Here is a 144,179-nt window from a genome sequence, read left to right on the forward strand (position 1 = left end):
CCTTAGAGACTTCAATTCATTTGTTCCTAACCATACTAGATTTAATTAAAAACCTTGGTTCTTTGACTAAAATATTATGGATGAAGTAGAGTTTCTTTTCAACACCTCTATATTTATGGGCTAGATAAATCCGTACAAACCCCGACCTTTATGTGCAAAAAGGTATTAAGACTTGCGGCTTTGCAAAGACTTAAGTCCCCTGAGTTCTCTCTGACCCTAGCAACAGAAAAAGAAATCTTTGATACGGTAGCAATCTATTCTCTATCTTATGAGATTACTCTCCCTACCAAACTTACTTTCCCCTATCTTATGGGGACTCACCTTCCTTTCTTTGTAAAAAAATATGGATACCTTGCAATTTGGTCCACACAGGGATAGGAGAAATCACACTACATGGCATGAAATGCATTCTTTAGACATACACAACATTTTAGAGGAAAACAGAAAGCCAATAGTTTAAAAGAAGTGTTCTAGTGGTTCTATCAAGGAATATTACAAAAATAAAATATATACGTTTTGACATTTAAAAAAAAACTTCACTAACTTGAAAAATAATATAAAAGCTACTTTAAACTCTTATTTTCTTTTTGTTTTTGATGATTTCTAAAAATAAAATTTAAACGTTTTTATATTTAATTCAAAACTTCACTAATTTAAAAAATAACATAAAAACTACTTTAATCTCTTTTTTTTAATAGATGATTTTAAAAAATAAAATATATACGTTTTAAAATTTAAATAGAAACTTCACTAACTTAAATAATATAAAAGCTACTTCAAACTCTTATATTATTTTTTTTTTTAAGATGATTTTTAAAAATAAAATTTAAGCGTTTTTTTATTTAAATAAAAAAATCACTAATTTGAAAAATAATATAAAAACTACTTTAATCTCTTTTTTTTTAATAGATGATTTTAAAAAACAAAATATATATGTTTTCACATTTTAAATAAAAACTTACGTAATTAAAAAAATAATTTAAAAAAACTTAAAAATGCATTTTAAATTTTGAAATATTTTATAATTAAATTAGATATTCATAAAAAGGATTTTAGATGGCTAACCAATGCCCATAATTGCATGTTCTCCAATGTTGCTAACCTTATCATTAAGCTACTAGCACTTGATTGTATTCGAGAGTATTCGGAAAGACTTCACAAAGACTTTTAGGTTTTTATGTGAATGTGTACTAATGCCTATTGGGTTATTCAAAATCAGTATGACTTGCTGATTGATTTACCTAAACATATCTTCTCTATTTTTACCTTTGACATCAAGTCCTGTTACAAAGCAATTCCACACCAAGGAGATAAGAGCCTTATTGAGTCACTCCAAAATTTTATCAAACTCTTACAAACCTCTGATTATCTTGGTTTTAAAAAATCTAGAAAAGGTTTTGTGCTTACTAAGAAAATTAAAGAATGTACTATTAATTTTAAAGATTTTATTAATCTTAACATCTTTATTTTAGAAAATTATTCTACAAAACTTGGGAAAACTATCTTTCCATAGAACAAAACTTGGGAAAACTATCTTTCCACAAACTAAAGGCATCCCCATGGATTACTCTTGCTCACCTCTATGGTGCAATTTATACCTAGCATGGTTTGAGTTGCAATTTATCATTAAATTATCCAAACTTAGAGAAGTAAAAATGCTTAAAGCATTTTATTTATCTACTCAGTACATGGATGATCTAATTTTTATTAATAATGACTTTGTGGTAAAATGTCTATCCCATAACAGATCCATTGACTCGGCTGACCCATTGACTATTTACCCTTTAGAGATCATCAATATTAAACCCACTTATGACACTTATCATACCACTTTTCTCAACACTTCTATTACACTTTTGAGGCCTTTTATTAGTGATTATGATACACACACTTTTTGGAAAAAAGATAAATTACCTTGTCCTAATGTCTCTTTCATCCATGCTGCAGGTAATCACCTAGAAGTTGTGCTTATAAAGTGTGTGTTTCGCAAGTTCTTCTAGTTATTTACAATGCTTTACAATGTTCTTGGGCTTATATAGATTTAGTTAGACTAATTGGCTTATTTGTTAAAAATGCATTTGATCCTAAAATTATTAAAAAAAATATCCTTAACTTCTTGAAAAAGGACAAGATTCATGTATTGTGCTTTGGCATCGCTACACTTATAATGCTCTTCGGTGAGGGGTAAGTTCTACATGGTGGGCTTACCCCTCACCATGTGGTTTTACCCTCTGGGTTGGGGATTTGCCACACACACACACACATTTACTCACAAGATCATGGAATCTCTCATAAATATACTTTCACACACACTAGTATTTGTGGCACACACATTTTGCTTACAAATTCCTTCAACAAAATTTTCAACTTGTTATGGTTATTTATGTGCCTTTGTCAATCCATTTTACGGGTGACCCCACTACCCACTTGGGAGCCATATTTAGGTCTATCCATAATGCAAAGGACTTATCCAAGCTACACCCCAACCCGAAATACTCACAAAAGTCCCTTAAGATATCAAACAACTTTGCCACCTTCTCTTAAATTTCCTTAGAAATTACCCTAGTATTATTTGCAAAATAACTTCTCAACACACTTGTTCCTCCAAGGGAAGACACAACCCCTTTATAGCACCTTCTGCCATTCCCTTTTTAATTAAACCTACTAGTGGTAATGTGCATAACGCAAATAGTACAGGGGCAACAAAAATCCTTGGCATGCAGAGTGACATAAATCAAATCTTACTACCACCCCTCCATGAGGCACAAAATTGCACAAGCATTTTATATAAACATAGTTTTCACTATACTTATAAACAAACCCCCAAAAACCCGATGATCGAGAACACCACGTATGAAATCCCATTTAATTCGATCATATGTCATATCAAAATCACATCCAAAGAGAACACACTTCTACCCAACAAAACATGCATAATCCAAGGATGACAATACATTCAATATATTTTCAATAAAATATCCCTCCCCATAATGAAACCAGTTTGATTCTGATCTACTACAAATCTACAAACTTCATGAATTATCACTGCCATTGCCTATGCTAGAATGTTATAGGACATATTCAACATGGTAATGGGCCTCTGATCACCTACTCTGATCCTATTCTGCCTCTTGGGAAAAAGCTTCATTAGCCCCACATTTAGATCCCGGATGCGAATCGAAGAAGATTTAATGGGGGATAATAGGTTGACTACAAAGGTGTGTTTTAACTCAAGTGCGGAGGAAAGAGTTTTGATAAGGGAGGATTCTTGGTGGTGGTTGTGGTTGGGAAACACTAGATCATGTGGTGGATTGGTTATGTAAACTAATGTGAGGGGTTCAGACAAAGAGGTGGACGTCCTTTGTAATTGCTTGACATCCTAGTTGGACAAATTAGAGAGAAAAACTTTACAGCACATGGCAAATACTTGGGCGACTCTATGAGGTCAAACACCAGCATGTCTGTTAGCCTTTTGAATGCGGGAAAAAACCTGTGAAACTCTGCCAATGCTTTCGATGAATCACATTTCTTGATCAAAGATATGTCGAGGATATGCCACATAACTGGGCCACTGAGTTGTGTGAACAGCACAAGCGGAGCCATCTTTCCCGTTAGGTGTGATGTGACCCAGCCTTAGGTGAGGACCGCCAAGGCCCCATCTGCCCAAGCCTCACTAGGGCTTGTGTTGGGCTAAGGCGCATACACACCGCCATGGTCTAGAAGTGACACAGTCGACTACATGGCGAGCGGTCCTGCATTTGCACCCCACTAGCATTATGTGCATTTAATTTTCATAAAAAAGAAATCCCCCGCCCAAGTGCTTGGGTAGGGGCTCTCGCTTGTCCCTGGAATTGAAAAGTGCAAACAGCGTCCCCGTACGAGGTGAGCGATCCATGGGGACCGAACGCAGGACCGAGTGGCACACGTTTTAGCCGCGTGAGGAGTGGCACACGGGTTTGAGGCTTTGGAAAGTTGTTCACACACACTAAAGTAAGGATTAAATTTTATGGATTCTTAAACTCTAGATTTACTTACTAAGTTACTACTTGTCCTTCTAACGGTTCTTGCCGTGTACTGATCCGTACACCGGGTCTTGCAAGCCAATCATGTGCTCTCAAGATTGCGTCACGCCCGCCTCTTTTTGCACTCAAGCTGATGCCCTCTTGCGTAAAAACCTCCTCTTCCAGGTTGTATTCACACTTATCTTATCATCTTCCAGCATCACCGACCTTACCTTCAAGATATTTGTTCGTTGAATTCTGCAGATAATCACATCATCCCTTTAATTTCTCTTGAACACCCAGTATTACATTTTGCCAATCATTATTTTCTCTCCCTTTGTTTGAAGCGCACACCTTAAAATTTCAGAAATGAAATTATTGGTAGGTGATAATAGAGTCAAAGAGTCTCTAAGAAAAGATAATGTAAGATTCGCTCTAGCCCATCATGCTAGGTAGAAGTTTCTGGGATTATTGAACATCAAGAAAAGAAAGCTGAAAAATATATAAATTAGATTAAATATTGTTGGAGGACCCATGAAAGAATAGATGTAGGATCCTCAAATCTATTTGCTTTGATACGACTGGATATCTGTTTTTTGTAAATGTTTAAAGAAGAGGTAACTAAGTCTACTTCCTTTCATACAACTGGATTTGTGTTCTATAAGACCAAAAAATAGCTAATCTATGTAATAAACCTTTTTTTTCAAAATAATTTTCTTTATACACTAGCATTCCAGAAGTGCAATCAAGGAAGGGACTCACTGATGACTATTTTGGTTCTTCTTTTGCTATAGAAACGAAAGATAAGGACAAATTTATGCCTTATTTTCTTCCCGATTTTTGTTTGTATACTACTCGTGCTATTTCAAATCGTCATCAACAAAATTTTGAGTGGTCCCAACCATGGATGTGGGTGTCTATGTGTACCTGCAAATAATACAAGTGGCTGCAAGACAAAATGTGGCATACAGTATTCAAGTCCAACACAAGCAGCCTTCTGTGCCATTTCAAAACCCACACACTGGCCAGCAGTCATGCAAGTTCCAGCCCCTCAAAACAGAGCAATTGATGAAAATGATAACAGGTTTCCGGGCTTGCCAGATATTGCTTGCCGAAATTTTGGCTCTTGCCCTGCTAGCTTTCTTTATACTGGTCAAAATCTTTCTACAGCTAACGGTATGGCATTTTAACTCTGTGTTAAACTCTCAAAGCAATAAAAGTAGTTCACATGAATAATCACATTGCTTTTATGTAGGCTTGAGAGTATGACGGCTAGGTGTTCATGTTTGGGTTAGCAAACGTCTCAAAAGCAAAAACGCAAAGGAATAATATATCTAACTTTTCCCCTTTGCTCATAGCAATGATGGCAGGCTTTTTTTCCAGTTCCATCCCTGGAAATACTTCAGATTTATTGAACTCATTATCACAGCTTGTTCTTGTAATTTCCTGGCCTTTTCTTTTCAAATTATTATCCTCGGGAAAACTTTTGCTTCTGCAAACTCACATTGGCACCTGTAATTTTCAATTGTAATATGTGACCTTCGTAATGCATAATATTGATAGGGGACAGAGTTCGGGATATCTTCTACTAATTATCTTGAGCCTGCCTTCTTGCCCGGTCGCCTTATACATATACTTCAAGCAAACTGTTCACAGCTCCTGTTTGATTGTAAGAACTGTTCCGATTTTTGTTAAGGTGTTAAATTTCCGGGGTGATTGTTAAGTAAATTCAAAGCTAATTTTAAATATTTCAATCTCATTCCTTTTAAAGACAACTCTCTTTATAAAAAACAATTCACATACGTCACATGAATATCCCAATCGCTTACATTATTGTCACAGCTGCAAGAGACTTCCCTTGTTTGGAGACTTTGTTGTTGTGGCGTGGCAACTATGCTTCTATAAATCAGGAGCTGTATCTTGGATATCGAAAAGGAAACCACAATGGTGTGATCAATGAGATATCTGCTGGTAAGTTGAGCATCATCTTCATTAACAGTTTTAGGATACTTAGACCTATATCTTCCTGATAAGATCTTATGAACTTTACAGCATTTGACTTTGGCAACACTGCCCCGGTAAAGCTTAATACCACTATCTGGTATAATGATACTCTTAGGATTCCTTCTGGAAATAAACCACCTGGGCTTGTTCGGATACCTCGATCTATGAATCTGGTAGGCTCTTTGGCATCATAATCACAGTATGTTTTGTTCATAAATATTCATCTATGATTTGTATTAAGGATGTTTTCTCGGGTCTCTGAATGATCATTCACTTTCATTTTACTTTGTTAATTAGGTCACTTAAACCTTCCTAGTACGTGGCTCTTAAAGAATTTAAATCAAAACAAGAAGAATGTTTCCACCTTTTGGGATACTTAGGACATGTATTCTTCTATTTATTGTTGCAATATCATGGTGAAGTAAAATATGCTCTGGGCTGAATTTTCCTCATTCCCTATCAGTATTGTCTTAAATTATCATGAGGCAACTCAAAGAATCAACTTATCTCCTATAGCTTCACATGTAGAGGACCTGGCTAGCATCCTGAGCTTTTGGTAAAACTCAGCTTCTATAGAGATCATTGCCTGCAGATCTCAGAGGACAGTTTTATTGATCCCTCAAGCTATACCTGGATCCATCTCCCACATGCCTTGAGGATCTCGATTGGGTAGTTCTGAGTGTCATCTCACTGACTACGTATTGAGATGAGATGAGCAGAGGGCATCCCACATGAGGGACAGATCTGCAGCCTATGCGACATGCAGGATATTGATTTAGATGAGCACTTAGCATTCAAATGCCCCTTGTACTATGAGATTGGAGGACACCACCATTGTCTATTCAAGAGCGGGTTTGCACCACTCTCAATTTCCTTCATCCATTCCAATTAGCGATGCGTGGTGACCCACTCGAGGCCTAGCGACCTAGAGATCGATTCAAGAGCGGGTTTGCACCACTCTCAATTTCCTTCATCCATTCCAATTAGCGATGCGTGGTGACCGACTCGAGGCCTAGCCCTCTACACTCTCTAGGCCTAGCGACCTAGAGAGTGTAGAGGGCAGAGTAGGAGGGCCATTTAAGCCCTGTCAGAGGATGATCATAGATTTCATCCACTCAGGAGACCCTGACAATAGGCCGCAAGGGGGACGACACAATTGGGATTCAAAGAGCCCAACATGAGAGTATCATTGTCATGTTGACCTAGGCATGAGTACCACAGACGTCTCCTCCTTACTCTCTAACTTGAACGACGAGGGGACTGACGATGTCGCTTGCAAGATGGTGAGCTACCATTAAGAGACCACAGATGAGGGGAGAGGGACCCAAGCAAGCTGTCCAAATTGAGCATCAGTAGCAACCCGTTACTGACATCCTTTCTTAACTATGCCAAAGTTCACCAAAGCCACTGTCAGCAGTGGGGTCCATCTCTTCTATCCTGAGCTGGCAGATGGAGTCAGTCCCCTAGGCTGCATACAAAGGTTTCACTAATTTCCCTGCAAGGATGCCCTGGTCCATGGCTCTCATGTGGACAGTTATCCTAGCCTACATGTGTCCTCCTGCAAAGACATTGTGGTGTACTTCACTTATACTTTGTTTCTTCTTGTCTCATGACATCAGCCTTGGAGTGGATGCCCATGCCCGGTTTAGTGGTTCCATCCTTTAGTTTTAATTATATTTGGTTTTCTTCAGTCTCATAGACTTCTGGAAAAATAGCTTATTCTATTTAATGGATTGCAGCTATTGAGAAAGGCTTGGTAAAGACTATGTTTGGTATTGGAAATATATTCAAAACATATATGTCTCCCTGTTTGAGGCACGGAAGGTCAACATTTAACATTGCTGATTTATTGGTTAGGGATGAGGTTGAGGCTGATTTATTAGTTAGGGATGAGATGAAGGTTATTATGTGTCTAGGATATGAGTGAAAGAAAGAAATAAGTTTATTAAAATCTTTGAAGGATCATGAGGGTAGATCTGTCCATCGTTCTGAGCTTCATAAGTGGTCAAGTGTCTTCGCCTTTCCCACTCTCCAGGCTGTCTCACAGATGAGATTGACCCCCATCTTGTCGAACAAGACTTTGGCATCTGCCATTGGAGTGTCTCCCACTGCGAGGCCTCTAACCATCGGAGTGTCTCCCATTGTGGGGGGAGGGAGGGAGGGAGTGAGGGAGGGGAGAGAGAGAGAGAGAGAGAGAAATAAAGAAAGAAAGTTTATTAAAGTCTTCGGAAGACCGATGGGTCTATGAGACTGTGAAAAACCTGGTACAAACGAGCTGTGGTGGTGGAGCTACTAAACGAGCATCCACACCAATGCAAAATGCAAAAAATTCAGAATGGTAGTACTAAGTCCTAAGTACAACATAGTCATGGTGGTGGTTGACTATATATCAATCTCATCATCAGGACATTAGGGTGGATGAGGCAATGGGGGCATGAAATCGGTGATAGAGTGTTGTCGGCCACTCATGGGTGCAGCCGTGGCATGTCTCCTGATCATAGCTCTGCATCTAACTAGGGCTACTGTGACCCATCGGTCGGGCTCCGGCTCTAAACAGGGAGGGGATGTCCCCAAGTGTGATATGTGTGTCAACCCTCTGTCTGAGTTGTCGGGTCATTGGCTTCAGGTCCCGGTCATGTCAAGGCCTCATCTCGTGGGGGTCCATGTGATCTGGCTGAAAAAACTCCGTGATAGAGCTCTGAGAGGGATCAGCTAAGGAAAAAGTCTGCTCCTGTCTCCGTGCTTGAAGTATCCTCTCGCGGTGTCTGAGTACCTCATGAATGAAACCTGCCAAACATCGCCAGTGTGGGTAGGAGAGGAATCCGGCCAAAATCCCATAGCTATCTCTGAAGAGGCAGTAGAAATGCCCTCGGATCTCATAGTCAACAGGACATCTGAAGATGAATTGCTCCTCTGTCTCAACCTCCTGCATGTCACATAATGTGCATAGGCGCCTGTCCCTGGGTAGTCACTCTGCTCTGCCGCTCTCGATATGAAGTCTATGTGAAGAGACCTGTAACTGCCCAATAGAGACCTCAATGAGTGGGGTAAGTAGATCTACGTGTATCCTAGGGGATCAATGAAACCCTCAGCTGTGATATGTAAGAAGTAATCTCTATAGAAGCTAAGCTTCACTGGGAGTTCACTTGGTCCCAACCAGGTCTGAAATGTGTGCAGCTGTAAGAGATCCTCACGGATAACCTGGTTGACCTCGTGTGATAGGAGGAGAGAAAACGGAGCATCCATGCTGTATTGGAAGGGAGGTAGTCTATCCATGTGGAGCCCCAGTCGCTTAAACCATCTCTCTGTGCGTGCATACCATCATCTCTGGTCCTCTCCTGCTGCAAGTGCCATAGAAGAGGACAGTGCTAGCCATGGTAGCCTGCTACGCCCAGAGGTATAATCCCCATACTCCCTGACTCGGTATAGATACATGATGACCTGAAATGCAGCATCTAGCTGTAGTGAGGGTAACCAAAACTCAGCGTGAATGATTTGGTGAGGAACGGATGACTTACCACGAATCATCCATGATAACATGAGAACTTGTAGTTGCTCCACACAGGCCCACTCTGTATCTAACAAATCTGGCCCCCAACAAAGGCTGTCGTACATTCCTGCTAGACGGACGAAGGAGTCAAAAAGCAACCTCTTGGTCCGTGGATCCTGAAAGTGCGAGCGGAAGCACTGCCTCTCTAGTCTGGCCAATGAAGCATATCCTCTGCTCAAGCGTGCTTGCATCGCGGGTCTCATAGTGAAGACGGGGCCGAAAAAGACAACCCCAAGATAAGTGTATGATGAAACTGTCTCAACAGGTGACCCATCAAATGTGAACTTCTCCTAGCGCATGATGGCTCGAGATGTATTAAAGATCATAACCTTGGTTTTACTCAAGTTGACCTTCAAATTATGAGACTTACTAAAGGACTGTAGTGCATCAAGGTATCTCTGGAGCCCCTCTGCTGAGGAAGACAAGAGAGCCATGTCATCTGCGTAAAGCGATATCCAGATCAGCGTGCCCGCAAGAGAGTAGCCTACCCCGCTGTGTTTGCATCACTGTCTCAAGCTCGTCAATGTAGAGACCAAACAAGGTAGGTGATAATGGACACCCTTGTTTGACCCCAATAGTTCTCATGATCTCGTCTGTCCACCCAGATCCTGTCCGGACTCTGCTGGAAAAGTGCCACGACAACCCAAATGATCTCTTGGTCATAATTCAAACCCTGTAGGTGCCGTATGAGGCGGGCTCTATGAACCGTGTCAAATGCCTTGCAGAAATTCACAAAGCAACAATAAATCCTCTGCTTCTGTGCCCTTGCCTCCTCGATGACACATCTGAGCATGAGAATGTGGTCCATGGTTCCATGATCACACCGAAATTTGGCTTGTCCTGCTGTCCTCGACACTCCACAAATCAGCTGATCTCAGAATCAAGTATTGATGCATAAATCTTGGACATGACATGTCCAATCATAATCGTCCTCTAGTTCTCCGGCCTCATGGGATCCCCTGCCTTGTGGATGGGTGAGATAGTGTCAATAGTCCAGGTGCATGGAAACCCTAAACAAACAGCTTCATTAAAGAGCTTTGCTAAGATCGGGGCTAGGAGGTTAATCCCATATGCAATGAACTCAGTGCATAGTCCTCATGATCCTTCGCTCGGCCATTATGAGGTTTCATTCTTTACCCCCCCGAGTGAAGAGGGTGCAAGATGTGGGGCGTGGCATATGTGAGAGGTTAGCGATTGGTTGATTTGGGATGTCATAAAGTGTGCGTGCATAATCATACCGTTCCTCTAGAAATCTCTGCCAATAGTCCTTGGAGTTGTTACTAAATAAAATGTTCAGTAGCTCCTTATTCCAACGAACGACCTTTCTGCATACCAATTGACGATACTTGTGTAGCGTCTTTGGTTCACTCGGAAGACTGTTTTTGGTTTCGAATCTGAGCAGATGGTGTAAAGCCTTACACTCTCCCAAGGGGTGGTGGGCGGGTAGAGCGGGTGGTGTGAGGAAAAGCGTGGAGGGTAGCCTCATGTAGTGAGCAGGTGAAGGGGGAGGAGTGGAGAGAGAGAGGCATGATGATAGAGAGAGGTGATGGGGTGGGGAAGGAGAGAGGTGATGGGGTGGAGAAAGTACTTGGAAGAGAGAGGTGATTGTAAGAGGGAGTCAAAGGAACCGCTTCTCACCACCGAAGCTAGAGGACACAACTTGACCTCTTGCATCCACCACCAAGCCTAGAGTACACCGAACCTCCTTGTCCATCTTCACCGAAGCTAGAGGACACTGAGCACAAAAGGTTGTGCACCGGAGAGAGAAGGTGGTTGTGCCCCAGGAGAGAGAAGGTGGTTGTGCTCCAGGAGAGACAAGGTGGTTATGCACAGGAGAAAGAAGGTGGTTGTGCACTAGGAGAGAGAAGGTGGTTATGCACTAAGAGAGAGGTGGTTGTGCACAAGAGAGAGGTGGTTGTGCACCAGGAGAGAGAAGGTGGTTGTGCACCAGGAGAGAGAAAGTTCCTATGCAATAGGAGAGAGAAGGCGGTTGTACACAAGAGAGAGAAGGTGGTTGTGCACCAGGAGAGAGAAGGTGGTTGTGCACCAAGAGAGAACGTTCTTATGCAACAGAAGAGAGAAGGTGGTTGTGCACATGAGAGAAAAGGTGGTTGTGCACCAAGAGAGTGAAGGTGGTTGTGCACCAGGAGAGAGAAAGGGGTTGTGCACAGAAGAGAGAAGGTGGTTGTGCACCAGGAGAGAGAAGGTGGTTGTTTACAGGAGAGAGAAGGTGGTTGTGTACCAGGAGAGAGGTGGTTGTGCACCAAGAGAGTGAAGGTGGTTGTGCACCAGGAGAGAGAAGATGGTTGTGCACCAGGAGAGAGAAAGTTCCTTTGCAGCAGGAGAGAGAAGGGGGTTGTGCACAGGAGAGAAAGAAAGAAAGAAAGAAATTTTATTAGACTCTTTGGAAGACGGATGGGTCTATGAGACTGAAAGAAAACCTGATACAAATCACAGTAAGGGTGGAGCTACTGAAACAAGCATCATCACCCGTGCTGAATCCTAAGTTTGATCATACATAATCAAATACATTTGGATGTAACAATGGAAAGAAAAGGATTGGAGCGGAGCGGAATCCTCCGTATGTCATGTCCCCTTGGCTGGTGCATAGCCGATGATGGGACATTGGTGCCCGTCAAGAGGTGTCGTGCGTCTCGATCTTCTGGACGAGGCTCGACGCAAGACCAGAGCCATCGTGACTCTCGTGGGACGTATCTCGGCTCTAAACAATGACGGGAGGTCCCCTAGAGTGATCTGTGTGTTCCCTCGATGTCTCGTGTGTCGTGCTGCGATCGTCGGGTCGGGGTCTCTGTCACGTCGGCGACTAGAGATTGGACGATCAATGTCACTCGACGGGAAGAACTCTGTGATCCTGCTCTGAGAGGTATCTAATGATGTGGCCAAGCCGCGTTGCCTTAGTAAGTACTCTCTATGTCGGATTTCCTCGTGAATGAAGGCCGCGGGGCATCTCTGATTTGGGTAGGCGAGGAATCTGGAAAGGAAGCCCGGAGCCGTCTCTGAAGAGGCAGTGGTAGCGACCTCGGATCTCGTAGTACATTGGGCACTTGAAAATAAAATGCTCCTTCAACTCAAGCTCCTGACAGTCGCACAATATGCATAAGCGATGCTCCCTAGGAATCCCTCTGCTCTGCCGCTCTCTATGCGGAGGTGGTGTGATGATACCCGAAACTGTCAGATGGAGATCCGTAGTGAGTGAGGCATATGAAGCTCAGTGTACCCCGGTGGTGTGATGAATCCCTCCTTCGAAATGCGAAGACAGTAATCTCTGTAGAAACTCAGCTTCACTGGAAGCTCCCTCGGCTCCAACCAGGTCCTAAAGGTGTGTAGCTGCAGGAGATCCTCTCGAATGACGTGGTTGGTATGTGGCCCAATCGGGATGGTGGGTGGGAGTACCGGAGGGGCATCTAAACTGTACTGAAAAGGAGGTATCCTATCGATGTGGAACCCTAGTCTCACAAACCATCTGTGAGTCCGTGCATACCAGCATCGCTCGTCTCCCTCTGTTGCCAACCTCATGGAGGAATCAAGAGCCAACCACGGCAACCTCTGTCTCCCTGATGTGCAATCCCCATATGATCTAACCCGGTGTAGATATGTGATGGTCTGAAAGGCTGCATCTAGCTGGAGTGGATAGGCACCAAACTCGGCCTGAATGATGTGATGTGGTACAGATGGTTTCCTTCGATCATCTGTGAGAGCATGAGGATCTGCAAGTGCTCCACCCGTGTCCACTCTATCTCTGACATGTCAGGTCCTGAACAAGGGCTGCCATACATACCGGCTGGTTGGACTAAGGAGTCCAAGAGAAGAGCCTTGGTCCGAGGGTCCTGGAAGTGGGAGTGAAAGCATTGTCTCTCTAACCGAGCCAGTGAGGCGTATCCCTTGCTCAGTCTGGCCTGCATCGTTGGTCTCATCGTGAAGATCGGGCGGGAGAAGATGACTCCCAAGTAAGTATATGAGGATACGATCTCAAGTGGTGACCCACCCAAAGTAAAAGTAAACTGTTTCCGTTGCATGTTTGCTCGAGAGGTGTTAAAGATCATGACCTTGGTCTTGCCAAGGTTGACCTCCAAATCATGGGATAAAGAAAAAGCCTGCAGTGCATCCAGGTGTCGCTGGAGCCCCTCGGGTGTGGACGACAAGAGTGCCACGTCATTTGCATAAAGAAGAATCCTGATGATGATCCCGGCAAGTGAGCAAGTGGTCCCTCCGAACGTCCCCATGAAAGTCTCAAGCTCATCGATGTAGAGGCCAAACAGGGTCGGTGATAAGGAACAACCCTGTTTGACCCCTATGGTACTCAGGATCTCATCTGTCCAACCTGCGCCTGTACGAACTCGGCCTGAGACACTCATACAGTGCCATGACTGCCCAGATGATCTCCTGATCAAATCCCAGTGTCTATAGGCGTGTGATAAGACGAGCTCGAGGTACTGTGTCAAAGGCTTTGTGGAAATCCACAAAGCAACAATATACCCTCTCCTTCCGTGATTTGGCCTCCTCAATGACACTCCTGAGTGTGAGTATGTGATCCATAGTCCCATGGTCTCGCCTGAAACCGGCCTGACCCTTTGCTTTGAGCCCTCTCATCTCTGCGAACAGGCTGACCGATGCATCCAATACAACTACATAGATCTTGGACATCACATGTCCAATCATGATAGTCCTGTAGTTACTCCGGTCCATGGGATCCCCTACTTTGTGGACGGGGGTGATGGTGTTGAGTGTCCAAGTGTGGGGGAAGCCAAGGCAAACAGCGTCATTGAATAGCTTTGCTAGGATCGGGGCTAACGTGTCGATCCCATATGCGATAAACTCAGTGCATAGCCCCTCGTGATCCTTAACTCGGTCATTGTGTAGTTTCAATGTCCCGTCCTTGACTCCCCCTCTGGTGAACAACGTGCAAGTGGTGGGACGAGGTGTGTGTATGAGGTCTGGAGTGGGCTGGTGTGGGACATCATATAGATGGTGTGCATATGTGTGCCAGACTCTCGTGTCGGTGAGGGGTGATGGGGACCTATGCTCAAGGAATCTCCGCAAAAAATCCTTAGAGTTGTTGCTGTACAAGATGTGCAGCAGCTCCTCCTCATTTTGACGAAGAAAAGCTTGCTTCTTCCGACGTACGAGACGTCGGTACTTGTGTATCATGTCTGGTGTGTTCGGGAGGTGACATCTGGTTTCAAGTCGGAGCTGTCGGCGATAAGCCTTGCACTCCGCATCGTACCAATTGTTGCAGGGTATAGAATCAAGAGGTGGTGGTCTAGTGGACCGTGTGGTGTGGGGAAAGATTTGGAGGGCAGCCTTGTGGAGTGTGCGACTAATCAGGGCAGCACGGTCCTCTATGAGTGGTATGTGATCGATGTAGGTTAGGAGTCTGTTTAGGCATCCAGAGTAGGCCGGTGAGAGGCTGTGATCAAAGTGTATGTCATGGTAGGTGTCGTGCTTCCTATGTGGTGTGTGTGGTGTGGCTAAGCATGGGGTGGCGATAGTGAAGAATAGGTATGTGTGATCAACTCCTGGAGGGAGTGGTGCTACGGTGAAGTCGGTGATACATGAAGTGAAGGTAGGGGATCCCATGATGTAATCTACTACACTAGTGCCCCCCTCGTGTGGGAAGCAAGTAAAACCACTTGAGGAGGGCCATAGGTCGAGCCCGTTGTAGATGATGAGATCATGCATCTTGCCCAAATCAAGGAGCGCTGACACATCCCCGCACTCCTGAAACCTCTGATCTGCAAAACAAACACACACCACGTGAGAAACTGAGCAGGCTGCTCACCACCCAACCATGACATCTACGGGATGTGATCCCGAATCAGAAGATGTCCCCTCCGAGCCACGAGCTGAGTCAGATCCAAACCAGCCTGGTGTCCCATACCACCAGGTGGCGCTGTGAAGCCCTGGATCTGCCATTGGGCCTTGGGCTACGCTAAGATGCAGGCGCGCGTCCGCGACTCAATAGCACCTGGGAACGAAACTTGCTCCCAACTGCACACTGAGAACTGAACCCCCTGGGCCCCTTTTATAGACTCGGGCCCCAAGCGCCAAAAATAGCGAAGACCTATAAATAGTTCGTACCCTTGCCACTCAACCCGAGAATCAAGCTTGCCTAGCTCTAAGCCTCCCCAGGCTAACCTGAGCTAGTTCTGTGTACCTAGTACACGTCAGATACCAATCCGTGCACATGACATACTCCCCCTCCTCTAAGAACTCACTCCTGAGTCCGCGAAAAAACCCGAAAATGTTCTCTGGAGGTTTTGTAATGTCTCCCATGTTGCATCCTCCTCAACACGATCCTTCCATTTGATCTTGTATTCCGTGATAGAGCAATTACGAATCTGTCTGTCACGAAATTCAAGAATACACTCAGGTTCGTAAGGAATAAAAGTCAAATCGGTAACTTCTATTATCTCGTGAGGAGAAACAAGTTGATCATCCGCACCTAAAACTTCTTTCAGTCTACTGACATGAAAGACCGGATGAACTTTAACATCAGGAGGCAATTCTAGTCGATATGCAACTGGTCCAATTCTTTTAATGACCTTGAATGGGCCACACTATCTGGGGGATAATTTCGGAACCAAACCAGTACTTAGGCTCTTGGATTCCTTGGGAATTCGTAAATATACCATCGTTCCTTCAGAGAACTCTCTAGGTGAACGATGTCTATTAGCATAAAATCTGTCCCGATCTTGGGCACTTCTAATAGAGTCTTTGGCAAACTGCAACATTTCCTGCATATCTAGCAAGAAGTTCTTAGCAGCATCATTTTGAATTCCTTTTAACCCAACCATAACTGGTGACTTAGGTTGAAACCCATACATAAGCATAAAAGGACTGTAACCAGTACTAGAATGCTTTGCACTGTTGTAAGCAAATTCTATCATAGGTAGATAATCTTCCCATGAAGACTGTCTCTAGATACATATGCCCGAAGCATGTCTTCAACCAACTGTTTGACCTTCTCTGTACTGCCATCGGATTGTGCATGATCCGAGGAACTCATACTTAGAGTAGTTTCTAATTTCTCAAATACAAGTTTCCAAAAGTTACTTGTAAACTTTGAGTCCCTGTCACTGACTATGTCAGAGGGCAAACCATACAACTTAAACAAGTGGTCCACAAACTCGTGAGCCAGCTGAACAGCTGAAATAGTTGTTCTAGTAGGTAAGAATCTAGCCATTTTTGTCAAACGGTCGACTATGACCCAAATGGCGTCATGACCCTTGCGCGTTCGAGGTGAACCAGTAATAAAATCCATGGAAATACTTTCCCATTTAGTACCTGGAATTTGTAATGGCTGTAATAAACCCGCGCTTCTAAGGCATTCTGTCTTAGTAACCTGACAAACTCGGCAACCTACTACATAGTTCTCAATAAATGCATGCATCTTAGGCCAATAAAAGGTATGCTTCACAAGAGACAGAGTCCGATGTATACCTGGATGTCCAGCACTAGGAGCATCATGACACTCCCAGAGAATCTTGGATTTAAGGTCCAGAACATCAGGCACACAAATCTTTTCATTCCGGAACAGCAAGCCGTTCCTAATCATCCACTGACCTCCCGCCGCCTGTACTGTAGGTGGCACAATCCCTGAGTCCTGGTCAACCATGGAGCTCCCATCCTGGACTCTCTGCCAATAAGAACTGAAATGACTATCAGTTGCGTATAGCGCTCTCAAGGATTGAAATAGGTCTGAGGATATTTCCGTAAATGACAGAGCATTTACAAACTTAACTCGACTTAAGGCATCCGCCACACTATTCAACGAACCCTTACGATAACATATTTCAAAATCAAAATCCTGCATTAATTCTGCCCATCTAGCTTTCCTTCCCCTCAATTCTGATCCATCACACACATACTTAATTGACTGATGATCAGTCAATACAAGGAACTTTGAACCATACAAGTAGTATCTCCAAACCTTAAGAGCATACACTACAGCATAAAGTTCCTTCTCGAGTGTGGGCCAACGATATTGAGTGTCGTCAAGCTTCTTGCTCTCAAAAGCTACAGGTCTGCCCTCTTGGAATAGAGCTGCCCCAATCGCATAATCACTCGCATCGGCCTCTAAAACATAAGGCCGGGTAGGATCGGGTAATGCAAGAACGGGTGCTTTCTTGATAGAAAACTTCAAGGTTTCAAAAGCCTTGTTCATTGCATCATTCCAAGAGATTGGCTGAGTAGACCTGCGTCCACGACCTTTCAATATGTTTGTCAAGGGTGCCGTGATATGTGAATAATCACGCACAGACTTCCGAAGAAATACCGTAAATCCGAGGAAAGAACGAAGTTGTTTCACAGTCTGAGGGATAGGCCATTCTAAAACCTTCTGAATACGATCCAGATCAATGCTAATACCTTCAGAAGAAATCTTGTGTCCTAAGTAAATGATCTCCTTCATAAAGAAGTCGCATTTACTCATCTTGGCATAGAGCTTATGCTGTCTTAGAATAACTAAGACAATCCGGAGGTGTCCTATGTGATCCTCAAGCGTTCGACTATATACCAAGATGTCATCTAAGAACACTACAACAAATTTGCCCAGAAAATCCCTGAACAAATCGTTCATCATCTGCTGAAATGTGACAGGAGCTTTGGTCAAACCAAAAGGTAATACAAGAAACTCGTAATGACCATACCTAGTTCGGAATGCGGTCCTATCTATGTGTTTAGCATAGATACGGATTTGGTGATAACCCATACGCAAATCAATCTTAGTGAAATACTTCGCTCCGGCCAAACGGTCTATCAAATCATCGGAACGAGGTAGAGGGTATCGATTCTTAATTGTCACTTTATTTAATCGTTTATAATCTATACACATTCTCCAGGAAGAATCTTTCTTCTTTCTTAGGAGGACAGTTGCACCCCAAGGTGATTTACTTGGGCGGATATAGCCCATATTCAGATAATCCTGTAGCTGGATAGGTAACTCATCCTCCTCTACCTGGCTCATCCTATAAGGTGGTACACTGATAGGTTGAGCCCTTGGGACTAAGTCTATGCGATGATCTATTGCCCGTTCTGGAGGTAAACCTTCCGGGAGTTGAGCAGGGAATACATCCTTAAAACTATCTAACAACATTCTCAATTCACGGTGTTCAAACACACTTAATTCATTCTTGTTAATTACAGAGACAACAAATGAAGAAAGCGGAATCAAAACACACTGATAGATATCATAATGAGAAGTGTTTAATATATTCCGAAGCTGCATCGCAGATACAATAGGTCCCTGAGAAGAGGGAATTTTATTACACTGAATACAAAATTGGGTGTCCTTATCTACAAAAGAAAGTGTATGCTCCGTCCATCCAATCTGAATATTGTGGGTTTTAAACCACTCTATTCCGATCAACAAGTCTACATGCTCCAGGTGCATAACATAACATGTAAGAGCCCCTGTGTAAGCTTGAATCCGGATGGGAAGCGCTTCAACCTTGAGATCCCAAAACTGCTTCCCAACTGGAAGCTGCACCTCATAGGTGTGATCGCTAGGTACTATGGACAGCCCCATCTTCTGCACAAATTTGTAATTAACAAAGTTGTGAGAGCTGCCCGGATCAAAGAGAATGTGAACCTGTTGGTCCATAACTTCTCCATAAACTTGGAAAAGATCATGGGAACCAAACAACGAAGTATTGAAAGTGCAATTACAAGAAAGGGGGCAGGTAATGACATTTACAGAAATACCTGTCATCGAGACTTGGTTCGCTCCCTTGGCTTTGGTACCTGTACCTGCCTAGAGCTTCGGTCCAAGCACCAACTTTTGGTTCTTGCACTTTGGACACTCATTCTTGGTGTGGCCCCGCTCCTCGCAATATAACGTCCTTCTTTCTTGAGCCTCAAAGTACGAAGGAAACGGGCTTTACCATTCTTTGCTGGAGTCAAGTTCTTCTTGGAGGCATTGTCCGTAGACTTCGTCTCCCCAGTACCAGTCGTAGGCTGAAAGAACTTGCGTTTGTTCTTTCCACTCGTGTCGGAAACTGTAGTTGCTTTGGCACCAGCCATGGTATCATCATAAATGCGCGCATAATTCATGGCCTCCTGCAACGTTGTGCATTTGTTGTTCTTTATTTGCATCTTGTATGAATCTGGCAAACCATCCACGAAGAACCCTAACAGGGTCACCGGATCCATCTTTGTGGCCCTGGTTTGCAGATCCCGAAATCTTTGGAGATAAACTTCAAAGGACAAGTTTAACTTTGACATATCGAGGGCTTTAAGCTTGCCAACGATATCATAATCATCCTCCTTCTTCAGGAACTCCTTCCTGAAGACCCCTTCGAAATCTGTCCATGTATCTGGCTTAGGCTGGAGTTCCTTCCACCATAGCAACGCTTTACCTGACATGAAACCGGCTGCAAGCTAGATTTTCTTCTCATCTGGGTATGGGTGGAACTGAAAGTGTACCTGCCACTTGTGTAACCAAGTGTCAACTACCTCCTTCGTTCGAGACTTTTGATCTCCCGGAAAAGGGTCTGGAGTTATATTCGGGCCTAGCACTGAAGCCATGGCATCCACATGCGTGAGTGCCTGCACAGTGCTAGCCAGAAGAGTGAGAGTCGCCTGAATCCCTTGGAGTTGCTGTGTCAACCCCGTTTGATTTGCATTAACCTGCTCGAATTTTCCATCCAGAGCAGTGGTAAATTCACTGAAGGCCTTTTTCGTAATCAGGTTATCATAAAGACCCTGATCCTCCTCTCCCATAGGAGTGTAATCCAAATCCTGCTCTCCCATGGTGAACTCGGGATTTGCAGAATCAGACATAACTGAAATCTGATTTGAATATAAACTGAGAGAAATAACTAACTGAACCGAAGCGAAAAGGAGAATGGAGCAGAGGAAAACCGTCCCAAGAGATGCTGACGGAAGGAGATGCTGAAAACTGGCGAACCCGGAGGCGCAACAATCCTGGAGTCTGGCTGGAATCGATGCCGGATGCAGCGTACGGAATCCTGCAGCGATCCGGAATCCTGCTGACCGTACAGGTGACGCAGCAGTACGGACAACTGACGTGGCTGTACGGTTGCTGACGCGCTCCGTACGGCTGCTGACGCAGTCCGTACGGCGGCTGACGTAAGCCGTTCGGCTACTAACGCAGGCCGTACAGCGGCTGACGGAGGCTGTACGGCGGCTGGCGCAGGTGCACGGATGGCTGGCGCAGGCACAGCTGCAGCTGTACGGATGGCTGGCACAGGCTATCCCGCAACTTGATGGCGCAGTGAAGGCTCTTTGCAAGCTATGGCTGGGGCTGGAACCCTGCCCATCTATATAGGGAACAGGGCAGCCTAATTAGGAAGCCCTGCTTCCAAAAAAGGCCCACGCTCCCAGCTTTGGAGGGTGGTGCTTTTTCGGAAAAAGCAACACAACTTCCAGGGTGGCCGCACCCTGTTCCTACACCTTGCGCCTCTCCCTGCCCTGGCCGAAAACTGTACCAGCCATGGCGTACAATCACCGCCTCCCCCGCAGCCCTTATCAGTCCCTTCGCCTCTCTTTCCTTCTTCTCTGCTCTCTCCCTTCTACGTTTCTCTTTCTCTCAACACCCTTCAGGAATTTCGAAACTCTCTCCTTCCTCCTCCTACCTTTTCCCTACATCCTGACCACCCCTGATAACCCAGGAACCCAGCAGAATTCTCAGCAGCAAATTTCGAATTTTAGGGTATACCTGGAGAAAAAATTTGTCAAAAATTCTCGCATCAGAAGTTCCTACCTCAGGAGCTGGCTCTGATACCAACTGACACATCCCCGCACTCCTGAAACCTCTGATCTGCAAAACAAACACACACCACGTGAGAAACTGAGCAGGTTGCTCACCACCCAACCATGACATCTACGGGATGTGATCCCAAATCAGGAGATGTCCCCTCCGAGCCACGAGCTGAGCTATTGGCACGAACTCCCAATCAGATCCAAACCAGCCTGGTGTCCCATACCACCAGGTGGCGCTGTGAAGCCCTGGATCTGCCACTGGGCCTTGGGCTACGCTAAGATGCAGGCGCGCGTCCGCGACTCAATCCAGGATTAGACCTAGCACCTGGGAACGAAACTTGCTCCCAACTGCACACTGAGAACTGAACCCCCTGGGCCCCTTTTATAGACTCGGGCCCCGAGCGCCAAAAATAGCGAAGACCTATAAATAGTTCGTACCCTTGCCACTCAACCCGAGAATCAAGCCTGCCTAGCTCTAAGCCTCCCCAGGCTAACCTGAGCTAGTCCTGTGTACCTAGTACACGTCAGATACCAATCCGTGCACATGACAAGCGCTTGTCCATACGGTGTAACAGGCTCGTGTCGGTCCGATGAGGTCCTAGTCATACCTGCTCCATCTAGGTCCATGTCTGGAAGCATGATAGAGTCGTCTCGGAAGTCCAGGAGTGGTGCCTGTCGCGTACTCGTCCTGGCGTTGAAGTCCCCAACAAGAACTTCCCTGCGGGCTGAAAGGTCTGTCCTGATGTAAGGGTGCATATGGAGATGTCTCACCCTCTTCTCGTGCCACTCTGGCGAAGTGGGATGTGTCTGGCGGGAAGTAGCATATTGCTATGAAAAGGTCACGGGTGTCTGTGCGTCGGATCCGGACCCACATGAATCGGGAGTGTGCGTCCTTCCTCTTAATGGAGATGGCTCCAGCGAGGGAAGACCTGTACGATATTGCGACCCCGCCTGATTCTCGGACTACTCCTGTATCCCTCGTCTTATCCCTGAAGGCTGACTCCCATCATGTGTAGCCACTGACTATCGGTAGGGGCTCTGGTGTGTCTCCATGTAAAAGACTATGTCTCGTCCTGTATAAGACTCCGAGAAGTTTCATGGGTCTGACCATAAGGTGCCATTACAATTCCAAATGGTGCAGTCTAGGGTCTCGAAAACCTGAGTGGGTACGGGTGGGAGCCCAACGGGTGCTGGTCAACAACCTACCATCTCGGACCACCACCCCCATTTTCCCTCCTTGCGGACAACATTTTGCTACTGCAGAAGAACTCGTCGCTCCTCAATCTGTAGTGGTGTCAAGTCCTCATCCATGGACAGGGTGGGATGCTCTCGTAGAGAGGCTCGGCATCGAAGTGTCGCTAGACGAGCATGTGAATCTCTGAAGCGAATGACTAGGGGCTGCTCTCGGTTGGGATCTCTCCCAACACGCCATGCTCCCTCTATGCCATGGTCGGGGACCCCCATGGTGGTGGTCACAAAGGTAATCGCCTCCTGCATGGGCGTCAAAGTGGTGCTGGTGCTGTCTCGCGTGATCCCTCGTATCCGGATGTTGAGGGCCTTCGAAGCCCTCTGCTGCTCCTCCTGTATGGCAGCTGAAACGGTTGCCTTTGCGGGCTCCCGTTTTGCCACGTCCACCCATCTAGTAGGTTCCTATGTAGTAGGTTGGCTTGTGGAGAGAGGGTGAGTCTAGAGAGAGTGCGTTTAGAGAGAGAAAGTGAGAAAAGTGGTCTAGATAACGTGCGTCTAGAGAGAGAGTATGTCGAGAGAAAAAGCGAGAAAAATATCTCTAGAGAGAGAGTGCATCGAGAGAGAAGGTGTGTCGAGAGAGAGAAAATGAAGAAATTTCTCTAAACAAAAGTGCATCTAGAGAGAGAGTGCATCTAGAGAGAGAACGGTGAGAAAAAGTTCTCTAGAGGGTGCATTTAGAGAGAGAGTGTGTGTGTGTGTCTAGAGAGAGAGTACATCTAGAGAGAGAAAGTGAGAAAAAGTTCTCTAGAGAGAGTGCGTCTAGAGAGAGAAAGTGAGAGAAGTGTTGATACTACCACGTCCCGTCTCTCTTTGAGTGTAGGAGACATTGCATAAGTTTGTGGTTGACTTGCGTCATGTTGTATCCTTGTCCAAGTGATGCATGTTCCAAGTTTTGCAACCTTGTCCCAAGGGATGGAGTCATGATATAACATATGCCAAGGCATGCATCCTTGTTCCAAGTGATTGAGTCATGATATGACCTGTGACCCAAGTCTTGTAAACATGAAGTAAGTAAAACATACCTTCATCTGCTACAGACCTCTTGTGAAGCTTTAAAGGGAACCCGCCGACACCCCATGACATTCCATGAAGGGAAGAAATGCCTGAAAAATGTAGTGAAAGAGGACAGAGTGAAGCCTAGAGAAAGCCAAAGTGAACAGCCAAACTTTTTTTTTTTGAAAAGGGTATATACAAACTCCTCCAAAAGAGTTTACAAAGGCTGATACTTCTTCACTCTGGAACCGTTCACTGGGGCTGGTAGCACCATACTATTCAAAGTGGCCAAATACACACCACCATTAGGCAGAAGTTTGGAGATGAAGTAAGGTCCAGTCCACCTGCTAACAAAATTAGGTTTATGCTTCAAAAACTTGCTGATATACAAGAGAACCAAATCACCCACTTTAAACTCACGACGACGTAGGTTCCTATCATGCCACGCCGGTTGTCTATTCTACCAAACTTCCTGTGCAAGGACGGCCTCTTGTCAGTGCTCTTCTAAGGCTTCAAGATCCCACAGCCGTTCAAGGGTGCAGGCCTCCAAGTTGTCATCCATCTCAGCAATGACCCTAGTAGTCTTCATATGAAATTCATAAGGCATAATTGCCTCCAGGCCATTCACCAATTGAAATGGTGAATAGCCAGTGTTGGCCTTATATGCGGTCCTGTAAGCAAAAAGAGCTGCGGGGAGCAAAATATCCCAATCCTCCAGAGAATTAAGACACAACTGTGTCATGATATGACACATGGTCTTATTGGAGCTCTCATCCAAGGTATTGGCGCGAGGGTAATATGAACTAGATGTCTTGGTAATTAGTTGCATTTGATGTCAGCAATGACATCATTTAGGAAGTGGGTGCCTCGATCGCTCATCAATTCTGTAGGACATCCAAACCTTGAGATGATTTGATCATAAAGAAAAGTAGCTATCACTTGAGCGGGGCATGCCTTTGCAGCCTTGGCCTCAACCCATTTGGTGCCATAGTCTGTGGCAATCAAGGCATATTTGTTCCCTCTTCGAGTGGCAGGAGAGATGGGTTCAACGAATTCCAAACCCCATCTATAGAAAGGGGGCACAGGGCTGAATGGCTTCAGGGGAAGGTACTCACGTCGGGTAGGCTTGGGACCAGCTCATAGACATGAGTCACAACTGCGCACATGCGCATAGCAATCTTGGAACAACTTCGGCCACCACAATCCTACTCGCATTATCTTCCGAGCAGTGGCCTCCAGGGCCATATGACCACCCCCCATGCCTGAGTGAGCCTCATCAAGATTGGCGTGTGTTTCATAAGGGAGCACGCACCACCGAAGGATATGGTCTTTACCTAGCTTGTACAACAATCCAGCAATCAATTTGAAGGGGGCAGCTTGAATGATATGTTTTCTCTTTTGGGCTAGGAATAGCCTTTTAGGAAACTCACCCGTGGACAACAAGTGTACAATGTTTGCATACCACGGTGGAATGGAGTCCACTGCAAACAAGCAATCATCCTTTGTCACTATCACTCCGAAGAGGCTTGCGTCCGGCAATTCATCCTCCACCCTTGTTGGTGCTTCACCCGAAGAGATCCGTGACAAATGATCTGCAGGTTGGTGCAAACATCCTGCCTTCACGACAATGTCAAAGTCGAATTCTTGAAAAAGAAGTATCCACTTGCTTAATCTACCCCCAAGTGTGGGTTTGTTCAGCAAGTCACTTTAGAGCTTGATGATCAGTAATGATAATAAATTTGTAGTGCCGGTACTTTGTCATGGCATAAACCAGGCCTAGGCCCTCGCGCTCCGTGGTACTATAGTTGTGTTCTGCACAGTTTAGTTGTCTACTGACAAAGTAAACAGGAAGGTCCAGTTTGTGCTTCGCACACGGTTGAGCTAATATTGCACCAATGGCCGTCCCACTTGCACCGACATGGACATGAAAAATGATATCCCATTGGGGTTGTCGTAGGATGGGTGCCTTCACTAAACGGTCCTTGAGATTTTCAATTGCCAATCGTTGAGGTGTGGACCATAGGAAGGATTGTTCCTGGCGGAGGAGTTTTGTCAGTGCTATTGCTATGTCGGCATAGAACCAGATGAATCTGCGATAATAACCCACATGTCCTAAAAAGGACTTGACCTCGTGAGGTGTACGAGGAATGGGCAAGGTCAGAATCACCTCCACCTTAGTTGGGTCGGTGGTCATACCCTCGGCCGACACAATGTGGCCTAAGAGAACCCCTCTCAATGCTAGGAAAAAGCATTTGTCAGGATTCAAGCACAAATGGGCTCCATGAAGGAGTATAGAGCATGACCAGCCACTGTCTCCAGTACCCTATCAGTGAAGGGGAGGGGGAACCTATCTCACCTTGTGGCGGCATTCAAACTACGATAGTCCACACAGACCCGAAGCTTGCCCGTCTCCCTTTTGGGCACGATTACAATTCCATTGACCCACTCAGAGTAGTCCACGAAGGAGTATAGAGCATGACCAGCCACTGTTTCCAGTACCCTATCAGTGAAGGGGAGGGGGAACCTATCTCACCTTGTGGCGGCATTCAAAGTACGATAGTCCACACAGACCCGAAGCTTGCCCGTCTCCCTTTTGGGCACGATTACAATTCCACTGACCCACTCAGAGTAGTGCACGGGATATATTAACCCAGCTTGTTCCATTTTGTGGATGTTAGCTTGGACCGCCTTACCATAATTAGGATTCATGCGGTATGGGCCTTTGATCACGGGGTCTACCTCTGGGTATAGGTTGATGCGGTACTCCATGAACTCAACCGGGACTCCCTTTAAATCTTTGTAGGACCAAGCAAATGCGTCGACATATTCCTTCAAAAAATCAGTTAAAGCAGCAAGAAGATACTCATGCTCCCAAACCCATCTTGCTATTTTCAAATGGCGTGGGTCGTCCTCAGTCCCGATGTTGAAGTACCGCCAATCAAGTGCCTGATCCACCTGGGGAACACTTGTGGATGTGGGGTGGCTGGTTGCTCCTTCCCCCAACCCTGCATGTGCGGGAGTGTCTTCGAGGGAGAAGTCCCTGCTTACTTCCCTCAACCAGGATGAAGGGAATGATGCTGATGTGGTCTCCGAGACTGGTTGAGATGTAGAAGAGGCATTAGTAGGGGACTTATTTTTACCCTTTTGTACCTGCTTGAGCATCCCACGGTATGGTAAGCCTTCCACCTCATACGTGGTTCCTGGAACATCTTCTGTCATATTGAGGTCAGCTTCAGAAAGGTACAGGTCAAGCAAGGTAAGGTCCCTAACATCTTCTTCTTCAGGTTCAAGGTGTGTCTGCTGGGTACTCGAGAAAGCTTTGACTCCAGTGTGTATGTGAGTGTGTATGTGAACTACTCCCCGTAGGTGCTCTCCTTGCTTTGGGCTCCGGCTATTTCCAACATCAACATCATGCTTGAAAGTGCTATGTGTCCTTGGAGGAGGGAGTGGCCACACCATTGGTCTCTAGTCGACATTAATCATGGTGTTGGCAAGCTCGGCTTCTCGATCAAATTGATCTGAATAATCATCCACCCAACTAGTACTCTCTAGGTCATCTACCTCACTGTCACTGATCTCCATTCACTGATCTCCATTGTACTATTAGTTTCATGAGTCTGCTTTGCTGTGGTGATTGTGAAGTGGCCTCCATGATGGCTGGTGCTTCCCATGTCGTGTGTCAGCATTGGACCTAGCTCTTGAGGGTGGTGCTGTGCATGTCGTGTGTCAACCTTTGACCTCCCTGCTCATCAGCTCTGGCGACACTGGTGATCTCAACATCAACCTCCGCTGTAGTTGCACGAACCATCCACTAATACATGTGAGGATTGTTTCAGAGACCAAAGGGCATCGTGTGATAGGCGAGCTTACCTAGACCAAGGGTCAAAGATGTAGTAGGGCTTGCTGCTTGCTGGTCCCTCTCACTTGGAGGCTGGTCAGCACCATGATCTAGAGAACTGAGTTCCACCATGTTAACAGATAAGGAGCCAAGGCGCCCATCCAATCTAAGATGACAGCTTCACCCTCATCTTGGTCAGCATGATCCAACAAGTAGGTTAAGCTTTCAGAACCCTCCACCATTTGTGCTTCCTCTCCTCCATCTTGGTCATCTGCAATGGGCCAGTCCCCAAGAGCCCAACGCTCCTCTTCCATTTTAGCTTGCTCTCCAAAATCCTCTTCACCTAGTTTGATGGGTCGGTGCCGTGCTTTTCCTGTGATCATATCTATTTCCAAGGATGTGGATCCTAAGGGCAACCGAACTTCATCTGTGGACCAATCTTGAATGGCCTTCGCTGACCGCAACCATGGTCGACCAAGAAGTAAAGGATAGGTTTGTGCATCCTCGATCATGTCCAAAACAACGAAGTTGGACAAGAATGTCACACTGCCAATCTTCATGTTAACACCCCTGACTGCCCCCATAGGTTTCACTCTGCGTTGATCAACCATGCGGACTTGGAAAGAGACTTCACTGGTCAACTTCAAACCCAATTGTTGTAGTGTACCTTTGGGCATGATGTTCACAGCTGCACCCCCATCCAAGAATACATCCTTCAGCTCCAAGCCATTAATATCCACAGTGAGCCTGGGACTTTGTTCACATGTTAGGGCAGCATCTCCGTCCTGAACCGGTCTAGTCTCTAGTGCTGGCCCGCATTGAACAGGTCCCTTGTGTCGACGCCCTGGCATGCAGTTCAGGAACGCCATGGTTTGGTCCTTGATTTGTGGGGACAACAAACAAAGTTGACGTAGGGTAATGTTGGGCCTAAATTCCATCAAATCCTAGATCAAGGACTAGGGTTGGGTCGTTGCCTTTTGTAACCTCATTCTCCTAGCTTCTGTCTGAGGGTCAAAGCTCACGCGAGGTGAAGGGTCCAAATGTGAATGTCCAGCCATTGACTCATGTGATGTCCCTTCCATCACTTGCTTCCCTTTGTCTTGTGCCGTACCATGTCTCAAATGTCCAGCCTATGGATCATGTAATGTTTCTTCTATCACCTACTTCCCTTTGTCTTGTGCCATACTATGTCTCAATGGCCCTCTTTCTTGGAGAATATTGGAAGGTCCTGGTTATTCCTCCGTACCCTTGTTTTGTCCTAGGGTTGTCACTTCCTTCGCAAACTGCACTGTTTTGAACTTTCAAGAAGGAAATTGAGGTGTGCTTCTCTCCTCCTCGGAACTACTAGTTTGAAGATCATTGATGACGCTCTTGACCACCGCCTGATACCTTGAAGGCATAGATTGGTCGTCGAAAGGTCGGCCACTTTTGGAGCTATTGACGGGCCTGGATGGTTGTGAGTACAACGTCATTAGGTGGCACATACATCTTGGCAGCCAAGACCCTCATCCTTGTGTACATCTCAGAGATGCTTTCCCCAGGCTTCATAGTGTTAGTGGACAACTCCTAGACAATCATATGTTCGAACTTCTCCAATTTGAAAGTCTGATTCCTCCCTTAGAGATGTCCAAGTTTGAAAATGATTAGGGGGAAATTGACTATACCATACATCAGCTGCATCCTCCAATGACGACGGAAAGATGTATAGGAAGACATGCTCGTTCTCCACGCCTTTAGCTTTGCATACTGTGAGGAATTTCCTCACATGAGCTTCCGCATCCTCATGAAGGTGACCTTTGAACTTCTGAGTCTTCATATGGACCTTGTTGAGCAACTCAAGAAGTCGAGCTTTTTCTGCAGGATTAAGAACCACCATCCCCACCCCAGAAGCTGAAACAGGTGAAATAGATGAAGGGCCTCCCGATGGAACAACACTAAATGTGGGTACCAAGGAGACATACGATGGAGAGAGTGATACCCCATGCAGAGGACCACACTGGTGGTGAACTCACTACTGATGTAGCCATAGAGCAATTAGATGGTACTACATCTGTCGCAGGTGCTACCGTTGCAAAAGTAGATGGTGAGGACATAGGAAACATGGGGGTCGAAGAGGATGCAAGGGCAGTTGGGAAAGAGAAGGATGGGGTCAAAGCCATGTATGATGGATAAGTGGTAGGAAAGGACATAGACAGTGGTAATGGCAACGTAGAGGGTAGGGACATGATCTGAGCAAAGTGAGAACCCACAGGCGTCATGGATGTAGAAACTAGACTCAACTGAGTTGGGTTATGCAATAGACGAAATAGTAGCTTGACCACTAGATGTCAAGTTTGGTGCTGAAGTGGGCACTACTAGAGGTGCTGTCTTGACCTTGAAGAGCTCCTGAGGAGCTTTCGTCCTTCGTACTTTCCTCCTTCACTTGCTCTCAGCTTTGTACTTCCTCTTGTCTAGAGTCCCGATCTGACCACCAGGGATCTTGTTGGTCTAGATCGATGAGAGTTTCGATGAAGTTGCTTGCTCTGGCCACTGCTCCAATGGGTTCACTTTGTGCTCGCCCTGAGGACTTCGCCAACTTTCGTCTCACATAATGCTTTTTGTATCGAGTCTGGTCGGTAGGAGGTCTTCTCTCCACTCTCCTCAAGTACCTCCTAGTTCTCTCACTAGCTCCTTCAAGGGTATTAGAATTACTCGGCATAAGAACTCTCCCCTCAAGGATCCTCAAATGCCACTTCACTCTTGCTACTCAACACCAGTAGTGTCCCACCGTGATTGCCATAAACTGTCTGAGGAGGAGGTCCGCTCACGTCCGGAGATGTTACCGGAGGCCCTAAGGCCACTGATGTGAGAAGCATGAAGTGGGTGATGCGCAGACCTATGACACAACTCTCCCTCAGCTGCACTACACTGCGTAATACGTGAACCTATGACACAACACTAGTTGAAGGTGCTACAGAGTGCTGAGAACTAGAACAGAAAGAACAACCCCAAAAAGGACATAAGAAGGAACATCGCTAATAACAAATAACGGAGAAAGCGGTAGACAAGAGCACAACGCAAGCCGGATAACGGAGAAAGCGGTAGACAAGAGCACAACGCGAACAAGTGTGTATCATAGAATGAAGAGATCCTCATACACTAGCCTCTCCGAACAAAGATCAGAGATCACTCATCCACAACAATGTAACATTAGCAATACACCATAACAATGCAACAGGCGAGCTCGTAGCTCTAGCCTCTCTCCTTCTCACTCTCAATCCCTGTACAATGCTGAATGACTCCCCATCCCCCTCATCTCCCCTCTTCACCCTCACCTTTTGAATGGGAAATTCCCTCCCTCTCTCCTATTGGCTCGCCCCTCATCCTTAGCCATCCTGCCGCTGAGTCTCTTCATGTCTCCTGCAACGGCCAGCTTGCGTCGAGTCAGTGTTGTAACTACTCCATGTGCACCGCCTGCAGCCACCCTGTATCTGACAAGGCACCGCCAGATGAGCATCTATGCCACCCATGAGTTAGGTTTGCAGAGGTTGGCAGAGCATGACTGTGCGACATGAAGACCCTTGACGCATGACCATGTGCTTGGGTGCTATGTCCTCCTGATGACTATGTCCCCATGTGACTATGCCATCCTAGTGACCATGTACTTGTGTCATCTTGCAACCATGTCATCGCCATAACTTGTGTCATCCTTGTGACCATGTCATCGCCATGACTTGTTCAAGTGACTTTTAGTGTGTTCTAGAGTAGTACTATACTACTTTATATCCTAGAGTGCCATGTGTCACTATGGGACTTATCCCATATACATTTGACACTTAGAGTGTGTGCGCCTATCCTATAAAGGCATTGTACTTTCATTGTCATAATCATCAAGCCTCATGCCTTCCTTTATCATGTAAGTACTTTGCTTGGTTGTATATTTCTTTCCCGCATTATTTCATTTCCATTATGCTTTCCTAGTCTTGCTTTTCCTTTCCATTCCATTCCATGTCTTGCATCTTCAAATGGTATCAGAGCTAGACTATCTTCCAAGAGGTTGAGGTAAGAGATTGAGGACATTGAAGCCTCTCTCCCTCATTCCCCTTGGAGGAATGGCTTCTCCAATTCCATCTTGAGCTCTACTCTCTCCACCCTAAGCCTCACCAACAATGGCAACTCAACTCAAGGCTCGTGGCAACTCCAATGGTGTGAGGCAGCTCAGCTCCAATGATTCGTGGCAGCCCCATGCTCAGCTCCTAGGCACCATTCTCTTGGCCTAGTGCCCAGCTCGCAGCAAGCCTGACATTCTGCTCGCTTCTCTGTCCGTACTAGTCGTACGAACAGCCGTACAATAGTACGGACTATTGCGCCGTACAGCCTGCCCGCTCCTCTTCTCTATCCGCTGCTGTTCTGCCCGCTATTTCTTCCTCTCCTACATCTCCATTGTGCCCGCCATTTTTTTCCTTTGCGTGCCATTTCTTCCTCAGCCCTCCATTTCTCCCTTAGCTTGCTTGTGCCCTTTATTCTATCCATCACTCTTCTCTCTCCTAGCTGCCAGCTTTATGGGTTGGCTTTCCACCAACTCTCTCCTTGTGGACAGATTCAAGGGGGACGGATTTCCCACATGGCAAACAAAAGTGCAACTCCTTCTCATGAAGGAGAATGTTTGGGATGCCATTGAAGATGATGAAGCACTTGAGGCATCAACGGAGCTTCAAACACGAAAGATTTGGAAGCAACACAATTTGAGGGCCATCACAATCATCGGGCTTTGCCTAGATGATTCATTGATTCATCACATCGACTTCAAGTCCAAGGCAAAGGAGATTTGGGCATGCCTCGAGAATATATTTCGTAGCAAGATCACCAACTCCAAGGTATTCCTGAAAATGCAATTTTATAAGCTGAAAATGGAAGAGTCTGATACTTTGAGTGTGCATATAGCAAAAATTCAATCTTTAGTTCAACAACTCTCCAATTTGAAGTATTGCCCGGATGACGAGAACAAAATGGCTGTCTTGATGACAAGTATGGAAGGGATTTCTTGCTTTGAGAATGCCCTTGAAGTACTTCGCATTGCATTGACTATATTCGAAGATATGGTGTCTCTGTTTCTTGAAAAGGATTGCCGCAACAAAGAATCTCCATCCTATTCAGCGGATACTACACAGGCACTTGCCTCCACCAGCAAATGGAGACCTAGGCCATCGACTCCACCAGCACGAGGAAAGACATTCAAGCCATTCAAGCGCACTTATTGCAACAAGATCGGTCATACGGAAGGTGTTACCAGAAGCTTGCTCTACAACAATCGAAGGATCATGCTAGTTGGGTGGCATTTGTCACTAGTGATGATGCAGACGAAGATGACCCGTCGACACATGATCATGCTCTTACAGTCTGTCTCCCGCATCTAGAGGATGATGGAGATCATGATTTTACTTTCTAAACCATAATATATATGGGTACTTTGCCCTGGGGTGTTTCCCAAAAATGAATGCAATAAATCATGTGTGTTGAGTCAATAAAGGTCCTCTGCCTTGGATAGTCCTCCTAAAATGTATTTCGTTTATATTTTTGGTGTGTGGCTCCATGTTCCTCATTAGTCTTTGGAGCCAGGTGGGGATGTACTGTGGGAGCCATGTGTTTTTGGCTTTGATAGGTCTATTTGTTGGTGCATTGGTCTCCTAGACCTCTAAGTACAATGCTGTCACGAGAGCCAATGGAGGGCAAAATGGTTCTGCGCTCCTTGGGTGACGTAGAAAGTGGAGTGTAATAGGACACGTTATTATGTGATGTGTCATTTCCATGTCATCTACTATGAAACCATGGTAATAATGGTGTTCAAGGGTGAATTGGTATACTAACTCCATAGTTCATCACTCGCTTTTCCAACACAATGCACACAATAATTTTCCAGCATAAGCATTTTGAGATGATAGCATCAGGCTCTCCTACTCTTTTGTCCTTTTATTATATTTTCTTTAATATCTTTTGGTGTGTCAAAACACCCCTTATGCGGGCACCATTAGACCTTTCTACTCTCCTTTGCACTCACATGGCCCATTTTTTAGCAAAAATTATTTTCACAGGTGTACTTCTGCTGCAGACTTTATGATACACCATTTGTTATTCTCTTCATGCCTGCTGTTGTGTTTGGAGTTTTGTGTTTGGATTGGTGTCAATAATAGAGTCTTAGCTTCAGTTGCCTGGAAGAAGTGTATATTTCAAATTCAAAAGGAATAAAAACGATAATGAGAAGATAAAAGTTTTGGTTGCTGGAGGTGCCATTCCTCTTTTGTAGGAATTATTGCCAGTTAAAACTATTTTCCTGCTTCCAGGATACTGAGCAAGAATATAGAAAATCGATGCCTTTGATGGGAGGAATCTACTGAAAGGTCACTTCCTATTTGGCAGGTTGCACAAGCCTTTCTGCGTTGGCTGACAGGACCGAATGCAGAACTTCCCTTGTGGTTTGTCTCAGAAATGCCTAAACCTGAAACAACAATAAGACTAGAGTTCTCATCTCTACTTGGGCCACTGTTTTTCATGTGGGTCATCCAGCTTCTGTTTCCTGTGAGTGTTACTTTTGTGCAAAGTTGTGGTGTTAATGAGACTGGTTTCCTATAATGACAATCACAATAGCACATGTAATGTTTGAGTATTAGAGAACATGCAAGCATCCTGAAATTAATCCATACAACATCAATCAATGGTATTCAACAAACCAAACTTTTGCATTTCTTGCAAGCAGAAACTCTAACCTGCCTTTGCAGGATTTCCTTTTTAAACAAATTATTGCATTCACAAGACCGGCAACAAACAAATACATTTGGTCCAGTAAACCATATGAATGCAAGAGCACCAGAATGTGCTTAAGTCGGAAAGTAAATCATAACTGAAAGTAAGAAGAGAATTGTGTATTTGCCTTATCATATCCCTTTTGATCAAGCTGGGTCGGCATCAAGCCACTATTTCATGTCCCTTCACCTCCCCAGCCTCTCCTGCTCTGTACATTCCTTGCCTCCTTCTCTTTATTTCTGTACAAGCTTTCCCCTGCTTCCTTCTGTGTACTTTTTATGTTTTTCATGTTGCTATCAATCCCCCTTCCTCCTCCTGCACCTAAACCTTACCTGCCCTCCTCCAAGATCATCCTCTCTTTTTTCAGTTCCATACTCTTGCAAGGGTTGTTTGAGAGACTCTATCTGCTGCCTTTTTGCCTTGCATGGAGGAGCTAAAAGTTTCTGAGGCTCTGCCTTGTTACTCCCCTTTGGATCCGTTTTTTTAATTTGTTGTAGGCAGGTGCCTCAGAGCATTCTCTTTGCTGAGTGTTGTTTTGAAATATTAATTGTCAGTGGATTGCCACCCTTGCTCATCTTTGAGTCGCATGTCAGGTGATATGCAATTGAGACCTGTTGTTGATACCTTGTTCTTGGTCCATCATCCTTATAGCTTGTTCTTTCACATGTATGGAATCCCCCCTCCACTGCAAGAAGAACCTCCATAGACTCCTAGATCACCGCATGCGTAATACAGGATTCAGTAGTTGTATGGAGATTATAAAATCTGCACTTGAAGAAAGGGGGTCCAAGTTCCAACAAATCCTTGGCGTATGCCTAAAAGCCATCGATCCAAGGACTCGGAAGTGGAGGATCAATGAGTTAGGATTTATCAAATGAGTATCATCCCTGTAGGGGAGATATATCTAGTCAAGTAGTGGTCGAGTTGAAAGAAACTCAAAGGGCCGAGAAACTCAATAGCCAAACAGGAAAGCATGTTCCTGGCTAATTTCATGGAAGGCTCAGAAGGAGACAATATTGTGCAAGAAGACCCATATACCCAAGTCTACCAGTTAGGTAACTCACATACTTTTATCTCCAAGTTTGTACAAGGTTTTGATTTGGGAATCGAGGAAAACCCTCGTGCAGTGAAGGTAAGTCAAAGAGTAACACGTCGGTTTATGAGGACTATTCATGGAATATCAAGATGTCTCCACATGGGACCTCCTAAGATTTTCCAACATTGTATTCCTATGGTGCCATATGCCAAACAATACACAAAATGAACCCAATATATGCAAAAGAGTAAAAATGAGCTTGGCCAACTTCTATGAGATGGCTTTATTTAAATGCAGTCGAAAGGAGTAAGTGCTCTTCCGTATAGTGGTGGTCCTTTAGAAAGTGAAAAGCTACAAGTCTATGTAGATTATAGAAAGACATGCTCTGACGATTTCAGATCCCCTTCCCATGGCCAAACTCGAGGGTTAGTGCTTGACAGGACCCCAAGACCAAGTCTTCTTTTAGTCTGTCATTTGTCCAGTTGAGATGTACGACAGTCCCTTATGGGGTCGGGTCTATCTGAGACCCATCTGAGATAGATTGGTTCCGCATCAAGAGACTATAGGTGCTTCTTCCTGCTCAAAAGATTTGTAGCAATCCATCGGTCCCACATCATATCCTGTTAGTAGAGTTTGGGGCTACACCTCTACAACTGACGTAGCCTTTCGAGGGGTCACATACCTTCACAGAGTCAGGAACTTTGTGCACCATGACATTGAGATGGCACATGCTACCATGGCTGGGCTTGAGTAATAAAGTATCCTCAGTATCTTCAGTATTTCTAGCATTTTAGCATTATGCCTTAAATACTTGAGTCATTAGATACTTCAGTCATTTCAGGGTTTCTAGCATTTCAGCATTATACCTTTGTTACTCCACTCATTTCATTTATGTCATTTGCACTTTAGGCAGGGTGTACTAGACACCTCTGATTTCCCTACAAGGTTGTATTTTATGATTTATTCAGATTTTGGTCTCATAGGTCTTTTTGGTATTTTGTAGATGTTAGTAGAAATTTCTTTCATTCATTCTCTCCTTCACTCCTTTCTTCTCACTTCTCCTCCCTCTCACCTCACATGCGAGCAGGCCTTGGGACACCTGACCTCATCTGAGGCGCATCGCATCTCACGTCGGATGACACAACGACGTAAAAAGCGGACTTCTCTGACTCGTAGGATTGATGAGGTGGTTGGATCTTTTCGAGGGGGAGACCCAACTATCGATTGGGGACTCCTATCAGAGGGGAAACAGCCCATTCCCATCACAGACTGAGAGATTCGGCACAGATATGCATGCTCCTTATACGACTCCCCAGGTCAGATGCCACCAAATATGCCCTCTATGCCCAGACCCACTACTTGTCACTTGTTCACTGCGCAGAACGTGAGGAATGCCCTTCTTCATTTGCACAACCATAGAGCACTAGACCATGAGGGGCTACGTACAGAGCACTTCACACATGGAGAGGAGGTCTTGGCCCCAGTTCTAGCACAGCTGTTCAACCATGCAGTATGTCGCAGATTCCCACCTACTTGGAGCACTACCGCCATTATACCGATACATAAGGCAGGGGACCCCATGGATATTGGGAACTACCGCACTCTCATGATTGGCCACACTGTGGCTAAGATTTATGGATCGATACCGGAGAGGGCGATCAGTAGTTATACAGAGGACCATGGATAGCGAGCTCTTGGGCAAGCAGGCTTTCGGAGACAGCACTCCACACTTGACCATATCTTTACCCTGAGAGTCATAATCGAGGAGGCGAAGTCGAGACGCCAGAAGGTCTACACTTGCTTCGTGGACTTTCGGAAGGCTTTTGACACAGTCCCTCGCTCTCACCTAATCAGGCGACTACAGGAGCTGCATCTCCCAGAGGTCATGATCTGGGAAGTGATGAGTCTATACGAGTTTGTCAAAGGGCGAGTCCGTGTTCGTAGGGGGCTATCAGATTGGGTTGAGAGCACCATAGGGGTGAAGCAGGGTTGCCCCCTCTCACCGACTCTCTTTGGGCTATACATGGATGAGATCACATCCTTTGTTGATCGCCTAGGAGGAGAGGGCTCCCTATTGGCTGATTTGCTGGTATAGATACTACTATATGCAGATGACATAGTCCTCATTTTGTCCTCAGCTGAGGGTTTGCAGAGGGCGAGTCAGCGTTCCTAGGGGGCACCATAGGGTGAAGCAGGGTTGCCCTCTCTCATCGACTCACACGGAAGATATAGTTCCCCGACCAGGTTTGCATTGGGCTCTACCTGATTGAGATGCGGAGACACAGAGATTCCCTTGTGCAGTAGGCCAGAGATTCAGCTACAATCGATGCCTCATGACACTGAGCTAGACTGAGCACAGACACACGTCACTGATTTTTATGCATCCGAGCCAACACCAGATGAGATCGAGGGGGAGGAGCTCGAGGAGACGAGAGCACTATGGATCAGCAGTGAGACCCGTCACCAAGATATGGCTATACGAGAGACGCGGAGACCACACACGACACGTGGGGCGACCAGAGCACGCACGATTGAGGTTTGACCTATCTCAGCCCTCCTCAGAGGGGACCACCAATGAGGCATTAATCTCGATGTAGCCCATCGGATACAGAGATCCAGGAGAGCGCGCCCCCCGCCACCGCAGGAGACATCCCAACAGACACAGATACATGAGCTCTTTGCATCACATCAGAGGGCCATCAGGGAGCCGGGCTATATAAAGCCTCCGCATGTACTTGGAGCTCTGGTTATGTGCAGTTGATTGCTCTTTTTTCCTACTATATTTTGTACTAGTTGTACTAGTTTTTTGCATTCTTAGCCCTTCGCACTCAGCAAGGGCCTTAGTGAGCCCTTTGCTTGAGCCCATAGTGGCTTGTATGGGTTACATATATCTTGTATCTTGTCTCATAGACCCGCGAGGTCTCTTGAAGACCTTAATACACCATTGTTTCTTTCTTTGTCTCTCCCTTCTCCTCGCTTCAGGAAGATTGTATTCCCAATGCCATTCTCATTTCCTTTTCATATTTGTAAATGGGATGTAGTAGCAAGGGGTGAATACAACCGGAACATGTGGGTCATGAGGTCTTGTGGGTGGAGGCCACCCTCAAGACCTCATGACCAACATTGGGCTTCCCCTTGAGCTGTGTGGGTCATGAGGGCTTGAGGGTGGAGCGCCACCCTCAAATGAGAGGGTAGGGAATGCATGGCCCCCCTCTACCCTCTCATTTGATGAGCTACAGCGGGGGAGGACTATAGCAATAGACCCTTCTTTGAAGGTTGAGGTGACAAGGGGATGGGAGGGCAAAGCCCATACCCTCCTAGTTATTCTAGGCCCTTCTTTTGTATTCAAAATTACATGAATACAAAAAATGGGTGGAGCAACGACATCTTCCCCTTCGTTCAATGTTGGCCTCCAGTACCTTGTCTCTTCTTTTATTTCTAGGCTGGTCTGATTCCTTTCATTAGCCTGAATCCTAGGGTGTAATCCTACTTACACTTGCATGTTGGTCCCTCCCAAGCCTAGAAGTGAAGAGGAGGGTAGGGGGCAAAGAGATTAGCAAGAGGATTGTCTCTCCTTCTGCAACCTCTTGGATGGGCTGCTTTTGCTGCCTCCAACTATTCCTTTACAGCCTTTCCTCTACTTTTGTGACTGCTATTTCTTTGGTTGGTGGGTGCATTGTTTCTTCTTGTTTCAAAGCTGGTTTGGATGACCTTTGAGGTGATTCATAGAATAGATAATCGAGGGTGTTCATTGCAGCTATATATACCTTTGTAAGACTGGAATATATCCAATCGTACAAATTCAGACTTTTGTTGTTCTAAAGTCCAAAATCCTACAAAGCAAATAAAATAGAAAACGAAAAGAGGAGAAAATGAGGTAACAATAAATTTTTTAAAAGATAGACATACTTAGCAAGAAAAGCAATGCTTATGTTGTCATCACCGCCCTAGCATAAGCAGCTGTATTGGATTTCGGAAGGGGGTTCATTGTCACTTCCCCACTTGTGATTCCCTAAATGATGAGGACATGGGCGAGGATGACCTGTACCGAACATGGGGATCTGATGGAGGCTATGTGGGCTGAGAAAGGAGATGTGGGGGCGGAACTGAGAGAAAAGAAGTGGCTGCTGTTGTAGAGCTGCTATCTGAGAACATAGATTAGCTGCTACAGCAGGCTTCTGCTGTGCCTTAGATGGTGGACAGTATGGGGCAGTAAATGTGGCCTGCTATGGGCTTTGTATAGGTTGTGAAACAGGTCAGCAGAAGGCTCTGCTAGTCAGCAGTCTGCAGCATCAGCGTCGGGGCCTGTCAGGGTCGACCGTACAGATCTCTATGGTCATCTGTACAGATTGGTCAGGAAGATGTAGGGCAGGATCACTGGATTTGCTTGGCTGCTGCAGGGGTCTGGTTGGCTAGACTGAGGGGCTATCCAGCCCTGTAAATAGGGGCTCCAGTTGGGGGTCCTTGCATGCAGTAGTGCCTCACACTTTGACTGCAGATCTTCATCCGGAACAAGAGCAGTAGAAAGATCTTTTGGAGCAGCAGTTTTCCAGCATACTGAGGCTTATAATGAGCAGGCAGGCTGACATATGTTGAAGGTGTTCTACGGAGGTTAGAAGGCAGCATTCGGAGGTGCCTACAGCCCAATCTAGGCAGCACACAGGCTGCTAGATGGTGGTAGAGTGAGCACACCACTTTGTATCAGGGATTGCCTATTTTGGAGCTTTCTCTTTGGCTGTTCTACTTGATGTACATGAACTAGTTTCTGTCTCTGTTTATTCTTCATACACTTTTGTGCACAAGATACGAGGTGAGAGCCTTTGCTTGAATATGCAAAATTCGAGATCAACATCTGAAGGACAACTACCTTTGCTAGAATAAAGGTGACCTAGATTCAATAAGTGTGCCTTTGTTGTCAAGTAGGGGATTGCAGCGTTTGTATCAGTTGCATAGTAGTGTCATGTCGTTTCCAGGATCTATATTCCGATGGCTTCATGACTGTCTATTCCAAATTTCAGAGATGGAGACAAATTGGACGGATTAGCAACCGCTTGCTTTGGAAGTGAAGATACCGAGCCACATGGAATTTTGTCTCTAGATGACATGGGCTGTAAGTTGGATGAGTAAGTGAACATCTCTCTTTTGCTTCATGAGCCTTTCTTTAAGAACCAATAAATGTATTCTCTAGTTGCTTAAATGTAGGCTTAAAATGTAGATGAGAACACAAGAATGCATGATCCGGCATCTAAACATGACCGACCAAAATTGGTTTTATCCTAAGACTAGAAAATGAAGAGCCTTGCTTCATACTTCAATACCTTCAAAAGCATGGTAAGTGAATTCAAGCTTACCTATATTTATGCTAGTTGAAACCCGAGTCCATAGTGGATGAGGCAGGAGGGTTAGTAAAACTTGCAAATTCAAATGAGGAGGAGAGTTGGAGGAGAATAATGGTGAAGCGCTATCAACGATTATTGAAAGGATATTAGATGTGGTTTAGTATTGCGAAACAGGCATGCTATATATTGAAGGGACCTCTACAAGACAAATCATTGTACGAGGATCCTCAACCTTCAGAATCAGCTGTTCACCATGAGGATGGAAGAGGGAGATTTTGTGCATGACTACCTCAGAAAAGTAAAGGTTTCATGATCAATTGCTAGTAAGTTGGTCACAAGGTGGGCCCAATCCATTTTGTCATTGCTTCTATTGCATATGTTGTCAGAGGAGCTTTAGAACCTTTGTGACTAGCATTACGAGTTCAGAAATGTAAAGACGCTCACTTTTGAAGACTTGGGGGCTACGGTTGGTGCAGGAGGCAGCTTGGGGAAAGATGTACGTTGAAAAGGACGGCATGGATAGGGCCTTGATTGCACATACCACGGATAAATCTCAAGAAAGAGCAAGCTTGGCAAAGGCAAATCAACAAAAAGAAGGGTGAGGAGAAATCTGATGAGGGCGAGGGTCTTCTTGTGGTGGAGGCAATAAAAGAAAGAAATCCTTATACTATGACAAGCTTGGACAATATGCGAGAGCAAAGAGTAAAAACCAACGATAAATGTGGTGACAACTATAAAAACAGAAAAACTTTTCTTGGTAACGACTCTGAGTGTGGCCATGATCAACTATGCAGACATCTTTGTAACTGTCTTGATGTTTGACCTTGGGAAATGGTCCAATGAGCCAAAGGAACCAGAAGCCTTTATGAAGGTGAAGGAAAGCATTGATTTCTCAGCCTGCTCTACTGAGAACAAGGTTGTCATCATGTGCATGGAGGAAGTACCTTTTGAAAAATTATAGGATCAGAGTCAGAAAGAGTAGGAATCTTGAAGGATGCAGTATACTGTCACATGTGGATGCGGTGGACCTAGCTTGCTTTCAGGGCAAGCAACATTATTAATTCATACTTTAACTACTTGTTTTGTTCCTACTTGTTTTGGGCAGAGTGTTTGCCATGTTATCTCAAGGGATGACAAAGGAGTTATTTTTGGGGTACACATTGCCCATGCAAGCTGCATGGCAGCCTCTATCTGATAGGCAACTTCAAGGTGGCTATTATGGAGAGGGTTTCGACAGGTGTACCTATTGTACCAGCCATTCGGAGCAGTTAGGGTTTGCAGGAAGGGCTGGAAAAAGATCTGTTTTGAAGCTCCTTAGTAGGCGTCTTTTTTGGAGCTGTTTTGGAAGCATTTCTGCAAATTCTCGGGGCTGGAGCTGCTGTAGACACCTGCTGAAAACAGACGCCCTGTTAGGCTATTGTTTTGAGGCTGCATAAAGGCCTGTTTGGAGCACTTTTTAATCTGTTTGGAGCAAATTTGTGACCTGTTATTGCTGCTCTAGCCTCAGTTGACCTGAGGAGCTGCTTGCTGATACAGGCTCGGCCTGTTCATTCTTGGTCTGTTCAGTCATATCAGTGGTGCATTTCGTGAAGGAGGTTGTTGATTTCTTGTCAAGATTCGGTCACTTACCTTCAGTTCAGATTCTGGCAATTTGGTAGCTTGGTCGACATATTTGGAGGGCTGCCTTTTCAAGATTTTGCTTGAACAGTTTTAAAAGTCAATGTTCAATTTATTTTTGGAGGCCATCTCTCAGGATATCCAGTCCAAATACTGAATTTCAGTCAGCGTACTTGCTGTACATCTTTGTGGTGATGTCCTTGGTACACACAGAATTTAGAGGGGTTGTGTTTTGTTTTAGCCAAGCATTGGGCTTTGGGGAATATGTGATTCTGCATGCTGGGCACCTAACTGGAAAAAGTATCTCTACTCTTTTTAACCCTGAACCTTGTAAATCCAAGGAGACAGTCCACTTTTTCTATTCAGGCTTCATTTACCTAGCCAAAGTATTGGCTTGCGGAACATTGTTCTTTTGTTGGTGCAGTATAATTCATAGCACATGAATTTTTGGGACTCTTTGTGCATTGATATTTGAAGATGGCTGAGAATCAGAATCAAAATCCGGAGGACGTTTTTGGAGTTTTGGCTTGTGGATAGGTTTGATGGCATCAATTATTCCTTGTGTAGCTTTACAGTAAATAAAAGAGCCTATGGTGTTTTGTTATATGTGAAGATGTCCGTCCAAGAGATGCAGTCATTGCTTTTGATACGCCTTAGCAAGGCAGTAATCTCTGTGATAGACAATGGTCATATCATCACACCATATCTGTTCCTCCAAGACAACCAAAAAAAGCTTGGGATACCTTGAAAAATATGTATCAGTTCAAGGAATGACACCAGGGTCTGTTTCTTGAAAAGTCGGCTTGAGCGTGCCCAGATGCTGAAGGTTGACTCAATGTCAGATCATTTGTCTAAGATCCAAGATCTTAGAGGAGTTATACCTGATAGTCAACTTATATCTACAACTCTGAATGGATAAGTTCACTGTATGATATAGAAGAATCAAGCAATTTCGAGAATGCTCAAGGCAATGAGCATTGTTTGGACAGTTAGGGGCACTTTTCCCTTCTAAGGTTTCCTCCTAACTATAGTTAGTGGTTGGGTTAGTGATTGAGTGAGGTTTAAGCCACCCTAGGGTTCACCTAGGGTTCCATCTTCCACCATCCTAACCCCCTTTCCCTCCATATTTTTATCATATCTACAATTTTAACGTTGAACTCAATACAAGCAAGTCACTCTTTGCATTAGAGGCTCCCACAATGACTGATGTGAGAAGTAGCCTGGTCACTCTAATGTACAAGAGGCTGCCTCGTCACTTTACATGTGCATTATGCTATCAGGTCGCTTGGCCTATACTAGAAGCCCTCTCGTCAACCAAAGGTCATCACGTAACTTTGCATGTAAATCATGCTATCTGGCCTATACTAGAAGCCCTCTGGTCGCTACCAGAGGTCATCACGTTACTTGATTTGTATAAACTCATTCGGTCATCCTTTTACAATAGTTAATCTATCATTACATGTATAAAATCTCTTGGGGCCACTTTGCAAGAGGCCTTCAGGTCATTTCTTGTACAAGGCTCTGTTGTGAGAACTAGCCTAGTCACTCCAATGTACAAGGGGCCGTTCCATCACTTCACATGTACCTGATGCTATTGGGTCACTTGCCCCATACCAGATCTCTCTAGTCACTGCGAGATGTCATCTCGTTACTTGATTTGTACAAGTAGTCATGTGGTCATCCTTTTACTATAGGTCATGTGTCATTACTTGTATAGAATCTCTTCGGGTCACCTATACATGAGCCTTATGGTCATTTCTTGTACAAAGCCTATTCTTGGGTCACCCTGGTACAAGAGGTCTTCATTCCCTTGTCCAAGGCCTCTTCGCGGGTCACCCTGTACAAGAGGTCTTTAGGTCTCCCTTGTACAAGGACTCTTTTGGCCATTCTATACAGGAGGTCTTCTTGTCATCCCTTGTACAGGTGAATGACCTTCTCGATACCCTATAGCAAATGGTTTGTTCTCTCTTGATAAATAAACTAAAGCACGGAGAACTCTTTATTCTTCTACATTTTGTGTACTAAGCATTTAACTTAAGATTGATGTGCCTATTGTATCCACTAGATGTTGCTTCTTCCCATTTGCCATTAAAAATACTGCTCTTTAAGTAATTATTTCAAAGTCAAAGTGTTTAATTGGAGTATTGGCTATCTCAGGTGATTATTTCAACTTTGGTATATGAGAAACAACAGAAGCTTCGAATAATGATGAAGATGCATGGACTTGGAGATGGAGCCTATTGGCTTATTACTTATTGCTTTTTCCTCACACTTTCACTGGTATATATGACTTCTTTCATGTTGTTCGGCTCCATGATTGGTAAGCCATCTTAAGTTCTCAAATTTAAGAAACCCACAAAATTACTGATCAAATCATGCTATTTCATGAATTCACAAACTATAGAAGTTGAGACATACAGTTTATGACATTCTATTGCTGAACATAGAAGTGTTATTTCTTATACATTGGGACTTTTGTGTATATTTCTAGAACTTGAGACCTTGAGCAAGCATGTTGGAGGATGTATCCCTAGTTTGCAAGATGGAATTGATGCTTTGGGTCTTAGTACATCCCTTTAATGATATTGAGACTCTTAAAATTTTAGCATGAAACTGAGTTCCATGCTTGCTTTCAATCTGCTTTATCTATTAGAAAATGAGCACCTAAGAATGTGATAGGTTTGCGCTAATTCTTAGGATTTGTTCAATTTTACAAAGACATACAAGAGAGTATTCTAATATTGTCTCACCATTAATTGAGTTACCTCAGATTAAGTACCTTGCGTTTGGGAAAAGAATTGACAAGAGAGTCTTTACATATTAAAGAAGACAGTTGCTGAAGGGTGTGTTAAGGATTGTTGATCCTCCAAAACCATTTTCCTAGAAACTGATGCGAATGGTGATGCGGTAGGAGTGGTTTTAGTGCAAAAGGGAAGGCCAGTTGCCTCCGAAGGCCAATTCAGAACAAGAGTTGTATGCTATTATTCATGATTTGAAAGCATGGAGATATTATATGGTCCAGAGTTGTAGGCCACTCAAATCTAGCTATCCACAAAAATACTTCAGAGTATCATACCAAGCCAGGTGGGTAGCTTTCATGCAAGAATTTCATATGGAAGCTTGGTACCGAAGTGGAACGGATAATAAAATTTATGATTCATTGTCGCACATTATGCATATAACCTTTTAGTTCATGCAATCTGCGTCATTGATTCTTTGTTTGATAATTACTGCTGTTCCTCTTGTACCCAATTAGGGTTTCCTTTTTCTCTTTTTCAAGGGAATCTTTTGAATGACAACAGCCATTTCGCTCTTCTGTACAATTAGGGTTTTGCAGAAACTCTTCTATACAGGTCTAGCAGGGTTGGCTCTGATACCATGTTTAAAAAAAGAATGAGACTGAAATGCCCTCCACAACATAGGTAGAAACGAACTGAATTGAGAGCTATTGTTTTACCGCTTGTTTCCCAAGGGGACACCATTCTTGGAAACCAAGGAGCCTCACCTTGCACCCTTCTACTAAGTTGGTGGATGTTATAGATGAAACTTTGCTAACGGACATGGTGACAAGGGCACGTGCCATCAAGACGTTTGGCTGAATAATAGGTGTTTCTTTACATCAGTTTCCCCCCATTGCAAAGTTGAGGGATCATATTGGATGCAACTATTATGATACTATTATCCATAAAGCAACTAGGAGTGGTGGTTATCCTGCCTTTGGTCGTATTATCTAGACATCAACTACTCTCCCTTCTCAAATAGTGAGTAGTGAGTTACTTCTTTGCATGTGTAGTTTGATATTTTATAATTCCACACCTTTCTTGTTGCCTATATCACCTACATTGAATGTATCACTTGGAGCATCATGATGAAATTCTTAAAAGGCTCAAGCTTGACTTAATCTTGCTATTAGCGTAAGATTTATTGCTACGTCCTCTCCGTTTCCCATGTACATAGGAAGAAGTCCAACTTGCTGTTTTCCTCAACTCAGTGGAATCGTGTTTTGAAATTCTAAAAATACAATGTAGTGAGAAAGTGCTAGTGATGTTTTGCATGCAAAATTATCGGACCTTCTTAGATGGTTCATCCTAAATATCTTTGACAAGGTAGTTGATGTAATCAGGGTTTTTCTTATGCTAGAACCTTATCATCATCCTTGATTTATTTGTCAAATTTGTGCACATACCAATGATGCTGGTAATGGGTGGTAGAAAAGATACCTGCAAATGTTTAGTGTGGCAGGGACAAAGCTTCAAAGAGCTTACAAGGTGCACTAAATAGTAAAGACACAGGTGCTCCAAATAGCACTGGCTAAGACTACCTTGCAAGGAGGAGGAAAACAAATAGATGAAAGACTAGAGAAACAAGATTAGGAAGTACAAAGGGATGCTAAGAAGGTATCAGCACTAGAAAAATGAGAGAAAGGAGAGGAGTCTGAGAGAAAAGGAAAAAAAATGAGGCACAGGCATGGGTAGAAAGAAAGAAAGAAAGAAAGTTGATTAAAGTCTGCGGAAGACCAATGGGTCTATGAGACTGTGAAAAACCTGGTACAAACGAGCTGTGGTGGTGGAGCTACTAAACGAGCATCCACAATGCAAAAAATGCAGAATGTCAGTACTAAATCTTAAGTACAACATAGTCATGTCGGTAGTCAACTATCTCATGATCATCATCATCATCACCATCAAGAAATTAGGGTGGATGAGGCAATGGGGGCATGAAATCGCCGATAGAGTGCTGTTGACAACTCAAAGGTGCAGCCCTAGCATGTCTCCTGGTCATCGCTTTGCTAACCAGGGCTACTATGATCCTCGTCGGGCGGGACCCGACTCTAAACAGGGAGGGGATGTCCCCAAATGTGATCTGTGTGTCAACCCTCTGTTTGAGCTATCGGGTCACAAGCTCCGGGTCACGGTCATGTCGAGGCCTTGTCCCATGGGTGTCCATGTGATTTGGTTGGAAAAACTCCGATAGAGCTATGAGAGGGATCAGCCAAGTAAAAAGTCTGCTCCTGTCTCTGTGCTTGAAGTATCCTCTCGCGGTGTCTCAGTGCCTCATGAACGAAACCTGTCAAACATCGCTAGTCTGGGTAGGAGATGAATTGGGCCGAAATCCCATAGCTATCTGTGAAAAGGCAATAGAAACGTCCGCGGATCTCATAGTAAACAGGACATTTGAAGATGAAGTGCTCCTCTGTCTCAACCTCTTGCATGTCTCACAAAGTGCATATGCGCCTCTCCCTGGATAGTCGCTTTGCTTTGCCGCTCTCGATACGAAGTCTATGTGAAGAGACCCGGAACTTCCCAAGAGAGATCTTTAGTGAGTGGGGTAAGAAAATCTGCGTGTACCCTGGTGGGTCAATGAAACCCTCCGCTGTGATATGTAAGAAGTAATCTCCGTAGAAGCCCAGCTTCACTAGAAGATCACTCGGGCCCAGCCGGGTCCGGAATGCCCAGCCGGGTCCGGAATGTGTGTAGCTGTAATAGATCCTCATGGATAACCTGGTTGACCTCGTGTGATAGGAGGGGAGAAAACGGAGCATCCATGCTGTATTGGAAGGGAGGCAGTCTGTCCATGTGGAGCCCCAGTCCCTCAAACCATCTCTCTATGCATGCGTACCAGCACCTCTGGTCCCCTCCTGCTACAAGTGCCATAGAAGAGGACAGTGCTAGCCATGGTAGCCTGCTACGCCCAGAGGTGTAATCCCCATACTCCCTCACTTGGTACAGATACGGGATGACCTGAAATGCAGCATCTAGCTGTAATGGGGGTGACCCAAACTACGCCCGAATGATCTGGTGAGGAACGGATGGCTTACCACGGATCATCCGTGATAACATGAGAACCTGTAGCCGCTCCACCCTGGCCCACTCTGTATCCGACAAGTCTGGCTCCCAACATGGACTGCCATACATCCCCGTTGGGCGGACCAAAGAGTAAAAGAGCAACCCTTTGGTCCGTGGATCCTGAAATTGAGAGCGGAAGCACTGCCTCTCTAGTCTGGCCAATGAAGCATATCCTCTGCTCAAGCATGCTTGCATCGCAGGTCTCAAAGTGAAGATGGGTCCGGAAAAGACAACCCCAAGATAAGTGTATGATGAAACTACCTCAATAGGTGACCCATCAAATGTGAACTGCTCCTGGCGCATGGCGACTCGAGATGTATTGAAGATTTTTACCCAGGTTGACCTTCAAATCATGAAACTCACAAAAGGATTGTAGTGCGTCAAGGTGTCTCTAGAGCCCCTTTGCTGAAGAAGACAAGAGAGCCACGTCATCTACGTAAAGCAATATCCGGATCAACGTGTCCGCAAGAGAGCAACCTATCCCCCCTGTGTCTGCATCATTGTCTCAAGCTTGTCAATGTAGAGGCCAAACAAGGTAGATAATAATGGACATGCTTGTTTGACCAGGATAGTGCTCATGATCTCGTTTGTCCACCCAGATTCTGCTTGGACTCTGCTTGAAACTCTCTCATAAAGTGCCATGATAGCCCAAATGGTCTCCTGATCATAACCCAAATCCTGTAGGCGCTGTATGAGACGGGCTCTTGGGACCATGTCAAATGCCTTGCGAAAATCCACAAAGCAACAGTAAACCATCTGCTTCCGTGCCCTCGCCTCCTTGATGATACATCTGAGCGTGAGAATGTGATCTATGGTCCCATGATCACGCCAGAATCCGGCCTTTCTTGTTGCTCTAAGTCCTCGACACTCCGCAAATCTGCTGACCTCAGAATCAAGCCGTAGAGAAGTCAACAATGGACTGATAAAGAGCAACAAATGGAGATGTCTCATCCTCACCTCGAATATCTCTAGCAAAGTGGGAGGTCTTAGGGGGGAAGTAGCAAGCTGCAATAAATAAATTCTGGCTGTCCATGTGTTGAATCCGGATCCAAAGAAACCTGGAATGTGCATCTCTCTGCTCTACTGAGATGGCCCCTAAAAGTGTGGATCTTTAAAGGACTGCGACTCGTCCGAACCCTCGAACCCCTCCTGCATCCCTCATCTCATCTCCATAGGCCGACTCCCATGTATACCCGCTCACTACTGGTAGTGGACGCTCTGGACTCTGATGTGTCTTTGTATAAAAGACTATGTCGTGACCTGTATAGGATTCCAAGAAGTTCCTTGGTTCTGACCATAAGGTACCATTATAGTTCCAGATGGTGCAAGATAGGGTCTCGGATATTTGAGTCTCATAGACCCCGCATCCCTATGTGGAGAGGAGGTGGGTGCCCGACAAGGACTCGTAAGGAGTCGTCCATCTCGTACTACTGCCCACTTCCCTCCTTGCAGGCCTGATCCCGCTGTTGCTGCAACAGGAAGCGCCTCTCCTAAACCTGTAGTGGAGTGAGGTCCTCATCCATGGAGATTGTTGGTTGGTCTCGTAAGGCTGACCTACGACGTAAAGCCGAAACTCGTGCTTGGGCATCATGGAACCGTATGATCAGGGGCTGCTCTTGGTTGGGGTCCCTCCCCACCCGCCATACTTTCTCAATCCTGTGCTCAGTCGTCCCCAGAGTAGTGGCCATGAAAGCCGCGTATCTGCCATCGGGTAGCCTTAGTGCGTGGGATCCCATGTACTCTGATGTTGAGAGCCTTACTGGCTGTCTGCTGCTGCTCCAAGAGGGTAGCCGAAACGGTTACCCTTGCAGGTTCCCGTTTGGCTACGTCAACCCATCTGGACGTCTCCTCGATGGCAGATTGCATGCTCGCAATTTATGCCTCCACAACTGGGGTGCTCCCTGGGACTGTGCGTATAGCAATGACCTCCTATCGGAGCTGTGAGATCTCATGTTTGAGTCCCTAAATAAGATCAGCCTGGTCTCAGATAGCTTGAGCCTACTCCTGGGTGAAGCATGCGAAGCGTGACAGCTCCATCTTGTGCTCTCGGATACTAAGTACCTCCATCAACAAGTTCTCCCAAGCCTCTGATGGGTCAGCTCGTCCGTGCCCTAGTGAAAACTGAAAAGACTGTGGCATGAAAGTGTGAGGATGAGACTGGAGGCTGGGTGATGACTGGGTGAGATGGGTGAGAACATGCAAGGGGTGAGAAGAGAGAGTTAACAGGGTTAGGGAAATAGTTATGGGAGCAAAGTCAAGACTACAAAACAAGAGTAGGGAGCAGGCAGCGGTAGTAGTACAGCAAACAAAGCAAGAGGGACAATCAAAGGGAAGGGTAGCAGAGGGATGACAGCAAAGGAAATGAAAGGAGTAGGATAAAATTTGGTGACAGCTGAAAGTACAAAGAGCAAGCACACATTTGGGAGGGAATCTTGATTGCATATCAATTCTTCTTAATTTAGAAGTCTGATGACAGGACAATTGATTGGCTTTCAATTCATTTCTGGAAATTTTAATCTTTCTTTATTGGAATTTTTCTTGTGATGTACAGGCCTCAAGTTCTTCAAATTGAACTCATATAGCATGCAAATCATGTTTCACTTCATATATATAAATTTACAGATTGCTTTGGGATTCTTTACATCGACCTTTTTCTCAAATGTGACGGCTGCTACAGGTACAAGATTACTACCTCCCTCTTGCTTGTGTGATTACGAGTGAACCAAAACAAGTTGGTGCTTCATTCCTTATAAAAAATATTCAGAAAAATATATTGTAAACAGACTGATGCTACATTTGTGGGTTTACAATGGCAGTTGTTGGCTATCAATACGTGTTTGGATTCGGTCTATTGGGAGCTTTCCTTTTTCAATCCTTTGTGGAAGACCGTAATTTCAGTGGTAAGCTTGTCTTTTATGCCATGACTTAATTCGGCTCTGATCAATTACTTTGTCCATCTTGATCATGTTTTGTCCGAATGCTTATACTCTTTTCTAAGCTAGTCTTCAGGGTAATTAAAAAACACTATAGTATTGACTGAGGGGAATCAAAGAATGTAAGACTACTTACTGTCCATTTCAAACAATATAGACAGGGAGATTTTCTTTAAAGTCCTTTCTTATCTCTGCCCCAATTGGGCTGAGAAGGCCTGAGATTCCAGAAATAGATGGAAGCAATTATACAGTCCTGTTAGCTGCGCTAGAATCTAGAAATTGGAAATTTCCGATTGGGAAGTTTTGATTTAACGAAACAGTTGATGGGGAAAAGGCCTGAGTAAAGCAAAAGCTCTCTATTCAAAGCTGGGTCCAGCCATACGGCTAGCTGAGCATTCGATTTCTTCGTGCAACAATGTGCCATTCTGACTGCACCAGTGCAAGGTGATGCTGCTACTGCAAATTTGTTGTATGGCATTGACCTGGTCTTACTTCTATGTTGTCAGTGGTACCTACAAACAATGTTGAAACACTGATGGGTCTCTTGCTGGATATCCAGGTATCACCATAAGTCTTGAAATGCAGACAGTGATGAAATACAATATCTGACAAGCCAAATGAAAAGATTCTGTGCTCTCACTGAGAAAATGGGTTGGAGATCCAGTCATGGCTTCAGACTGGGAGACCTGCTACCCTGTGCAAACCAATCTGCTACATCCCATGCTACTTCTCTAGGGTCTTTGAAGATGTATGCAAGCATTCTAAGGGCATGCCTAAAAAATCTGTTGGTTTCTGGGGGCAATAAGAAGCCCTCCATGCCAGTGATCTAAAAACAACAGAAAATACACCTCGGTGGTCTCTGGCCTAAAAAACAGAGAGGACCTATTTAGGGCCTGTTGCTACTCCAGTCATTGTCTCTCTCAATGGTCTACGAAGGCAAGGAGTTGAGCTGCAAGATTCTCTCCATGTTAAATATCACAATGTCTCATGAAAATGTGTATTTTATGTCATTTTCAACCCAAGGGTACCGACCGTGTCTGACATCTTTAGGTGGGTCCTTGTCACTCACCAGGATCCCAGTGTACTTCCCAGTCTCTTGCTGCAGTGTTTCAAGGGATCTGGAAGGTCATTTAAAAGGGATGACCTGAAGGCCCTGACCAGAAAAGACGTGGCTTGTGTTGTCCCTGCTCCATCTGCTCCTCCCGTGGGCCCCAGCATCACAGTGAGCTCTGACGAGGATGCGGATCATCTTACAACTCATTCTACCACTTCCTCTAGCAGTTCGGATCATGGAGGCTCTAATTATTCACCCGCCCCAGCCCCACGACGAGTAGCACCTCGAGATGCACCCTTGATGATGCGAATTTCTCCCAACTCCGTGTGGTATTCAAGACTATTCTCAATCCATCTCTTCATCTCTCATCCGTCCTATCTACAAGGGAGATTGAGGCACTCGCCCTCATGGAGTTCGGAGATCAATCAAATTGATTTTCCTCCGGTGGACATTTCCCTGTGTACATCTTTCATCTGGAGCTATGACATGGCATCTGACACCTTCGAGTTTATGGGTTCCTGACACATTCTCACCCCAACTCTGGTGTCCACTTATTTGCGTCTCCCCACACTTGCGATTCAGCCGGTTTATGGTGAGTCTCCGCTCCTGACATCCTTTCTCGCGAGTTGTAAGTGGCACAGGCAGGGAGAGGATTGCCGACAAGCAATGGAGGGACAGCAAAGAGAGGAGGTACTGGCGAGGTATTTCTTTGGACGTTTATATTCAGCACTTGGCCATTTCTTTATCTTGAGGAGTATTCACCCTGCATTAAATGCGCTCTTCACCACGACTCCTTTTGACTTCGCCTCTCTCTTTCACTCCACATTTCGTGCCACTGTGCGAAAACGACGCGGAAAGACACATACATGCACATGTGGACCACATCTCACCCACCTTCTACATCAGTGGCAGGCTGCCCCTCCTCCTATAGTTGCTGCACGGCTTCCATCTGCCCACCCGGCCCCATCTGTTTCTCAGGTGGCATCTTCTTCCTCCCCTTCTTCCACACCTCTTGCCAGTACCGTCATTTCCTCTCCCGCATCTCACCCTCTCTCTCTTTCCGTGCTCCAGCCTCCACTCCACCAGCTCTCCTGCATGTCTCCTCGTCAGTGGCTCCCAGTACTTCATGCACTTCAGGAGCCCACTTGGGAGTCAGCTCTTCATAGGTCCCAGATGATTCTTCCACGGATTTGGCATCATCTTCGCATATCCCTCCCTCCGTCTCACCGGAATATCCTCAGTGGTCAGCACTGTTACAGATCCGATTATGGCTACTGTTCGAGAGGCAGATGTTACTATAGAGCCACTTGATCTGCTAGAGGGTACTGCTTCAACATGTGTTTCCCAAGTCCTTACATCATGCATCCCGCCGCTCCGTGCTCCATCTCGGGAGCCATTCGATCTCAATCTCACTTTGGGCACGAGCGGTGACGGTACTATACATGGGCAGCAGGCACTCTTACTTCACTCGGCCTCCAGAGCTTATCCCTCCTCCAGCCCTCCATTAGCGTGCCTCCTCGCCGATTACGCACTAGCTACGCCGCACCCAGCACTTCCGACGTCACTTGTGCTGCTACTGCAGTCGACTCGATTACAAGGTATCTATTTGAGGGTGGTTCCTTGCCTGAGCGCCTAGTGTGTCCTCCTGTGCATGAGAATGATATGAAGTCCATCTATCTATCTGGACAATCATTCTCCATAGTGGCACAGACATAGAGGTAGGAGGAAGATTACAGGCGGTTACCCACTGGCTTGAAAAGGAAGAGGTCTCCTATTGACCTTGAAGAGGAGGACGTCGATGAGCTATTCACTATTCCTCTACAGGAGACATTGGTGCGAAACAACCACTCTACCAGAGCACCTACAGATTACATCGGACTGGATCGTCTAGCGAATGTGGAGGCCTTGGAAGCAGTGGAGCAGAAAGGCATGAAAGCCAGCTTTGAAGAGCTCAGCAATAAAATCAACATGGCTGATTGCATGTCTTTTAATGACAGGTTTGCATGGGCTCAAAGGTCGTTGCATTTACATAAGAGAATCATGGATGACACCTTTGTCCGGTTAGGGGCTGGTGTTTTTAATGCACAAGGACAGACCCAGATACTATTGTGCTAGAAACAACACCTGAGGCTCGAAATGGAAAAAAACGCATGCGTGAAAGAGCAACAATTCAACGAGCAGCTCTAGAGCACGGAAAGTGCCTATAAAACAGAGATGGAAAAGTTCAAAGCACAGCATGCGCAACACTTACATCAGAGAGACACTCACCTACAAGGGGTTATAGGCACACATACCGCAGAAAGACAGAGGCTGGTACAAGACCAAAGTACGCTTCAAGCCAAACATGACTGCCTAGCCATTTCCCATTCAGTAGCAGAGAGGAGGATTGCTGAGTTGGAATCTCAGCTTCAGATTCAAGAGCAGGGCCTCAAGGAGCTTCAGGAACAGCACTTTGCATTGCAGAATACACATGCCACAGTGCATGCAGAGCTACTATCCCTACAGGCAGAGCATACTACTGTGCAGGCTGAGCATACTACTCTGCAGTCTGAGTGTGATCTCTACAGATCAAAATATCATAGATATAAAGAAAAATATGAGGACCTCCGGAATGTGATGGTCACTGTGGAGGCAGAGAATGATCAAGTGTCTGGAGTCTCTGTCGCACCATCTTAGGGAGAGATGAACAATGACATATGTTTCAGCAGGAGGATTTTTGTTTACAGTTATCTTGTTTACCTCCTCTAGCATCTCTTGGTAGCATGATGGCATCTCTGCTCATTTTAGTATTGGATGAGTTCTTTCCCTTTTCAGCTCCAGCATTTTGTACATAATGCTTCTCTGGGTGTTTTTCTTGGATTTCAGCACACTTTTGTAATAAAGGAGGTCTTTTTGTAGACCCATGGCTTCTGTCAAGCAGTTTGATCAGCAATTTTTGTAACCAGTGGTTCAATAAAGTTTTCAGAAAATTTTATTTCAACTCCACTCTTCCGACACAGGGGTTCTGCATTAGTGATACATTTGGAAGTGAATGACTCTGATATGTTTTCAATTCCTGTATTTAGCAAAAGGCACTCTCCCTGCACATCTTTCAGCATCACTTATTCACCGGGACGGTGAATGATAGTGGCGGGGGAACTGTTATACCGACATCATGCAGGACTAGCTATGTCCAGCACTTAGTGAGGGGATGACACAAGTCAGGGGATGACATGGTCACAAGGATGACACAAGTCAGTGATGACATGGTTGCAAGATGACACAAGTACATGGTCACCAGGACGGCATAGTCACATGAGGACACAGTCATCAGGATGGCATAGTCACATGGGGACATAGTCATTAGGAGGACATATCACCCAAGCACATGGTCATGCGTCAAGGGTCTTCTTGTCGTGCAGTCACGCTCTGCCAACCTATGCAGACCTGACTCATTGGTGGCATAGACGTTCATATGGCGGTGCCTTGTCAGATACAAGGTGGCTACATCAGTGCACATGGAGTAGTTACAAGGCACCGCAAGCTGGCCATTGCAGGAGACATGAAGAGACTCAGCAGCGGAATGGCTAAGGAGGAGGGGACAACCAATAGGAGAGAGGGAGGGGATTTCCCATCCGGAAGGCGAGGGTGAAGAGGGGAGATGGGGGGAATGGGGATTCATTCAGCATTGTACGGGGATTGAGAGTGAGAAGGAGAGAGGCTAGAGCTATGAGCTCGCCTGTTGCATTTTTATGGTGTATTGCTACTGTTGCATTGTTGTGGATGAGTCATCTCTGATCTCTGTTCAGAGAGGCTAGTGTATGAGGATCTCTTCCTTCTATCATACGCACTTATTCACATTGTGTTCGTGTCTACCGCTTTCTCCGTTATCTGTTATTAGAGTTGTTCCTTCTTATTTCCTTTCTGGGTTTGTTCTTTCTGTGCTAGTACTCTGCAATACTTAGCACTCCATAGCATCTTCGACTAGTGCTATGTCATAGGTTCACGCATCACGCAGTGTAGTGCAACTGAGGTAGAGTTGTGTCATAGGTCTACGTATCACCCACTTCACGCTCCTCACATCAGTGGCCTTAGGCCTCCGGTAACACCTCCGGAAGTGAGCGGACCTCCTCCTAAGACAGTGGTGCCAGAGATGGTTGGTGGTGCTATGGAACCTGCTTTTAAGGATGATTCGCATGAATGGAGCTGGACCTCATGGAGCAAGAGCTAGGAGCAAAAGAACCACCCATCCAAAGCACACCTAAGTGAGACCTATATTTTGTAGGAAAGGATAAGAAGTTGCACAAGAGGGAGCTTTGTCTACAGTGAGCCTAAGAGCAGAAATTTGCATGGGTGATCTATATTTGAACAACAACCAAAGCCTACACAGACACGTGCAAAATGAACGGAATCTACTTCAGAGGTTGCAACAAATGGAGACATATTTGGTACCTTACCTTAGTGATTGTTTGGTGAAGCTGTTTACATGTGTTGGCAGTTTTCGTAATTGGGTCAATAAGTGCACAAATTGGGAAGGTGGAAAAAAATGGCAGAAAGTGTCTCCCAACAAGCACGGATATCGTGGTCTCTTGGGAGACACTTTCTCCCATTTCCTTTCAACCTCACAAGCTATGAAGTGAAGCCTCATGGAGATAATCCGACCCTCAAAATCTTGTAAAATCTATGAGCTCCATGAAGGCCCAAAAAAAGGGAGAAATTGTTTCCCAGGAGGCCATGATATCGTGGACTTCTGGGCGACACTTCTCTCCTTTTGTTTTGGCCTACAAGGGGCATACCAATATGAGGGAAAAAACAAAGAACAATTCACCTTTAAGCTGCATGGAGGAGCTGATGTACCTCCATATCTTGATGTGCGGATGGAGCTACTGGAGCTGCGACCAAGAAGAGGCGACGAGCTAAAGGGAGAGCTACTGAAGCTGGGTGGCAAGTCGAGCTTGTGCTGCATGGTGAGTTGACCTGAAGCAAGAGCTTCTGCGTGACAAAAATGGGCAACGATTTGAGAAGGAGCAATGAAGGAGTTGGGAGACTCCTGAGCTAACTATGTGCTTATTCATTTGTTAAGTAAATCCTAACTACTTAATACTAACAAACTGTTTACTAAATAGTAAACTAAGTACTAACTAGTTAACACTAGATGTTTACTAGCTACTTAACACTAGTAAACAAAGTACTGACTAGCTATTACTAACATGTAAGACGACTTCTAATTAATACTAACTAGCTAGATGCTAATAAATACTAACTAGTAACAATGACTAATAACTAACACTAATGTGAACTAGAGAATACTTACTACTACTGCTTGCACTCTACTAGCTATTACCAACATGAAATCGAGTTCAAGAATCTTCATGAAGATCTTCTATGATCTATATCGGGTTAGTGCAACAAAAGGGCCACTTATGGCATAGCCGCCCCATGGTCCATAGTAATACGTTTGGTGTAGTCGCCTATGGGCATTCAATTGTTTACTCTTCTTATCTCATGATGAGGGCTAAAGGATGCCCATCCATGTCCACTTAAAAATTTCATTCGTTGAAAAAAGAACGCAATCACAAAACAAAATGCACCACAATATCGACACCACCTGCTATGCATTATGTGGCTCGTTCTAAAACATAATTGTGCATGCCCACAAATTATGCCTGAACCAAAGAGCCGCCGTTTGATGATTGAAAATTCAATTAAGGAGAGGCCATTTCTTGTCATTATTTGGTCGCCAGATCTGTTTGCAACATTCTTGTGAGACTATGCCATCTCAACACTTTTGGATACCTCTCTTTCTCGGTTGCTCATCTATGTTTCTCTTTCTGCTGGCCATCCTTGGATTTTCCTTGCTTTTCTCTATCTCCTTGCAATTCCTCATCTTTTTGGATTGATCATTGCTTAGTTCACAATGCCTTTCTTCCTTGTACTCAAGCATGGTGCTCAAAATTTGGAAATGAGATACGACACTGTTGTTTGAGAGGTGTCCCTATTACAGCTCATTGATTTCTTTGGTCTATGAGGGGCGACATTTTTCTCCAAGAGGAGACATGACTTAAAGAATTTTGGATCATTGATTGACCCCTTGAGCTCAATTCAAGCTAGAGCCAAACTCTGGTTGTGTGTTCTCTATAGTCATGGAACAATCGACTACGCCTTCTGCCATGCATATATGGGTCTCTCATTTGCAGGGTGGATTGTTATCCCCTTCACATGTTGCAGCTGCAATGTCTGGTGTTAGTGATTTTTATTATGCTCTTGGAGAGTGAGCTGGCTGATGATACTGGTGTTTTTTCGGATGCCAATACATAGAAACTTCCTTTAGAGCATCCTTGGATTTGTTTTGCATTGCAACAGACACACACATTAATTGGAACAAGTCCAATGGCTTTGGATCTGTGATGAGGGAACTCCATCTTGGGGGCTTGCCATTGGTTTTACTTGGATCCAAAGGGGTGTCCCTGCTGTCAGATAGGCGGGGCTGCTAGGTGTGTATAAACATATCTCCATTCGTAGTAATTCGCTCCTGTGCTGACGAGTGTCAGAAGAAAGCTTTTTTTTTGGAGCTCGGCCAAATTGGACCTCACTTCCAATGTAGTGGTGGTCAACAAGGCATTGCTAGCTACGGCTTGGTTTGTTTGTTCTTGTTGGTGCCATTCTAGGGACTACATTATGTGGCTCAAAAGACCGAATAAGGAATTTTATTTGAAGTGGTTTAGATGGTTCAACAGATACCAGAGCCAAGCCAACATGGCTTGGGTGACTCTTATGCTACCCAAGTGGGAAGGTGGACTCAAGGATTCGCAAAGAGTATCCAACATATTGATGGTGTCATACCCTTGGACTGGGTTCTTCCTGGTGACATGTTTCACTCTAGGGACACATGGCTAGGAGCTTTTACAAGATAATGGATCGTGCTTCAGGTTATGGGACTCCAAGGGTCAGATAGGGATGTCTTGGTCTTTGATGTTCACTTTGGGGGCAAGTTATCTAGATTTGCAGATGATATTCTTATGCATATTGCATTCCATCTTATAAGAGTTGTAGGTAATGTGGAACATAGTTTTTTGGAGTCGGAATTGTACTTGCACCCTAGCCCAAAGCACATTTCTTGGGCTCATGGAGTCTATGGCTCTATGGAGGTGTTCCCATAAAGTATTTGCGGGGAGTGGAAATGGATTGATGCAGGGCATTGAGAGAAGAGCCTCCGCTTCTTTCGATACACGATTAGTAATGCCAAGAGGTTTCAGCTCAACCTTAAAGGCTAGAAGCCTACCAGATCTCCTCATCGGAAGAGATTTCAAACTTTTGTTGATCTCTAGAATTCCTTGTGGAAGAGACACTAGAAATCCCTCAGGAAGAGAAATATCACTCTTTTCTTTTGGCTTTCTATTCCTGGAGGATTGCCATGAACCAGTGTGGAGGTCGACATTTGGGATTGATTCCACATGTTTTCGATGCCTTTTTGGTTAAGTAATGTTTTCTGGATGAGGTTCATGGATCCCAGTACAGACCTACGCATGCATCTATGGATACTTCGTGGGAGATTCTAGTTAGCATATCAGTGTGGCATATTTGGAGATCTAGATGTATAGATGCCTTGGATGATTCCCAGTTTCACCCAACATACAATTTGGCTAGTATCTAAACGAACAGGCTACTCACTTTGGTCACCATCTGTGGGGCCATGCAAGACTCTTCATGAGCAGCCTCTACCAAGAGGAATGTTTTTTTGAGGGAGTGGAGTGGCTCTCCATTCTTCTTGGAAGCCCCCACAGGGTTGAGATGGCACTGTTAGCTTGAATCTTGGCTATTATTCTTGCTTTGTTATACGACCTTGATTTTTATTTTATTTTATTTTCTCATTCGTCTCATGATGTACTTCTCCTCTGAGTTTTTCTCTCGGAGGCTCTTTCATACTTAATAGAAGTCTCTTTTTTGCAAAAAAGAAGAAGAAAGAAGTAAGTTTGCATGTACAAGGACCTAACATGCAGAGAGTGGAGCAGCAATGAGTTGTGTTCGGGATGGTTGAAGGGATAATAGAGTAGTGGAGTGGAGATCCAAGCTGAGTAAAGATTTTCAATATAGTATTTAGAAGTCTCAAGTGTTTGAATGCTGAAGTCATCCAAGAGAAAATGATAAGTCCAAATGAAATGCATCTTTGCCATGTGCATACACACAGTTCTATTACAAAGGGTTTGACATACACAGTGACAATATCAGAGTTTCCACCCTGCTCGTGCAAGAACGTTATGCAACGAGATGCAAAGAAAGGGATGTATATTCCATGTAACACATCTACTTTATCTTCATTAGTGTTTTGGGATTGAATGATAAAGTGCACGAATTTTTGCACCGAGTAGCTCTTCCAAGCACTAACTTCTCGTAGCAACCAGCCAAGTATTGGCCACCCACTTGGGTTGAATTTTGAGACTGCATAAGTTCACCAGCATTATGTATTCAGGATAGTTATGAGGATGCATTAGCTTATTTTTGGAGAAGCTTTCCGAGAAACAATACTGTGGCTTTTATATATCTACAATGTAATTTTGGGAACATATAGAAGTGTCAAAGCATCCACAACTACATAATGAAAATTTGCACTTTTGTTATTGGGAGGACCCTTGCTTGTACATGTGTATGGATGTCATGAGGACTTGAGTTTTTGTACTTGCATGTGGGCCCGACCTTGGGAATCAAGTTGGCAAGGTCATGGGATGAGGGTGTGCAAATTTCTCCCTAGGAAATTGCGCCTTAGGGGCAAAATGAAAGGTCTAGGGCCAAGAGGGGCCCAAAGAACCTTAGGATTGAAGTTGGTCATTGGTGGGGTTTTTAAAAAGGCCCCACTAGAGGGGCCTAGGGGCAAATGAAACAACCTAAGGCATGGGCTGCCACGTGGCATGCCCATGCAATCCCTTTTGGAAAGGAAGGCTTTGGAAGGCCTTGGGCAAGAAATGGCGATGGGTTTTTCAAAGGAAAGAGGTTGGCGCCATCGAGGAGAGCAAGCTGGCAGACAAATGGTCACCTGTGACTATACGACCGTACAGAGGGAAAATGATGGTAGCATACAGTTATACGGGCCCTGGAGGTCGCTGTTGGTACGGTACATCCACGGCTGCTGAAACCATACGATAGTATGGAGTGGTCCATGTACAGAAGCAGTACGGACTGCTCTGAGGTACAGACTGACAGCGTACGGTTGGAGAACATTGCTCATGCGCAGGATGTACAGACGGGTATTTTGTATGGACGTCTCTCTCTTCATTGCTGTACAGACAGCTTTCCAATGTGGCGGCATAGGAGTGGCCATTCTCCTCTTGTGTGCATAAGCTCGTGAATGAGCTTAGTTTATTGTTCTTGAAACCGACTGGGCGAGTTAATTGTGCTCTTGTGATGGGCACTTGAGTTGTGAACCATTTTTGGAGTCTTGTTTTTAGCAAGGTGATTCACGGTGGAAGCCTGTAGAGGTTGTTCATGTCTGTGAGCACCGCGGGCAGTTCAGTTATGCTTTCACCCATTGTTTGGGTATTCCAGTGAGTCAGTGGACACTCGTGATTGCCTAGGGAGCGTGTGGCCTTGTTTGGGCTGCTAGTAAGCGCTCCCAGGTTAAAATGCAAGTGTTTGCACTAAGAATGGATGCCTATGGTCACATGGATGTGAGAGCAGAGCCCCACATGACTAATGTGTTGTGATAGTGATACCTTTTGAGTGTGGGAAGAGCACTGAATGCGATTGAGTTTGTAATCTACTTGTGGGACTCTTCAATTAATAACGAAATACTGAAAGGGGCACCAAGGCTTTGGGGCCAGTCCATGTGTTTGTACTTAAGCAGGAGTGCGGTTGTTCCCCCTATTTGTCTTTGGAGTGTTTGCTGAGTATTTTAATGTGAAGGCATTTGGCTGGTTAGTGTTTTACCACCCTGTAGTTGTCCTTGAGGCTGGTTTCATGGTCTTGTAAAAGATGAGGCAGAGCATAGAAAGCATCTGGCAATTGTGTTTGCAAAACTCAGCAAGCATAGGCTGATTGTAAATGCAAAGAAAAGTGAATTCTTTATGCCTAAGAAAAGTGGCAGAGATGTTAAATATGATGTGTGCTTTTCACACTCAACCACAGTCTCTTCTTTATTCTTGGTCAAACGGGAGAGTAAGGATGCCTATCCACGCATGGATTGACAGATTTTATGTCGATGATCGGGCATTGGATAGAGGTGGGACAGTATGCATCAGCGCTGGGGTGTCCACTTCAAATCATTTTCCGGTTGTTTTGGTGGTTTCAGAGCCTCGGGCGAGAGGCCGCTCTGCCTGTATGCAAAGGAGACCCTCACAGAGGCAGTGCTACGGATTTGGGTTTCTCACGTGCAGGGTGGGCAGTCGTCCCGGTCAGATGTGACTGCAGCCCTCACTGACATTAGCAACTTTTATCAGTCTGTTGCTGGTATCAGGAGAGATGAGATTCACAGGCAAGAGATTGCCATTCGCCAGTAGTTGGTAGCTCTTCAGAGAGAAGAGCAGAAACGGCCTACAGATGCTTGGATTTAGGAGCGCCTTGCTGCAGCAAGGGCTCATCAGCACACTTTTAGATCAGAGAGCAGAGTATGCCTTTCACGCTAGAGAGTCTTTCTGGACACAAAGCGGAGGTAGAGTCAATAAGCAGCTCTTCTCTACTCTTGGCCCTAGACATAGTAGAGAGAGTGTTTCGCAGCTTGTTGACTTAGACGGGGTACTTCATACACATCTAGATGCTGTCATGCAGATTGCTTCAGATTACTATGCCTCCCTTCTGACTGCAAATCCTGATTCACAAGCTAGAGATGATGCTAGACAGGTTGTTTGGCAGCATATTTCTATGTTGGTGGATCGAGGTATGAGAGCCTCACTTGATGCACGCTTCACCAACATAAAGTTCATGACTGCTCTTACTGCCCTTCATAAGGGTAGTTGTCCAGGGTTAGATGGACTTACACCTTCTTTTTTATTTATTTTTTGGGATTAGATTGGGGATTACATCACCTCAGCCTTGCAGGGCATTTGGGACTCGGGTGAGATGCCGGACTCACTCTCGGAGGGTCTCATTCATCTTATCCCAAAAGGAGGTTGCAGAAATTTAGTGTCTCAGTGGAGACCGATCACCTTACTGGGCACTTTGTATAAGATATTGGCGAAAGCCATCAGCCTGCGATTGCAGCCCATCCTACCAGATCTTATACATGACACATAGACAGGCTTTGTCCATGGCAAAAGCATTTTTTATAACATATTCATATTTTGGGAGTCTTCTGAGTGGGCTATGCATTAGGGCCATAAACTGGCAATCCTACCCCTGGACTTCGGAAAAGCATATGACAGGGTAGATTGGGGTTTTCTAGAGGTTTCTAGAGGGAACCCTTGATTTTGAGATCTATAAGGGATCTACTAGCAATTATCAGTCATACGGTCAACATAAGCCCGTTAGCATTGTTAGTGCTGAATATGCTTCCCAAGAGCTTCAAGAGTTTGGTTATGATACTAATCACTGTAGAGCAATCTAAGCGACTCACCTTTGAGGAGCTGGACTTGACGCTCAAGCAAGAGGAAGAAGCACGAGGACAGAAGGCCAAAGGACAAGGCCTTTAATGTTTCAAGCAAAGCAAAGGTGAACTAGGGCAAATCTAGAGAGGTGAGCCCAAGGTTGGCGATGACTCTTCGAAAGACACAGAGGACTCTTTAGGGAGCATAGCAAGAAGAAATAAAGGAATGCGTCTACTGGGGGACAACCTAGACACATACCAAAAGCTTGTAGATTAAAAAATGCTGATTAACAGGAGGCGGACAAAACGTAGAAGGAAGAAACAATAGCCAATGTGGTGGCAAGGGAAACGTATTTGGTAGCTGCCGGAAAACATCCTCTAGATTTCATTTGTTGCAAATAGCGAGGTGATTTTCACGATCTTAGATATTGAGTGTTGGTGCACTGATTCTAATTTCTTTGTGAAGGTGGAGGACATCCTGTGTCACTTACGCTTAAATACTGAGGTCGAGGACATTGACATTGAGGGGGAAGAAGATACAAGTATATACATTGAGTGGAGGCTTCAACAGAGAATGACTAGGATTGTTTACAAGCTTCAAAGTCACAAAAGGATGGGACTTAGGAGGTGTGTTCATGAAGTCCCAAAGGGTCTTTTAATAACATATTTGAATTTTTCAGGGCAACACTGCATGCACAAAAGTGATAGAGCCTATCCTGCCTTTATAGCCACTCTCATCCACTTTATATGCTACTGGAAATCAAAACACAGAGCAAGCAACACTCATACAAAGTCTTCATCTCTACACACATCAACACTCAGCACATCTTCAGGCCACATGTCTTCAGGAAGCCATTCTACTTCAGCCCACTCCTCATTGTTCATATGCACTACCACAAACCAATAATCTCCGTGAACCAGGGAAAGCATAATCTCAACATGAAGATCCTCAAATAAAATTTCTTGCCCAAGTTCGAGAGATATTATCATCGTTCATTTTAACTGCGTCTGTAGAAACAACTAAAGTCAGGATTCCAATGGGGGTGTGGGCAGCTCGTATAGATAGAGCATATAACATCGGAGTCCAGAGCATGTATCCACGACACAAGAACTTCAAGCAAACTTCCACAAACTGACTGAGAGAAGACACTGAAATACACAAGAACCACGACTCAAAATGCTCAACACATTGACCATTTCAAATCTGCATGACTTCCATTGACTCCTCCATGAATCCCACGCTCATATCTCCCATGACAAGATCAAACATGAACAGCCCCAGACCTCTTGTCATCAAGTGAACCAACTACCTCATATGCTCAAAGCCACACCCTTCTTTTATACACTTACAAAGAAAATGCAAGACTGAGACACCATTTGCCTTCTCTGATGCATTATGGGCCTTCTCTATCGAAGCATCAAGTTTCCTTCTCCACTCTGCAGCCCATAGTTTTGTCGCCACAAGCAAGGCTTCTTACCATGATCAACAACAAGCACCAAATTCGCTACAGCCAGTCGCCCTCGTAGCCACCATCGAAATCCTTGAAGTCTGAAGTGAGGCAAGCTCCCATACAGCTCACCACCTGTGGAGATCTCAGCAGCCGTGGTTTTGTAGCTAGCACCTAGCACCCACTTGGCCAACGCCTCTCTGCTCTCACTGTAGCACCCCCGTCATTCCCCGTCCCTCTCCCCTTCACATGATGATAACTCGCTCGCGGCCTCTCCTACTCCAGCTCACGTCCTCTCTGTCCAAGGTCTTCCAGCCCGCCACAAGAGCAACAACTAATGCCTCCAGCAGGATCTTCATCATCGCCTGTCTACGCCTCATGTGGTGATTACAGTCTCCTGGCTTCTTCCTTGCTCATAGAGCACACACATCCTCTGTCGCCCGAGGTTCTCCAAGCCTCCGAGTAGTAGAGATGCCCAAATCCATAAGCTCCCTATGAAGGCAAAAGCCCACGGCCAGCTTGCAGCTTGTAGCTCACGACAGCCCGTTATTGCTCGTCGGCCCATTCTTCAGCTCGCGTGATGACCAGCCTGCCTCTTCTTCTCTTCTGCTCTCGGAACTCACAGCCTCCTATTGACCAAGGTACTCCCCGCTGCATAGTAGCATCACCACTCTCAATCAAGAAGCTATCATCCAAAGCAACAGCCCCGTTGCCTGTCTCCTTCACATGGTGATCACAGCGTCTCTGCTTCTTCCATTTGCTGACGGAGCACACGCCTCCCTCATCTCAAGTACTTCCCGACCTCCGTAGTAGAGACACCCCCCGCCAAGTCAAGAAACTCCTAGCTTCCATCACCCCCTTGAGCAGGATCCCAATGCTACTCACAGCCACACTCTTGCTCACAGAGCTCACAGAGGTCTTCCAAAGTCCCCCCGCCCGTATAGTAGCGGCCCACAGCCAAATCCATAACCCCAGCAAGAGCAACAGCCCCTCCTTCCAACTGGACCCGAGCTCCCGACCACAGCTGCTATCCCACATACTTCATCTCCCCAAAGGACCTCGAGCCAGCCTTGGAGTTTCCAACATCCTCCTACAAGCCGCCATCTACACGTACTGCCAGCTCTCACAAATCCTAAACTGCAAGATTTAAATCACGTAGCCACCTCATGCATGCTCTCCTAGATTCCAGCCACATCAGCACTTGAGTTTTTACCACTCTCCTCTCAAAGCCATAGATCAAGGCCATTAATGCCCATATTCCAACCTTAGGCTCATCATTTCCCTAATCAATGCTAGTGCATGCTCTACCCACAAGCACATAACTGCTACATATACAAGATGACATGTTGTACTCAAAAGCTGCTTTACACAAGTGTGATTGGACGCCAGCAAGCACACACACAAGTTGAACATCACACATGTACCTATGTACAAGACGAGTTTGGGGTTTTGAAAAATCGTCACACAACGCACAAGTGGGTGAAGACATTTTTGCATGAAAGGGTACTTCCAATCCCAAACGGCCAGCTTAATACACTTGATTTTGTCTAAATTCAGATAATTAAAATTTGGGGTTCCAAGGGTTCTAGGGCTTTTCTATTGGGTCAGACTCCTACCTGGCCCTTTGCTTGTCAATCTTTTGATGTCGACTACTTTATTTCATGTAATCATTAATGTGGGTTTGACACTAATTATAATAATTGGTGAAAATGATTGCAAATGTGATTATGAGTGGAGTGCATCATTGTAAATACCACGGGTATGAATTATAAATACCTTGGTATAGGGATAGAATGATTTGAGAGATATATTATTTGCTTTGTAATTGGAAAAATAGAAACGAGTCATGTATTTTGAGTGGGCCAGATGACTGCATGGCCTCCATAAGGTACTAAAATAATATGGAGAGCACATGTCAAGCACATGGAGGGCATGTGGAAGAGTAAAGTCAAGAGGAATCCTTTTAGAATTCCAAGGTGGTATATGGACGATGTTGACAAATGGAAAAGAGAGGGTCCCTATGGGCTCCAAGGGGAAAGACTCTTGACTTTCTCAAATTTTAAAGAGTCATGAGGATCTTGTGATGGGACACTTGTCAAAATGTGTCCAAAAGGACATTTTATTGTGACCCATGTCCTTATGTCACCGGGGGGTGAAGGAATCTACTGGCTGAAAATGTAACAAGGTGAAGGAGGGTGAGAATTGCTCTATAAAAGAGACCTCTCTCCTCCCTCTCCATCATTTGGTTCTTCCCTTCGTAGTTATGCCATCACTTGTATCTAGCTTTGCCTATCTTTTCCCTTCTCCCTAGAGCATTAGGCTCTCACTTTGTACCCCTCTTCTTGCTTTTGATGTTTTAAATAAAGTTCGTGCTTCGTTTTCCTCATCCTTCTTCCATCTCCTCTCTCCTCGCTCTAAAGCTTAGTGTACCCACACAAGTGAGTCAATTCTAGATCTGTGTTAAGGGTATTCTCTACTCCCCTGGGCGACATCAATTTGCCATGTATTTGGGAAGCTACTTCTCTGCTGAAGGAGATCGTTACCCTTTCCATAACTGCAGTCGGGTATGGACAGTTTTGACAGTCTTCCGTAAAATGGTCATAACTTTCTATTCTGAGCTCCGTTTTGAATGAAACTTATATCAGAATCTTCGTCTTTTCAAGATCTATCTACTGATGCATTTAGATATTTGTTCCCTTTAGTAGAATAAAATTTATTGTGGTCGGGTCTATTGTTTGGAGCAGTTTTGAGAACCTTTTGTAAAACTGTCATAATTTTCTGTTCCAAGCTCCGTTTTGAATGAAACTGATATCTTCCTCTTTTCGAGATCTATGTTTCGTCCCAACCATCCCATTCAGCCAAATCAGCCCTATCAATTCACACCTTTCACATCAATTCACATTGTGTTGAGTCAAAAGATGTTCTTCCAACAACGGCTTGCCCTTACTTTTGGGGCTGACCGATTAGCTCAAATCAATGCTTTCCCTCAGCCTTTCTTATTTCCAAGCTAAAGTACAACCTCACCTTTGATGTCTATATCTTTGTTTTGATCTGAGAAGATGGAGAGTGAGTGTCTCTTTAAGCTTCATCTAATGCCCAAATCTCTTCTCTCTTCTTCAATTTGTGGGTTGAGATGTGACCAAAATCAAACTCCTTGTTTTGTGTCACATCTTTTGGTGGAGACGCTGGGTAGGTTTTGCTTAGGATTTTCCTATCATAACCTCATGATCTCATCTTGTTTACAAGCAAAGATTTTTCTCTTTGTGCTCATTTTCTATGCAAGATGTACAACATTCCAATGTTCCATGGATCAGAACGAGAAGAATCGAGGAGTTACCTTCGGGAATTCAATCCAACATGTCGATTGACTGGTTGGTCTATGAATGAACATTCCAATGTTCCGTGGCCTTAACTTGGTACAAGACCTTGCCAACAGATACCAAGGATGATTGGGAAAGCTTGGTCGAGGCAATGAAGGAGAGATTTGGGACATTGGAGTCACCAAGTTCCTTGTTATTGCAGTTGGAGAAGAGTTCCCAAAAGGAAGGAGAGTCAGTTTCGACCTTCGCTATGGAGTATGAGGATTTATTCATCAAGTACCAATAAGCTGCTTTGCATGTGGTTGAGTCTTCTTCATCTTCTACGGGAGATTCTAAAGGTTCATGGGCAATGGAGCATCTCAAGATGAGCAAATTTATTTATGGTTTGAATTCTACCTTGCATGGAAAGGTTCTAAGCAAAAATCCCAGTAATTTCAAAGAGGCTCTTCGCATTGCTTTGAAGAAGGAGGCAGCCCATCAAATTGAGTCCGCATTTCAGCCATATACAAGTGTCATGACTCCGGCACATCGGGTAGAGGTAGCCTCAACATCCCAGGTATCTGCTCCCTCGTTGGATCATAATATTGCACAATTGATGTCAGAATTTGCTGATTTGAAGTTGCACTTAGTGAATGCCAAGCCACTTAGGGCTCCACGAACTGAGGATAAGCCTAGGGATAAAAGCAATGTTACCTGTTATGAATGTCAAGAGAAGGGACACTATTGTCCCGAATGTCCAAAATTGAAAAAAAGAGAAGACGAGAGTGTAGTACTCTTAGAAAGAACATGTTCAGAGGAGGAAGATGAGAAAGAAACTTTGATGCCATTGATGAGAAGAAGTCGTAAAACTAGGAGTAACGAGGAAGAGGAGGAAGAGAAAGAACAGAAACATAAGAAGAAAAAATCATCTCGAAGAAAGACTGGACGATCTGATTTTCCTCTTGGACAAGGGATTCTTAGTTATGATCTATTGACAGACCTTAGAGAGAAGACTGCACAAATCAGATTTGGGCAGCTTTTGGCACTCTCTCCAAAACTTAGAGAGTATATTGGCCAGCACTAGGGAGTCTAAGAAAAGAAGAAAAAGGATAATGGGACACCTATGGCACAATAGGTAGACATAGATGTGGGAGATGATGCACCTATTGTTGATGTCATCATAGATGGCCAGACTATTTCTAATGCATACATTGATGGGGGTGCATCGATAAATGTCATGAGTGAAAAGACAATAAAAGATGCTGATTTGAAGTTATCTTCTCTTAACTCTCCTTATCACATTAAGTTGGCTGATAATACTAGAGTGAAAACTCTAGGAGTTGTGAAGAATTTGGTAGTAGATGTGTGTGGAATTTCTGTAACTACAACATTTCATGTTATTTTTACAAAACCAGATGCTAGGGCTTACCCATTGATCTTGGGAAGGCCTTGGCTCCGTCAAGTGAAGGCAGTACAGAAGTGGGAGACAGGTGATCTTATTCTCCAAGGAGGGAATAGGAAGGTCCACTACAACATCAAGAGTCGCCACAAGAAGGTGGTAAAGGGAGAAACTTCAACTTCCGAGAGCTCAGAGTGCGAGTCATCCAATCACGAGACAAGTGGCACCTCCGAGGAGTCCATCTCAGAAGAAGAGCTGGAAGGAGTGGTGTTTGGTCTTTGCCTTCGTTTTATTGGGGGGACAATCAAGGAAATGGAGCTTCAGAAGGAGAATCATCTTCGACCATGTATGAGGAAGTGGTGGATCGCACTAGTCTTCGCCAACAAAATGAGATTCTTCTTGATGAGACTATAACAGGTACTGAAATAGATGAATACCGAGAAATGCTTGATGGGTTTCCTAATCTGTTTGCAAATAGTTACTCACAGGTGCGCCAAGTTACCTTAGTGGAGCACAAAATTGACTTGAAGCCTCAAAGCAAGCCAGTGGTGCAACGGCTTAGACGGTTGGGAGTGGTAAAAGCAGAAGTGCTCAAGGAGGTAACTAATTTGCTCCAAGCTGGGTTTATTTTTCCATTTGAGAATTCAGAGTGGGTTTCTCCAGTGGTGGTTACTCCCAAGAAAGGAAAGAAATGGCGTGTTTGTGTGGAATTTCGCCCTCTGAATGCATGCACAAAGAGGGATTATTTTCCTCTACCATTTCGGGATGAGATATTAGATCAAGTTGCAGGTCATGAAATATATTCAGTATGTGATGGGTACTCCGGATACTTCCAAATTTGGATTTGTGAGTAAGATCAAAGAAAGACTTCATTTGTTACACCATGGGGGGTGTATGCGTATAGGGTGATGCCATTTGGTTTAACTAATGCACCAGCAACTTTCCAACGTTTCATGAGCCAGGTATTTGCACCCTACTTGGGAAAGTTCATAAGAGTGTTTTTGGATGATTTTTGCATTTATTCAAGCCGTGTGGATCACTTGGAAAAGTTGAGGATTGCATTGAAAAGTATTGATGATGCAAAAGGTTGCCTTAATCCTGCAAAATGCCGTTTGGCCAGGAAGAAGGTGGCTCTGTTAGGACATGTTATCTCAGAGGAAGGTATAGAAATGAATCCTGAGAAGGTACAAGCAATCATGGCCCTTCCACCACCTAGTAATGTCAGAGAGGTGAGGGGCATTTTGGGTAAAACAAAGTATTACCAGCGTTTTGTTGATATGTTTTTTGAAAAGATGTATCCTATAAATTTATTGACAAAGAAAAATGTATCTTTCCAATGGGGACTAGAGCAAGATGAGGCATTTTGTTTGCTTAAGGAATGCATGAGCCAAAGGCCAATTATGCAACCTCCTAGGTGGGAGGATGATTTCTATGTGAATCCAAGTATGTCAACTCATTCAGTGGGAGCTATACTACTTCAGAAGGGTGAGCAAGGACGCATGCAACTAGTGTATTATGCAAGTCGGCAACTCACGGAGGCTGAGGAGAGGTACGGTGAAATGGAGAAAGAAGATTTATCTTTAGTCTTTGCAATGAAGAAGTTTAGGTCATACTTGCTGCCTTGCTCTTTTTTCTTCCTTACGTCTCAACCCGCTTTACAATTTTTGGTTCGCAAACCCAATCCTGCTAGAAAGTTGGCTAAGTGGATTTGTGAGCTTCAAGAGTTCTCTTTCACTTTTATTACAGAAAGCACCACTAGAGCTTCTCTGGCAGATTTGCTTACAGAGGTAAGAAGGAAGAAGAAGTAACAAAGGCAAAGGAAGACTTAGATGAAGAGTTGGAGACCCTGCCAACAGCTTTCAAGCTGCATTTTGATGGAGCCTTTAGCCCTTCTAGGAAATGTGGGGCTGGGGGGATAATTCTATTTGATCCAGAAGGAAAAGAGGTATGGGCCAAGAGTAGGCAATTTCTTGAAGCAATATCAAATAATGTGGCTGAGTATAATGCATTGTTAGAAGATTGCCTAAAGGGAGGAGTGAAAGAGGTAGAGGTTAAAGAAGACTCTCAACTGGTCATTAGGCAAATGAAAGGTATTTATAAGGCATGGAGTCCTAATCTACAAGATCTTTATAAAAGAGTGATGGAGTTAAAGAAAGCTTTTGAGTTTTGCAAGTTTGTGCATATTTAAAGAAAAGATAAGCATCAAGCTGATGAGATGGCTACTAAAGCTATGGCTTCTTTCATTGAAGTTACTCTTGCATTGATAGATACAGGTTGGCCAGAGCTCCAAGATGTTCAATATTACTTGGATGAAGGACATTTTTCTCATGAATTAACCCCTCAATAAAAGCAGAGGCTCACAAGGAAGGCTCGTCCTTATACAATCCTTGGGGATGTTCTATACAAGCAAGGTAAAGATAAGGTTCTTAGGAGGGTAGTGAGCTTGGAAGAATCTAAAAAGATTATGGAGCTGTGTCATGAATGTTCAGGTCACTTTGCTTCAGCTAGCACTACTCGAAAGATCCTTAACACAGGGTATTATTGGCCCCGACTCAACAAAGATGTCCATGGGTGGTGCCGAAGTTGTGAGGTATGCCAAGCATATGGACACAAGCAATTGGTTCCTTGGCCCTTGAATCCCATTCCAGCATATGGTCCATTTGAGAGGTGGGGTTTGGATTTTGTTGGCCCCCATCCTCGTTCTTCACAAGGGAAGTATTATATATTAGTTGGAAGTGATTCTGCAACTAGATGGGCGGAAGCAAAAGCTACTGTCAACAACAAAGCAACAACGGTGGCATCATTTCTCAAGGAGTTTATATGTGCCCGTTTTGGTTGCCCTTTGGAAATCCTTACAGATGGAGGGAGGTCTTTTGGGAATGACTTGATTGAATCTTTCGTGCACAAATTGAAAATAAATCATGTCATATCAACTCCATATTATCCCCAATGCAATGGTCTTGTGGAAAAAACTAATGGTTTGCTTTGTGGGTCCTTGTCTAAGCTAGTAGACACCATGAAAAGGAAGTGGGATGTGCATATACCAGAGGTTTTGTGGGCTTATAGAACCACTCATAAGCTCTTCCTTGTTTTCACACCTTTTCAGCTAGTTTATGGAGTGGAGGCCATCTTGCCAATAGAATTGGAAATCTCAAGCCTTCGCACGTCTTTTTCTCGATTGTGCAACGAAGAAGAAACACATGCCTAACGTCTAGTACAGTTGGAGACCTTGGATGAGAAGCGGCTTCAAGCACTTCAACATTTGGAGATAGCACAACCACCTCGCAAAGCAAGGTATGATGCTCTTACCAAGAAGAAGAAGAAGCCAGAACTCAAAGAAGGAAGCTTGGTCATGAAGTTTGATGGTCGTGTGGAGAAGCGGCTAGACAAGAAACTCCTTCAAGGCTGAAAAGATCCCTTCAGGGTGAAGAAAAAGATAAAAAATAACACTTATCTTTTGGAAGATGCAAATGGTCAAGAGGTCCCTGGACGTGCCAATGAGTATCGATTAAAAGTGTCTTATCTGCGGATACCATGGCCAGCAGACCCCCATGCCAAGCACGAGGATCTGCTGGGGGGGGGGAGGGAAGATGTGACAACAAAAATTTTATTTTGAAACTTGTGGGAGGATTTGTGGGGCTTGCAAGGAGACAAAACCTAGCCATGGAGACAAAGAATCAAGAAGCATGACGGAGAAGTTGGTGGTGGGAGACAACTCTTTGCGGCTACTTTATTTCAGGTAATCATTAATGTGGGTTTGACACTAATTATAATAATTAGTGAAAATGATTGCAAATGTGATTATGACAGGAGTGCATCATTGTAAATACCACGGGTATAAATTATGAATACCTTGGTATAGGAATAGAATGGTTTTTAGAGAGATATTATTTGCTTTGTAATTGGAAAAATAGAAATGAGTCATGTATTTTGAGTGGGCCAGATGACTACATGGCCTCCATAAGGTACTAAAATAATATGGAGAGCACATGCCAAGCACATGGAGGGCATGTGGAGGCGTGTGGAAGAGTGTAAAGTCAAGAGGAATCCTTCTAGAATTCCAAGGTGGTATATGGAGGATGTTGACATGGAAAAGAGAGGGTCCCTATGGGCTCCAAGGAGAAAGACTCTTGACTTTCTCAATTTTTAAAGATCATGAGGATCTTGTGATGGGACACTTGTCAAAATGTGCCCAAAAGGACATTTGATGGTGACCCATGTCCTTATGTCACCAGGGGGTGAAGGAATCTACTGGCTAAAAATGTAACAAGGTGAAGGAGGGTGAGAATTGCTCTATAAAAGAGACCTCTCTCTTCCCTCTCCATCATCTGGTTCTTCCCTTCGTAGTTATGCCATCACTTGTATCTAGCTTTGCCTATCTTTTCCCTTCTCCCTAGAGTATTAGGCTCTCACTTTGTACCCCTCTTCTTGCTTTTGATGTTGAGAGATATATAATTTGCTTTGTAATTGGGAAACTAGAAATGAGTCATGTATTTTGAGTGGGCCAGATGACTACATGGCCTCCATAAGGTACTAAAATAATATGGAGAGCACATGCCAAGCACATGGAGGGCATGTGGAGGAGTGTGGAAGAGTGTAAAGTCAAGAGGAATCCTTCTAGAATTCCAAGGTGGTATATGGAGGATGTTGACATGGAAAAGAGAGGGTCCCTATGGGCTCCAAGGAGAAAGACTCTTGACTTTCTCAATTTTTAAAGATCATGAGGATCTTGTGATGGGACACTTGTCAAAATGTGCCCAAAAGGACATTTGATGGTGACCCATGTCCTTATGTCACCAGGGGGTGAAGGAATCTATTGGCTGAAAATGTAACAAGGTGAAGGAGGGTGAGAATTGCTCTATAAAAGAGACCCCTCTCTCCTCCCTCTCCATCATTTGGTTCTTCCCTTCGTAGTTATGCCATCACTTGTATCTAGCTTTGCCTATCTTTTCCCTTCTCCCTAGAGCATCAGGCTCTCACTTTGTACCCCTCTTCTTGCTTTTGATGTTTTGAATAAAGTTCGTGCTTCGTTTTCCTCATCCTTCTTCCATCTCCTCTCTCCTCGCTCTAAAGCTTAGTGTACCCACAGGAGTGAGTCATTTCTAGATCTGCGTTAAGGGTATTCTCTACTCCCCTGGGCGACCTCAATTTGCCATGTATCTGGGAAGCTACTTCTCTGCTGAAGGAGATCGTTGCCCTTTCCATACTTGCAGTCGGGTATGGACAGTTTGGACAGTCTTCCGTAAAATAGTCATAACTTTCTACTCTGAGCTCCGTTTTGAGTGAAACTTATATCATAATCTTCATCTTTTCAAGATCTATCTATTGATGTATTCAGATATTTGTTCACTTTAGTAGAATAAAAGTTATTGTTGTCTGAGTGGTCGGGTCTGTTGTTTGGAGCAGTTTTGAGAACCTTGCGTAAAATCGTCATAACTTTCTGTTCCAAGCTCCGTTTTGAATGAAACTGATATCAGAATCTTTCTCTTTTCGAGATCTATGTTTCATTCCAACCGTCCCATTCAGCCAAATGAGGCCTATCAATTCATGCCTTTAACATCAGTTCACATTGTGTTGAGTCAAAAGATGTTCTTCCAACAACGGCTCGCCCGTACCTTTGGGGCTTACCGATTAGCTCAACTCAATGCTTCCCCTCAGCCTTTCTTATTTCCAATGCTAGAGTACAACCTCACCTTTGACGTCTATATCTTTGTTTTGATATGAGAAGATAGAGAGTGAGTGTCTCTTTAAGCTTCATCTAATGCCCAAATCTCTTCTCTCTTCTTCAATTTGTGGGTTGAGACGTGACCAAAACCAAACCCCCAGTTTTGTGTCACACTAGGATTCTCATTCTATTAGGTCAAACCCCTAACTGATCCTCTAGCCAACCATGAGGAAAAGGGGATGGAGATTTAAGAATTAGAAGAATGATGCGACTCTGTTGTTGAGGTTGTTGAGGTGTTGAGAAACCATGTGGGTTGTGGCTCTAGGATTCTCATTAGCTCCTTGAAGTCTCCAGCACATCCAAGTTCATTTATGTAAAGATCATCATGCACCCCTCCCTGGTCTCCTTATGATATTGTCCTCCATTGTTATGGTATTTGATCTAACAGGACTGTATTTACAAGAGCTGTGGTTTAATGAGGGTGGTTTGGGACAAAGCATGTAATATGTGACAACATAGATCATCAAAAAGATTGAATCTAGTCGCTTGCCTATAGGATTGATAAAGATGAAAGCTGAAAGAAAGGCTTTGATCCATAATTAAATCCTATAGCTCCCTTAAACCTGGAACAAGAAGCAGGCCTGAGCATGCTAAATGAAGCACTACCATGTCCTCTAACTAGTTAAGCTTTACTTATGCATGCCCTTGTGTTGTACTCTAAGTCTCCGAGACTCCCACCAAGAGTCACACTTGGGTCACATCATGGTCACCTCAGCAACTGCCTAGTCGCATCATGTTCACATCTTGGTCACTCTGGAACAAACAGTACGTGACTTGGACATGACTTGACTTGACTTGGACATGACTTGGACATGACTTGGACATGACATGACAGTACATGACTTGTATAGGACCTAGACATGACTTAGACATAGACATGACTTAGACCTGGACATGACTTGGATATGACAAGAGCAATACATGACTGAAGAGTACCAAACATCAACCTTGACCGACAATGGTCAAAGTTGATCAAAGTGAAGCAGTCTGGCGCAATGGTGCACAGGGGTACACCTGTTGGTGCACATGGGAAGCAGTCCAGCAGAGTGCACAGGCGCACATGTGGAACTTGTTGGTGCACATGGGAAGTAGTCCAACAGTTAAGAGGTATAGGTGGTGCACCAACCCTCGCAACCAACTAGTGTCAGGAGCACATGGAATAGACAGGAGAATATATGGAGCACGGGATTCATTGACTCAGAACAAGTTGGAGTGTTGTAGAAGCCATCAAGGACGAAGTGGCCCACAAATGGTGGAATGGCTAAGGATGCAGGAAGACATCCAATAGGAAGAAGGGAAGGAGATTTCTAGCAGGGGAGCAGATGAGGAAGAGCTGAAGAGGGGGAAACAGAGGAGAGGGGGGGAGGGACATTCGAACAGGGGTGAAAGGCGTGAGGAGGGAGTGAGAGGGGGAGTCAAGAGCTCGCCTCGTGTGTATCTTCTCTGGGTGTATCAGTCATCTTGCTTCCTAATGAACTATGCTACTTCCCATCTCATTGCTCTCTTGGCTAAGATCTTTTCTTGTTGTGTTCTCCTCCCCTCCTCTCCCTTCACCTGGTACAACGGACCCTGTGTCATGTGGTTGAAGTTCTGCTCAGCTCATGTCAAGGGTTGGCTTTTATGATGTTGTTCCGCTTTGGTCTTCTTCTTGCTCACATCACTTCAGAACTTGTACCGCTTACACATAGTTGACACCATCGACTAGCACTCACCTACGAACCATCAGTGACACCTATGGCATGTCTTACTTGCTTCTTGCACCAGTGGTCCTAGGCCTCCGGTAATACCTCGGGAAGTGTTAGGAACTCCCCCCTTAGATAGTTTATGGCGATCACGGTGGGACACTGCTGGTGATGAGTAGCACAAGTGAAGTAGTGATCTAGGGTCCTAGAGAGAGGTCTTATGCGGAGTAGTTCTGAAATATTTGAAGGAGCTAGTGAGAGAACTAGGAGATACTTGAGGAGAGTGGAGAAAAGACTTCCGACAGACCAAACTCGGTACAAGAAGAATTATGTGTGACGTAAGTTTGTGAAGTCCTCAACTCGAGCATAAAGTGAGCCCATTGGAGTAGTAGCCAGAGCAAGTAACTTCATCGATACTCTCACTGACTTGATCAACAGGAACCCTGGTGGTCAGATCCAGACTCCGGAGAAGAAGAAGTGCAATGCGGAGAACATGTGAAAGAAGAGGTTACGAAGGACGAGGTCTCCTCAAGGACTCATCAAGGTCAAGGCAGCCCCTCTCCTCCTCTTGCAACGATGTCTTCATCAACCACCTCTTTTGCCGGAGTGGTGACTCCATGTGCTTCATCTACTTCTGCCTTGTTTGGACAAGCTGCTACCTCATCTCTTATGCATAGCTCCGGGCTCCTAGCTAATCTTTCATCTATCCCACTCGGGGGTACTTTTACTCCGGCCATGCCTTTATCTGTCATGATGGTTTCATCTCCCTTTCCATCCACACTGGTGCTGCGTTTTCCACCACCCCCTTCCTTCCCTACTGCCTACTCACCCATGACTTCAACTCCGTCCCTCTGTTTCCCAAATGCTCTCCCATCCTCTTTAACCCCCACATCTTCTATGTTCTCACCCTTTCCCTTTGCAACACCAAGACCCTCCGCGTATGCAGGACCATCTGTGTACACTTCCTCTATGGCTACATTAGTGGTGACTTCCCCATTGTGGTCCCTGCAATGCACCGGCCACGTTTCAATGTCTTGTCACCAAACTCTTCTAGGAGAACATCAGAAAGTTTCTTGAGGTGTTCTTGGATGACTTCTCTGTGTTCAATGGTAAGATTGCTTCTCACCTCAAACCTGCTATTCAAACTGATCACATGAGTAAGTTGAGGTGGGTTTTTTGTCAGTGCAGAGAAGCTAGGTTGTTGAACTTGCCTATTCCTCGCATACCAAGAGAAGTCAAGTCCTTTTTGGGACATGTGGGTTATTATAGAAGATTTATCAGGTTCTATGCCGACATAGCGGTGGCATTGACGAAACTCCTTCGCCAAGAGCAGTCCTTCAACTGGTCGGCACCTCAACAACTGGCGTTTGAAAACCTCAAGGATCGTCTAGTAAAGGCACCCATCTTGCGGCAACCTATGTGGGATGTCGTTTTTCATGTGCATGTAGATGCAAGTGGGCTGGCGATCGGGGCGATATTGGCCCAACCAGATGAAGAGGACAAACTCGACCTACCTGTGTACTTCGCAAGCATACAACTCAACGGAGTAGAAAGAAACTATAGCACCACTGAACGCGAGGGCTTGGGCATGGTCTGTGCCATGACAAAGTATCGGCACTATCTCTTGGGCAGTAAGTTTGTCATCATTACTGATCATCAAGCTCTCAAATACTTACTGAACAAACCAACGCTGGGGGGAGACTGAGCAGGTGGATTCTTCTATTTCAAGAGTTTGACTTTGACATCCTAGTGAGAGATCCTAGTGAGAGCAAGCAAATTGCATCAACCAGCAGACCACTTGTCAAGGATCTCTTCAGGTGAAGCAGCCATAGGAGTTGATGATGACCTTCCACATGCGGGCCTCTTCCGTGTCGGTGTCATAGTACCAAAAGATGACTGCCTGTTTGCTGTGAACTACTTTCCCCCATGGTATGCAAACATTGTACACTTGTTGTCTACAGGTGAGTTCCCCAAAGGGTTAACTCCAGCACAAAAGCAGAGGCAGATTGTTCAGGCTACTCCTTTTAAACTGATCGCGAGTTAGTTGTACAAGCTGGGGAAGGACCACATTTTAAGGAGGTGCGGCTCCCTCAACAAGCCATTCTTCAGGAGGCTCACTCAGGAATGGGGGGAGGTCATATGGCACCAGAGGCCACTGCTAGAAAGATAATGTGCTCTGGGTTGTGGTGGCCAAAGCTATTCCAAGCCTCATGTCAAAGAGGGGGGCCAAAGCCTACCCGATGGGAGTACCTTCCCCTTCAGCCATCCAGCCCTGTACCACCCTTCAATAGATGGGGATTGGATTTTGTTGGACCCATCTCTCTTGCAACTCGAAGAGAATTAAGTAGGCTCTGATTGTTGCTATTGATTATGGCACTAAATGGGTGGAGGCAAAGGCCGCGAAGACTTACACTGCTCAATTTGTGGCCTCATTCTTGTATGATAAAATTATTTCTAGGTTTGGATGTCCCGTGGAATTGATGAGTGACAGAGGTACCCACTTTCTCAATGATGTTATTATTGACCTCATCACCCAACTACAAATTGTTCACAAGACCTCTAGTTCATACTACCTTCCAGCCAATGGTTTGGCCGAGAGCTCCAATCCGACCATGTCTCATATTGTGGCTTGGTTATGCCTACATTCCTTGGCAGATTGGGATATTCTACTACCAGCTGCTTTTTTTGCTTACAGAAAAGCATACAAGGCTAGCACTGGATATTCACCATTCTAGCTAGTTTATGGCCTGGAGGAGGTTATGCCCTATGAGTTCCACATGAAGACTACTAGGGTCATGGAAAAAATGGATAATAACTTGGAGGCATTGTGACACAAAACTGGGGGTTTGGTTTTGGTCACGTCTCAACCCACAAATTGAAGAAGAGAGAAGAGATTTGGGCATTAGATGAAGCTTAAAGAGACACTCACTCTCTATCTTCTCAGATCAAAACAAAGATATAGACGTCAAAGGTGAGGTTGTACTCTAGCATTGGAAATAAGAAAGGCTGAGGGGAAGCATTGATTTGAGCTAATCGGTCAGCCCCAAAAGTAAGAGCGAGCCGTTGTTGGAAGAACATCTTTTGACTCAACACAATGTGAACCGATGTGAAAGGCGTGAATTGATAGGGCTGACTTGGCTGGATGGGACGGTTGGGACAAAACATAGATCTCAAAAAGATGAACATTCTGATATCAGTTTCATTCAAAACCGAGCTTGGAATAGAAAGTTATGACGGTTTTACGAAAGGTTCTCAAAACTGCTCCAAACAACAGACTTGACCACTCGGACAACATTAACTTTTATTCTACTAAATGGAACAAATATCTGAATACATCAATAGATAGATCTTGAAAAGACAAAGATTTTGATATCAGTTTCATTCAAAACGGAGCTCGGAGTAGAAAGTTATGACCATTTTACAGAAGACTGTCAAAACTGTCCATACGCGACTGCAGTTATGGAAAGGGCAACGATCTCCTTCAGTAGAGAAGTAGCTTCCCAGATACATGGCAAATTGAGGTCGCCCAAGGGAGTAGAGAATATCCTTAATACAGATCCAGAAATGACTCACTCATGTGGGTACACTAAGCTTTAGAGCGAGGAGAGAGGAGATGGAAGAAGGATGAGGAAAATGAAGCATGAACTTTATTCAAAACATCAAAAGCAAGAAGAGGGGTACAAAGTGAGAGCCTAATGCTCTAGGAAGAAGGGAAAAGATATACAAAGCTAGATATAAGTGATGGCATAACTACGAAGGGAAGAACCAGATGCTGGAGAGGGAGGAGAGAGGTCTCTTTTATAGAGCAATTCTCACCCTCCTTCACCTTGTTACATTTTTAGCTAGTGGATTCCTTCACCCCCCGATGACATAAGGACATGGGTCACCATCAAATGTCGTTTTGGGCACATTTTGACAAGTGTCCCATCACAAGATCCTCATGACTCTTGTTCACCTCTAGCTTACCCCTCTTCACCCGTAGGTCACCCCTGTTCACTCCTATGTCACCTTCCCATGTTCACCTCTCTGTCACCCATGTTCACCTCTAGGTGACCCCTGTTCACTCCTCACCCCTATTCACTCCTAGGTCACCTCCCCATGTTCACCTCTCTGTCACCCATGTTCACCTATATGTTCACCTCTAGGTCACCCCTGTTCACTTCTATGTCACCTCTCCATGTTCACCTCTCTGTCACCCATGTTCACCTCTAGGTCACCCCTGTTCACTCCTATGTCACCTCCCCATGTTCACCTCTAGGTCACCCCTGTTCCCTCCTAAGTCACCCCTGTTCACTCCTATTTCACCTCCCCATGTTCACCTCTCTGTCACCCATGTTCACCTCTAGGTCACCCCTGTTCACCCCTAGTTCACCCATGTTCGCTCCTATGTCACCTTCCCATGTTCCCCTCTCTGTCACCCATGTTCACCTCGAGGTCACCCTTGTTCACTCCTAGGTCACCCTTGTTCACTCCTATGTCACCTCCCCATGTTCACCTCTCTGTCACCCATGTTCACCTCTAGGTCACTCCTGTTCACCCCTAGTTCACCCCTGTTCACTCTTATGTCACCTTCCCATGTTCACCTCTTTGTCACCCATGTTCACCTCTCTAGGTCACCCCTGTTCACTCCTAGTTCAGCCCTGTTCACTCCTATGTCACCTCCCCATGTTCACCCCTCTGTTACCCATGTTCATCCCTATGTCACCCCTTGTTCATCCCATGATTCACCCTAGGTCACTCCTTGTTCACCCCTTAGTCGCCCATGTGCACACCAATGCCACCCCTTGTTCACCCTTGGTTCATCCCTTCTCATGTCACACTTGTCCACTGGCCTATACAAGAGGTATATATTTCAAATTCAAAATTTACCACCTTTTTCATTCAAATATTGCCTTTTGCCCACATCGCTTTTTCTCCCACCTCCCACTAGTGCTATACCTCTTGCCCACACCGCTTTTTCTCTCACCTCCCACCAGTGCTATATTTAGCGTTGGCCAAGCATAGGTACTTGTGGTGATCAATCAACCATTGGGAGCCTCAGTTTTGGTGCGCATCTTGCCCCCCCCACCTCCCACCTCCTATGCTATTTGTGGCACCTGCCAAATTAAGCACACCTTTGACGCCTCTCTTCCTTGCACCCTCTCGTTGGCAACGAGTCCCTCTTGCAATGCCTGGGATCGCATCTTCCTTGGCCGCTCTTCTTTGGCAGCTTCCCCCATCAACGACGTCTCCTTCTCTTTGATTGCACTTTCTTTGGCAACTCCCTCCATCAACGAAATCTCCTAGCAGCTCTCTGGCAATACCCCCTCCTTGGATCGCACCTCTGCCAGGTGCAGTGCACCTCTCCCTACAGCCATCTCACCCCTCTCCTTGGGTCACACCTCTCCCTGCAGCCCATCTCACCCCTCTCCTTGGGTCGCACTTCTCCCGGCAGCACCCTCTTGTGGTTGCGCATCTTTTCTTGCCCTCAGCCCATCTTCTCGCTCCACATACGCCTCAGCTCCCCCTTTCTCTCTGTTGCCAATTGGCCATCCAAGGCTTGCACCTCAACTTGAATCGTTGGCCTCCACAGCACATACTCTTCTCTTCTTTTGTTGCGCCACCTTGCCCTCCACCCTGCGTTCTCCTATCCACCCTCCTGCACCAAGCTTTTTCTCTTTCTCCTGATCAGCCTTCCTCTGCACAATCTTGCTCTCTCCTCCCTACCTTACCATCCAGGTCTCCTTGCTTCGCCATCAGCTCCCCCTCTACGTCAACACCACCTCGCCAGCCCTAGCTCCCCTCCTCGCCATCACCTGGCAGCTCCCTTCTTGCTTCATCAGATCCCTCCTGGCCAACACCTCGACAGTAGCTTACTTCGCCATCAACTCCCCTCCTCGTTATCACCTGCCTTGCCACCTTCTCTTCTTGGACCTTGCTAGCTTCTCTTCTTGAACCTCGTCATCAACTCCCCTCCTCGTTATCACCTGCCTCGCCAGCTTCTCTTCTTGGACCTCTTCATTAGCTTCCCTCCTCGTTATCACCTACCTCGCTAGCTTCTCTTCTTGGACCTTGCCAGCTTCTCTTCTTGCTTCGTCATCAGCTCTCCTCCTCCCATCGTCTTCTACTTGACATGTGCTTCGCCACCAACTCCCCTCCTTGCTTTGTTTTTTTGGCAAAATCCCGTTCTTCATGCTCAAGAAGAAGCACGAGTATAAGCCACGTTTGCTTAGAGATAAGCTCTTCACCCCTTTCTGTACCGCCATGACGTCCCAGGCAGCCTCTGCAGTACACACAACCTCATCCATGCCTACAGCCTCTACAGCAGGGCCGACTTCAACAACAGTGCCGACTTCATCAGCAGGGCCGATTTTATCAGTGATGCATTTAACCTTGCATCCCCATCTTGGCCCAGACATCACTATCATCTCGGATGGAGAGCCACCGCAATCAAGACAGCAATAGGAGGTTCTTTCCCACTCTCAGAGCTCCAGTGCCTCTTCTTCCGACCATGGGGGCTTAGATTACACCCCCTTTGCACAGAGACCACATTCAGAAGGGTCGGGTGGGCCAACCGAGATACAGAACCCTTCAATAACCACCCCTCCTCTCTCCCACATTCGGGTTATGTTTAAACCTCTTCTGGATCCAAATCTCAAACTATCCTCGGTGTTAACATCTTCAGAGATCCAAACCCTCTGTCTAATTGAGTTCGACAAGGTCATCTTCTCTCCTGTCGATGTGGAACTGTGTAGAGAATTCATCAGATCTTATGACTCCATCACTGACACTTTTGAGTTTATGGGCTCCAAGCAGCTTCTCACACCCAATTTGGTCTCACAGTACATGGGGCTCCCTGCTCTCTCTATTCAGCCTCCTTCCAACGATTCACCACATCTCCTTTCATTCCTTTCACAGTGCAAACCCAACAGGAGGGGATATGATTGCAAAAAGGTTTTGGAAGGTGGAAGTAGAGAAGCAGTGATCACTCGCTACTTCTTCACTCGCTTCTATTCAGCACCCGGGCATTACTACATCACGAAAGGTATCCATCCTGCTCTGAATGCTCTCTTCACCATCACTCAGTATGATTTTGCATCCCTCTTTTATTCAACATTCCGGGCCACTATTCGAAATCGCACACGCAGAGACACACACACATGTACTTGTGGACCTCACCTCACCTACCTCTTGCACCAGTGGCGGGCTACAACCCTTGCACTTTTTCCTCCACCTTCACATACTTCATCTTCTCCTCACCGTCCAACTTCCGCCCCTATGGCTCCCCACTTGAGATCAACTTCATTGGCTCTTAGCGCAGCCCCAGCATCCTCGGCCTCTGTTGCATCAGTCTCTGTCCCCTCTTCCTCTCCCGTCTCCACGCCCACTCTTGCTCTGCCCACATCTGCAGCACATGTTTCTAAGCCATCCCCTCTTGGGCCAACCTTTGGAGCTTTGTCATCTGTTGCTCATGCAGGAGTTGCCTCTCCATCCATCCCCTTCGAGGCAGATTTTGATTTCCTTGATGATGTTCTCCCGGTCACTCCTCTGCCCTCCTCAGGTCTCGCCCACCATGGCATGACATTACCACTTACCTCCCCCGCAATCATGACCATCTCCCCTCCGATCATCACATCAGGGTCAGTAGGGTAAGTAGGGTGCACAGATACGGACATCGGTCCCACAGCTCAGGGGGGTCCATCGACAGTAGTTATGGCAGCAGGGACCTCTGCCTTGGGATATCATGGTGGAGAAGCATCAGAGTGACACAGGTTATTGAACTTGAATCTTACTTTGGGAGCCACTGGTGACGCGAAGACACGACCCCAGGTGTCTCGACGACTAACCCCTGATCCGAGTATGGAGGCTGCTGAATAGGACCCACTAGAAACTTGACCTGGCGAGGCTATTTTTGTTGGGGGTAAGATACCTTTTCAAGCTGATTGTCCTTCACTGCCTCAGAATGATATGTTGGATATCTACTTCGCATCCTCCTTAGGGGATCTATTCACCCATGAGGCCCAAATAGAGGAACAGAGCCAGAAACACAAACGGTTTCCGTATGCATTAAAGCGGAAGCAGTCTCCTGTTTGCATGGAGGAGGACCTGGACCAAATTTTCACACTTCCCTTGCAAGAAATGCTCGCTTCCACCAAGAAAGCATCCCGAGATTCAAGTTGCTACCTAGACATCGACACACTGGCTCCGGTGGTAGCTCTCGAGGACCCAAAGCAGGAAGGGATGAAAGCAGCTTTCGAAATATGGCGAATTCATCAACATGGCTGACCGAATGACCTATCGGGATAGGTATGCATGGGCTAAAAGATCCCTTCATATGGCTCAACACATTATAGATGATAGCTTCATTCAGATGGGTGCCTCCCTCTTTAATACTACGGGTCAGGTTTGCAAGCTTCTGTCACAGAAGCAACACCTCAGCTTCGAACATGAGAAGCAGGTAGCCAGCATGCATAAAGAATGGGATACAACATTACACGTGAAAGAAGTGGAGTGGGGAGCAACTCTACAAGCAAGGGAGGCTGCATGAAAAGCTCAGCAGGACGAGTTTCAACAATGTCTTGCAGAGCAAAGGAGGCAAAGTGGACAGCCAGCAAGAAAGTTTTGGAGGACAATCATTTAGCCCAACAGCCAGAGGGAGCTTGCAGCCCTACAGGGACAGATACACCTCAGTGGCAGAGGACAAGCATACTGTGGATGAACAGGTGGAGGTGGTGCAGAGTCAGATGAAGCAGATTCTCGAGGAGAAGGACCATCTCCAAGTTTCACATTCCAAGTTGTAGGACGACTTCCATGGGCTGCAAACTGAAAATTCTGCACTCAAATCTGGATGTGATCATTACAGGTTTGGCTACCACAGATATAAATCCAAATACGAGGACTTCCGCAACCTCATGGACATTGTCGAGGAAGAGGCAAAGACCACCCCTCGAACATCAGCACACCCACCACACCCTCCCCCTCCCCCTCCCTGACCTTCATCCACAGCAAGCAGTAGCTCCTGGATCTTTCATTTCAGCATTTCTTTTTGCGAGCTTTGTGCATTTGGATTCTGCAGTTCTCATGTAAATAAAGGAATTTTGGAGTTGTATGGCCATGAGCCAGTTTTATTTCAATTTTACAGTTGTATGGCCATGAGCCAATCGTATTCCAATTTTGGAGTTGTAAGGCTATGAGTCCTTTCTTTTCCAGTTTTGGGGATGTCAACCACAACGTCACTTTCTTATTTGCAATTTATACTTAAATTTCTTTCACACAGACCCTTAGTCACTCACCGGGACGGTGAATGATAGTGGCGGGGGATCTATTGTACTCTAAGTCTTCGGGACTCCCACCAAGAGTCACACGTGGATCACATCATGGTCACCTTAGCAACTGCCTAGTCGCATCGTGTTCACATGTGTTCACATCTTCGTCACTCTGGAACAAACAGTAGGTGACTTGGACATGACTTGACTTGACTTGGACATGACTTGGACATGACTCGACATGACTTCGACATGACTTCACAGTACGTGACTTGTACAGGACCTGGACATGACTTGGACATAGGCATGAATTGGACTTGGACATGACTTGGATATGACGGGAGCAATACATGACTGAAAAGTACCAAACCTCAACCTCGACCGACCATGGTTAAAGTTGATCAGAGTGAAGCAATCTGGCGCAATGGTGCACACGGGTACACCTGTTGGTGCACATGGGAAGCAATCCAAAAGAGTGCACAGGCGCACATGCGGTACTTGTTGGTACACGTGGGAAGCAATCCAACAGTTAAGAGGTATAGGTGGTGTACCAACCCTCGCAACCAACTAGTGTCAGGAGCACATGGAATAGACAGGAGAACATATGGAGCACGAGATTCATTGACTCAGAACAAGCTAGAGTGTTGCACAAGCCATCAAGAACGAAGCGGCCCACAAATGCTGGAATGGCTAAGGATGCAAGAAGACATCCAATAGGAAGAAGGAAAGGAGATTTCCAGCGGGGGAGCAGACGAGGAGAAGGTGAAGAGGGGGAAACGGAGGAGAGGGGGGGGGGACATTCGAGCAAGGGCGAAAGGCGTGAGGTGGGAGTGAGAGGGGGAGTCAAGAGCTCGCCTTGTGTGTATCTTCTTAGGGTGTATCAGTCATCTTGCTTCCTAATGAACTGTGCTACTTCCCATCTCTCTGCTCTCTTCTCTAAGATCTCTTCCCGTTGTGTTCTCCTCCCCTCCTCTCCCTTCACTTGGTACAACGGACCCTGTGTCATGTGGTTGAAGTTTTGCTCAGTTCATGTCGAGGGTTGGCTTTTATGATGTTGTTCTGCTTTGGTCTTCTTCTTGCTCACATCACTTCAACACTTGTACCGCTTGCACATAGTTGACACCATCGACTAGCACTCACCTACGAACCATCAGTGACACCTATGGCATATCTTACTTGCTTCTCGCACCAGTGGTCCTAGGCCTCTGGTAATACTTCCGGAAGTGTTAGGAACCCCCCCCTCAGACACCTTGTTGTATGAATGAGCAACTAGTTAGCCCAAACCCTTGATCCTTTTTGAAGTGACAATGACCATGGTAGTGCCATGGCAAGAGGACCTAGTGGTATCAAGATGGAGATTTGGAAACGAATCTTATAAAGGTTCATTGACCTAGTCGAAGACTTTTGAATGTGTAAAAAAAGAAAACGGGTCATTAGACATATGCCAAGGGACAAGACGTACCAAGGCCCATTGAAACCAGCATTTTTGGGTCACCCTTTTTCGTAATTCTAGACAACTCAACCCCCTGCCTTCAGCTTTAAGCTTTAGCAAGGATTTGTATGCAGGCAGTGATTGTCAAGTTCACTTTAATTTCAGGTGTAAATAAGAACATGAATCTCTTGCCTCGGATCTTGCAGAAGGTGGGATATTCATCATGGAGCTCCTTCCTGGTTTTGCTTTATATAGAGGACTTTATGAATTTTCACAATATGCTCTGACGGGTTACTATCAAGGTACTCAGGGTATGCAGTGGAAAAATATTCAGGACCCTGAGAATGGATTGAAACAAGTTTTTGGAATCATGTTTGTGGAATGGTTACTTATCATGCCACTTGCATACTACTTGGACCAGAAAGGGAAAAGGCATTTTCTATGTTTTTGGGGGAAAATCTATCAAAGAGCACAAGACAAAATGAGAAGGAAATCTGTAAGGATAGTTGACTTACAAGTGGCAGCTGAAGTAGAAAAGTATGATGTTGTGCAAGAAGTAAGTGTTTCTTTTTATGAACACCATTCTTAATGGTTTTTAACCTTTTTGGTGTTTTAGCTGTGATAAGAAGCTTTACCTCTTCGGATCGCATCATATTCTCATCATAGTGTGCAGCATTGGAGCATATATCATCATGACTAGAAGTAAGAAAAGGGTCACTCCACAAACTCCACTTCCATCTTTGCAGAAGTTATTTGTAAAAGAGATGATGGTGGGCCATAGTTCAACATGTGCTATTGTATGCGATGATTTGAGGAAAATATATCGAGGAAGCAGTGGTACTTCTGAGAAACATGCTGTAAGAGGCCTGTCTATTGCAGTACCTCATGGGCAATGTTTCGGAATGCTTGGACCCAATGGTGCAGGGAAAACATCAAGTATTAATATGGTATGGAAAATTTCCACTACGCAGCATAAAACATGATCTTCTTTTTGTGCACTTGAAAAACATTTCTGCTCTTTCTGAAAACATGACCAAAAATGCCGTACTAATTGACCAATAATCATGCTTAATGTCAGAATCACTTGTTCATGAGATGTGGCATTGGCAGAACTATCCCAACTATGTTTTTAAATAAATTCAAGTGCAAAAGCAACACTTTTACAACTTGTTGTAATCATTAGCTGAGGTTTTATATGATTGGTTTTACGTGCAGATGATTGGCCTATCATCCCCAACTTCAGGAACAGCATACATAGAAGGGCTTGATATCAGAAAAGACATGTACAAAATATACGCACATATGGGCGTTTGTCCACAGTATGAGTAAGTTCTCTCTCATTGGTGTGAGAAGGAACTCCTTTGTAAAATCTTTAATTGTATATGATTTTGAACTGAAATGCATGATCAATTGCAGCCTAGTATGGGAGACACTTACAGGACGAGAGCATCTTTTCTTCTATGGTAGACTCAAGAATCTAAAGGGAAATGTGCTTCAAACTGTGAGTATTATGGGGTTGCACGTGCAGAATCCTTCAATGCTGATAATGTGCCCAAGTCACATATTAGGTTTTTTTCTAAACTTGAGACATGCAAAACTCTTGTTTTGTGTCTTCTGATTGTTTGTAACAGGCAGTCGAAGATTCATTGAGAAGTGCAAATCTTTTGAATGGGGGTATTGGTGATAGATTAGTGGGAACATATAGTGGAGGGATGAGGCGAAGGCTTAGTGTTGTGATATCCCTCATAGGGAATCCAAAAGTAAGCGTCTTTTCTTTTAATTATATTTTGTGTGTTCACAGTAACATGTGCATTATATGGGCCTACTTGCAATCCTATATTCATTTTTTGTAGAACCCTTTACTGTCTTGGATGAAATTAATAATGCCCATGACACTCTTGCTAAAATCAACAATAATGCTAAACACCAAATATTCAGCCAGGTAGTCTACATGGATGAACCAAGTGCAGGACTAGACCCTGCATCTAGAAGTTTTCTCTGGAATATAGTGAAGAAGGCAAAACAAGATCGTGCTATCATTCTTACAAGTATTTCTTCATATGCCTCACCTGTCGTATGCTGGGTGGTGTTTCATGAGCAAACTGAAAACACAAATCCATTTATTGTGAGATGTTCTAGAAGAAACAAGGGAATCAAATCATATGATACGAAAACCAGTTTTTCTGATTCCTGAGGTTTCTTTTCTAATCTAATTTGGAATCGCAAGTAAGGTTGCATTAGAGTATTGCTCTCTGGAATTTCGGATGGGTGACGGGTCCATAATGTACTTCCCTCGATTTTGGGCGTATACATTCCTTGTGCCCATTCACGTCAGTATTTTGTCGAGCTGCTAATATTTCCCTGTTTCATTAAAAAGCCGGAAGTCCGCCTTTTGTCCCTCCTTTCACAAATTCTAGTATCATTGTGCAAAAGTTTATCTAATTGTAAAAGTATCTATGGGACCAATCTGTCGTTGGGTCATTATTTTGTGGCTCTTAAATATGCGTGGGCATGATGTACACGTGCAGATGATGTAGTTTTGCTCTAGAAACACAGTAAACGCCCAGCAGCAGCAGATATACATGTTGGACCTCTTTTTCTATATTCATGGACTTGTTATAGGGAATTTGGAAGATCATAAAAAGATTTTTGGTAGGTTGGGTGGAGGGCTTCTTCGATACGTCAATTGACCAGGTGACCTCTAGTACAAGCCAATTGACCAGAGGTTTTCTCATTAGGGGAGGTTTGGGATCTCAAAAGGTCCTTGTAAAGAATTCACTAATAATCAAACCTACTCATAGTGGTTATGATGGAAACTCAGGTGATTTTGGTAGAGGGCACATGGTTTTGCCTTGTAATTATGGTGAAGGATGTACAAAATGAAGGAGTAGTATTGGATTATATTTTACATGGCAGAAAGGAGTGTTAGTATTGGCTTGGTAACCTAGTGGTCAAGGTTCTTGAGCGTGAAGTAGGTGGTGCCAGTTTAGTTCCTGTAGGCGCTTTGAAGTTTGGTGGGTGGGCTAGATGAGGTGCTCAGCCACATGGCAGGCACGTGCGGCTGCCCTCTCTGCTCTAGTCCTTGTGCACAGCTGAATTGCCATGGCAATCACAGTAGCACTCACCTCCCCTTCCACTTGCCCAGCCACTTGCCAAGTGTTAAATGCATTTTTTGGAGTTTTGTAGCCCCCTAGAACACATGGCGGCATACTCAAGTAGGTGTTAAATGCACACGTGCATATTTCAAAAATCTGGTCCATTAGGACACATCCCCAAACTTGGTGGTTTTGTTCTCAAAATCTGTGAGTTTCCTTGAGCATAAACCATAATGTTTCAAATTGAAAACACCTATTGCCCAAGGCATAGTAAGGTTATGCCACCTCAACATGACATTGGACCACAAAAAAGAGTATTTTTATTGGTCCACTTTAAATCCCTCCCTAATAGAAAACACTAATTCCAAGCCCTTTTGTAGACCCCAAATCCCCTAATGTGCACATGCCAGGTGACTAGATGGCCTCTGGTACAATGCAATTGACCAAAGAGCTTTTGTTATAGGACACGTGATTAAACGTTTTCTTGTAGACGGGAGTAATCGGGTTGCCCCTTGTACATGGGGTAAATGGAAGTTAACTTGTTGACTTGACCAAGTAGCCATGTGGTAACCAAGACAACTAGGGATGATGACAGACAAAGTAGCTAACATCCAAGGTGATCTTACACGGAGGCTAAATGGTCCACCTCAGCATTAAGTAAGAACCACCAACTTGGAGTACGGCATGACAACAACAACATTTCTTTGGACTATTGACTTGTGGAAGATGAAATGGGTTCCTCGGTGACCCCGTAAGTTGCTACAAGCCAAACTATGGTGGCCCACTCTCTTTGTAGATGTAGCCAAATTTGACCAAGCGTTGCGGCTCCTACCAAAGACCCCACTCAAACGGGAGCTTTTACAAACCAACCTTTTGAAGAATGGGGCATCAATTTCATAGGACCTATTAGTCCAACGGCAAAAGGGACACAAACCCAATACATCATCGTGGCGGTTGACAACTAGGAAGGCAGACACTCGAGCGACGGCCAAATTCTTTTTTTATGATAATGTCATATCACACTCTGTCCTCCCATTAGAAATCATGAGTGACCGTGGAACCTAGTTTATCAACAAAACGATTCACATTCTAATGAGTGAGCTCCTAATTGTTCATAGAAAATACACTTCATACTACCCTCTACCCTAATTGTTCACATAAAATACACTCCATACTACCCTAGAGCGAACAGCCAAGCAAAGAGCTGTAGTAAAACTCTATGCTTAACAATAACCTACATGGTAGAGGTTGGCCAAAATGATTGGGAGCACAAACTCACAGCTGTGCTTGGGCATACCGCACTGCATATAAAGTTGCAACCAATTGCACACCCTTTAGCCTTGCATTTGGTGTAGAAGCAATAATGCCCATGGAGTTTATAGTGCCAAGCCTAATGGTGGCATTCCAAGGAAAAATATTTGAAGAGGCCACCTATGAGACGCTGATTAAGCTCAAGCAGCATGACAAAACAAGGCTTAGAGCAGCATACGGCATAAAAGTTGAAAAACTTCATTGAAAATGGTGGTTTGACTGCAACCTAAAGAACAAGGATGTTAGTGAAGGTGACCTTGTGCTATTGTGCATCATGAGGAACACTTAGCAGAAACGTAAATATTGTAGAATGGGGTCTGTATCAGGTCGTGGAGATCACACCGCAAGGGTCATGCCACATTGTAATCCTTGATGGAGTGGAAATGGATGGCTTCATTAATGGGATCAAACTTAAAAGCTATCATGGTCCCTCGACTCTCCAAACCCTACAAGGCACCCATCGAGAAAAAGGACTAAAAAAGGAGGTTGCCCACATGTTAAGGCAGGTAATAGAAGAGGCTCGAGCCCACCAAGCCAAAATGAAACATTTAGTGCTAATATCAATTTACAAGGTAGCTATAGAGGGGCTAGACCCACTTGAATACCTAACCATTGCCCCTGGTAGGTTGCTAGTGGACTTTTAGGTGTGCGAGGAGATGATCCACTTTGCTGAAGCTTTTGTGGACCCCAGGGCAATCCATAACGTGATCTCACAAGAGGTATGCGACCAACTAATACCCGAGATAAACCTTGACACCACCCCTATACTTGTACGAGCTGTAAATGGTCAAGGAACGCCAGCCATGGGCTATAGAGGGATCACAAATCATCGACAAAAAAATATGACCAGCTACGTGAAGGTGGAGATCATTGGGGTGGGGGTGGAGGTGGAGGGGATCAGATCAATTAGATAGGGGAGAAGAGACTTGTGCTACTAGCTTGCCTGTGTAAGCATTGTACTAGCGACTCAAGGTGAATGGGTTTAAGGTTGCTTGGTGGCATATTACTATTGGAGAACTAGTTTTCATACTTGTTGGTAGTGTCAATAGGGAGTGTGTGTGTTTTCGTCTCTGCGTGCACTTGTTAATAAGTAGGGCCTCTTGTGCACTTGCACCAAAGTGCCTTTTGTGCATTCATACCACAACACCCTTGTACACTTGCACTAGAATGCTTCCATATCTTTACATCCCTTGCACACCTACACCGTTGTCCTTTCGCCCCCTTGCACCTCCTTGCAATAGTGGCCCTAGGACGCCAGTGATACTTTCGGAATAGAATGAGCCCTGATCTCAGATAATTATGGTGATCATCACAGTGGCACTCTTTTGGTGCTAGGAGTATCACCTGAAGTGACATCTTAGGGTCCTAGGGTTAGAAAGAGAAGGCTTATGCTGTACATCTTTGACGATTTTGAGGGAGCGAGTGAGAGAACTAGAAGGCTCTTGAGGAGATTGGAGAAGAGAGCGGTACATAAGATGGAAGCTCAGAAAGTCCTCTAGTAGAGCATAAAGTGAACCAATCCTAGCAATGGTCAAGAGGTTCTTGTGGACTTGGACCAACAAAAGTAGTGGTGGTTAGATGAGACTTGTGATTCAGAGGATGAGGTACAAAAGGAGAACAAGTCAAGGAGGACAAAGCCTCAAAGCTCGCAAATGTCAGAGTACGTTCCCTCCTCTTCTACAGGCATGTCTTCATCAGTACCCTCCCCTTTTGCAGCCATTTCTTCATCAATAGCCACATTGTCAACGTTCGCAATAATTTCAGTATTTAACATTCAAAACCATTGATGCTACTCAATCCTCTGTGACCTATAACCTTGGCTTCTTTTTTTTTTAAATTTTTTCAAAGAAAGGAGCCTTCTATTAATGCTTGAAAGATTTCATACATAACAATAGCCCCGAAGGTGCTGAGTATGAAAAACCGGAAAAGGCTGAAAGAAAGAAAATCGGCCTGTTCTAGAGAAACCCAGCTCACTGCCTAGTGGATCTCCGGAACTAGGGCTAACAGCCAAGTGGGAGGACTATACAGCCAGCGAATCCCTCGCGGAGTGAAGATGTAGAAAACACCTGCAGGCCAAGCCTTGTAGAAACGAGCACGCCTCTTAATAGTCGCCCTGAAGCCTGGAGTCCCGCGCTCCCAATGGACAGTAGAGTGTAAATGATATCCTGCCAGATGGCACCAAGGTAGCCAAGGGTGGAACCGGGTGCTCTCCCATCACAAGACTGCAGTGAGCCACCCAAATGTTCCAAGCCGTGATGCTGGCTACCACCTCCCAAACACTGTCCTCCCTAGGAGGAGGAGCTAGGGTGTCAGGGGGGACTGCCTCGTGGAGTGCAATGCTCTGAATGCTCTGACCCTGTATCCGGTAGGCTGGGGAGATCTCATCAATCTGAAACGCGTGTCGTCCCTCTGTCAACCAAGCCACCATCCCCCAAGTGTAGTCTCTGTGGAGACTCTGCATACGTGTCATAATCTTGAGGGATCTCATCTAGATCCTCGCTGCGCTATGACAGCTCCATAGACAGTGCAGGATAGTCTCCAAGACACCATATGAGCAGCAATGGCACTGCCCCTCCACTCGCATCCGCTCCAACCACGGGCTGATGGGCAAGTCTCCGTGGGCTGCCAGCTAGAAGAAGTATGAAATCTTCCTCGGCAGCAAGCTAGACCACAACCGCGTCCAAAACCTCGAGCGAACATCCTGGGGCACTCTCTGGGTCACCCAGTGTCTCTCCCTCGAGGGAGTCCACCTCGACGAGTCCATTTGAAGTCTGTTGCCAATCCGTGTGGTGTAGGAAAAGAAAGGCACCTCATCTATCGTCTCAGCTAGGCCGCCCCTGGAGGGCCATAACCACTCCCTCGGGTCCCACTGGACCTCCCTCAGGGGTCTACCCTCCCATAGCTAGAGGCGTCCTGCTCTGAGATACTGAGAGGATCAATGTGCCACTCCTTCCCCACCACTCTGATCATCTGCCAGTGTATCCCATCAAGAATCCCATCCATCTTAGGGTCACCCTCACTCCTAGTGAGGGGCTGAAGTAGGCCTCCAGGTCTTACACGGAAGAAGTCGGGGTGCGTGCTACCGCGCTGCATCAAAATCCTCAAGGGAACACCAGTACGAGAAAACTGCTGCAACCATTTGCTGTCTCTCGTGAAGTACTTCCCACTAGGACTCAAGAATGGCTAAGTCAATCTCGCCCATCCGCTACCCTGCCCCTCTCAGATGCGCTAGGGCGTCAAGCCTCGCCTTTGCCTCCATAGGTAGCCTGCTCCAGCAACCAAAAGACCCTGTTGGACCACTGTCCCACTGTGCCTAACCAATGTGAGTCCACTGCCCAAGCATACGTCCCTCCTGATCTGTGACCTCTGGGTGCCACATAAGGGGCTGGCGCTCAAACTCCTCTTTGCATCTAGGAAGAGCATGGATGAGACCCCTTGTTAGTCTCAGCCAAACCCTATGGAGACTCCTCATTAGGGGGGAGCCCTTCCCCACAAGGGGGACCTCTGAGAAGTTCCATCTATGTGAAGGCTTCCACTATCCCCCCGTGCATGGGGTGTTCCTTATAACCTTGGCTTCTTGTCGCTTCTAGCCTCTACATCCACCATACACTAATGGTTATTGCTTCAATCATGCCTTTGGCACCCTCCATGTCCTTTTCAACTTCTCTCCCATCTTTTGTCTTTTTCACCACCCATGTCTTTCTTGGTTGCTTACCTATCATACATGGATTCTATCCTACCGCTATCTTTTCCAACTACTTTTGCACCCTTGATGACTTCAACATCCTCATGCACCCTCCATCTACATTTGTGTCAGTAGTGACGTGTGCACTAATATTGTCATCCCTAGTGGTACTTGGCTCGACCATGCCCGTTGCACCCTCTATCCCCATGGCATTGGCACTATCTCTAATTTGTCGACCATCCCTTCCACTATTGTACTCACTTTAGAGCCAAGTGGTGGAGTTGGAAACCCTCAATTCCACAAAGAGGGGATGACTTCTCAACAAAGTCCATGTGAAGACACAAAAGTTCATGGGACAACTGCATGAGAATTTGGAGGCACACTTAGGCAATTTCTCACAGCTTGTAAGGCTAAGGGGTAGAAAGTGAGCATGCCTTCTTACACATTTTCCCCTCCACTTTAGAAGATCGTGCGATGTCTAGTACAATGAGTTTCCCCCATATCATTTCTAGACATGGTCCGACTTGAAGGATGAATTCTTAAGAACTCTCAAGCTAGGGACGTTTGAGTACATGGTTATCCATGAGTTATCCACCATCATGATGAAGACGGGGGAGAATATCTCTGAGTGGTGCATCATGATGAAGGTACTAGCAACTAAGATGGTTGCCTTGCACGAAGGAGTGTTTTTAAAAGGCTCTATTCTTCTTCATTGCAGTGAGGTTTATCGACAAGCTACTTGAGCATGCCATCTTGCAAGATTTTCTCAGAGAAGCCATGAAAATAGAGAGATCTCAACTCAGCTTTGAACTACCTAGAGCTTCACAATTTGCACCTCGTGGAGGTGGAATCTTTGGAATGAAAATGACTAGGGAAATTGGACCACATCAAAGTAGGATTGAAGGTAAGAACATAGGTTGAGGAGGCATTGTCCTTTGAGACCTAGGCCAGGAGTGGTTTCTAGTGCAATGAGTGCAGAGGTCTCAGACATAGCCACTTAGAATTCCTTTTGAAACACAATGTATCAAACTCTGCTTCATTTTTTCACATTTTTCTAGATTCGTGCAAGGTCTTAGACATAGCCACTGGGAATTCCTTTCAAAACACAAGGTATCAAACTCTGCTTCATTTTTTCACATTTTTCGAGATTCGTGCAATGATGCTTATAGGTTATCTCAAGGTTTTGAGGAATCTCCTATGAGAGATTCCAACAAGAGAACCTATTGTCGTTGTTGATGTCCAAATAGCGACAGTGAGCAATATGTTGTCTCCAGTAGTTACAACCCCATATCTACATTTATGATCTCATCAGAGCCTTCCCTGACTCCTCATGCTACTCCACCATCACTTTTGTCCAATCCCCCTCTACTCCCAAGCTTTTGTATCCAATCTTGTGGTAAACCCTTAGCTGTACTATCCACCCTATCAATCACAGCTCCTTTTACCCATGGGTTAGATAAGGTGGATATTGGGGAGGTTGGGGAGGACCTTGAAGAAAGAAAAGAAAGTAAGAAACTTTATTAATATCTATGAAAGACCAAAGGGTCTATGAGACTAAAAAGAAAGAATGAAACCTAAGAAGGGGGGCCACTAAAATGGGCGCCCCTTACCCACGGATGGTGCTTGTGACGAGAAATACATCGCACTATCGCTGCAAGAGAGACCCACAATGGGGGAGCAAACAACAAGGAGAATCCCATGGTCGTCTATCAATCGGTCACCCGTCCTTGAGTGGTTGGACCTATGTATGCTATCTGTGGGACCAATACGACTGGACGATTAAGGAGAGACAAAAGGAGCACGTCTGACAGTGGCTAAGGATCTGGCGAGGGCTAGCGTTGAGAGAGAAAATCAGTGATACAGCTAGGAGAATTCTTAATGCAGGTTACTTTTGGCCATGCCTCCATAAGGATGTATATGAATGGTGTTGAAGTTGTAAAATATGCCAAAAGTTTGCCAATGCCAGAGGCACACTCTCATGTACAACCAGAGAAAGAGAGATCTCATAGGGGACGGTGATTATTAATTTCCCTGGCTATTTTTTTTTTTCTCCTTCAAGGTACTTGTCAAGCTCCTCTATAATTTCTGTGTAGGTGCCATCCCTCCTCTATAGTTTCTGTGATGTGGCTTGCTGTCTGTCAAGTACTATCGTCACTTCAATGGTCTATCTCCCCACATCAAAGAGAGAGGATATAACTACGACCCTCATGTGAGTATCCACTCGGGATCAGATCTAGCGAGTAGTGTCCTATGGCTCTCTCTTGCATCTGATGCCCTGTTGTCCCTGGCTTGGGTCCTTTGGCTGGATTGGGCCGGTCCCTCATGTTCTCTCCTTTGTGCTCATATCAGCTGAAGACAGTGGTGCCATCCACAGATCTCATAGTATACAAGACATCTGAAAGCATAGTGATCCTCTGTCTTGGCCTCTTGCATATCACATAAAGTGCAGATCCATCTCATGCCCTCTGCTTGTCTTGTCTCAACCTGTAGCCTTTATGAAGATACTCGAAACTGACCCATCAAGATTCTCAATGCATGTAGGAGATGAATCTGGGTGTAGCTTGGTGGTTTGATGAACCCCTCCGTTGAGATTTGTAAGCAATGATATCTGTAGAAGCAGAGTTTCACCGAATGCTCGGTAGGTGCTGACCTAGTCTTCAATGTGTAGAGTGGCAAGAGATCCTCTTTGATAACCTCGTTCACCTTGTGAGATGCAAGCGGAGTGGATGAAGCCTCAATGTTATACCAAAATAGTGCCAATTTGTCCATCTGTAGCCCTAGGCTTGGAACCATCTACGTGGCCAAGCATACCAGCTCCTCTGATCCCCCTCTGCCTCCAATGCCATAGATGAAGTCAGGGCTAGCCATGGCAGTCTGCCTTGTCCAGTAGTCGTGGTACCAAAGTCCCTAACCCTATGGAGCTTATCGACCACCTTGACGACTGCATCAACTTGTAGCGGCGGGGTGGTCCCAAAATCTGCAAGTATGATCTGATGCAAAACCAATGGCTTACTGGGGATCATCTAAGCGAGAAGTAGAACGAGACGTCTCTCTATGCGGGACAAATCTGTCTCCAATATGTCTGTCCCCCAAAAGGGATTATTGTATATCCCTGTTGGGCGGACCAATGATTCAAAAAGAAGAGAGTTGGTTCAGGGATCTTGAAAATGTGAGTGGAAGCAATGGTGCTCGAGTCTGGCTAGTGTGGCATGTCCCCTGCTTTAAGAGGCCTGCATACCTGGTCCCATATGAAGACGGGACCTGAAAAGAGGACACTGTTATATGTGCAGGATGTAAGAATCTCTATTGGAGCCTCCCTTGTTTGACTCTGATCATGCTCATGATCTCCTCTGTCCACCCCATCGAAGTCTTGTCCCTACTTGATACCCACTCATATAGTGCCTAGACTGTTGAGATAATGTCCCGATTGTACCGAAGATTAAGTAAGCGTATGAAAAGCCGAGCTTATGATATAGTTTTGAAGGTTTTGCAAAAGCAACAATAAACACTCTGCTTCCACACGTGGATCTCCTTAATGATAGCCCTGAATGTAAACATGTGGTCCAATGTTGCATGATCTGCTCAGAAGCCTACGTGCCCCACCTACCTCCTCGCTCTCTGTCCCGTACACTCCGCCTCTTGGGTAATATGAGTATCAAGGGATATTTAATAAATCTTGGACATGACATGTTCAATCATGATGGTCCTGTAGTTTTCCAGACTCATGGGATCTCGTGTCTTGTGAATTGGAATAATAGTCTTGAAGGTCCAAGTGCAAGAAAAACCAGTCATAGAGTTGTTTTATTGTATATCTTCTCGGGAGATTTTTCAATGGCTTTGGTTCATACCATAAAGCTGTGAATGTTATAGGAGTTCCCTTGTCATTCCTTTCTATCTTAGCAACCTTTGCAACCCAAATTGGGCGACCTTGGTCATCCAACTCTGAACCTGGATCAGATGCCCAAACTGCAATGAATAGACCCTCTTCAATCTCATTAGATGGTATAAACTTTGGTAAGGGTTTGTCTCCCTTCTTGCCACAATATTTTCAAGGTAAAAGGAATTCCTCTGCTTCCTCCATATCTACTAACATACTTATATCCAAAGGAAAACTTGGTGACCTAGCTTGTTCCAACTAGTGTGTGTACTAATACCATGTGCAATGTATTCCGTACAAAACCTTTATGATCTTTGGATCGTCCGTTATGTAGCTTGAGGGTAGGATATTGATGTTACTGTGAGTGAACAGTGCATAGGAAGTGGGGCATGGTAGATGTGGGAGGTTTGACTATTTTTAGAAGTACTATTCACCCTACCAACCACAATTCTTAAGGGGTGGATCCTACTACCCACGGGGTACATGATGTGGGTATCGGGGAGGTTTGGGAGGACTTGGAAGAGGGGTAACCTTGAACGATTGGTGGTGTGCTATAAATGTGGAGGGTATGGCCATTACCAAGACGAATGTACTTTGCCATTTCCAGTACCATCTTGCACATGGTGGAACGTCAATGACCACCACAGTAGAGACTGCCTAAATGAATCCACACCTCAAGTTGAGATGGCAATGCGTGGGGAGGTAGACAACCAACACACGATTGAGGTGGTGTTAGGAGCAATGACGAGGTTGCAATCCAAGATGGCACCTCTGATGAATCGACATCAAGACCTCATCATCATGTAAACCCTAGTCCACCTTAAAGGACTGGCACAAGGGTTCAGAGTGAGTCATGGACTACTTTAGCTGACAACTCACTTACGAAAACATGCCTTTGTTTCCATGCTTCTAGTTTAAGGAGGATAATTGAAAGCGCGCCATTCTCAAAGCCCATGCCAGTTTCCAAAGGTGATACTTCCAAGGGTGGCCAAAGTATGCCTTCATGATACCAAAGTGTGGTCAAAAGCATCACATGGGACATCTAATTCAGTTTTAATTAAGAGGGAAGCACTCCACAATTTCCTTCAAAGAATTACGAGCGTAAGATGTGCATCTGGCCCAAGAAGTTCAAAGAGAGAAGGATAGAGTATGGGCAAAGACGAGCAAGCATCACCTTTCACCCTTGTACAAAGACGTACTTGGATGTTCAAGTCCAACAAGGATGAGGAGTCGCACAGCCGTTGGATGCAAAAAACACAGTAGAGCTACATATACCTTTATAGTCTATCACATCCACAGTTCACATTTATTGTAGCCACGCGACAACATACAAAATGTACTTTCATTCCAAATCCTCATCTTTACATCATTCCAAATAAAACTTCCTAAGGAATATTCTCCTGATCTGGCAACTCATATCAATCCACTCTTCATCTTTCACATGCAATATCAGATGCCATGTATCTCCTGACACAACTGAGAAGAGATTGAAACTGCACTATGTTGTGTTTTTAGAGGATGAGTTTGGGAATGTTTCCTGGATTCATCTAGGTATATGCTTCTGCCGTATTAGCGGACGTATTAGCGGACATGCAAATTTCACCTTGTGAAGTTTTCGTCCAAGTTGCGGCCTGCTGGTATTGTGATAATTCTTTCTATCTTAAATGGTGCGTTGCCCTATTAGCTAGATTTAGATTTAGATGCTTGTTGGGGAGAGACTAAAAGGAAAATGTTTAGACTTCACAAGCAGTTGTAGGTTTAATGAAGAGATTTTGGACTACCTTTTGATTACCCTTCTCCTTTAGTGCTAGCCTTCATCATGGCTGAGTTGACAGAAACTCAGTACGAAGACTTTGTATAAATGGATGCTCAAGTATGTGTGGGTGTATGGATTTGTATGTGTGAGAGCATATTTTTATACTATGGTCTACATCCACTGTTGGGCGCTGATGATGTCAGTGGGGATGTCATAGTAGCTAGTCCCTGCTATGCATGATGGAGTTTATGGTTTTCAACCTTGTGAGTGACTATCATGAGATTGAAACTGCACTATGTTGTGTTTTTAGAGGATGAGTTTGGGAATGCTTCCTGAATTCATCTGGGTATATATAGTGCACCTTATATTGAAAAACACACAACTCACAAGACAACCACTCACAAAGTAACCACGGTGAGAAATCTTATTCTCCGAAACAGATCTCCCTTTGCAAAGGATGCTCCAAAATGCAATACTTTCGCGCAAAAAACATACTTCCCGCGATGGAATTGCTTGGAGAGGCCACAATTGCTCATGGGTGTGTAGAAAACCGCAGACCAGCAAAAATGAGAGGTCCAAGGGCTGCCAAACAGCTTGAACAAGCTGCCAATGGCTGAGGGAATGGATCCCCAACTTGCTCTGATACCACTGTAGGCTAGGGCAAGCAATGGAAGCTTATAAATGAAGGAGAGAGGACAAAAAACGAGCTGCTGTAATGAATTGCTGCAAAACTGAGTTGAGGCTCAAGAGAGAGCCAATATAACAAAACCCTAGGGCAAAGTGCCCTAACTGGAATAAGTGTCCTAAGTGGTACATGTACTAACTGTACCAACTGATCTAAATGATTGTAACTAGGCCTACAAGGCACATACCACGGAATGAGTGGCACCTATGGATAGCCCATAGAATGGCCTACAATTCTACATACCTGTACTATCATAGTTGCTATATCCATGATGGACAAATATGTGCAACCATGATATTGATTGCATGTATATTTGATATGTGTTCAAGATACTTCAGCCATACCATGGGGGGGGATTTGTAGGCACTTAGCCCTAGAATTGCTTCAATTAGTTAACTTTGGGGCCATATAGTGGCCACTCTTGTACTTTCTTTGTTATCCATTTGTAAGTACTTCTAGTTCTCTCAATTGTTCTTTTATCTTGCATGCCATTTCCACTCCACATGCAGTCTTGATGTATTGTCTTGTGGGATTACCAGTGTACAGCTGTAAATATGATGGCACATATAAAATGTATGACTTACAACGTACAGGGTTTGTGCGTTGTGCAAAAAAGGAAAATATTTTGGGCGTATATGAATGGATTGCTACCTGATATAGTAGCCTTGCAGGAGCATAATAAGCATAGATATGCAGGCCAATCAGGGCTATGATATTTTCTATGCGGGTGACACTTCTTTTGGGTGTGGTAGTGCTTGTGAAGCATGCTCTTCTCCTAGTTGTGACTTACAATGACAGAGAATGGCCAAGAATATCGACAGATTGTTGTTTCAAAGGCCGTATCTATGTTGGCAAACTCTCGCCGGATGCCCTTCTCTGCACAAAACTCGTCAAAGACTTGGGAATAGAATTCACCATCTTTATCAGCCCTATTCACCACCTTTATCAGCCCTAAGGGATTTCACGGTCACCGGGACTTATTCTCCACAAGAGCACACCACTCTCGAAACTGGGAATACGACAGAGCTGGAAATTATACCCATGTGAATCTGCTGAAATCATCGATGCTGCTTTATATATGTTATTCTCTTGCTTTTTCATGAAAGGGATAGCAAGTGCCAAGTAGATTCAAAATAGAAAAGAAAACATATCTTAATTGCTCCATCGATCCAGAACTGTCAAGCAGCAAAGAAAAGTGTTATTGTTGCTACATGCATGCACATCTATCAACTGCTATATAAATTAAGAATTCTCCTCCTTTTGTTAAAGGCGAATGCAAACATGTGTAATAAATTTTATAGGTTTTTTAATAAATCTAAAAATAGGTTTATCATGAGTAACATGATCTTCAATGGCTTGTTTACATACACTTATTCGACGATACTTGTGTAGCACATTCGATGGAAGAGGCTGAGACACTATGTGATCGAGTGGGCATATTTGTTAATGGCCAGCTCCAATGTATTGGAAATGCAAAAGAGGTTGATAACCCACTAGTTTGTCGAATTTCATTGATAAAATTGTTGAGTGCATCACAAAGATAGCAATCTATCTTATATCTTCTTTTCAATGCTATTTTTTACTTTCCCTCAAACATTGCTTCAAATGATATGTTTGGCGCAGCTCAAGTCAAGATATGGTGGTTTGTACATCTTCACAATAAGTACCCGTCAAAGTCAAGAAACAGAAGCACAAGAAGTGGTACAACAGATTTCTTCAACTGCAAAAAGGATATACAGTCTCTCCGGCACTCAGAAATTTGAACTGTCCAAGAAAAACGTGATAATTGCAGATGTTTTCAGAATTATAGAACGTGCCAAGATGCACTTGGACATCCAAGCGTGGGGCTTCACAGACACCACACTAGAAGATGTGTTCATTAAAGTAGCTCATGAAGCATTGTGAGTGTTTCCTAATCATGAGCCTCGGCAAAATAAGTCTCACTATAGTTTGGAAAAGAAGTCGAATGTCTGGGTAGATTGTTGTGAAGGCTTAATTATCAATGAGTTTGTGTGAACATTTTTCATGTGCTTACATCGAGGTTGATATGCTTGAAGAAACACCAAACTTTGTTTTAAGAAAGGCATGACTACAGAAGCCGTCCAATCTCTGTTGTCTAATGCTTCTTGGATTTCATGTTCTCTCTTATCCAGGTCCATGGCGTAGGGTTCTAGTCAAGCTTCTAGTCCAGCTTCACGTCCCCTCAATCTAGTATCACTCCATGTAATGATCTGACGACTCATGCCATCATCAAGATCTAATTTGTCAAAAGTTTAATCAAAGTTGTCACGTTTGGTTCTTCTACATTTATTGAAGTACCTCAATATGCATGCTATAATGTGTTTTTTAAAAGCATTAGTAATCCATGAGGGGCCTCACGTTACATAGTCTTGAAAAACCTTCTATTCAACTTTCTCTGGCAGCTACGTTGACTCATGTTTGTCTTATTACCCAATCCTTGTAAACTCAGAACGTCCACAATTTGTCCAAATATGATTTCTTTGCAATATAATTTTTCAAAATTTCTCATTTGATCTTATCCTTGATTGCCCTCTAGTGTAATCAAGGATCCGGTTTGTGCCAAGCTTGCTAGATTTGCAGGGAAGCTTAGGATCTACATCAAAGATTGGACAAGTAAATAAGATTTAGGTTCATGAACAATGAACCTAAACCTTATTCGTAGCAAACGTTTTTAAATAAAAGTCTGGATACAAGATTTGGGATCACTAAAACCAGCAGGATATTCTTTACAACATAGCCAAAAGCATGCATAGATAGATATCAATCTGGGGCCACAAACCTGTTCAGGTTCTGCTCCTGACAGCATGAAGCATGGGATGGTAATCATACGATGATCATCGACTCTTAGTCCTTGACATCCAATACTTGATATATTACAAGTCTGTACTCGTCAATGCTGACTTGTAAACAAGTCCAAAGGATCATTGGGCAGTTCAAATGACACAGCATGAAGATTTGAGTGACATAAAACACAGCAGCAAATGATGGGGAGGACGCCTACTTTTCAAAGAGCATCTGAGGCTGTCTGGTGTCCGGCAGTGGTTAGCAACATTATACTCATATTTCCTGGACTAGTCCAAATAGTTAATTGATCTTATCATCCATGCTGTCAAAACTGTGTCAGTCTCTAGGTCAGATGACAAAGGAAAATTAGTGGGCAATGCTCACCCCCAATGCATTCTTTATGTATCTCAAATTGATTGCAGGTTCCATCATTTCTAGTTGCCTTGCGCACAGACTCTCTATATTTGGGAACATATTAGCAATGCTACTAGAAATTGGTCATGATTTTAAGAATGACTCAGGAAAATTGAAGAACAGCTGGCAATAAATTATTTTTGCTAGCGTGATAGGGAAAGAGAATCATTAAGAAAGCCGGTTTTAAAGGGGGAATCAGAAATAAATTGATTTGAAATTCAGCTCAATTGTAAATGTAAATGTTGGATAAAAAATACTTTCAAAGAAAGTTGTTTATGCTATGTTAGTCAAGAAAGAATTAAAGAAACAACTAATATAGCATCTCAAAGGGTCTGGTTTACATCCGGTAAGAGCATGTAATTACCCTTGGGGACTAATAACAAGTCTCCTTTACCTCTTTGCATTCTCCAGAGAAGCTGTTTAGCATTCTTCTAGGGTTTTAAGCTCATGCATGTGGGCACATTAGTGTTGGGAAGCTGTACGAAGGGGTGATATATTTTTTTGCAAAAGATTTGTTGTCAATGTTAGAGAATGGTATTTGAAAGAAGCGCATCTATATGGCGAATAATCCCATGAAGAAAGATTCAGTAAAGGAGATTAGCTAGGTGGCTTATTTTTGGCAGCCACCAAACTCCTCATGGGCTGGCCAGACACTTCACTATGGGTAGGCCTGGCCTAACACATCGCTGCTCCATGCTCTAGGTCATCACACTTTGCCTTCCTCATCTGGGTTATCCAAGTTGCTGCCAACGTTGACCCATTTACATTGCCCATATACATGGATCCAAAGCATTTAGAGATCAACATATCTCTATGTTACTTATTTCTGTAACATTTCTTTTTTCAAACAGCTTAGTTGTGCAAGGAGAAGCCTATTTCACACAATAAAAGAAAGAAAACACCTAGGGTTCGATGCAAAGGGAGAAACATGTTGGAAGGCAACCTGTAGGTGTTCTCTTTATTTTATCTGCAATGTGGAGACTCTTGTTCCAAAAAATCACACAATATGCAATGTAGAGGATTCTTCAATAAATTTGGCTGTAGGGACACTCCAAATACATCAAATCCTGCTTTGTGTTTTGAGTAATGTCCATGATGTAGGTGTTGTCTTCACTTTGGTGTCCCTTACCTCCCTTTCGTTGAATTCTTCATTTGGGCTACTTGATCTCTTCCATGTTCAACTCAAATGCATTGAGCGCAGCAGTTCGCTCGACATAAATGATCTAGACACAATAAATCGGATGCGACTTGACATGCTACGGCTTGCTTTCTAGGAATCACTTAACAAGATTAGACTTACTTATCTTTGTGCTTTCGCATGTACCGCGTAAGAGCATCCGATTGAGTTAATTGATCCACACTTCTTGCTCTGGTCATATTGGGAAACATTATCTACCACGCAGTTGTCAAGCTCTGTGCTGAATCTCATCCTTGGACCTTTCCATCTTGATAGTTTTTTGAAGAAAACCTTGGAGGGTTACTTGCTCTGAAAACTAAGCCATGATCCGTCTCGCAATTCAATGTAAATGGGACCTTAGGAATTGTAGCACTACATCATTATGTAGAATAGCAATTAGCACTCACCTTAAGAAGGGATTTTGAGATGCTTGTCTTCAAGTTGCATTGTTAAACAATTAAGGCATGCAACTTGTTGTCTAGTAAGATTGGCCATGATTATGTAAGAAAGTGAATATTTTGCATATTCATTGCACATGCTAAGTAGAAATGATTATGTAAGAAATGATTATGCTAAGTAGCCATGAAGGAAAAAAGCGATGCGAATTCTTGTAGAATTGGTTGTTTCCTTGTGTTCACTTACGCCTTATTAAGCTTCCTCCATTTTTGGTTGGCCCTCATTGCTTTGAATCTTCTCCTCTCTATGTAAGTCAAGGTTTCATATAGCTTATAACCACCACTTCTCTTCCACCTTGTCCAAGCTACCATATATTTTTGTTGGGCTATTGGCTTTGTGTAGCTAACCATTGGGCTCACAGCGTGCAAGAGTCAAGGTCCTTGACTCACAGGCCCATCTAAACTTCTATTCATTTTTTTAAGTGTTTTTCACTCTTTCCATTTTAGGATAAAAGTTAAGGCAAAAGTAGCCCAAGCGTTAATAAAATCTTTATGAAAACTTTGATTCTCACTAAAATTTGAGATATTGACTTGGATCATTCTTTTTTGCAAGTGATAAGTTTGTTCCAAGAAAAATGGCATATTCTCTCAAGAGCCTTACATCCATCAAAACAATTGGATTCCTTGTCACGTATAAGTTGTATCATTTCATCCTTAACATTGACTTTGATTAGGCGTAACACAATCAAATTGTCCATCTTGAATAAAGTAGCCCTTTTAAGGCTTGGTTTCATGACAATAAGGATCTTGACATGCCTTGAATGCATTGTAAAGTCTTCGTCCTTTGCATGTTGCCACTTTATTTCTTGAAAATCTATGTCTTCATTCTTCATGATAACCATCATAACTCTTCTTCTACTTAATGCATCAATACTTCATTCATAATACTATCTTTATGCTATTGCAAGAAAGCTACCCATTTTGCACATCTAGGTTGAAATCTCTCTTGACTTTGCAAACACTTCAATGCTTGATGATCACCATACACAATAAACTCATTTGGCAACAAGTAATACAAGAGCATATAATTATTGTTGATCCTTAATCTCAAAGGTCTAAGAAAAATATGTAAGATCAAGATAGGTGATGGCGATAGCTTTTCAAAAATACTTTTCAGCTTGTGGAGTCCATTTGAAGCCATGATTACTTCTAATGAAGGTTTGAAAAATCTCTCACAAACTTTTTGTGATCATTGACCATGATATGCAACTTTTGACTATCTTAAGTGTTGGCCATGTCATAATGGTTTTCACTTTATGAAATCTTTTCCAAACCCATCTTCAGATATCATGGATCCAAGATAAACAAGATTTTATTTGCAAAACTCACTCTTTTTCAAGTTAACATGCAACTCATTTTCTCTCAATTTTTGCACGACTATTTTCACATGTACAAAGTGCTCATCATATGACTTGTTGTAAATGAATATATCCTCAACTAAACAATGACATACTCACCAAGAAATGATCTCAAGACATGATTCATTAGCCATTAAAAGTTGCCATCTGTCCAAAAAGACATACATTTGTCTTGAAAGTTGTCTTTCATTGATCACCATCTCTTATTCTTATTTCGTAATAACCTGATCTTAAATCCATCTTAGAAAAGTAACTTGAACCTTGCAATTAGTTCATCATGTAATCCATTCTAGGGAAAGGATACTTCACTTTATGGTAATCTTGTTTATGATCTTGTTATCCATACACATTCTCCAGGTAGTGTCCTTCGGGGCAAGTAACATGGGACGTGAAGAAGGAGAAACATTGTCCTCTATCAGCCCTTTGTCCAATATTTCTTAGACATGCCTTCTTATCTTAGCATACTCTAAAGGACATGTCATATAGGCTAGTATATTTGCAAATGAAATCTCAAAAGAAAACTCATGCCCAACTTGGTGGTAACTCTTTGTGCATGGTGTCTTCATATTCTAGCAACGTATTTTGAAATTTTAAAGAAAACTATTCAAAGAATTAATCTTTGCATCCTCCTATCTCCTTACCATCAACAGATAGCATTGCATATTTTTTACAGCCACCTTCTTTTGAATTGCTTAGCTAAAAGCAATATCGAGTATTGACTATACCTTATGTTAGGAAATTGAGTTGGCATTGGGCATTGGGCATGTTATCTTGAGGTAAGCCAAAATTTTGTGTGGAAAAAAAATATGGACACAATAAAAAGAAATACAATCTTTTATCACACGAGCTAATAATATTTAAGCACAAAAGTATATGTAATTTAAAAAAATTTGTCTTGCAAAAAATTTATGTACATAATCAAAAGAGTATAGTTTTTAAGGCTAATATATTTAGTCAATTAAGTAGTATAAGCCACCAAAGAGTCCATCTTTCCTCCTTAGTTGCCTTTGTAGCAACATCTTTGACTTATCGTTTGCCTATCATTTCATTTGGGGTTCAAAGTCATGTTGGCATATAGATCGCTTGACCTTCTCATCAAGCATATCCCCACTTCAAGATTGTTAGAAAATCTTTCGAGAGGTGTAAGCCATGGTTTGTGAGATACTCACAATAGCGTGGCACATGTTATTGTTGATACCATGTAGACTTTGAATTGTTTTATGATGTATTTCATTCTTGTATTGGCCATAAGGAAGTGGCACTACTAGCCCATGCGATTTCATTCGCTTTATTGTGTCCATGAGATAAGGATGTTTTTTACCATTCCCTTGCTTTTGGGGAAAGGAATTGTGGTACATGTGGTCAACTGGCTAGGCTTCCTAGGTTGAGTAGCATGCAACTGAGGAAGAGATAATATATTGGTGACATTATGAGTGTGTTATGGATCGACTAGATGGTGGAGGTCAGAGGTATGTATAGTATTCATTGGTACTTTTAGAGAGATCTAGTCCAACATGCGGCACACCCACACTTTGAAGTAATAGGACCATCAATTTCACATGGATACGTATCCTACGAAGGTTATTATCTTAATGGTAGAACTTGATGATAACTATACGATTGCACCATAGCAAGCAACATTCTTTCCTTTTAAAGTCACATTTATAAGAATTTATGTCCTTCCTATCACCTCATTGTTGTTATTTACTAGTGCCTAGATTACTATTATGCATAATCTCCTATGAGACTGGCCATGTGGAAGGAGAAAGGCGCATATGTCTAGCTGTATCTTGTGCCTCCCACATCCAAGCCTATCTCATAAAGCATAAATGGTAGTTTGCAAATCCTATGCCGCAAATGTGGTGCAAGAACAAGGAGACATGGGCTTTGATACCATGTCACAAAAATAGGAAAGTTTGGGGGAGAGGAATGAACACACATACTAATTTTACACTACATTATAATGAAAAATATTATCAATATATACATGTTTACCCCTTAGGGTTAGGGTTAGACTATACACCTGATTTCTTTATATTCCTCTTCTAAAGGACATATTTACACCATTCTAAGTAGGGAGCACTTTCTTGGGAGGCAAATCCATGGTAGTTGGTGAAAAGACCAAGGATAGAATATTAATTTATCATGAGATTTTCAACCAAAACTCCAATGCCCCCCCATTCCCCCACATCACATGTCCAAGGGGAGGGTATTAAATTTTGAGATAGTCAAGGGTAGCATTTTGATAGTTAATGGTGACCTTTTAGTGAGAAAATAATGATATTTATTTTACTACCACAATTGATTGATTGAGGGAAGCACACATTCCCGTAAAATGCATGCTAGGTAATTATCCACAAAGTCCTCCTCCATCCACTCAATATCAATCAACTTTTCAATACCATTGACAATTTGGTGAAATCTATTTTGTGCAGTTCACTAGAAATCCTCATACATAATATATAACTAGTGTGTAACCTTTGACAAGCCGCAGCGTATCAAAAATATATAACTAGTGTGTAACCTTTGACAAGCCGCAACATATCAAAAAAATTCTATAGTTCAAGCTTCCAAACCATGTGCTCTGACAAAAAGGAGCATGTCCTGGCAAATGGAGTCTGAGCATTCTTGTAGCAAAAGTTTGGACTTCTAACAATTAGCCATTTCCCTTCTGGATCATCAAAATGAGCACAAACATTATGCCAATCAGAAAAGAGAAAAACTTTTTCGTTATTACTAGATCAGTATTCTAGAAGAATCTCATTGAGAAAGGCATGATAGAAGTAGATCAGCCACCATAGATGGCCAAATAATATATAGACAAGAAAAACAGTATGCTTTAGATGGAGAAAGACATCACCGAGTACTTGAAGATGTGAACATGGAATGTTAAGGCAATTTGCATGAGCTTTTATAGCCATGGACAAAAATCCTATCCATCCTATTGGTGTACATTCATCTATATCTTTAAGGAATGAGAATCCTCCTATGTACCAATTGCATGTTGATCAACAATGACCTCATACACATGAAGATGGGTATATGACAAATGGAGATCTGGAAATCCTATTTATCCGAGTGGATGATCTATTGGTAGTACAAGATAAGTGGTCTCACAAGTTTTCTTTATACAGGATATTTTAGGATTGCAAGTAGAATGATGGTAGTATAGGATAAGTGGTGGAAAAAGGTTCCTTTATACAAGCTATTTTAGGTTAAGTGGTGTCACAAGGTTCCTTTATACAAGCTATTTTAGGATCACAACTAGCATGGTTGTATTAAAGGATAAGTGGTCACCAATGAGGTGGCTAGTTGCACACAATATATGGGCCCCATTCATATATTTTTCATCATTTTCCATTGAGGGGTCCCCTTTCATGTCGATATGTCCCTTGAGGGGTCCGTTTCAGGGGCAAGAGCCATATTGACATGCCATATATGTCCAATATGGCTCTTGCCCCTAAAGGGACCCCTCAAGAGCCATATGGATAAATCATTTGTTTAGGATTTGCAATCACTACAAAACAAGAGTGGAGTGGTTTGGATTTTACTAGATCTAATATTTACTAAAATAAGCATGTTGGTTGTTTGGAATTAACTAAAAACAAGCGCAGTCATTGTGCAAGCTGATTGTAGATACATTTTCTAATTTTTCAAGATAAGTGGAATACATTGTTCCTTCATACAAGCTATTTTAGGATAAGTGGTGTCACAAAGTTACTTTATACAAGCTATTTTAGGATCACAACTGGCATGGTTGTATTAAAGGATAAGTGGTCACCAATGAGGTGGCTAGTTGCACACGATATATGGGCCCCATTCATATATTTTTCATCCTTTTTCATTGAGGGGTCCCCTTTCATGTCAATATGTCCCTTGAGGGGTCTGTTTCAAGGGCAAGGGCCATATTGACATGCCATATATGTCTAGTGGCATGCCGATATGGCTCTTGCCTCTAAAGGGACCCCTCAAGAGCCATATGGATAAATCATTTGTTTAGGATTTGCAGTCACCACAAAAGAAGAGTGGAGTGGTTTGGGATTTACTAGATTTAATATTTACTAAAATAAGCATGTTTATTGTTTGGAATTAACTAAAAAGAAGCGCAGTCTATTAGATATCAATGCTCTACTCTCGTGTATCTACGCGAGAACCATCTAACTCTACTTGTAAGCCCCCCATATGAGGAGAAGGCATTTGAGTAGCTCGATTATCCGGTAGGTCCTGGTTTGGACACCAGATGGGGGCCATGTGTGGCCTGATGGCTGGACGGCTTCACATAGAGTTGGCACACTGCCAACTAGGCTACATGCAAGTCCGGGAAGGCATCCCATGACTGACCGCACTGAGGGTAGAGGGAGCATTTCCTGGGGCAGTCCACTCTCGGGTTGCGGGGCCTGTTTGGAGCCCTAGATGATCCCGGATGGGCTTTGGGCTAAATGTAACCGTAGGTTATTGCTCTATTCTGCGCCACGAATCTAACGTGTGGTCGGTGGCCTATTTCGAGCGACCTCCAGTTGGCCATTTTGGGCCGAGTGGGTCGGTCTCCCAATTGGGTCTAACGGACTACGACTGGTGGCTATATAAGAGCAAGCCCGTAAAGCCCATATTCATCACTGGCTACAACAACCCTGATTCCTTGGCATCCAGCCTCCGTCCTCTACTATTTCCAGCATGCCATTGAAGCTTCGCACACATGAGCGCATGGCTGGGAGGCAGCGCCATCTATTGTATCAGTTTTACAGTAATCAAAATTTTGATTCTCCATACTATCTGCTTTTCTCTCTTGCATACGAGATCATGTTATCTATTGAGCACATATGTTGTATTATTTTCTTACATGGTATCAGAGCTTAGGCTCTAGCAAGAAGATTTGGTAGTGTGTTTCTGTTTGCGAGCAGATTGTGAGAGATGGCCAGCCCGCAAGATTGCGAATTTCACCATTCGACAAAAGTGAAAAGTTGGACGGCACTAACTATCCACTCTAGAAGTTCAAGATGAAGACCATCCTAAGCGCATATGAGCTTTGGGATACTGTTACTGGGGTGGACGTGAAGCCGGTTGCGAGATCAAATTCAGCCAATGTAGGACAACAGATAGTACCAAATGCAGATCAAATTCTCACGTGGACAAGAAGAAATGCAGATGCACTGTGTTCTATTGTCTGTAGTGTAAGTGATTTTGTCATGGTGTTAATTTAGCATGTCACCACTGTGGAGGAGGCATGGATGGTCTTGAAAAATCAGTACGAGACCATGAATTAGACACGGATTCAGAATCTGGAGACTCAACTCGCAAATGAGAAATTGTCTGAGTTTGAAATGGCAGAGAAGTTCATCACCAGGGTGAAGAATCTGCGCGATCAGATGATTGCGATCAGCATCACCATCACTAGCGAGAATCTAGCATGAAGGTGTGTACGGATTCTCCCACCAAAGTACGACGATCTTGTTACGGCATTGAATATGCAAAATAGTAATCCACCCCTCAACTTTCAGGATTTTAGCACGATGCTTCTGGAGGAGGAGATGCATCAAAAGACGAGGACTGGAGAAGATTTGGCTTTCTCGGCTGAATCAAAGAAAGGTAAGGGTAAGGACTCTGGTAACCCATCTTCTTCTCATGATAAAAAGCGAAAGAAGAAGATCAAGTGCTTGTATTGCAACAAGGCAGGGCACAAGCAGAATGAATGCCAAAAGAAGATTGCAGATGAGAAGAACGGAGTAAAGAAAGAGTCCAGCAACAGTGCGCAGGCAGTACCAATAGAGCTGTTTGTAGCAATTAAGGAGATTTGCACAGAGGCAGTTCTGTCGGTAGGGAATGACATCTTGGTAGCACTCGGCAATGATGCAAAATGTTGAGCAAAAGGAAAAGGTACGATTGCTCTTAAGTCAGATGGAGTTGTAAAACAGTTGTCTGATTTTTTTTATGTGCCAGATATCAAGAGGAACTTGTCCGTTTTTGCGATCATGGATCGGGACATCAAAGTTTGCTTTGATAAGAATGGCATACAGATTTTGAATCTTCAAGGGAAGGTCATTGGTAAAGGTACATGATGCAACCACATCTACGAACTCATAGCTTTTAGTGCTCGAGCAGATGTGAGCAACACTAAGCTGTGGCATGAGAGGTTTGGTCATCTAAACCTTAGTTGTTTAAAAGAGATGCATAAAAGTGGAATGATTGCAAACCTACCAAAAATTACAGATCTGCCTGATGTATGTGAAGCTAGCATGATGGGCAAGCAGCATTGGCAACCCTTTCCTAAAGAGGCCAGCAAGGCAAAGGCTCCTCTAGAGCTCGTTCACATGGACCTCTGTGGAAAGATGGAGACAGAAGCTTTGGGTGGTTCCTACTACGTCATGACACTGATCGATGACTACAGTAGAAGGATATGGATATACTTCCTACAGACTAAAGATGAAACTTTTAGTAAGTTCAAAGAATGGCATGTAATGGTCGAGAAAGAAATGGGGAGGAAGGTGAAGAAATTGAGATTAGACAGAGGTGGTGAGTTCACATCAAGTGAATTCAAAAGTTACTGCAAATGTCACGGGATCAAGAGGCAGAAACCCCCGCCACATACATCATAGCAAAATGGAGTAGCAAAGCGCAAGATGCATGTCATCTGCGAAATGGGTAGGAGTATGATGAAAGAGAAAGATTTGCCAAAGTCTTTTTGGGCTGAAGTTCTGGTAAGAAACCTTTAGCTGCACATTTCAGAGTTTTTGGATGTGACTGCTATTTTGTGCATGTCCTTGATGCTAACAGGACCAAATGGGAACCGAAGAGCCGAAAGTGTATTTTCTTAGGCTACAGTGAAGAGGCGAAGGTTTACCGTATTTATAATCATGTTACCAAGAAGGTACTAGTAAGTCGCGATGTGGTCTTCTCTAAACAGCTACATCAATGGGAGGAGGATGTTTCCTTCCCAAATAACCAGGACCAGGATATCCATCCAGTACAACCACCAACAGTAGACCGAACTCCCCCAATGGTGCTTGGGAGGATTCAAGATAAAGAAGAGGAAGAAGAGCTTGCAGGACCACAATGGAAACGGCCATTCTCGAAGTGGGTAAAGCAGGCTTTGGATGACAGAGAACCTCCAGCCATTGAGGAGAAACCATCCGAATACCGCCGGTGGTGGTAGCTAGTTGTGAAGAGGTCAGGGAAATCTTTGAACATTTTTAGGAACTCGTCTTTCTCACTTGGCGTGAGGTTTGGGGAAAGCATAGATTCAAGCTGTTGAAGACTAGCTGATACCTTTTTTGTAGGTGGCGGGGTCGGAGACACCCTCATCATGTAAACTTCCTCCTGTGAGAACTCCCCTGCCGTCTTATTCTTCCATTGATTCAAACACCGAGGATGAGAGAGTATCACTATCTTGCTCCTCTTCTTCTTTTGGTCCAGTGGCACCTAGTTGCACTGGGATCTTCTCCTTAGAAGCACCAAAAGACATGTGTCTTGTCTTCCAATAGCTGATTGCATCACTCTTTCTTTAACCCATTGATAGTGATGGGAAAATCCTTAATGAATCCTAGGGTGGCGAGTTGTCGACCATCTGTTACCTTGATTTGAGTGGGGGAACACCTTGTGCATTTCAAATTCAATTTCTTCATGATACAGGGCACCATGATATTACATGCAGCTGCCCCATCGACACACACACTTTTGACACGACAATTATCTATGATGACATCTACTGTATGTGGGTGCCAATCAGTTTCTTTAGAGATAGAAGAGACCTCTTCTTTTTCTTGCTCCTCCTTGTTTAGAGCCCTTCTGCAGCTCACGTCTCACCTTAGGGCTTAATGCTATTAGTTGAGGGAGCGTGATGATCAAAGATTGATGAGCAAGGTCCTAAATAATCGAATAGTCCTCTTGCCCCGAGCCAATGGGAAAATATGAGGGTGACCACTTACTCCTGCGAGATCTTTTAGTCTTCTTTGTTGGTGGGTCTACCATCTTAGCATCTGAGGGCTCTAAGAAGGACACCTTCTTCTTAGGGTGGCACGGGCCATGATTTGGAGAGGGGTCTGAGATGGTATGACTTCTTTTCCCAAGGTCAAGGATCTCCACGTCAGAATCCTCGGTGCCTGTTTCACCCTTGGAATATTGGGACATTCCATGCAATAATGACCCTTCTAGTGGCACTCGTAGCACACATTGGCACGTTCTCTTGGAGAGTGATTAGCTTGACTTTTGATGCCCACCATCTCAAGGCAAAGATCATTCACGGCCTTGGCTAGGTCATTGACTCCGGGTTCTTTAGCAGGAGGGGCTGAGGGAGTAGCAAGGAGGGGGGCTCGTGGGTGAGGCTGGGGAAATATTCCAGATGGAGGTTAAGGATAGACTCCTTGTTGAAGGTAAGCATCTAATGGAGGACCATACACTTGAGGTGGAGGTAGTGGATACATCCTTGATGAGGGGTGGGGGTATGCCCCTGAGTTGGACCCCCCAGGTTGTTGTTACAAGAATTGAGGGGGTTGTGAAGGGACAATCATCTTCTTTGAAGCGGGGTCAGATTGAACTTTATTAAACATTTGAGCAATCTCATGTGCTAGCACCATAGTTTTTGGATTCTCCCATTTAAGCTTGAGGTGAAATTTGTCACTTGCCCCTACTACAAGGTAGCCCAGCACATGTTGAGTCATTCCAACTCAAAATCTGGCATTGTCCTCCTGTGTGGAAATTAAACAAGCAGTTTTGTGTGGCACTGCACAGAAGATGCACAGAAGCGTTTTGCAAACGTGGTCGACCAAAAGACAAGTGATGCTGCACAGAAGACGCAAAAGAACCCAGAGGATGCATAGGAACCGCAAGCGGAAGGCGCAGAAATTGAGAAGTTCTGCAGCCACAGAGATAGAGAACTGTGAGTAGAAGACACGTAGATTGGAGGCACAGAAGTAGAGAACTCTACACGGATGTGTGCATCTAGGAGAGTCACATGTGTGTTTGTGTGTGTTGTAGAGGCACATCAAGTGCTATGATGTGTCTAGTGTGTGACCTAAGTGATGATGTAAGCCAAAGGCCCCCACATGGGAGGTTCCTTTGATTTAGGCTAGTCCCACTGATGTAGGGGCTGATTTCGACTGATGTAGGGGCTGATTGCCACTGATGTAGGGAAGGTGCCACCTTCTCCCCTTTCTATAAGAGAGAGCCACCTCTCTCACAATCTATAGTGAACAACATTTTGGTTACATCTTGTGCTCTCACTCTTCTTCCAAGATGCATCTATTCTATCCCACGTGATTCTACAGATAATTGTCTCTTATTAGTGTGTGCTCTTTCTCTTAAGCGTGAGGAGTCATTGGCATCAAAGTTTCATCAAGAAGTAATGGACTAGCACTGACAGGTAGAATTTGATGTTTAAAAACTTCAATCATCAATATTGTTTTGTGTGAGTAGTGATAGTCATGATTGGACAATGATACCATCTATGTATAATGGTAATGATCATCATGCATCTTTGTGGCATTAAAGCAAAAGCAAAAGTGGCCACTACATGTAAAGCCATTGGTGCTATTTGTGCAACTAGCCATGAATGTTGTAGTGACAATTGTCTCTTATTAATATGTGCTCTTCCTCTTAAGCATGAGGAGTCATTAGTGTCAAAGGTTGCATCAACAAATGATGGGCTAGCATTCACAAGTAAAGTTAGATCCCATAAAATTTTCCTCTATAGGTGTTGTTTCTATGAGCAATGGCCATCTATTTACAATGATAGTATATATGTATATTGTTAATTATCTTCATACGTATTTGTGACATTGAAGCAGAATCAACCGCTACATTGTGCGACTATCCATGAATGTTGTAGTGAAATTTGTATGCCATTAGTGTGTGCTCTTCCTCTTAAGAATGATCAATCATTGGCATCAACCATTGCATCATTAAGCGATGGAAAAGCATTCCTCATCAGTGTTGTTTTTGTCAGAAGTGATAGTCATCTGTATATAGTGTTTTAATGATCATTATGAATCTTCATGGCATTGAAATAGAATTGACCATGACATGCAAATCCATTGGTGCTATTTGCGTGGCTAGCCACCATGAATGTTCAATGAAAATTGTCTTTTATTATTGTGTGCTATCACTCTTAAGCATGAGGAGTCATTGGTAACAAAGGTTGCATTAACAAGAATGAACTAGCATTACCTCGTAAAATTTGATCCCTAAATTTGCTATGTGCTCTTCCCATTAAGCATGATGAGTCCTTGGCATCATTAGAGAAGTATGATAATTTCCACCAATTAAAGTGTTAGTCCTTTGAGCCCAATTGTCATTGTTACAAAATCTGCCCCTGCATGAACATTTGTGCAAGCAACTATGAATGTTGTAGTGAGAGCTGCCTTTTACTAGTGTGTGCTCTTCCACTTAAATATGAGTAGCCCTTAGCATCAAAGAAACCATTAATGAGCATTGACCTTGCTACATTCACAGGTATGATGATTTGATTACCTAAAAGCTTCTTGATACATATTTGTGGCATTGTTATAGAATCCATTCCTATATGCAAAGCCATCAGTGCTATTTGTGCCAGTAGTAATGATTTTGTAGTCAAACTTGCCTTCTATTGGTATGCATTGGTCCACTAAACCATAAGCAATCATTGGTGTCAGCAGATGAAGCATCAACAAGTAATGGACTAGCTTTAGTTTGAAAGGTATACACAAAAGTGCGTAACTTGTGATTTTATCTCATAAATTTTTTTGTTATAGAATAATGTAATCTTTAGTAGTGTCCATTAAGGTGATCACCAATAATGATGTTTCTTTCAAAGGTATCTATATTTGCTAGTTGTTACCAATGATCTTTTTAGAGTGGGAAGGCTTTCTTTATTGTGCACATATTTTGATTCAATGCATTGATATCGGTTTGATTTCTTAAATATTTATTCCAATTCATAACTCTTCACTTACAGTGGATTATATCATGATAATGTGTGTAAAAAGTGCCCCTACACGCAAAATTGTTGGCAGAAGATTGTTGTTCTACAATTTGTATGTTGCCTATTTGCCCTGTATAGTCATGGATCACATGGTTTCAATTAAGTTAGCTTATGGCCTTGTAATCCACCTAGCCTATGTGCTCCTTCACAAGGGGTGGTTGGGCATCGTGAGTAGCTAGCTCACAGGCACATTAAAGAAGGTTATACCTTCTTCTCTTTGTGACATTATAAATAAAATAAAATACCTTATTATCTTTGTGAAATTATAAATAAAATTTAAAAATGTGATTAATAATGTCAAAAAATATTCCTTCTTGAATTTTAAGAATTTGATTTCAAGAACACAAATAAAGAATGCCTTTAATAAATCAGATCATGTGAGGCATTAGACATACCATTTGTAGGTTTTTTATGAGTTTACCAATTTTTTTATTTCAATTTTCACACGTGTTTCTATAATAACGAGTGAGATTAATTGCAAGTTATTCTGGATCCATTTGAATCAAAACAAGGGATATAATTTCAATGGAATTTAGGACACAGACTTTGACTAAAAAATGTAACAATTCTTAATGCATGGATATTAATTTTTTAAAGGCTTCCATACATTTAGGATGGACAGTTGGACTATAAAATTTAACAAATGCATGGAAATAAATTTACATACTCCTTTGTTTGATGAGATACTTTTAAAAAAACATCCAAAATGAAATACATAGGTCAATCCTTTGAACTATTTTATTCATACTTAATAGCAAAGATTGTCTGCACAACCTTCTATACTACATCTATGGACATATGAGATTACTTTCAACTAATGCTAATTTTTATGCAAAATGAACTTAAAGAAAGTAATATGTTCATAGTCGTTGATAAGATAATATTTAATATTTGCACATTTACAATCACTTCAAGAAATGTGAAGTTTGTATTACAAATGTTGAATTTAGACGTGATCCAGCTCATATTTTGAAAACTATGAGAAAATAATAAATTGTATTCTACCACTCCTCTTCTAGAAATTTCTCACATAACAGTAGTCCACTACCTATTTTGGTTGATCTAGCATCCCATGGAATGTTAATCTGTATCTTTTTTCAGAGTTTTTTGATAGGATCTTATTTTATTCACATAAGTTTTCTATCATGCAAGATCATTTAAAATTTAAAAATGAATTGATTTTCTCATAGATTGATCAAAATTACTTTTGAGAAAATATTCAATGCCCTAGGCATAGAGATAATGCAATCTATTTATTACAAAATATTATTTTGAAGGTCTAGCAAGTTAATCACTTTACTTAATGTCATCCAACCGATATTCATAAAAACAAAAGTTAAACAAATGAAATCTTGTAAAATTACAAAGATTTCATCAATGTTTCCTTTCTAGCATGGATTGAGGGAAGGCCTATTATGATTTTTCCATGCAACACATATTCGAGAAATAAAAGTTTAAGATCAAAGAAATGTTTTTATACATGACAATTTACAATTTCACATTATTGATCCATTGAAACATGCATATAGGGTCCGTGAGCATGGCTCCAAAGAAATGAGGCTGAAACCCTGCAAAAGCCCGAGACTATGTTATGCTCATAACTACCACAAAGTGGAGATGTAACATCTGCCATGAAGAGTACACATGTTTAGGAACTCGTATGCTTTAACATTTCTTAGGTGACCCTCAAAGACAAATTGGAAAGTGTAAGGGTCCGAGAGTGGAAAGGGTGATCGTTGTCTTGGGTGGTCAGACAATCAGCACTGCAAACACAATTGTGGATGAAATAGTTGCACATCACCAGTCTCAACTTATAATTGAAGAAAGAACCACGGGTCTTAAAACCCCGGGCAAGCAATCGGCAACTATGGAAAGTTGTTTGCAAAGTGCAACTACTCATAGTAGTGGTGCTGGATCCCTTGCACAATTGGCAACCTACTCGAATGTGCACATGGAAAAAGGACACTGCAATAATGGGCCTCATTCAAATGCCCATGCATGTGTGCTGCAACAATCCCTCGAAGCTTCCTTCAAAACACAACATATCAAGAAAGCGCAACAAGATGTGTTTGAAGCTATATGTTGCACAGGATATCCGTTGAGCATGGTGCAAAGCCCACATTGGAAAAAAGCCATGGCCTCTGTCGCTAAAGCTAGCCTAAATTTTACAATGCCTAGTTACAATGCTGTCCGTAATAGCATGTTGGATGCTTACTATAGTAGGATGAAAGAGGAGATGCAACAAGTGACTGCTTGCACCATCGTATCAGATGGATGGAAAAATGTTAGCAAGAAGCCATTGATTAACGTCATGGTTGTGACGTTCGAAAACGTTGTTAATCAAGCACAGTGGTGGCTTTTGGATGGGGCTGTGCTTGCATGCTGATCTGGCATGCTGGTATTGTTGAAGAAACCAATCTTGACTTCACATCATGTTGCCTTTATGATTACCCAATCCAAGTAGATAGTTCATGTGCATTTGAAAGATTAATAAACAAATCTTTCTAGTTGTGTATATTATGCTTTAGACCATCTTCATCTTCAACCAAATCTTTTGCCTATAATTTTTTTAAACTTCATCGGTTTCTTGCTCGTTTCCTGTTGGAAAGGTCACCTCCCCATCTGTAAGCCCCCAAATGAGGAGAGCATGGGGGAGAGAGACCTAGGGTAGGAGGTGCCCCAAAAGAAGAGAGGCGGGTACCTGGTTGATCTGCAGGAGCATAAGGTAGAGCAGAGGACAGCAGTAGGGACCCAAGAGAAGAGACCACGAATGACATCAGCAACAGTACAGAATAGTACAGAGCTGAGGCACACACATGGCAAATCAAGAGAACAGGGTAAACAGGCGCTGACATGGCAGGTCAGGAGCGCAGGTGTACGGGGCTGCATGGGGCCTGGTAGAGCAGCAAATGGGGCTGCCAGTGGGCAGTGGCATGCCTTATAGAGGCTGGGCCCCTGCCTTGATTGGAGGGCCAAAAGCCCTAGAAGTGTGGGCCATAAAGGCCTAGCTTTGTGAGCCCTTAAAGGGTTGGACCAGCAACAGACTGGTCGGCTAGTATGAGGCTGCCTGGTCGGTTTTCTCAGCAGGCCTTAGGGCCTATATAAGGAGAGGCTCTTGGCCTCATTTCAGCATCCAGCAAGTCAGCAAACATAGGAGCAGTAGGAGCAGTAGAAGCCTAATCTTTGGGCCTACATCCAGGAGGCAAAGCAGGGCCAGAGTTGCTGCAGATTGAGATCACTTGGGGCTGAGCCTAGGCTGTCTTCTAGGGCAGCAAGGTGCTGAGATCATCATACCTTCTGGAGAAGCCATTCACAAGTAGGTTGGAGTAGTGGAACAGGGACCTATGTGCTGCAGACAAAGCTTGGCAAGGGCTGCCCACCTATGCTGATTCACAGGCAGTAAGGTGGAGAGGAACACACTAGATGAAAAGTCTACAGACGCTCGAGGTGGAGCACGTGGGCTCGAGTCTAGAGATAGCCGACAGATAGGAGAAGGACCTTGTGGTTAGATCGGAGGACCACACCATTGGTGGGACTCTGGATCTATCTCTTTTGTATTGTATTGTGTCCATCGTTTTGGACGGAAATATATAAGTTTTGGTGTCTTCTATCTCTGCCTGGTTCATTGTCTATTGATGAGTCTGCACATCTATGTGATGCACATTAAGTAAAGAAGTTTGTGATTCCACACCCCACACCACACTGTGTGAGATCTTGGGCATTACTATAAGTCTTCCGCTGCGTGTACCCTCTGTTGGGTCATTTCTAACATGGTATCAGAGCCCAAGTAGGAGGCTCACAGGTGTGGGAGCCTGAAGGCAGGGACCTTGTTGAAGGACGATCTGATTCAGGAGCTCTAGGGAATCGACTTCGACGACTGGAGGATTGTGTCCTTGCGAGAAGGAGGGTGACTCAGGTTTAGGCAGGTGCGTTCAGAGTTCTGGTTTACTGAAATTGAGTTTGGTTGACTTTGCTGTGTGGTATAAACAGCAGAGATGTCGACCTCTACAGCCTCTTCAGCCCTTGCTTTCCCTTCCTCCTCCCCTAGTTTTCTCTCTTTCACTATCCCTAACTTTGGAGAGTTTGGGAAACTGGACGGGACTAATTACCCGATCTGGAAAGTGAAGATCTGGAGTCATTCAGTGGCTCGAAAGTTGTGGAAGCTAACCACGGGAGTGGAGTCAAAGCCGGAGGACATAGTGGATAGGCAAGGGAAGATATTCATGGCAGTAGACAGAGATGAGCTCGAAGCTTGGGAAGACAGAGATGCCCATGCCCTGGCAATAATCATAGGGACTACGGCGGACTCCGTTCTTCCGCATATCCAGCTGGTCGAGACGTCAATAGAGGCATGGGCCACCCTGAAGGATCTGTATGAGACAGACAATACCTCCCGGATTGTGCTTCTTCAGCATCAACTCTGCAATCTTGATATGGAAGAAGGAGATATGGTACATAGCCATTTGACGAAGGTCAAGGTGGTGAGGGATCAGCTGGCAGCAATTGGTCAGAAGACAGACTCATGCCATTTGGCCTTGATGGTACTGAGGAGACTGCCTCGGAGTTTCAAGAGCTTTGTTACAGTTGTGACAGCAGGACAGAGGACCAAACCTCTGACGTTTGAGGACTTGTGTCCATTACTGCTCCAGGAGGAAGCTCGGGAGAAGCTCTACAATGAGGACAAAGACGACAAGGCGATGCTGGCAAAGGATTCCGTTGCAAAGGAAAGGGCAAGCCTAATGGTGACAAGTCCAAGAAAGACGACTCTGATGATGAGGGGACTTCGAAGAGGAAGCATAAGAAGAAGTGCTTCTATTGTGATACGCCAGGACATTTTGCAAAGGACTGCAGAAAGAAAAAGGCGGATCTAAAAAACAAAAAGGAGTCTGACTCAGATTCAGAGGGAGAGGCCAAAGCAAATGTGGTAATCGAGGAGTTGTTCCTGATGACATCACCGAGTGTTACCGAGGTCAGATATGTTTATCCAGAAATCATAGTGAGGATGTCTGACATAGAGTGTGTCGACGAGGAGTCAAATGCCTTTATGAAGGTGAAGGATAGCATGGAGCGCTTAGTATCTTCTAGGTGTGTGGCTGTTGACACTGACACGAGGGTGGATTCCATGGAAGGCCCTAGGGTCTCATGGTCAGATGGATGCTGGAGTTCAGAAGGGGACAGTATAGGATTACACAAGCGCTTGGTGGGTGCCTCAATGAGAGTTTGCTTTCAAAGCGAACATTCAGGCAGTACAACAGTCTGGTATGTATTTGATATTCTGCATTTGAGCCTTTATAGCATGCTGTGGAGAGACTATGCTCTTCATTTGTCTCAGGTGATAAGAGATTGGAAGGAATTGGCCTTCTTCGAAGGTAGAAGAGGAAGTATTGGTGCTTCTTCAAATCTCAGACGCAGATTGCTAAAAGGTGATCGACAAAGAGTACTGAAGCTAGAAGAGTACCTGCTTGAGAACGCAGCGAGAGTTCATGGTCTAGGTTATCTGGAAATATTCATTGGTTGCAGACCTTGCCAAAGGAAGAACGGGTTGAAGCAGACCCTCAGAGCATGGTGCCTAGAAGACTCCAGGTTATTCATTCATTATGGACAATTGGAAGATCGTGACAGCTGGATTGCTCGCGTTCAAAGGCAAGAATGTGACAGAAGATGGTGGTGCCAGGAGGTGCTACCATAGATGGACCTGTGTACGAGGATGGTGTGCGGAAGCGAAACCGGACCTGGTGGAGCAGGAGCCACTGGATGAAAAGCCAGGAAAAGATTTCGACACCGAAAGGATCCAGAGGACAACGACCAGGGAGTTACTGGAGCATCGTCATCGATGTGTTGGCATTGGGCCGAGATGTGTCGGTGAGAGGGCGTGTTGGAAAGGTCACCTCCCCATCTGTAAGCCCCCAAATGAGGAGAGCATGGGGGAGAGAGACCTAGTGCAGGATGTGCCCCAAAAGAAGAGAGGCCTGTACTTGGCTGATCTGCAGGAGCATAAGGCGGAGCAGAGGACAGCAGTAGGGACCCAAGAGAAGAGACCATGGATGATGTCAGCAACAGTACAGAATAGTACAGAGCTGAGGTGCACACGTGGCAGATCAGGAGAACAGGGTAAACAGGCGCTGACATGGCAGGTCAGGAGCGCAGGTGTACGGGGCTGCATGGGGCCTGGTAGAGCAACAAATGGGGCTGCCAGTGGGCAGTGGCATTCCTTATAGAGGCTGGGCCCCTGCCTTGATTGGAGGGCCAAAATCCCTAGAAGTGTGGGCCATAAAGGCCTAGTTTTGTGAGCCCTTAAAGGGTTGAACCAGCAGCAGACTGGTCGGCTAGTATGAGGCTGCTTGGTCGATTTTCTCAGCAGGCCTTAGGGCCTATATAAGGAGAGGCTCTTGGCCTCATTTCAGCATCCAGCAAGTCCGCAAACATAGGAGCAGCAGGAGCAGCAGAAGCCTGATCTTTGGGCCTACATGCAGGAGGCAAAGCAGGGCCAGAGTTGCCGCAGACTGAGCTCACTTGGGGCTGAGCCTAGGCTGTCTTCTAGGCAGCAAGGTGCTGAGATCATCATACCTTCTGGAGCAGCCATTCACAAGCAGGTTGGAGCAGTGGAATAGGGACTGTGTACTGCAAACAAAGCTTGGCAAGGGCTCCCCACCTAGGCTGATTCACAGGCAGTAAGGTGGAGAAGAACACACTGGATGGAAAGTCTATAGACGCTCGAGGTGGAGCACGCGGGCTCGAGTCTAGAGATAGTCGGCAGATAGGAGAAGGACCTTGTGGTTAGATCAGAGGACCACACCATTGGTGGGACTCTGGATCTATCTCTTTTTGTATTGTATTGTGTCCATAGTTTTGGATGGAAATATATAAGTTTTGGTGTCTTCTATATTTGCCTCGTTCATTGTCTATTGATGAGTCTGCACATCTATGTGATGCACATTAAGTAAAGAAGTTTGTGATTCCACACCCCACACCAGGCATTACTATAAGTCTTCCGCTGTGTGTACCCTCTGTTGGGTCATTTCTAACATTGCCTTCTTTAATTCACCCAGCCGTCCAACAATCAACTACCTTTAACGTTTTTTGAAAGTGCAAACTTTAACCTTTGAAATTTGAAAACTATAACCTTTGTAAACTTTAACCTATGAAATTTGAAAATGTGAAATTGCTGTGTCATATTTGCCGTAGAGACATGGAATTGGACGGGTTAGATAACTTCCTTGCATTATATTTGCTGAGCCCTCGTCTTTACAATACAATTCTATTTTAGAACTTGCCTTTGGCTTTAGTATTGTGAAGCGTGATTGTGGAAAGTGGCAAGTGCTTGGAGACTTTCTTCCAAGGAGTAAACCCTTCTCTTAAAAGAATTCATTGTGTTCTTGCTTTAGATCTTTTTGAAAGAGATGTAATTTTGGGTGGTAAGGTTACTTTGTGAATGTTCAGTTTTTTTTTCGCAAAAAGACTCCTTGTTTTGGATATGCATTCTCTTTGCATTGTGAGGGACTAAGATATCATTTAAAATTCATTAGTAATATTATTCTCTTTGGATTGTGAGGGACTAAAGATAATCCTTTGTATCTTATCATTTAAAATACTACAAAATATTTCACAATTGCATTATGACATTTATTCCAAAGGATTAGAGCATTCTTGTAGCTTTGAAGTTTATAGTTTTGAGAATCAAGCCATCAAAGAAATAGTTGAGTCAAATCATTCTAACCTCAGGAGCACTTTGGTCTTTTGACATGGTCTGCAATTTCCTTGGTAGAATGCTTATGAGAATCAAAGTCTGCAAGTAATCTAGCCTTAGGAGCACTTTGATCTTTTGACACAGCTTGCAATTCCCCTGTTAGAATGCTTACTCATCAAAGAAATAAGTCATTCTAACCTCAGGAGCACTTTGGTCTTTTGACATGGTCTGCTATTCCTCTGGTAGAATGCTCATGAGAATTAAAGTCTCCAAGTAATCTAGCCTCAGGAGCACTCTAGTCTGTTGACATGGTTTGCGATTCCTCTAGTAGAGTGTTCATAAGAGTCAAGTTCTTTTACGTGCAATTTGTAAGCGTTTGCACGACATAGCTTCTCATAGGTAGTGTTCATTGTAAAATGAGATTCAAATGTAGAAGAGGAGGTCAAAAAATACATGCTTTTACCCATCCTTAAGTATCTTTAATATGCTTGCTATCTTGTTTTTCTTCTGACTTAACCACTAAGGATTCTAAAGAGTGTTGTGCACTACAAAGTAGATTAAATTTTTGGTCAACACCTCTAGCAAGTGCTAACTTTAAGGTAATTCCTTTGAAAATACATCAATGTAATTTTTAAAAGAATATGGAATCATTCTTGTATGACATATAGTAGAATAGGTCAAAAGAAAAAAGAAAGGCTATACATTGAAAATTTTAATAATCTACATCGTATGATGCATTAAATATTTCCAAAGCATTTGATAATATTTAATGGTTCAATAAAATTACTTTGAAGATATACATCATGGCATTTTAAATAAAAGAATGTGACATTTTTTTCAATCTCATAGGGTTCAATTGCCTTTCCTAAATTCTTGAACCTCTATTATTTTTTAAAATTGGGGGATTGGTAGATTTGCAAGTGGCCTTAATTGTGTCATCCCAGATATTTGTAAATCATATTGTATTCCCAAATTGATGACCTGGGAATCTCAAGCGAAGACAGTGGGAAATGTTGTCCAAGAGCACTCTAGAGCGAGGACAAAACCATAGAAGATGTGGAATTGTCTCGGCAGAAGTAGAACACCTCAAATAATGAGGATTTGCAATCCCACATTTGCCCCAAGTGACTCCCACTAAAAAAACGCCCACCAAACATCTCCAAAGGAACAATCTTTGCTTTAAAGATAGCTTACTTCTCCATGCTACTCCATAATACACATGCACGCGTGCGTGTATTGTAGATATTGTTTTGAAAAGGTTTATGGATCTTTAAAAATGTTTATTGTAGATATTGCTGGGCATTCACATGAAGCATTATTGAGTATCATATTTACTTTATTTTAGAAAGGTTCATGAATCAACAATTGGAGTAAAAAAGACAACACAAACAAATGACATGCATCTTTTTTCGAGTAAGTTAAATTTATTTATTTTTCTTAATTAGTATTGCAATGATCATAACATTTTTGGATATTTTGCATAAATATATTTTAAACAAATATTCTACTAATGATCTTTTGAATGTATTTTTGTGGGTCGATGCTTTTCAAAGGGGACAATGTTGAACGAGTAAAGATCTTACATAAGGACTCAAAAGGCAGTTGGAATAGGGACAATAATTAGCTTGGATCCTTCATTTAGATTTCATACTATACCAATAAGAGTTGGTTATGTAGCAGTATAAGTTGATAATGTAATCAGTAAGGATGCTTGTATATTTAAAGCAAATGATGAAATTCAGACATTAGATCAAGTTGTAGGCTTGAATGTTACTTGGAAAACTCTTCATGTAATGTCTTTATAATTTTATATTTTATTTTTCTATGTACAAATTGTATTATTTATTTCTCAATTAACTATTGAATAATATTTGTTATCAAGTAAAATGCGTGTGTTATAAAAGATAAAAGTTATTCATTAGAATTTTAGTAGACTTCTTCACACTATGTACTATGAGTACTGATGCACTTAAGACTTTTGATTAATCTTTGTCATCTTTTGTCATTTCGAATATCATAAGTGATAATTTTTGTCACCTTTTGTCATTTCTTTCACAGTTGATCTCAAATGTAGTGCCATTTCATATATTAAAAATGGTAAAAATATATGGTGCTTTTGGTTGCCATTTTTGTTGTGGAAATGGTAAAACTATATGGCACTTTTAGTTGCCATTTCATACGAAAAAATGGTAAAATATATGGCACTTTTGGTTGCCATTTCAAACACCAAAATGATGGCACTTTTGCTTGTCATTTTGCATGTGAAATTGGCAAAACTATATGACACTTTTAGTTGCTATTTTATACGTAAAAATGGCAAAATATATGGTACTTTTGGTTGCCATTTCAGACATAAAAATGGTAAAAATATATGGCACTTTTGATTGTCATTTTGCATGTGGAAATGGCAAAACTATATGGCACTTTTAGTTGCCATGTCATATGTAAAAATGGCAAAATATGTGGCACTTTTGGTCGCCATTTCAGACATAAAAATGGCAAAAATATATGGCACTTTTGGTTGCCATTTTGTATGTGAAAATGTCAAATCTATATGGCACTTTTAGTTGCCACTTCATACGTAAAAATGGCAAAATAAATGGCAATTCCGCTCGCCATTATAGACATAAAAATGGCAAAAATATATGGCACTTTTGGTTGCCATTTTCAAAAAATGGCACATGTGGAAATGGCGGCAAGAAAGTGCCATTTAATAATGTAGAAATGTCACTTTTGGGTTGCCATTTCTACCTAGTTTTGTAGTAGTGGATACATCTGCTTCTCGTATTGCTCAACAATCCCTTTGAGGGTGGATGCCATCAGGTGCATTGCAACTCCAGCGGAGTGAGATGACAATTGGGATTTGCCATCCACACAATTCTTCAGGTTGGTTAACACGCTCTTGGAGATCGCCCTTGAGAAAGATACATCACATCCTTTCAGTTGCTCTACTGCTGCTTAAACCTTCAAGAATTTGCAGGTTTCTCTCGTATTAGGAAAGAAGTGAATTGTCTTTTCAATACATCTTGGAGGTCTGCTGGCAAGCTCAAAATCTTGACTCCACCATCTTTACTAATCTGAGCATTGGGATATACGAATATCCTATCTCTTCCACAGCTTCTCGAAAAAGTGCGCTTGCATACTGCCTCCAGAAATTCTTAGAGTCTTTTCAATCACACTTTCATTGATGGTAATCTTGTCACCTTGACAGACTAGTTGCCCCTCCTTCACGTTCACCTCTTGCACCATCTTGGTGAAGTTTTGGAGAGCACCCAAATTGGGCTTTTGAATAGCGAGAGATGAGCTCCCATATGTCACGATTTCAAGATGAGGGGAGGAGGGGCTATGGAACTGTGTTGCAGAGGGGGAGGAAAGATTGTGTGAGGAGCTCCCGGACTGTGCAAGGTCCATTAGAGAGGGGATAAAAGTTATAGGAAGAGTGTAAGGAAGAAAGAAATGGTCAAGAGGGATAAAAGATGAAGCAGTGAAGGAAATGGAATAGTGGAGACTTGAGATTGCAAGGGAGAATGAAACGTTCGAGAGGGGTATAAAAGGAAACGATTAAGGGAATGGAATAGCCGACTACACTATGAAGGTGAGAGCCATCGGGGTTGTTGTAGCCGAACTAGTATCATGGTGAGAGCCACCGCCGTGGTTGGCCCAAATTTTGAATAATTCAAGGCGGCAGTACTACTGACTTGCATGGTAATGAAGGATTAGAGGTAGTGGCATCTAAGATTCCCATCCACGTCTGTGGTGGTGGCTAAGATCCACCGGGTCAGGGATTTAAAAAGTGTGTTTTTAAATATAAAAATACATACTTTTCGACTAAAAATCGTGTCCTACTAAAAGACCACTGCGTGGTATACGCTCTTACGGTACCATTATGTAAACGCCGCGCGGTGTCTAGCCATACCAAGCAGTATCAGTTGCCCTGCACGGTCCGTGGTCTATACCAGTGGTAATTATTAGGGCACCGTTGATAACATTCCTATACCACCGGTACTTATTAGGGCATCAATAAACACCACCGGTAACCTTCTTGTACCATGCGATGGATGTCCAATCAACATGTGTGACATCCTAGATCGTTCAATTGTGAAGGATATGAAATCCTGTACGTTGAGATACCACGTGATACAAGAAGGGTACTAGCGGTGCCTATGACAAAATCTATAAAAGGACCCTACCCCCACCACTACCACCTTGCAAACCTGTCACTTTCCCGCCGCAACTCTTGCTTTCTGCTTTCCGTGAGCTCCTAGAGCTTTTAGAGTCAGTTAGTTGGGCCAAGTGATGACCCACATCAACCGGTCATATTCACCTTGCCTAGCTAACTGTTAGTAGGATGTTTGAGAGAAGGAAAGAGAGGGATTGAAAGAGAGAGAGAGAAAGAGAGGGAGGGAGATTAAAAGAGAGAGAGGAAAGAGAGGGAGGGAGAGTAAAAGAGAGAGAGGAAAAAGAGGGAGAGTAAAAGGAAGAGAGGAAAATAGAGAGAGGGAGAGTAAAAGAGAGAGAGGAAGAGATGTTTGTTTATGTCTCAGTCAGGCCAGGAGATGATCCACTTCGGCCGATCGTACTCTCCTCGCCTTGACTGATGTGTATAATAATAGTAAAGATTGAAGCCAGGTGAAGTCTCTCATCTGCCAACTGTTTTTCCCGCGCTTTGATCTTCTTATATATGATATCTATTTATGTACATAGGTGTTAGTAGAGACGAGTGTTATTCGGATGATGGCCCACTTTAACCAGCTAGCCGGTTCCTTCGGATAAAACTCTTCCCAACCGGATGTGTGATTGGCAAAGCTAATCTAGATCATCTTGGTTATGTGATGCTGTTATATGTTTTCTATTCTTACATCCACTAGTTGATAGATTGACACTCAATAGTGACTTTACAGAATTCTCTTGTAGTGATTACTACAGTAGTAGATCATGCTGCAAGAAATCTCCACTCACTAGGTTGCGAGCAAGGTTATTTTGTTGTCATGCATTGCCCATTTATGCTGCTATTGCCAGTGGTTTGAAAGCAATTCACGATCAAAGATATGCACACATTGATCTGCAAGCAACTAAGGACATGCTGGACTTCACAACGAATGACAGGTCTGTCCGAGTGGGGATTATTGATTGGGGAAGAAGCCTCCACTAGTTGATAGATTGACACTCAATAGTGACTTTACAGAATTCTCTTGTAGTGATTACTACAGTAGTAGATCATGCTGCAAGAAATCTCCACTCACTAGGTTGCGAGCAAGGTTATTTTGTTGTCATGCATTGCCCATTTATGCTGCTATTGCCAGTGGTTTGAAAGCAATTCACGATCAAAGATATGCACACATTGATCTGCAAGCAACTAAGGACATGCTGGACTTCACAACGAATGACAGGTCTGTCCGAGTGGGGATTATTGATTGGGGAAGAAGCCTCCACTAGATGGAAAGTTGATATCCACAAGACCTCGCTTTTGCTCCTCCTAGGGCATTTCCATGGTAAGCACCAAAATTATATACTAGTACTACTATCCAAGTAAATTCGAAGGGTGCATGGGTATATGAGTCAGATTGCTTTGCCGTCGGATGGCTATTTTGACAAATTGCCAACTTTATCATAGATTCTATAGATGCTCTCAGTGACAGTTTGTGAAGGGTGACATTGCAATCAAGCTCTTGGTTGATTGTGAGAACGCACTTTGCAATATTGATCCAAAGGAGCGACCTTCCATGGGAGAAATTTTAACAAAACTGCATACTTTCAATGCCGAGGAGGATGTAGCAATGTGATCCATTGAGGAAATGAAGACACATTGAATAAAAGCACTATGATTGCCAAAGTATGTTAATGTGGGGTTTAAAAATGTGACAATTCGACATTTTTATTTGTACAATTTAATCGATCTTGGTCAATCCTTAATTCTGTTAGTTAGATAAATTCTTATATGGTATGGTTGGGGTAAGCATGTTATAATTCAATGTTGGATGCATGGAGGTTTCTTGCAAGACGTTGTCTTTAGGGCTACCTTAACATGTGCAGCCAGTAACTTTATCCCTGTGATGAGTTTTGTGGGTGCCCTGGCTGGCTAAACACCAAGGGTGGAAACCTCATCTGCACGTGATGGGACTCTTCCAAGCATTCCCACAAAGAGCCTCTTCCTCCACATTGTCAAATAGGTTTTCATCTTCATGAACACAAATTTGCTTTGAGAATGTCTCACATCCCCTGCTGACAGACGAATCACCTTTCTACTAAGGACAGTCCATCAACTCTCTCCTCGATTCTTTCATGCCTCAGCATTCTTCTCATCATCTCCATCTTAACAGGGTCCTCATACATATGAGCATGAGATATACGCTGCAGGAAGTTTCCCATCTAACTTCACAACATTTTCAAAGGCATGCCTTCCAACCTCTACGTTCTTCCACTTTTGACAAGCACCCAACACTCTTGACCATACAATGGCATTAGGTTGGAAAGGCATTCTCTCCACAATTGCCACTGCCTCATCCAGTTGGCCTGCTCGGCCAAGGAGATCAACCATGCCAATATGGTGTTCCTTGGTTGGGAATTCCATACTGTTTGCTCATATCCTGAAAGTACTTCAGGCCCTTGTCCACCAGACCTGCATGACTGCATACAGTCAGAATACAGAGAAATGTAACCCCGTCTGGCTGTATGCCCGCCTGCATCATTCTGTCAAACAAATGAAAGACCAGTAAACTCTCCCCTTGGTGGGCATATCCTGCAATCAGTGCATTGCAAGGTACAATATCCCTCAACGGCAATGCATCAAACAATTATTGGGCATCCTCAACCATGCTCCCACACTTGGCATAAATGTCAATAAGACTATTTGCCACGATTGTAGGAATTGCAAAGCCAGCCCTTCAAACTTGAGAATGAAGCTGCTTTGCAGTTTTCAGAGTTGCTGTGTTACCACATGCTTTCCAGATAGCAGCGAAGGTGAAGCTATTCGGCAACCGACCTTGCTCTTGCATCTGAGCATAAAGTCTGAACACCTCCTCAACAATGCCTTGCTCAGCATACCCAACGATCATGGACTGTAACCACATCACAATCAGGAAATTTGTCAAAGACACACTGTGCATCATCCATGCTCCCACATTTCACATACATATCCACCAAGGAGGTTGCCACGAATACACGTGACTGTAACCCAGTCTTTGCTACTTGCAAGTGGATAGCTTTACCTTTGTCCAGACAACCTCTTTTCACAAATTTTCCGCTAACTTGCTTCCCCTCTTCCAAGGCTGCCAGGCTACCGCATGCCTTCAAAGCACCAACAAAGGTTCGATCATCGGGTATAACACCTTCCTGGAACATCCGTGCATACAAATCCAAAGCGAGCATGCCCTCCTCCTCTTTGGCGTACCCCAGGATTATGGCATTCCAGGAAATTACATCACGGTGAGGCAATTGGTCAAAGACACGATGTGCATCCTCCATGGTACCGCATTTCATATACACATCTATCAAAGTATTTCCTATGAACAAATCTGAGTCAAAGGCACTCTTTACTACTCGTGAGTGGATGGCTCTACCATCGTGCAGAAACCCTGTTATAACCTCACCAAGCTTCTCCCCTTTGTGTGCTGCCAGGCTAACGGAGGCCTTCAATGCGCCAGTAAAGGTTCGATCATCTGGTGTGACACCTTCCTTCTGCATTTGTCCATACAAGTCTAAAGCGAGACCACTCTCTTCCTGCTTGGCATTGGTGTTCCAGGAAACCACATCTCGTTGAGGCAACTCGTCAAAGACGTACCGTGCATCCTCCAAACTCCCACATTTTGCATACATATCCACCAATGCATTTCCCACAAATACATCTGCCTCAAAGACACTCTTCACTACTTGGCAGTGGATGGCTCGACCATTCTCCAGGCATCCCGTTATTGCAGATCTCTCATCAAAGTGCTTCATATCTTCTAATGCTACCAGGCTAGTACAAGCCTTGAATGCACCTACAAAGGTTCTATTGTCTGGTGTGACACCTTCCTGTTGCATCCGCACGTACAAATCCAAAGCCAAAGCAGCTTCTTCTTGTTTGGCATAACCAGAAATCAGGGCAGTCCATGTAACCACATGCCACTCTCACTCTGTTTCATACTGCTACTACTGTTTATGCAGTCAATGTGCTCCTCTTCTTCGTGGTGCAGCAGATCATACATTCAACACATTTGCTGCTACTGCTCATTATTTCTCTGTTGCAGATGCTACAGCGAGTTCATTTATTTTTGTTGTTGCTAATAATATAATTTATGCTGCTATTACTATCAGTGTATTTGCTGCTGCTGCTGCAATCAATAAATTACTTGCTGCTGCTCCTGTTGCAGAATTTAGCCTGCTCCAAATCTTCTATCAGTAGCTCAAGTTGTGGGCAATGGGCAAAGCACTATAGGTGAGCCAACGTGGTTTTAGACAGGGATGCTAAGATGTTTGCTATTGGACTCATGGATTGAGTTTACAGCAACAAAATTCAAGTTCTTTTTATCAATACAGGTGTAACCAGTCCTTTTTTTGGCTGCCATACTTAACCTGAATGCCTCCAAGGTTTCGCCTATCTTTGGCCCCAGATCTGGCCAACTTTGGCCATGCCATAGCAGGCCTATTGCTGGCCATGCCATGTCAGGCCTATTGCTGGCCCATACGGCTGGCCTGATGCCTGCCCATATGGCCAAACTCTGGCAGCTCTCCATGCCACCTTACTGGCCGACTAGCACCCATGAGGATCCTCCTGTTGCTGCCCTAAGATGCCGACCTAAACCTCTTCATGAGCTGGCCATATTTCCAGCCATGGATCTGGCCCCAATCTTGTCCAGATCAGTGATGACTGGTCTACCTCCCAGATGTCCTCCTCATATGGGGGCTCACATATGGGGAGGTGACCTCTTTTCCAACAGTAGGCACTACTTGAAATGTCAGTAGTTCTACTAGGCACTACCAACAGAGCCATTGCTAATAAGCACTAAACCAATGCAAGTCTTTCTACTTATCTCTGCTAGAAGTGATACTAGTGCTAGAAAGCATTGCAGGTAGTGCTAATTGAACTACAAGAACTACAAATAAGCAATAAAAGCACAAGTAAACCAATGCTAGTATTGCTACTAATCTCTGCATAACAATTAGATATTATCAGCATAACACAAAAAATGAATAGCTTGTGTTTAGTGCATTTAGATCCAAGTGTCCCAACTACCCCCTTTTTTCCCTATTGAGTACATACATAGGCATACATCATAGACATAGGCATAATATATACAATCCAAGATTAATGCAATCTAAGAGAAATCTACATCCCAAACACTCATTGCTACACTTTTGCAAGTGCACACATTTGGTGTACATATCCACCAATGAATTGCCAAGAACATTATCTTTTACAAGCAATACCTTACCTTGGCTGAAGCCACTACCCTGAATGGTTGTGCATGTGCCATTGCATCTTTGACACATTGCAAAGAAAGGATTGCGACAAATAAAACTAAAAAATTACAAAGCTGAAGTGCTACGAAAAAGAGCACTTGGACAAGTTTAATAAAGCAGTAATAGAAGAGAGTCATTTGAAAAGGAGGAGATTGCTCGATAGTTGTAGAAAGAAGACTAGATCTGTACTGATGTACCCTGACAAAAGGTTGTTGAAGGTAGATAAAGGAAATAAGGTTTCCAACAAGACATAATACGTTTATATTGAGCTTTCTAAATCTGAAATAGTTGGAAAGAAAGACCACAACATACACATATGTAACACTTGCTATTCAGTGTGCACACACCAGAGAAAAGGTGAAAAGGAAGAGTGATTGTTGCCTTTTTTATATATTTCATATTGGCAAGAGAAGGGGGTATGGGGAAGCAATAGAGAGAGCACAAATTGATTATTCACAGTAAGTAATAGAGAGAGCCATCAAGTGACATGGTACGCTTCCCATTAACAGTGGTGGTGCCTCTACAAACACCCACAAAGAAATATCGATCACGTCCTTCTCCTCAGTTTTGACACCTTGGTTAATGTGGACTTCTTCCTGTGGAGAGCGTGTCACCTTCCATTCACAATCTTTGGTCCCTGTATCGATAATAACAAGCTAAGATGGAGCAGAATTATAAAAAATTTACAAAGACAATCCTAAGAATGATCAAAGCATAGTCACAAGTGTTTGGGAAGGCATCCATGGCGATCCGACGCACTGGATACCGTTTCACAATGGAGCACACAGTAATTATAGCCTTGAGAAAGATCAAAGAAACACGCATACCCCCCCTAGCTCCGGCAAAGTTCTTATCGCGCTCTATATTTTGCTGCGTGGGATTCGGTCTCCAATTGACGAATGCAATCATATAAAACGAGGGGCAGAATGAAGAAGACAAGTGTTAAGGAGGCGATACATTTGTGAAGAGGAGCAGAAGGGCTCAGGATTCGTGAAGAGGCACCATATGAGGTGCTAGGGGAGCAGGCGCGCGAAGTTTCAAGGCTCCAACTATTTTCCCTGCCGACTTGGACCTTTGATTTTATTTTATTTTTTAATTGAAGGACTTGGACCTTTGTTAACATGCACCCTTAGGGCGGTTTCACACCACCCTGTCGGACATGGATGGAAAATGGTGGGCGTGGTCCAATCGCTAAGCTAGGCCCGAACATGGACAAAGAAAAAAGATGGGTGGCCTAGGGTGGCAGACATGGATGGAAAATGGTGGGCGTGGTCCAATCGCTAAGCTAGGCCCGGACATAGACAAAGGAAAAAGATGGGCGGCCCTTGATGGCCGCCCAACTACTTGGGCGAGCAAAAATTGAACTTAAGTTGTGTCCACCAGTTGGTGTGAGCCCCAACACCACCTCCTCTCCATTTTCTTCTTCCATGTCCGTCGGGGTGCTGTGAACCCAGCCTTACTCACTAGTGATGTGGAATCCTTGCTGACACACCTTTCTATTTACACTTTAGAGATTTTTTAACATTTCTTTGGAGACATGCAAAATTCCAATCAAGCATTCTCTTGACAATTTGTGATTTTTTATACCCCTCCTATGATGGGATGAGGGGCACTGGATGGGTAGATGGATATCACTGGAACTTCAACTTCAACTTCAACTTCAACTTGATGTGTGGGAAGCATGAGGAAGTGATGAGTGCGTTGTAGGAAGCTCTTAAGCATCTAAAAACCCTAAAGGCCAAAATAACAGAAGGGTAGAAACATTTTGCTTAAACGCTAACAAAGACTCAAAGTTTCTTCTTTTCAAGTTTCTAGCCTAATCTAACCATAGTCATGAACATTAAGTTAACTACAATTCTAAGGTGCATAGATGTTAAGGACTACAACCAAGAGGGAACAAAGCTTCATGAAAGGAATGAGAAGAAAGATGCAACACAATAACAATCTATAGTAGAAGTGAAATAAAAGCAAAGAATGGATAGGACATATACAAAATCAGGCAAGAAAGATTGAACGACAATAAAACATTTGTGAGGGAGAACTAATAATTAAAAAGAACACATTTGTGAGGAAGAAATAATAATTAAAAAGAAAACATTTGTGAGGGAGAACTTCAGATGCATGTTAAGTAGAGTAGGTTTCATGTCCTCTCAAATTTCATGTCGATCGGAAAACATCTCTATGAAGTGGGTGCCATTTGTACATATTCATGGTGCATACATGCATTACATTTGCATGTGCGGACCATCATGGAATGGTTAAGTGTCAAATATCTATGCAACTTTGCACGGGTATTAATTAGAGTATGTTTCATTTCCATGCATAGTTTTGTATCGATCAATAAACATCTACGTTGGTGCACGTGCAAAACTCCCCATTTATGCACATGCATGGTGCATAGGTGCATGAAAACCACATTTGTGGGGCATCATGGAAAGTCCAAAACATCACATGGCCATGAAACTTTTCATGGGTGTTAAATAAAGTAAGTTTCATGCCCTCAAAAAGTTTCATATCGATCGTTGAACATCTGGATGGATGCGCATACCAAATTCCCCATGTGTGCACCTGCATGGTGTGTAGCTGCATGAAATTCACACATGTGGATCATCATGGAATGTTCAATTTTCAAATGGACATGAAACCTTGCATGGGTGTTAATTAGAGTAAGTTTCACGTCCTCACAAAGTCTTGTTCAATCAGGAAACATCTCGACGGGTAGACTTGCGAAATTCCACATTTGTGCAATGTGTGGTGCGCATAAGTGCATGAAATCGTATCTGTGGACCATCATGGAATGGTCAAGTGTCAGATGTCCATGAAACTTTTCACGAGTGTAATATTCATGTCCTTGCAAATTTTCATGTTGACAAGGGAACATTTGGTTGGGTGGGCATGCAAAATTTCCCATTTTGTGCACATACATGGTGCATAGGTGCATGAAATATGAATGTTTCTATCATCATGGAATGATCAAATGTGAGATAGACATGCAACCTTGTAAGGGGCTTAATTAGAGTTATATTCATTTCCTCACAAAGTTTTGTGTGAATCGAGAAACATCTAGGTAGATGGGCATGCACAATTTCCCGTTTGTGCACATCCATGATGCATAGGTGTATGGAATTTGCATGTGGACCATCATCGAATAGTCAAGTGTCAGATGGCCATGAAACTTTGCATAATTGTTAATAAGAGTAGGTTTCATGTCTTTGAGAAGTTTCATATCAATCAAAAAACATAGTGTTAGTGGCCATGCAAAATTCCCCATTTGTGTGCCTACATGATGCATGGGTTCATGGAATGCAAGACCATCATTGGTGTCAGATGCCCATGCAACTTCTCATGGTGTTAAATAGATCAATTTTCATGTTGTTTCACAATTTCATGTTAATCGAGAAACACTTGGGTCGATGAACATGCAAAATTTTCAATTTGTGCACATGCATGGTGTGTACGTGCATAAAGTTCACATGTGTGGATCTTTGCTCACTTGTAAAGTTTCTAATCGAATATGGAAACATCTAAGACGATGTGCATGCAAAATTACCCGTTTCTATGCATGTATTGTGCATAGGAAGATGGTCATGCAACTTTGCACAGGTGTCAATCAAAGGAAGTTTCATGTTCTCACAAAGTTTTGTATCACGTCTAGGTCATTAGGCATGGAAAAATCCTCATGTTTGTACATGCATGGTGAGTAGGTGCATGAAAATTGCATTTGTGGACCATCATGGAATGAACAAAGCATCCTATGGCCATGTAACTTTTCATAGGTGTTTATTAAAATAAGTGTCTGCTCCTAATTTACACTACTAAAGCCCAAGGATATGTGTAGTGGGTTGTTTATGAGAGAAACCTAAACACATGCAAAATCATACCTCGTATCTGCCCAATAGTGCAATTAAATAGTGTTCTCTAATAGAGACACACGTGTCATGGGGATGTTGGAAGTGTGCTGATGGAGCTCCTAACTCCCTTGATGCCCCTTGTCGGAGCCTTGCATACTGAAGCATTCACTAATATCACTTGAGTGCCTATTGATCGTTGCAATGGGGATTCCATTGAGACGAAGGAGGTGAGAAAGAGAGAGGGAAGGGGGAGGGAAGAAGGGAATGGGATGGAGAAAGAAACGAAGGTGAAGGGGAATAGTGGTAAACACCAAAGGCAAACAAGGAGAGTAAGAAAATCTCAATCTCAACACATGAGCAAGAATAGAACTTGTATTTCTCAAAGGTTGCATACAACAATGAAGACCAAAGTTAACCACTTGGTCTTTTATACATGTCACCTTTTGAAAGGAGGGCCAACCCTATTCCTAGTACCACACACACTCTCTCTCTTTTGTTATAACCACGTGGGCCCATATGGTGCCAAGGCATATGTTGACTCTCACAACCTTCTCTCTGTCTTCAAATGGCTCTTGTGTTATCTATATACAGGATCCAAATGGCTCTTGTCTTATCCGTGCCAATTTGGGTGATCCCAAAAGTTATTTTGAAACTGATCCATTTGTGGCTCGAAACTCATAGGGTTTGGATGGGCCAAATCTGTTAGCATATGCATTAGTTTTTAACACATTGTGGTATATTGTTAGTGTATTTTTCTTTGTTCAACTATTATATGCTATGCTTCCTTCCATCTCAGGTCACAACTCTAAGTTCTCTTCATTTCATGCGTCCCTTTTTGTCATATGGCTTGAGTTCTATTATATTCATGTTGAATTTTGGCTCTTGTGATTTGCTCAGCTTAGCATCTTGCTTTTTTACATCACTCGTATTATGCTTTGCACCATAGTCAGTGACACCATCATCCCTATTTGTTCCTTAGGTGACACCATCGCCCCTGCTCGCTCCATGCTTTCATTGACAAATCCTACTTGCTCATGCATGCTTTAATTGACACATCCGACTTGCTCCTCACACCAGTGGCCTTAGGCCTCTGGTAACACTTTCAGAAGTGGTAGCAACCCCTCCTCAAACAGTCTCTCTCCCTCTCACTCTCTCATACAGATTCAATTCATTAGCTCTTGCAATCTCTGCCCTCTTTTCCATGTTGCACATCCAGTTCCTCTTCTTTTTCACTATTTTTGTTGTTTTAGATCTTGAGCAGGAATTATAAATGATTTATTACCATTCAGCTTGTTTCCATCTATTGCACAACCTAGTCTAACATATACCATTCTTTCCTGGAGAATATTGTCTTGCTTCATTGACAATTCCTAACAAGGTTCTAATCTGTGGCAGGAACACAACATAGACGGTGGTCCTTTCTTGCCATTTGGTTCCCTCAAGAAATACTAGCTTGTCTCAAGGATTCTTTCATAATTGGGGTGACCTTGCTGCTGTGAAGACCGGTTTTTCATGGCATAGTTCTTGCATGTGAGAGATGATTTCTCTTGCATAGCTTTGCGGGCATGGAGATAAGAAGGGAAGGAACATTGGTTAGAGGAAATAGGGGCCTTATTCTTGCATTTAGAGTAGGAAGTGTTGGGCAAGTACTAGTTCTCACCTCATCGATCCAACTCATCATATAGCATGAAATAGAGAGTGAGGTAGACATTAGACATCACCTCAAATCTCATCCAATGCAACATTCCTCATGTGTAATGATCTCATGCATCTTCTTGGCATTGAAGTAGACTCTACTACTACATGCAAAGCCGTCGGTGCTATTTGTGTGGCTAGCCATGAATGTTGTAGTGAAATTTGTATCTTATTAGTAAGCATTCTCCCTCTTAAGTATGAGCAATCATTTGCATAAAACGTTGCATCAACAAGCAATGAACTAGCGCTAACAGGTTGATTTTTATAACCTAAAACATTCACTCTTCAATGTTGTTCTTGTGAGTAGCAATAGTCATGTGGGTAGAATTATAGTCACTTATGTACAATATGTCATTGGCGTGGAAGCTCACATCAACAAGAACTGAGCTAGTGCTAAGATGTGAAAGTTGAATATCCCGTAAAAAGTTCCCTTATCAATATTGTTTCTATGAGCCATAATATCCATCTATTTATAGAAGCAATAGCATATGTTTGTAGTGTTAATAATCTTCATGTATCTTAATGGCATTGAAGCAAAATCGATTAGTACATGCAAAGCCATCGATGCTATTTGTGCGGCTACCCATGACTGTTGTAGTGAAAATTACCTCTTATTAATGTGTGTGCTCTTTCTCTTTAGCATGAGCAATCATTGGCATCACACATTGCCTCAACAAGAAATGGACTACACTCATAGTTAAAATTTGATCCTTTAAAGACATCCCTCATCTATGGTGTTGAAGTAGGCTATGATATTGATGATCTTTATGTAGTGTTAATTATCCCCATGCATCTGTGTCACTGGCATTTGAAGTAGAATCTATTGCTACATGCAAAGCCATCGGTGCTATATGTGCATCTAGCCATGAATGTTGCAATGAAAATTGTCTCTTATTAGTGTGTGCTCTTCCTCTTAAGTGTGAGGAGTCATTGGCATCAAAGGTTTCATCAACAAGCAATGTACTAGAACTAATAGGTAAAATTTGATGTCTAAAAACCTTCCATCATCAATCTTGTTTTGTGTGAGTAGTGATAACCATGATTGTACAATTCTATCCATCTATGTATAGTGCTAATGATCCTCATGCATGTTTGTGGCATTGAAGCAGAAGCAGAAGCAAAAGTGGACACTACAAGTAAAGCCATCGGGGTATTTGTGCAACTAGCCATGAATGTTGTAGTGACCATTGTCTCTTATCAGTGTGTGCTCTTCCTCTTAAGCATGAGAAGTCATTGGTGTCAAAGGTTGCATCAACAAGCAACGGAATAGCATTGACAGGTAAAGTTAGATCCCATAAAACTTTCCCGTATAGGTCTTGTTTCTATGAGCAATAGCCATCTATTTACAGTGATAGTATATATGTATAGTATTAATGATCCTCATGTGTATTTGTGATATTGAAGTAGAATCAACTGCTAGATGCAAAAGCCATTGGTGCTATATGTGCATCTAGCCATTAATGTTGTAGTGAAAATTGTCTCTTATTAGTGTGTGCTCTTCCTCTTAAGCGTGAGGAGTCATTGGCATCAAAGGTTTCATCTATGTATAGTGCTAATGATCCTCATGCCTGTTTGTGGCATTGAAGCAGAAGCAGAAGTGGCCACTACATGTAAAGCCATCGGTGCTATTTGTGCAGCTAGCCATGAATGTTGTAGTGACAAGTGTCTCTTATTAGTGTGTGCTCTTTCTCTGAAGCATGAGGAGTCAGTGGTATCAAAGGTTGCATCAACAAGCAATGGAATAGCATTGGCAGGTAAAGTTAGATCCCATAAAACCTTCCCGTATAGGTGTTGTTTCTATGAGCAATAGCCATCTATTTACAGTGATAGTATATATGTATAGTATTAATGAACCTCATGTGCATTTGTGATATTGAAGCAGAATCATTGCTACATGCAAAGCCATCGGTGCTATATGTGCATCTAGCCATGAATGTTGCAGTGAAAACTGTCTCTTATTAGTGTGTGCTCTTCCTCTTAAGCGTGAGGAGTAATTGGCATTAAAGGTTTCATCAACAAACAATGGACTACCACTGGCAGGTAAAATTTGATTTCTAAAAAACTTCCATCATCAATGTTGTTTTGCGTGAGTAGTGATAGTCATAATTGTACAATGATAGCCATCTATGTATAGTGATAATGATCATCATGCATCTTTGTGGGATTCAAGCAGAAGCAGAAGTGGCCACTACATGTAAAGCCATCGGTGCTATTTGTGCAGCTAGCCATGAATG

The 144,179-nt window shown here is 43.7% G+C and overlaps 2 protein-coding genes across 2 annotated transcripts; one reads left to right on the forward strand and one right to left on the reverse strand.

The window, feature by feature from the left end:
• Nucleotides 1–4,074: 4,074 nt before the first annotated feature.
• Nucleotides 4,075–104,308, forward strand: LOC147885555 (ABC transporter A family member 8-like). The gene is made up of 17 exons (XM_087396092.1): nt 4,075–4,187; nt 4,796–5,177; nt 5,360–5,515; nt 5,844–5,972; nt 6,054–6,178; nt 33,773–33,931; nt 44,306–44,468; nt 50,546–50,671; nt 50,811–50,894; nt 87,909–88,258; nt 88,410–88,649; nt 88,918–89,027; nt 89,119–89,203; nt 89,334–89,462; nt 89,645–89,750; nt 103,504–103,592; nt 103,735–104,308. The coding sequence occupies exons 1-17, from the start codon at nt 4,107–4,109 to the stop codon at nt 104,014–104,016; spliced, it is 2,796 nt and encodes a 931-aa protein (XP_087252218.1). The 5' UTR covers nt 4,075–4,106; the 3' UTR covers nt 104,017–104,308.
• A 29,180-nt stretch (nt 104,309–133,488) lies between these two features.
• Nucleotides 133,489–134,773, reverse strand: LOC147885556 (pentatricopeptide repeat-containing protein At2g34400-like). Its single transcript, XM_087396145.1, has 3 exons — nt 134,120–134,773; nt 133,849–134,016; nt 133,489–133,638 (listed from the first exon to the last, which is right to left on the reverse strand). The coding sequence occupies exons 1-3, from the start codon at nt 134,771–134,773 to the stop codon at nt 133,489–133,491; spliced, it is 972 nt and encodes a 323-aa protein (XP_087252271.1).
• Between the last annotated feature and the right edge of the window lie 9,406 nt (nt 134,774–144,179).

The sequence above is a fragment of the Dipteris shenzhenensis genome, chromosome 25 (genome assembly GCF_047967505.1).
Source record: "Dipteris shenzhenensis isolate YYH24624 ecotype China chromosome 25, Dip_SZ_1.0, whole genome shotgun sequence".
In the NCBI taxonomy this organism is placed as follows: Eukaryota; Viridiplantae; Streptophyta; class Polypodiopsida; order Gleicheniales; family Dipteridaceae; genus Dipteris; species Dipteris shenzhenensis.

What these genes read in the sequence shown, in the direction of transcription:
- LOC147885555 (XM_087396092.1), top strand. Translation starts at nt 4,107, where the DNA reads ATGTGCTCTCAAGATTGCGTCACGCCCGCCTCTTTTTGCACTCAAGCT. An exon ending in GGAAGACCGTAATTTCAGTG is followed by an intron (nt 50,895 to 87,908) that starts GTAAGCTTGTCT and finishes CGGATCTTGCAG; the next exon opens with AAGGTGGGATATTCATCATG. An exon ending in AGTATGATGTTGTGCAAGAA is followed by an intron (nt 88,259 to 88,409) that starts GTAAGTGTTTCT and finishes ACTAGAAGTAAG; the next exon opens with AAAAGGGTCACTCCACAAAC.
- LOC147885556 (XM_087396145.1), bottom strand. Translation starts at nt 134,773, where the DNA reads ATGTATGCAAAATGTGGGAGTTTGGAGGATGCACGGTACGTCTTTGAC. An exon ending in AGACTGGGTTACAGTCACGT is followed by an intron (nt 134,017 to 134,119) that starts GTATTCGTGGCA and finishes ATGTGGTTACAG; the next exon opens with TCCATGATCGTTGGGTATGC. An exon ending in CAAAGCAGCTTCATTCTCAA is followed by an intron (nt 133,639 to 133,848) that starts GTTTGAAGGGCT and finishes AGAATGATGCAG; the next exon opens with GCGGGCATACAGCCAGACGG.